This window comes from Centruroides vittatus, unplaced genomic scaffold (genome assembly GCF_030686945.1).
Source record: "Centruroides vittatus isolate TY-2023 unplaced genomic scaffold, ASM3068694v2 contig_452, whole genome shotgun sequence".
NCBI classification, from domain to species: domain Eukaryota; kingdom Metazoa; phylum Arthropoda; class Arachnida; order Scorpiones; family Buthidae; genus Centruroides; species Centruroides vittatus.
The window spans coordinates 2,026,485-2,138,142 of NW_027122248.1; the positions used below are offsets into that span (position 1 = coordinate 2,026,485).

Sequence of the window (111,658 nt, forward strand, 5' to 3'; positions counted from 1 at the left end):
TCAATGCTCTCAAAAAAGCAAAATGTACCCGAAAAGTACAAATGTACTAGGAACGGCAGCACTGGCAGTGTTGCCGTTCCTAGTACATTTGTACTTTTCGAGTACATTTGTGCATAAGTTATCTTCTAATTAATTGTTACATATTCAGAGAATTTAAGAATTGAAAGAAAGAATAAATCATGCCGATGAAGATAAAACGGATGATTGTTATAAATTTTCAATTGAATATCTTTCAACAATGTGCAGCAATTGTCTGAATTTCTTCAGAGCAATTCTGAACGAACTTTTATCTGGAATCAATCTATCGAAATTACTGCAACTGTCGTCGTATCTATTAATTTCAAAAACCCTGATAATAGTCAAATCTTTGCGACAACAAATTAAACAAACTATTTACACAACAAAAATTAAGGAAGCAAATTCTGAAATAGAAAAAAATAATTCTATATATAAATTAATTAAATAAAGCACAACACCGGTAACCTAACTCGAATGACTCAAAATCCTGTTAATCTTTTTGTTTGAGGTTCTTCAATTTAGTACCACGCTTGATTTAATGCCGCCTTAGGAGGAAAAATTGTAATCCTAAATCAAAATCTGACTAAATACCTGTGAATATTTTTGTATGACAATATTACTAGGCAAATTGATAAATTTTAATCTCTTGAATTAGTCTTTCGTCGGGGTTCACGGGAGTTTGCCAATGTAAATTTCCACGAATTATCTACGTCGTCGTCAAAATTTTGTGTCCTAATATTGTTGAACTTATTCTGTACTTACGGTGAAACTATTAAGTTTGTAACATAGCAATAATACAAAATTCTTCGTACAGTCGATGTGAAAAGTAGATCCTCGTCTAGTGCTAATTGGTGTGAAGACAATTCAGTCAAATTTGGCGTAACACTTAACCCGAACTATATCAATTAAATATCAATGCTAACTTAGACATATGCTTTGGAATCATTCCACACTACTAAGTCGTCATTAAAACTGTTAGAAGTTACTGTAATAATATTATCATCAGTTGTCAAATGTTATTAGAATTAATAAGTACGAGTGTAAATTAAAAATTTGTTATAAAAGTTTATTTATCGTAGAGTTTTGTTTATAGTTACCATCTTCAATATGCATTTTTAAACTATTAGTTACTATTAGTTGCATTATCGGCCTTAAGAAACATTTTTAAATGTTATATTATTGGCTCACAACACAATAGTCTAAATTTCTGGAATGCCTTCAATTATGTGCTAGTCATTGTTAAAGAGGATACTGCGAAAAATAGCAGGCAAACAATACTGGATGAATTTCCATTAATTATGATAATTAACAAATTTTTACACACTTTTTGTTTTAATGTGTCCAACATGAAACCAGAATTCTCACTAATTATAGATTATAACCAACTGATAACTGCTTAATGTTATCAGTTGGTTATTGTCAGTACAGGCAAATGAAGTGATAGCAATGAGTAGATTCTATTTTGTATAAAATAATAAAAAAAAGTTATTCAAATATTTTATGTATTAAATAATTTTTTGTGATTCTAGACTAATTTTGAATTTATTAATCATTCATACATTTCTTTCAAGTATTTAAAAAGAGCATCACGAATTTAAAAAAATTCAAATAACGACAACACATTTAATGAAAGACTTAGTCTTTATTCTTTCTGTCGAGTCTAGAGAGCGCCAGTGCACAGAAATGGGACACTACATTCAGTTCCCCTTCTTTCCACCCCTGCTGTTGCAACATGGACAATCCATGGAGAATTGTTTGGCAAATCAGCAGAAATTAAGGGGGAGAGGAGGCAACAAATTGGGAAAGCATTTAAACACTGGTAAAGTTTTTTTTTTTTTTGCACAATGTGACACAAAGCCAAGCACAGAACAATTTGCTTGAAATGGCGAATAAGAAAAATTGATTGCTTATGAAAGTTTCGCTACAACCTAAAGCCCAGTGAGAGCCAAATAGTGATGATTAAAAAAAAATTCCAGTGCCTGCAAAATTCTGCAGAGGATTTAAAAATGGGTGATAATTATCATAATAACTTAAATTCTGTACAATTACGTGTTCCTCGGAACTAAATCAATCTAATCAAGCAAACTTTGCCAAAATATTTGGTTATAAAAACCCTCACTGGGCATAGTAAACAATTGTATACACCAAACATGGAAAACTGGTGCAGTCATGTCTTATTTAATTATTATTTAAGCTATAAATGATATATAGAAAAACAAGTTGATGTGCTTGTGATTTACATTTTAAAAATTCTTGAGATCTTACAAATGTATATGCTTATTCATTTTTTTTTATAGATTTAATCCAGCAATAATAATAAAACACAGAGTACAAGCTTTGCTCAATTTTTCTTTGTTAATAAAAATCATATTATTAAAATTCTCTTTAAGGAATTTTAATTTTATTATAAAACATAATAAATTGAAGTATTTAAATGTTTTTATTTAAACAAAACAAAATAATTTATATTCTTTATGAATAGTCAATGTAATATTATTACAAATGATTATGAAAACATTTAAATATCTTACGTCTCTATACTACACTACAACAAATAGTCTTTGCACAAAGTCATATATATATATATATATACAGGTTTATCACAAGCACACTGATATTATACTTTTAAAAAAATATCAGATGATAAAGGCCAGTATAATAAATCAGAATGAAATAATAAGTCATTACTGCACCAGTTTTCTACCATATTCTTATTGAGAAAGTATCTATTCACATGTCTGATGGTACCACTTTGGGTGTGTAGACAGAAGCATTTGGATCCAATGTTGATTTTGTGACTTTTTCCTCGGTGTGAAACTTAGGACTGTAAAGGAGTGAAGAAACGATTCCTGAAGCAAGAGTAATAGCAGGTGGTGGGTAATTATTGGTGCTTGTTACGGGCATAACGGCCATAACTTCTGCTATTTTCGACTTGAGTTCATCAATTTCTTTATCCTTCTGAACTATCATTGCTAAATTAAAGTTTAAACAAAAAAATATTTTTAATAACTTACAAAATACAATAAAAATAAATATTAATAATCTAAAAATATATACACATACAGACTATATACATGTATAATATATAAGGGTTGATTGGTAATTATAGGTCTCAATTTTTGTAAAATTAGTTTAGGAAGAGAAAGAATAACATGGCTAGTTTTAAAACACAGTAAAAATAGTTTATTTTAATTATAATCACCAGTTAGATTGACAAATTTTTCCAAGTATTTTTGCATTTCATGCAAGAAAAACCTTTGACTTTTCCTTGATCCATTTTTATACAACTGTTTAAACTTTAACATAGACTCTTCAATATCTCTTCAACTTTGGGAACAACCAGAAGTCTGAAAATTTGTGCCAGATCAGGAAAATGAGGAATAATCTGTAACTTCATGTCTGTAAGCATCTTGCCATTTTCTTACTGTACAGTAGTCTTGCATTATCATAGCACATGAAAAAAATAGTTCTTTCTGATATTACTGTGCAAATATATCTCTTGCCACAGTTTTCAAACTTTTATGAATTCCAACAGACAAAAACTTTTAAACATGAAACTTTCATCACTGATTGCTGCTTTGTATGAAAAGTTTAAACATAAACTTGTTTAACTCCTAACTGTTATACAATAATACAGCATATGGAACTGAGACTGCAGAAAAATACATAAGACATTTGTGGCTATTAAATGGTGGCAGTCATATGCTTCTATTTTTGCATTTCACAGAACACTGAGTAGGAGACCTTATTTTTTAAATCAACCCTGTACATAAGAGAAAGAAAGTCAAAATGAACCAAACTTTTGGAAAAGGAATACATAGATGGTCACTATACAAGAATGCCAGCACCACCCAACTATCAACCAAAACAAGCTTCTCCTTAGCTACATACTTTGGCCAGCATCTATACCATTTGTCAAAGTAGTCACAGAAGTAATTTTTTTGTGATGTCTTTAAATACTTGTTGGTACAGCTTCCACCCACTCATTTGCACTCCTAAAATAAAATAGAAATTGAAGGGTTGCAAGTTTCAGTTGGCAACTTCCATCCTATTTCCAACTGAAACCTGCAACTGTTCAATCTCTTTCATTTTAGGAAACAAATAAAATTTTGTGGGGCATGATTGGGAAAATAAGAAGATTAAAGAACAAACTGTTATACACCTCTTAGTCATATATTTTTTGAACAGGAACTACTGATGCACAGCAACATGATGAAGGACCCAGTTCTCCCTCTTGAATATACCTTTCTTTAATGACAGTTTGACTCCCAGGAAAAAAATTTGGGGTACGAAATCATGAATATCTGCCACTAATATCACTTCCCCTTTTGATTTATTAATCTGAATTTTTTTCTATTATGTGATTTCCATATCAGATACATTTGATCTGGAAATTAGGAAGGAAATTATGTTTTATCACCAGTGATTGTTCTATTCATTATGTGAGGATCCTGGTCAACATTGTCTACCAACTTTCCAATCACCAGTGTGTAAACTTCATAGAGTTTGTCTAAATAAATTCCTTGGAACAACAAAGATGTACGAAATTTAGAAAAATTCCCAAAATGTTTGCCAAATGTCAATAGTTTTCCTGCAATCTTGTTTGATCTCTTTTCTCATCTCATCATTCCTTATTTTGTCTGGTCTTCCAGAATAGAGATTACCTTTGAGTCCCAACTGCTTTTAAACTGCATTTGTCATTCATACACACGTTTGACACATGGTTTGATAAATATTTCATGTAGCATGTCAAAAGTTCCTGAAAATTTTACAAAATTTCAAACAAAATTTGATGTTTACTTGCTGCTCTACGTGCATCATTTCTTATCTATCAACTTTAACATTGCTATGCAAATTCAGTCTTAATGTTAATGACAAAGATAATGATACAAACATTAATGATTGTTATACAACTATGGACTTGATTTACAGGAAACTGACACACTAATCTTTCACAATCACACACAACGTAAAAATCAAAAAATTTGGTTCAAATTTGACTCTAGTATATATTTTAAAAATTATTTCAATATTTTGATAAAGCAAGAAATATTTGGACTTAAAAAATTTACTTATTTAGAATATATAAAAATGAATGTAGATTTCTGACCTATTCAATAATATAAATTGTAATGGCAAACATTCCTATTATGTGAAATTATTTATAAACACTTTTAGAAACATTCTTTCAACCTTAATTTTTTGAAATAATAAAAGTTTTTTATTTTGTGAAATAATTTATTTTATCCATTTTCTTCAACAATATTTTGTTGCTTTTTAGTTTAAGAATATCAAAATTCATAAACAAAACTATAGTATTTTGTTCAGCCTGATTTGCTATCATTGCTCTATTACAAATTGAATAATTTAAAAATATTTCACTATCTTGAAGATATTAGTTCATATATTATCCTAGGATGTTACAACTTAATTTCAGTCAAATTTTGAAGAAACTATGTTTAATATTAAGCATTTCTATTTAATTATATCATAATAATGTTTAATTTATGTAATTTACTATTGTATTTTACAATAAATTTTAGAATAATACAAGGAATGACTAAAAACAATCTTTTGAAATCAGAAACTCAAAAATATATTTATTGAAAAATTTAAATTTTTTATCGAAATTTATTTAGAAAAGTTTTAATGTAATTTTCATTTATTATTATTTAATTTTATCATCTCTAAATAGGAACAAAAATAATACACAAAAAAGTTTTTTGATTATAACCAACCTTGGGTTATCTCCAACTGTCTCTTTGCCTCTCCCAATGCAGAAAATAAATCGAGTTTAAGACGGGTTTCAGCACTGAGATTGGTTTCTAAATGAGTATTTTTATCCTGCATGGCAGATAGTGCTGACATCAGCACTTCAGTGTCCCCATGAGAATCTTTGTACTGACGTAGTGACTATAAAGAAACAAATCATTTTTATTTTAATAATAATAATGACAACAAAGTATTCTGCATTCAAATTGCTAACTCTTAAATTAGAATTTATTTTTAATTGCTAAATGTATTTCTTACCACAAGTCAATCAGATAAAGTTGTTATGCAAATCTTACGTATATAACTTTCAGTTATAATAATTTAGTAGTTAATATATATATATATATGTAGGTAACCCTCATACAACATGGCACTTCAACACTGTTTCATTCTAACATGGTTCAAAAATTTGAGAAATCCTCTGTACGAAATTTCACAACTTTTAAGTGCAAACTCTGTTATTTGATATTGATTTATTCAAGTAAGAATATGTGTTGTCTCAAATTTGCCCACAGATTTTAGAATATCAAAATTTTCAATTCGTTTTGTGTTTTTCATCGAGTTTACGTTAATGAAAACTGATAGTGCAATTTGTTTCTTCCGCTTTCCTATTAACTGGGTGTCATTGTCGTTGTTTTCAGACTTTAGCCCTTAAGACTGTCACTGTGTTTTCCTTTTATAGATTAATCTTCATATTTAGTAAAGTTTATTTTAACATTTTAAGTAAGTATTACTACACTTTTTTTTAACCATAGGTAACTAATCATTTGTAAAAATGACAAACAAATACAGTGGTATCTCAGTACTCAAACTGTTCCTAGCTCCAACAATTCAGTATTCCAATGCAAATTCTGGAAAATAAAATGCTCGGTCCTCTATTGAACAAACTTGAACTACTAGAACAAATTTTCGATTATTAACATATTTTTACTTTTTATTTTGTCATACATAAAAGATTTTTATGGTAAAAATAAAAAATATGAAGACATTGCTGATATTTCAGATCACGATCAACAAAAAAGCTCAGAAGACAACAATAACAAACAAGGGCATTTTCTTTTTACTTTGTAAAAAGAAAATGCCATTGTTTAACTAAAATTAATATTAACATCTAATACAGTACTTTTAATTATGATTGTTAGTTAATTATTGATTGGAAATAAATTATCAATTGCTTCAATATTTCCCTTAGTAACAAAAAACAATAGTATACTTTTGCTAACTTCTTGGAACCTAACCCTATGTTTTGCATTAGTTCTTTGTTTTGTATAGCATGGATTCGTATAACACAACACTTTTTTGGAACGTAACTACAGTGTTATACGAGGGATACCTGTAATTAATTTGGTTTATTTTTGTATTCACTACAATTTCAATAATAAATAATTTCAATATACAGATATACGTGGTACGATCCAAAAGTTCGGAAACTGCCGTAATCTATGATAACAAAAGCACGTATTTGAAGTTACAGCATATGAAATGGATTCTACCAAACCAACCTCTATGTGTTCAGGTTAATTTCACCCATGTCATGTGATTAAACCGCAAGCGCTACTGTTTTTTTCCGGAGATAGTTACCTTTGTTCTGTGACATAATAAAAGCGGAGTTTCAAGAACAACCTCCAACATTTTGACTTTGCCATGGTAGAATCGCCGTACACCTTTCTTAGCAATTTTAAAGCCTCCGTAGATGTTTTACCTAAACGCTGACAAAATTAAGAGGTTGTTCTTGAAACTCCACTTTTATTACATCGCAGAACAAAGATAACTATCTCCGGAAAAAACGGTAGCGCTTGCAGTTTAATCACATGACATGGGCGAAATTAACCTGAACACGTAGATTGTGGTTTGGTAGAATCCATTTCATACGCTGTAACTTCAAATACATGCTTTTGTTGTCATAGATTACTGCAGTCCCCGAACTTTTGGATCATATTACGTATATATTTAACACTTTTACATTATTACAATGCACTTAAACATACATACCTGAAGTATTATTTACAAATATAATTACTGATTACATTATATTTTGGTTTTGTTTTTTGAGATTTGTGATGGGAATGGGGCTATCTCAAACATCATCAGACTTATGCATGTCCTCAAGTTTCAGCTTTCTATCTTAATTAGGAGTGGATGAAATTTGAGTTGCAAGAAGTGAGGACACAATATAAAGCAAGTTAAATAAAAGTGTTAGTCACAATTATACTAAATAGTGCAAACATACCAAATAATGGCTAGCAAGTACATATACATACATAAAATCTAAAATGCAACCTACAAAAATTTATTTTAAAAAATTAGTATTATAAACTAGAAATATTTCATTATACAATAACTGTTTCTAAAGAATTTAGATATCTTGGAACTAGAGTAATAATATGAATTATAACAAATATCTCCATCATAAGAAGTTTTTGTAAAATTTTAAGCCTTTTTCAATAAATTTTACATTAGTTAAAGTAAATCCCATCTAAAAATTATTTAAAATTTTGAAATTATTAAAAATAATTAAATTTAAATAATAAAAATGACTAATACCATTTTACCTGTTGTTTTTAAGAAATCTAAAAAAAAAAAAAACTAACGTATACCTGAGCTTCTCTCTCCACTTGGTGAAGTTGCTCTTCTCGTAATTTCAGTTCACGGCGCATTTGCTTTATATCATTTTCCAAATCTCTCCGCCTCATTTTACAACTATCTGTACATTCTGTCCTATAGTTAAATAAATACATTAAAAAATTGAAATTTCTTAGAACCAATAATGAATGATTAATATTAACATTTCATTTACTTTGAAAAATTTTGAAGATGTAAGCAAAAATGTTTTTCTTTATGATTTTATTTCATTACAAAAATAAAAGTAACCATAAAATAAATTATTTCCAATAATTACTATCACATGCTAGATAATTGAAGAAAGAAAATGACTTCCAAGTAACTGTGACTTTTGGGTTATCCCAGTTCAAGTTAATCAGGTTCCACTGCATATGTTTTCATGCTTTTAGTGAATCTTTATATGTATAAATATGTATAAAGATATATATGAATTATGTGTTATAGATCATATAAACTACAGTTTATATGCAATATATTGTGCCACAGTTATTGAGCAAAATAAACTGGAAAAATAAACTTTGCAAGTTTATTTTTATTAAACTTTGCAAGACACTACACTAAACTTTTGAAGGTCTGTCTATAGAACAACTGTTCACAGTGCCTTACAAAGATTTGTCTTGGTTTCTGAGTTATTAATGGGAATGTCTCATCTCCTGCAGGTGATTTTCTTTATCACAAGGACCATCTTGTGCAAAGATCTGTCAGGAGCAGTGAACTTTAAAGTGCATTGCTCCTGACAAATGTTTGTAAGGCAATGAGAACCAATTATGTATCATAGAAATCTTCAAAATGCAGAAACCAAGTATTTCCAGACCGGTGTTGATATAAACCATTTTTATTGTCTACATATGAAGAAGTCATTTCCGAAACTATGCTCCGTATTTTTGAGACACCCTGTATGCATGTGCACGCGCGTGCGTGCACACACACACACACACACACACACACACACACACATAGAATCTACTTATTGTATTACAAGTTTGATTATAGTTATCATTATCTTCAGGTAAATGGACTAACACTTTTTTTTTTTATGCTATCAATCTCAACATGTGGCCAATACCCAGGCATGTAGAAAGGATTTTTTAAAGGGTAGGTTTAAAAAAAATATATCATAATGTAGTTTATTAATTTTACAATATAGATTATAGGCACTTTATTTTTTTTTACTTACTTTTTAATTCTTCTAAAATTGGTGTATAAACTCCCAAACCCCCTATATACACAGCTTTGCTGATACCATTCAATTGTTTTCAATCTTACCAGTAGTTTAAATGCTGATCATTTTAATTATTATTTGCTCACATTGTAGAAGTTTCAATTTTTGACATATCTTGCTTTAATTACATATCAGCCATTGTTAAAGCAGTAAGCTACTGTAAACCAATAGGCAAACAACACTGGATGTTCATTGTTTATTCATTTAATGTCTGAATCAATAAAATTGTTGTTTAATAACTCAAAAATGAGCTCTGTAGTCACAAAATGTAAGTTTTATTTTGAGATCAACCCAGATGACTCAAGATGGGTACATACAAAGGCATCACATACAAATCTACACAACATTCACTGGTGTTGTCCTTAAGATAACAAAAGGGGAAAAAAGAGAGTTTAAGACAGAAGAGGCTATATTTATGCCTCTTCTGTCATATATGAGCATAAGGGTTGCACATCTCCACCTGACAACAATAAGATCAAGAATGTGAATCTCAAGAAAAATAAAAATTTCCAATAATTATAGCCTTATTTACTTACCCTGTTTAACGTTTTATTACTATTTATAATTTAATTAGTACTTCATTCAATTTATTAAACATATATTAAGTTGTTTATAAAACAGTTTTATTATAACATGTGTTAGTGTTTAAGTTGTAATATTTACTATTTAGAAATCATATTGACAATCTATATAAATATTTCTTTAGTATTTTAATTCCTAAAGAAATATTTTATACCAAACTATTTTGAATCACATTTTCAGGAAAAAATTTTTCCTGAAAAATGTGAAATAAATTATGTTATATGCAAGCTCCAATCAATAATAAGATTATTATTATTATTATTATTATATTATTTACAGAAATATAAATATTAAAATTCACACCTTCCTCTCACTTTCCAGCATTCACTGATTAAGAACAAACATTTTTGGCTACCTTCAGTAGCTTGTGTCAGATTAAGCAGATTTTGTATCAAATGTCTATAGCAAGTTCAGTTTGGAATAACCTAAGTTATTCCAAACTTTGAAGGTGTGAATTTTAGTATTTTAGAAGATATATTTCTGTAAATTCTAAAGCTGGAACTATTTATTAAAATATTTAAATATGCTTTTTTTTTACCTTGCAGCTGCCATAGCAACTGCTCTTGCTGCAGCAGCTTCTTCAGCTTTCTTAGCTTTTCTTTCATTAGCCAACTGACCCTCTAACAAAGTTCTTAATTTTCTTTCATCTTGAAGTTTTTTTTCCAGCTGACTTATAGTAGCTTTATCTTGTTGTCTTGCAGTAACCAAATTATGTAATCTAAAAATATAAGAAAAAATTGATATTTTTATTTCAACTCAGCTTTATTTCTTTTCACAATGTATAACTTTATATTCTTTGTAAAGCTTTCGTAAAGGCCCAAAATATAGGTGGTCTGTTATATAATTTGCTTCTGACTTTAAATCTTTATCAAAACAAAACTAAAAGTAACTCTTCATGGAACATCTATAAAAAAAAAACAATACTTTCTTAAAAGACAGTTCATTTAACATTTTGATAATACAGATACAGATGACACATGCCATTAGTAAAATTCAAAACTCAAATTGCCATTGGAGGAGGAAAAACCACTTTCTAAATTTGGGATATAATTACTGAACAAGAATTTCCTGTAAAAAGATAGAAAGGAGAGAGAAAGTGTGATAATGTGAAGACCCGAATATAAGAATAACGAGATTTGATTTAATTTTTTTCTTTTATTTGCCAACCAATTTTTGAAAGTTAGGGTTAAATCAAACACAGAAACAAAAAACAGAAAAACACCTGACAAATTTTCTCATAAAAATTAATCATCAACCTTCGTTCCCACGGTAATACTTCCTTGTAGAAGATGAGTTAACTGTTGAAAAATAATTATATCATGTAATTCACCATTGGTCAAAAAAGGACTTTCACCCTTGATGTGCATCATGAAATCTCGAACCCAAGATCCCGAAATAAAAGGAAAACGAACGATGACGCAAAAAGAAAAAGTATTGACAATTGTCAAGTGAGTGTGTGAGTGCCGGGGAATATCGTCTCCCGCCGTTGAAGCCATCCATCTCATCTATCTTCAGTCAATTTGACTTTTATATTCTAACGAACTCTCATTCTTCGGCTTTATCAACAATTTCAGGATACTAAGGTATTTATCCTACTCGCAATGTTTTGTAAACTCTCTCTCTCTAGTCAATAGAGACGTGGTTCAATAATTCGATTTGATGATATAAATAATACTTCCAATTATGTTAATTGATGTATTTCATATCAATCCCAAAACAAACGGGTATTTTTATTTAACTATAGAAGAGTGTGCATTTCTTCCTCCATTATCATCATCCGGCATACCACGATTCCGAAAATAACACGTATCTATCTGCGAGAAATTTGATAGATTGGTGTCAGTTCCTGACGTGAACAGGATTCTACAATCCTCATCCGTAAATAAACATTGACCACTCAATCCCTAGTCATCCTTCTGACAAACGAGGTCGGACCTCAAGGTCTTGTGCCGTTAAGAGGTAGAGAAGGGAAGAATCATCTTCTATCTCCTACCCTCAGTTAACCTCACAATAACATGAAAAGGACCAAGAAGAACCAGATAGCATCAAGAAGTAAGAGAGTTTGACCAGCCATTGAACTGAGTACTCAGTTCAATGGCTGGTAAACACTGGTGTTCAACTCGCTTTATGCTTGCTTTACGACTCGCCCTGGGGTAAAATATCATGGTCACGTGATTAAAAGTAATAATGGCAAAGTTTTTTTATGCTAGTGGAGTCTCAGCCTTATACACTTCACTACATATACACAACATATTAGTAAACATCATGCATCTTTATATTTGTTACATTTAGATGTTATTTATTAAATTGTTATTTTACATTTGTTAAACTTACTGTATTCCATTATTTTGTATTTAATTAATTCCATAATGCTTGTAGTAATGTTCTGTATTCAAACGTGATGATGACTATTAATGTAGCTGAAAATATTTGTTTATTAAAAACTAATGCCGAATTTTAAAAATTTTATTCATTTATTTATTTTTATCTTATCCAGTTACTTACATTTTATTTAGATATAATCAATAATGTTATCAGAAACAAAAGTAACAAACTCACATTTGTAATTTCAAAAAGATTCTAATATTTAAAATAAACAATATAAAAACTTACTTGTTTTGTAAATTCTCATTATCTTGCTGTAACTGTGCAAATTCATTCTTAACTGAACGTTCACCAACAGTAAGGTTATGTATTTGTACTCTCAGTTCTTGTTCACATTGCCGACTTGCTTGTAAATCTGCCTTAAGTCGTTTAATATCTGATTCCAACCTTAAAATAGATAATTAAAATTCAGTTTGAATTTTGGTAACAAATACATGGTAACAAAAATGAATTCTTGTTACCATTTATTTTCAATTTGAAAACTACTTTATATACAGAAAATTCTTGACAACAAAATTAGAGGTGTATTATCTATTAATTAATGATTACACAAATATATTAATTACAATGTACACTTGCTAATCCTTAATAATCCAGCATCTCAATTATGTTTGTCTGTTATTCATATTTTTTAAATGTACACAGTAAACTTGTAACATTAACTAGGATCACATTTGTTGTTTTCAATGTCTATAAATTGATCTGAGTATCCAAAACCCCAGCTTAAGTCTATGGCAAAGTTTTCTCATGCCCTCAAGGATACAATCTGTTCAGAACTCCAAATATCCTACAACATTCACCAACCTGAACTTAATGTCCATACTAAATTTGGTCAAGATCGGTCAAGCCATTTTGGATAAGTTTATTTAAATCCAATAACATTTGTGTGTAATGAAATGAGCATTACTTGCTCACCTCAATAAAGAATTGAACTTACAATTACTGTATCATTGTACATAATTTCACAAAAAAATACAGCTCCAAAAGGAATAAGTACTAAAGGCAACAGGTCACATCATTCATTGCCTTTAGGCCTATATACACTCAGTAATTTGGCATTCCACTGTGCAACGAACAACCAGATTAGCAGCAGTCTAGTATATTTATAAATATAGTAGTAATTTTCTGATAATATTTTCTATTAATTAACATAAAATTTCTCCTCCAATAACTATACATTATTTGAAGAGGTTGGTTCAAGAGAAATATGTCTACAAATAGCTGGTTTTGAGTGACCAGTTATTTTGTTCCGTCCATGCATTCCCATCTATTCGACAATAGGAATATATTTAGTGTCTAATTGTGGGCTGTCACAAGCATTTAAAGTCAAATACTTTGTTGGCAGCAGTTTTTATTTTGATGTATCTTGAAACATAGAACCATGGACTCATATCCTTCCTGAACTGGCCTCTACATTTAATGTATTGAAGTTTGGAACTTATGAAGTTCCATATCAGTATGGTCATTCGGAATTTCAAAAATAAATACACACTTTAATTTCACAATTAATAGGATCTGCGTAAAAAATTTTCTATATACTAAAATATAATTTTATGGTAAATTAGTATTTAATATTTAATGCAGTATTACATTTAGAATAATAATGTATTTAGCTTGATTAATTAAAAAATCTCAAATGCTTTGAAATTTGACTTCATTTCCTATTTATACATAAAATAACTTCTGCCAAAATACAGTCAAACCTTGGTTTTTGAACAACTCACTTTTTAAACAATTCAGTTCACAAACAGAATTTCAAACTCATCACTGCATGGTTGCCAAACAAGCTAGTCAGCAAAAGAGACATACAGACAGTCAATTCCCTATATTTCCTATGTTATAGAAAGTTGACAGCCCAACCAATCAATGACAGAACCACCGATTCAGTAGGTAGTGGTGCCAAGATTGCCTCACGTTATTAGACGTCATGGCATAATGTTGCTATTTAAATTAGATTTCAGTGTGCATGCATGAAAGATACTAATTCCGATACTAATTACTAATGTTATAGAATTTAAATCAAATTAATTAATAAAAACAAAGTTAATTCATATTCACATAACATAAATGGCATCCAAATATTCATGTTTAATGGTGCTTCAGTCAAATTAAATAAATATTTATTATTAAATACATATTTTTTAAATTATTATTTCTCATTAGTACAAAATTTGCATTCAGCCTTATATTTAACAGTATTAATTAAATGCAAGAAGTTTTAATGAATATCTTTTAGAAAGGTGATGAATAATTAAAAAAAAAAAACAGATTAATCCATTTTATATTGTTTCTTATGGTAAAATTTGTTCAGGTTTTAAAACAACTTTTAGAAATGAATTATATTCAAAAATCAAGGTTTGACTGTATTACATTTATTTAAATTTAATCAATTTTCCACTCAAAACTATATATAACTAAGAAATTATTCCAAGTAATAATGGAATATTAATTATTAATTTTAAAACTTATTTTAAATTCAAAGTATTTCATTATTTTTATTGAAAAAATTCTATTTTTTTTTCTTGCAGTAACTTGGATTTTTTTTCCGTAATAACTCTTCTCACTCTGTTGGCACAAGACTTAAGTGGAACTTATTAAACCCTTAATGGATTTATTTCTTAAGTTCAATAAGTCACATTGAAACATCTATGTGGATGAGAAATGGGATCCAGTAAAATCTGGACCATATATCATATAAAAAGTTTTAAGGATGCAATCCAGACTTAAATTCAAATTCCTCATTATGGCACAGATATATGAGGATCATTCAAAAAGAAATGAGCCGGAGGCTGGAATGTGAAAACCGATAACAGAATTGTAATATCGTTACGTGTTTACTAAGAATGTGTGGTTCTGACAACAGCACAGAAGATCACAGCCTGCCACTAGAGGGTCACAGGTGCATATCATGTGACTACAAAGCTAGCAGAAGCACATGTCAATCGTCCACCGCAGTCAGTCATGTTTACAACACAACTGACCATGGGGGATGATTGACTCGGCAGTCCTGGGTAACAACTCCATCAACCAGCTGGACAATGTCATCAGTAATGCAGTGTGGTGTTCCTGACCATGCATCATCAGCTAATGACACCCACTTTTCCCTGAAGTGCTTGTGCCATGCCTTGACCATTGCAAGGGACATGCAGTGTTCACCGTACACTTGTGACACTCTTCGATGAATGTCCGTTCCCCCTACTCCTTTTGCTGTCAGAAAACGAACACCTCCTCTTTGCTCTTCTTTTGATGCCTCCATTTCACTGTTTCACTGTTTACAACACGACTGACCACGGTGGACGATTGACGCATGCTTCTGCTAGCTTTGTAGTCGTGTGGTATGCACCCGTGACCTAGTGGCGGGCTGTGATCTTCCGTGCTGTTGTCGGAACCACACATTCTTACACACGCAACGATATTACAATTCTGTCATCGGTTTTCATATTCTAGCCTCTGGCTCGTTTCTTTTTAAATAATCCTCATATATTAGCTGGCTAGAAACTATGCTTGATTTATAAATAGACATTTATACTCAAAAATATCCGTATTAAGTAGTAGTGAGATCATTCTCATTTAACTCGTTTGACTTTATGTATACAGAGATTCATTTTATAGATCTGTAAGGATTTTTAATTTCAGGTAACTTTTTAATAAATTTTCATCTTATAAAACAAGCTGTAAAAGAAGCATCATAACAATTCAACCACTGATCTAAATCATCCTACATATTGTTTTAGACTCTCATGTTATTGAAATATTTAAAGTAAAAAATTTTAAGTTAGACAAAATAGATCTATAATAGAAGACAACTAGAAGATAAGGTGTTAGAAGATTAGTCTTTCTAAGTTTATTCAAATCTACAGAAAGATAATTCTAAATTACATTGTTGATAAAATCCTTATCTTTATCTTACTTTAGCTGGAATATTTTAACTTTATCTAAAATTCATATCAAATTTAAATTCTTCTATATTCAAATATGCCTTAATAGAAAATATATTACATTTGATTCTTTTTGCAAATTGTCTGGAACTGATCTCAAGTTTTGGGAATGCCTAGTTCTGAAGGATGCAAGAGAACAAATGCACCTTGAATATTTATCATCTATCTGAAATGACCTCATACTGTTAAATAATCTCTCTAAATCTAAGTTACAATTGTTACAATTTGTTAGTTTCCTACAAGATTTCCATTTAGTAAATAAACTCTTTAATGGTGACTGTTATAGTAGAATTCTAATGATAAGCCTAATATCATATTTATAATCAAATGGTGTGTAGAATAAAAAGGAAAACTTTCTAAATGCTAGAAATGATAGCTTTAGAATGATACCTCTAGTGTTTTGAAAATGTGCCTAAGATATTGTTATTAAACAAGAATATAAAATACAAATAAATCTTACAGATGTTCAGGTCCATTTACATATTGTAATTTTTCCATTTAATTCATTATCAAAATTACATTTACTTATGTAATATTTTTATTTTTATGTACAATAAATGTAATTTTGATTTAAAAAATTTTTTAAAATATTACAGCTTATTCTCATCTAAGATAAAAATATGCCTTAACACTTAAATATATAGGTCATTAGGTGAAAATATGCCTTAACAAGAGGACAGTTCATTTTACTTTCCTGGCTGTTTTGTATACATAATAAGGGAAAGTATAGGAATTGTGTCAATTTTTTTATGCAGATAAGAATTACACCTCAATACAAAATTTCCTGCGAAAATTCAATATTCAAATATGTTCGGCCACTATTTTGCTGGAAATTTTGCATTGAAGTGTAATTCTTATCTGCATGTACAGTACAGTACATAGAAGCAAAAATACAAAATACCCTCCATGCAAACCTTTTTAGACTTTCAAAATTCTTTTCTGGCAGATATTTGAAAAAGTTTAACAAACTTTCTTCTTTAAATAGACTTTTATAAAAATCATTTGCTGCAAGATCTATTAATTCAGTTGACTTTTTAAAAACTAGTATGCTCTGAACTAGTTCAAATACTGACGAAAAACATATCAATGAAAACAAGCTATGCAACCAGATGAAAATGATTTAAGGACCATTTGGTCCACAAGCCTAAGCTGGAGACCCTTGGTGTAGACAATTAACTTTTGATTTAAAAAAAAATCCTCTGATAATACATTATAATCTCAACTATTGATCATTATGTACAGAATAAATTTAATTAAAAGTTAAGAAATGGTAATATAAGTCATCTGAGAAATGTATATAGATATTACTATTAACTTATACACAGTATTTTTTTAATACGAAATTTTTTATAATTTTAACCTTTTGTGAATATATAATTTTGAATTAATTACTACAGTATTATATTATTATGATAATACGTTTATTTTTATGCTTATCTGATATATGGTAAATTCAGTATATGATACATAACATACAAAAATTACATAAAATAATGAAAAAGCTTAAATCAGTAGAAGATTGTGTGTATTACTATTAATGAACTTTGGTTGTAAGTTTCTATCAGATTTCGTATATTAGTCGTTGTTCATATTCTCATTCTAAAGAAACCAAAAAAAGTTTGCAAATTTTTTTAATAACAATAAAAACGAATGACAACATTTTATGCAATCTATTAATAGATGATGCATCATTAGATAAATTTTGTTTTCCCAGAAACAGTCAGTAGTGATTAATATCGAAATAAAATTTATAACAATTTTAACAAAGAAGAATTATTTAACATACTTAATTGACTACAGAAGAATTAAAAAACATTTTAACATTATTTAATGTGAGTATTATTCGTGTAATATATATTTGCAATATTTACAAATATGTTAGAAATCAAATTTTGTTATAAACTGCAATCAAACATAAAATTTCAATTTTTTTTTTCTTGCGTAGACACAATGCAGTGACAGTTGATTTAAAACACTGGGCAAATCAACTGTCACTCCATTGTGTCTATGCAAGAAAGAAAACATAAAACACAGTTTCCTCAAGATAAAAATAAAATTTCAAGTAGAAATAATACCCAAGTATAAAACAGGCATAAAATTAATCACCAAAGTCTGGAAATTTGTGTCTAATGAATTACGTGTTCAATATGACTGCTGTTTTGCCTCACAGTCTCTTGGAAAACATGTTGTTATGTTGATGACTACTTTTCAACAAAAATCTTTACAGTACAACTGCACAATCTGGGCTTTGAGTTGCAATATTTTTTCTGATTGCCTTTGGTACATCCTCTCATTGAGGAAATCCCACAGGAAGGAGCCAAATGAATATGAAGATGTGAGTAGGCCACATTCTTCTGTCCTCATAAAATTCATGAAACCAATTTGACGTTGCATGAAGACCAGTTTTTATTAAGTACAAGGTACTTTATCCTGCATAGAGCATATCAACTTTGTGTGAAGTGGTAGACTCATTGGTCAACAGCTGAGGATGAAAATGTTTTGCAACATGTTCACATAACACTCTCTGATGATGATGAAATCAAAGAAAAATAGACCAATGATTCCATGGCCCAAAATTATCCACACACTTTGTCCCAGATTATTCAATGGCATTTCATTGTCTGGAATCAAATGTTTTGTTTTTTTCTACAATACAATTCACATGAAAGTAAGCCATGTGAATTGGCCTGTAAATCACATACTGTAAAGCATGGACTCTTCCTCAATTTCCTAAGATGCAACTAGCAGCATTCACTCCTTATCTCTCACTATAAGCTTATGCATCATTGTTGCTTTGTAAGGGTATAGTTAGAATCTGAATGTAAAATTTGTTTGAGATTCTCAACTCAGAAGAGATTATTCTTATTGATTTTCTGAGATTTCATGTCAAAGCCACTCATATTACTTCAATGTTTTCAGGTGATCAAAAAGTATCAGGAATGGGTTCAATGAAATGTAAGATTTGAATTTATTCATTCATCAAAATGTATTTTGTCTCCTTCAAAGTAATCCTCTCCCATAGCAATGCATTTTTGCCAATGTTTCTTTCCCATCTTCAAAACATACTTTAAAATCATTTTCATCAAACCCCTTCAGAACTCGCAGAAAATTTTGTTTTATGGCATCGATCAACTCAAAACAGTGACCACAAAGCAGAAATTTTTGTTGAGGAAACAGGAAAAAGTCACATGGTGCCATATCAGGTAAATAGGGAACCTTATTTGCTAAATTTTTGACCAAAAATTCACAAACAAAAAGAGCATCGTGAGCAGCTGTATTATTGTGGTGCAAAATCCATGAGTTTTCTTGCCATAAATCAGGTAATTTTCTTGCACTTGATGTAAAATACTTGAATAATATTCTTTGTTGACAGTTTTCCTAGTCAGAAGAAATTTGTGATGCACAACCCTACAAAAATCAAAGAAAACAGTTAACACAATCCTGATTTTTGACTGACTTTGACGTGGTCCTTTTGGTCTTGCTTCACCTTTTAAACACCATTCACTCGATTGTTAAGCTGTTTCAGTGTTAAAAGTGTAGATCCATGTTTCGTCACTGTCAATAATGTGTTTTAAGAACAATTTGCATTGAAAAAGCATTCCTTGGCCACTACGTTTTTGAAAAAATTAAACATTTTCAAGATGAATCAAGAAGCTAAATGCCACAAGCCCAAATGATCTTTTCAATTTGCTTGACAAGATCTAAACAATACTGGAGTATGTTCTATAATGTTCCTAATTGTTAAATGATGCTCATTGAGCAATAAATCTCTGACTTGAGCAATGTGTCACTCATCAGTTGAAGTGAATGATCTACCAAAGCATTCTCTGCCTTCCTCAAACATCTTGTACCACTCAAAAACTTTAGATAGACTACCACCGAAGGCTTTATGCAACATTTTTAATGTTTTTGTAGCAGTAATTCCATTGTAAAAACAACATTTAATGCATGTTCTTTGCTCAATTACACTAAACATTTTGAAAAACACCAGCACAAAAATTCTTTACACACAAAACAAGCATTCATTTGCAAATGAAAACAGACAATGACAGATTGTTACTAGACATCAATTAAAAAGTCTACCAAAAAATGAAAAAAAAAAAAAAAGACAACAATATGGTCTTGCACACGCACAGTTTAAATGAACCATTCCTGATGGTTTTTGATCATGTAAAATAGCACAAATTTCAACAGTCAATTGCCCATTGTCTGCCATCTTACAGACTGGTGTGTGTACCTTGTGCACATCTCATCTCCACCAATTTTAACTTGTGATACCACCTAATGGAATTTCCCTAAAGTACAGAATTTGCTCTTACAGTTTCAATCCCAATCCTCCACTAGTAGAGTTTTAATGAAATAATTAAATAATAAGACATTTTGTGTGCTGCTCTGTATTTAGCATCCATATGAAAAGATGACTAAAATTTAAAATAAATGTTTAAAATTTAATAATAATAAATAAAATAACCTACATTACTGCTAGAATATTAAAATTTATAATAAATACTAATAATGATAACTGATTAGTCTGTTAAATATATTCAATCACATGAAATAAAAAAAAATAAAGGGCTTAGTGAAAAAGCGACATATCTACAAAACTACAAAAAACAAGTTATTAACAAATTTGGATATATGTATCATTGATCAGTCTTCTAAGAAACTTTCATGGTTCAGTTGCATGCCACACAGGTTATACATATGCCATTTTTCCACCAAGCCCCTCACAATTCAAGCTACTACTTGTGATTCTAAATTAGCCTTAATTAAAATTATAATTGCATATCCTGTTTTAAAATAATCTACTGTAAAAATTCTAAAAATAATGATCATAATGTTCTGATTTTTATTATTATGTTATATTTCTTTGTATGTTATAAACAGACCTGAAATTGGAGTTTCCTGTAGATCATTTTAGTACATAAATAAATTAAATTAAATATATAGGAACTGAAACCAATAATTCTACTAAAATAATAAATACTAACAAATATACAGTGGAACTTGCACAACAAGCATAATTCGTTCCAGAACCTTACTTGTAATGTGAAACATTCGTTAGACGAAACAATTTTTTCCATAGAAATTAATATAAAATATGATAATGCAGTCCATGCCGAAAAAAATACTCAAATACCGTATTAACTTGTGTATAAGACAAAGTTTTCATTCATTTTTCACTGCTTCAAAAACCTAGGTCATCCTATACGCATGAGCAAAGGATCCTTTGCATTTTTGTAATAACTTTTGTGAACCATGTATAGTTCATGCTGCCATTATAGCAGAGTGCTATTGAGGTCAAGGTGAATGTCCCTTTTAAAGAGATGATCTGAAAATAGCTGGTCACTTAGCAATGATTACAATTGTAGTTATTTCATATTTGTTAAATTAATAATTTTAATGAATATTTGTACATTCTGAATCATTAAAAATAAACTTTTTCCTGTCATTACAAATAAATTGTCATCAAATGTATGTATTAAGGCAAATAACCATATTTTCTTGACACTATTTCCTGATACCCATGTAGCAAATCCAACAGATTATAATGACGATTTTTCCTGTCATGTGCACAAAAGATTATGCACATGACAGGAAAAATCGTCATTATAATCTGTTGGATTTGCTACATGGGTATCAGGAAATAGTGTCAAGAAAATATGGTTATTTGCCTTAATACATACATTTGATGACAATTTATTTGTAATTAAACAAAATAAAATTAAAATTGTATTAATAAATCTAATTTTCTTTATTTTAATCTTTAAAGTCACACCTCATCCTATATGCGAGATCGTCTTATATGTGAGTAAATACGGTATTTTACATATAACATTTATTCAAAGAAAATTATACAATATACATTGTTAAGGAGCATGAATCATCATAATCTTTTCTTCTAGCACGGAATGAACCAACCTGGAATGCAAATTCAATTTGCAGAAAACAAAAAAAAAAAAAAAAAAAATCACAGATAATAGCATAATGAAGCATGTGCACAATCAGGGACTTCCCCTCTCCTCGTCACTCATTATGCGAAACTTCGCTGGTTAAGTGAGTCATTTTTAAAAATTTTGATTTGCTCATTATGCGAGATTCCACTGTGTTTGATATACAGTAAGATCCTGCTTAACACGGGGGATACGTTCCTAAACGACAAAGCACTAGACAAAACAGCATTAAACCAGGTCATTTTAACACAGAGTAAATAGGGAAAGGGAAACGTGCGGCCAAAAATAAACAGATTTTACTTTAATTTTAAGTTATTTTTATATTAATTTGCATAATAATATATGTTAAATAATACATAAACATATGCACAAAGAAATGTAAAGTTCATTTTTTGTGACAAAGGTTATGGCTCTTCTGAAATTCTTGTTTTTTCGCGATGAAGTCATGTAGTAATTTATCACTTTCTTTTTCTTTCCTTAAGCTAATGTCGGTAACAGGAGATTGCATCCAAAATACCTCATCTTGCTTTTGAACTCCTTTCAAAATCTGGATCATTTGCTACAATTTGATCAATGATTTCGGTTATCGTTATCAAACTTTTACAAAGGAAATCTGCAGAGAAATTCTTTGGATTCTTTGTTTTCAAAATTACTATTTTCCAGTTCTACATGAATTCCTTGTTCTGCCAGTTCTTGAAGGTCATCGTTGGTGAGGCTTTCACCACAAACCTGTGGTAACTCCTCATATCCTTCTTGTCTACATATCCTAGTCCTGCTGTATCAATTAGGTTGACCAAATTGTCAACCTAACAATACAGCAATACGCTTTTCTCGTTGAGAATTCTTCGATACCTTCAGCCATAACTTCTTCTACACTCATGCATTTATGGATGAGTTCATGCATTTATCTGTTAATTCTTGCCAAGCGGAGTCGATATTGTCTGTGGCATCCACGATGTTATATTTTTTCCAAAATCACACCAACAAACAGATTTAAGGAAAGCACAGCGCTACGACAAATTGCCACCTTTAACTGATTGGTTCGTGTTTGGGAATAATTGTATTATATATGAATCAATGAAATGCCACGTTAATTTGAATCAGTGTAAATTCTGAACTTTTTTAGGCTTTGAGTAGACCGGGTTACATCGAATCACTGTTAATCAAGGCAGTGTTAAGTGGGGTCTTACTGCAATTACTTTCCCAGCTTGTTATGTACATAGAACACAGGAAAGTATTAGAATCATGTCAAATTTGACCCTACTGGATATTTTTGCAAAGCACAATGTTTTTTGACTTTTTTGCATTCAGAGGTCTCAAAACCAGAAAAAAAATTCTGTGCATTGGTGTCTATATTGTTTAACATCTCAGGATGGAGTAATGATTAAGAAACAAAATTTAGTATGGTAGCTTGGAGCACTTAAGTTATTAACTTTATTGAAGTGATTAACATTAAAAAAGAAAAATTGTAAGTATCATGATCCATTACATTGAGATGCAATATATTTATACTAACAGACATATTGATGAAATAAAGTTTATTTAAAATAGTTATGCAAGCAAATTTACTTAATTAATATTAATAAATAATTCAATTTAATTATTATATATTCTTACAGTTTATATTGGTATTGTCTGAAAAGTTTATGCCAGTTTTAAATTTGATGATACTCATATTTAAATACAGTAGAGCATCGATTATCCGACCGATTTCTAGTCGGCAAATTCAAATGTCCGCTAGTGATGTGGTGCTACAATATTTGGCTATGTCTTGGCTACTTTAATATTATTTTTGTTAAATTTTTGTGTGTTTTAGCTGGCAACATGGCTCAACCATGAAAGGGAGACCAGTATTTAAACCAGGTTTAATTTTCTATTTTTTCTTTATTTTTGTATTTATTGTGTTCAAAATAAAGAAATAATTTTTAACCTTTTCCATGTGGTTAGGTACCGATCGGTCTGTATCACGTGACTTCTTCGTTTATCGGTGATGCAAAACGTACCGATCGGTCCAAATTAAAAAATTAATCAAAAACTTCGATTAATTTGCGTTATATTCGAGTTTTTCAAAGATCTTAGCTTTGATTCACTCTTCTGTATGTCGATTGACTTTGTTTAAGCCAATAAACGTTTTGTTACCACCCCTGGGCCATAAATATTTTGGTAAATACATCCCCTACTATTCTACAGTAAATCTTCGCAGTTAACTACACAGTTGGCTGAAAACAATCAAAGGGAAACTCCTTCTACAGTTTTATTCAGTGTCTTCTGTCTTTGTTGACATTACTTTAACTAATCACAGACTTATGAAACGAAAAAATTGCCGCAAAAAGCCCTGCCTCCAACCTTCGAAGTAAAATGTAAACAATCACTGTAAATTCGCTTTTTAAATCGATTTTTAATTCTAATTAACTAATTTAATGCACTTAGACATTAAATTAGCTAATTCGACAATATTTAGGCGAGTAAATATGTTTTTAAAACTATCTAGCGATAAATATTCCCGGGAAACTCCACCTTCCTATAGTAAGTCTATGGAAGGTGTTTGCGCTGTTAATTTGGCTTTAAAATTTTTGTCAAATGAATTCATATATATTTTGAATACATTTAATTATTTTACAAAAGTAAGAGCAAAGCTCTACGACTGACACAGTCGTACAGCTGACTAATCGGTGTCGCTTCACAATAACAATCAACTACTCTCCCAGCTAAGTAATTAGAGACATAGTGTGAATAATGGCAATAACTTCTCCCCCGCTCTAGGTAGAAAGCTGCAGTTTGTTTTGTTTAATAGAGGACAGATGTTTCTATCTAACAGATGTACAAAGTTCAGCGATTCTCTGTAAATTAATTTTTTTTTTTTGTTCGTAACTTTCAAATTTGTTCATAATTATTCATATTATTTTAAATATGTATAAAACTAAAAATTATACAACCATAAACTGTAATATGTTTTTAATCAAACACAAAAAACAGATTGAATATAGCGCGATATTGAAGCAAAATATCGTGATTCAAAAAATTACCCAAAAACGCAACAATGCACCGCATAACGAATTCCACCTATTTACTTAATGCTAAAGGTTTTCCGCATGGAAAGGGTTAATGATACAATAGCAACAATTATTATTTTAAAAAATTTTGTTAGGTTTAACGTCGATGAAAATTCAACACGAAGTAGGTTAATTGTGATATACTGATATACTAATTACATGAGATATACTAATATACTATACTAAAAATGTATTTTTTCATACGTTTCATGGTTTTTCAGTTATCCGACCAATCCCAGTCCCCAATTGAGTTGGATAATCGATGCTCTACTGTAATTATATTCAATAATAATAAGCATTTATCAGCATCAGTTTATATAAAGTGCATTATATAGAGTAAAGAAATTTTTGAATGAAAAAAAAAAACCAACTTAAAGAGGGTATCAAATGATTAAAATCAAAATACATTTAGACATAGGATGTTACATGATTTGAAAAAAAAATAATGCAATCATTGCTACAGCAAAATAGCATTTGTGAAGTTTAAGTTGGTCAACTGTGTTACCGAATCTGTCATAAATGGTTTGCAAGGTTTCATCTGGATAATCAAAGAGGTAAATGATGAATCAAGAGCAGAACACTCAATAAAAGTTGATGATGATCAAATCCAGGTTTTAACTGAAAAGAAACATTTAAGTTTGAGAAACTGAAACACTAAACGTACCAAAAACATAAGTGAAGACCATTTGAAAACCATGGGATTCATAAACAAATGCAATATACTATATTTACTGTCCAACAATTATTGGTGTGATGATATATGCTTCAATGTTTGGATATATGAAAAACAGAAACTTTTCATAGAGCTCAGTAATAAAGAACAAAAATAATAATGCAAAAAGATTTATGGATAAAGCCAAACAATCTGCTGAATTATTGTGTTATTTTCAGGCTAAGTTAATAGTTATGCAATGTCCCTTCTTTATGTAGACCAGGGTCCCCAATGGGAAGGATGCCACACAATTGTAAGTAGGGGTCAGTCAATAGTTAGCACCTGGACCAAATGCGAGAAAACTGTGATCGTGTCGGAAAAACAGAGGTAGTGTCTGATGCTGAAAGCTTTGAATTGATGTGATAGAGCATCTAAACAAAAGAACAAGTTAGGTTTATTTAACTCAAAACCATTTACAGTCAATAACACTAATACACACAAAAAAAACTTTTACACAAGCAGTCCTCAAGAGGACGGGTAGTGGAATATCAGATATCTCCACAACAAATGAACAAGTTACTCATTTCACAAACAAAACTTCTAGTACTGATCCTTTTCTGTCACTTGTCACCACCAGTTGTAGCGTCACCTCCCTAATGCTAGCTTTTACAGTGTTTATATCCCTCCTGGTGACAACATCATTGCAGTCCCGCACTTCTAGTTTATTTACCTTTCGCGGTGCCTCTTGTGTACATGTTTTGCTAATGTGGAGTCATAATAAGTGACAAACTTTAGGTTCCTTACACCTAGTTATCAATTAATTTGACTAGAGATAGACTACAGTAATTATTAATGTAACCTGATAAAGAGCTGAATAATTCTGCAGATCATTTGGCTTAAATCAATTAAAATTGGGTTTTGAGTTAATATTATATAGATTTATGGATACAATGTAGAGATTTTAAGCCATATTGTAAAAAACTAGCATAAATTCTTCAAACAAACCAATATTTAATATCTTAGAATAAGTATTTCAAAATCATAATTTTTTTTAAATACATGCAAATAGTCCTTATGTCAACATACTAATCCAAGACAAATACAATAATTTCAAATTAAACATGAAGTGAATGTAACTTATCAGATAAATGAAAAACTTACTAAACACTGAAAATTCGAAAGATTATTTATTTATAAGCATATTTTAGGTCATTGTAAATAACTGAGCAAATATTAATACTAGACAACTGATAAGTTATTTATCATCTGGAAATCAAATGATACTAAAAAGAGGTGAAGCATTCAAGACATCATCAAGATGCTATTAAAGTGAAATTACAATAATTTCATGATAATTAAAATGAACTAATTTGTGATCAATTTAAAATGTTATAATTATACATCAGAATTGTTTCTGATGTATAAGAGAAAAATACTTCTGTTGTATACTATTCATGTTAAAAATGAACAAATTATATTACATTAAAGAATGTCATAAGTCATGTCTAATTTCAAACTAATGTAAACAAAAAAGGAAACTTACCTCAAAGTGTGCTCATCTTTTTGTGCATTCAAATTATTGGCAGTCATTTCTTTGGACGAGTTACTTCTATTTCTTCGACTGTTACTAGTCTGTTGATTAGTTAAATTATCTTTAACACTGTTAGTCTGTGAATGATGATCCCATTTATTACTTGATGAACCTCTAGCTGAAGGTGATGAACAAATAGCAATGTCATTCACTTTAAATGATGTTTTTTCCTGTTCACAACTTTCATCACTGTCCTCATATGTATTAACACTAGCTTGTTGTTTGATGAGATGATGTTCCATGTATTGATATTCATGTCTATCAATAATATGTGATGTATTATTATGTTTTCTAAAGTCTCTCATATCCACCTCAGAATAAGTGGAGTTTATTGTGGCACTAGATGTCACAGTAACTTGATTCTGATTAACCAGTTTTCCCCCTCCGGTATTAGGCAAACTTCCGCTAGATGTAGATTTCTTTGCATGGCTTTGGTTAGAATTGCAATGATTAATTCCATTTGAGATTACTTCCTCATTTGTCTTAGAACCTAAAAATGAAACAAATTATTAAATGTCAAAGGAAATAATATTAAAAAAAATAGGCAAAAGTTTTTACTTAATAAAGATAAATTTTGATTCAGTACTTTAAAAAATATTTCAACATTTTTACAAACTGAATTTTTGTTAAAAACTTCTTGCCTTTTTCTTTTTCAGAAGAATTAACCAATGTTATACTCGGAGACTCGGCTGGTAATGCCAACTGTAACAACTGTATATAAAATTCATTTTCTTTGGCCACTTCTTTTTGCTTTCTCTATTAAATATATTCAAAAAAATTATTAAAGTTTAAATATCAAAATATTATTGATATATTTAATTATTATTTGTCTTTTAGAATTTTTTAAATAATTCTTATTTAAAAAAAATAAATCTAATGTAATTTCATTATTGAATCAGCTAATAATTCAATAATGAAATTAGATTACATTAGAAACAAATGACAAAATAAGAGCTTATAAAAAGAAACTATACTTCTGGAAATGTTTTATTATTATACATTGGTTATATTTGTTAATTTGAGAATTTTCTTGTTACCCTACAAGTTCTTATTAATATAAAGAGCAAAAATTTTATATGTATTCATAGACATACTTAATATATTTATAATACAGGGTGTTTCAAAATGAATATCGAATTTTAAGGCTTTGTAGTATTTATTACATTTAAGTTACAATTATAAATAATACATCAAATGAAAGAGCAACTCAAACAGTTTTTTCCTTCAAGTGTTCAATGTGAGCACCATTCGTCACATGGCACACATCCAGTCAATACTTGAGTTCTTCCTAAACCTTGATCAGTGTCTGGAGTAATTGCTGCAACAACTGCTTCAGTCCTGTTTCTTAAGTCGGGTAGGTCAGCTGGTAGTGGTGGCACATACACATGATCCTTTATGAACCCCAAAAGGTAAAAGTCGCATGGCATCAGATCGAATGAACAAGGAGGCCATACGAAACAAGCTCTGTCATCCAGCCCATAGCGGCCAATCCAGCAGTTGGATACAATGTTGTTTAACCAATTGCGTACTGAGTTATGCCAGTGAGGTGGTGCACCATCTTGCTGTCAAATAAAGTTCTCTGATTCAGCTTCTTCCAATTGAGGAAAGAGCCATAGTTGTAGCAAATCAAGATAAGAAACACCAGTTACAGTTGCTTCACCAAAAAAGAAAGGCCCATTAACTTTCTGCCAGGATATGGCACAAAAAACATTCCATTTTGGGGAGTCTCGTTGCAATGGTACTATCTCCTGTGGATTTGCTGACCCCCAGATGCACACATTATGAGTGTTCACATTTCCACTTAAATGAAATGTCGATTCATCACTGAAGACAACACAATCCAGAAAATCTTCGTCGTCATGCAGCAACATTTTGTTTGCAAAGTTGGCATGTAAACTGTAGTCTGTAGGCTTTAGAGCATGTAACAACTAATGACAAGGACGTAGTTGTAAGCGTCTCCTTAAAACTCTCCACACAGACGTCACTGGCATTGCTAATTCACGACTAGCCTTCCGCACTGATTTCTTGGGGCTACGTGTGAAAGACTCTCTCACTTGTTCAATACGTTCTTCAGTCACTCTTGGTCATCCCATACTCTTCCCTTTACAAAGACAGCCGGTGTCTTCAAATTGATGATACCATCTACGGATGTTATCATCACTTGGAGGATTACAATGGAACTTAATATGGAATGCACCTTGCACTGTAACTACAAATTCAGTCCTTGCAAACTGTAAAACACAAAAAGCTTTCTGTTCGCTAGTTGCCATCTTTGTTACTAGCGTTTTCTAATGAGAAGATAGAGGAAACAGTGCATCACAGGTGTACCCAACAAAACTGTTTGAGTTGCTCTTTCATTTGATGTATTATTTATAATTGTAACTTAAATGTAATAAATACTGCAAAGCCTTAAAACCCAATATTCATTTTGAAACACCCTGTATTACATAAAACAGGATCAAATGACAAAGAGGGCAACTGGAACAATAATTATTTTGTCCATCTGACATTTCATTCTTAATTTCAATATACAATATATGTGTGTGTGTTTTTATAATGTGGCATAATTCTTTTCATATTAGAAAGAAGTGGACTTCCATGTATTACAATGTACACATTATATTATTTTCACATATTCTATTTTGCATCAATTATAGACTTCTCCAGAATAAGAATAGGAGCTGATGCAATTAGTTCTTTGTTCACATATATACAAATTATAACATACTAGAATAATGAGAAAAATAAGCAATGCCACTTACTAAAAATAAATAAAAGTGAACAAGCTCTCTTTTGGTGCCATCAGAACAAGATTTAATTACTGATAACAAAATACAAGCACTTTTGATAGTAAATAACCGTCAATCTATAGCAGTTAGAACACGTTAGAAAAAGTATGATGTATATCAGCAAGACACTACAGTCTGTTACAAAAGTATAAGAACATCACAAATTTTGTGTTTTTTCAAAATTTATTTAAATTTTTGTTTAGAAAACAGTTTTATATGTTTTAAAACAATTACAAAAATATCATTTTCAAGCTTTTTATTTTTAAACAATAATATAATAGAAGTTATCACAGTTTTTCAGTTTTTACTTGTTACAAAAGTATAGGTACACTTTCTAAAATTACATAATAATAATCTTTAAATATATTTTAAACACTTTTAATAGTTGGTTTCATCCCCTTTGGCTACAATTACTTGAAAAATTCTGTTAGGCATGGAGTTTATTAATTTTTTTAATTGTTCATCCTTAATTTCATCCCATGCATCCATTATTGCAATTTTTAATTGATTTACAGATTCATATTGTTTCCCATTTTGATAAACAATGGCTGCTAAAATCCCCCATAAATATTCAATGGGATTTAAATCTGGACTATGTGAAATACAGTCAATTGCATCAATATTTTCTTTTTTAAACCAATTTTTTGTTGACATTGAGGCATGAATGGGAGCATTATCTTGTTGAAACTACCATTTATAACCTCCAATTAATGCACCAAAATGTAATCATATTTTTGTCAAGAAATACTAAACCAGTTCTACCTCCCCATTCATCCCATTTACCTCCAAAACCACTCCAAATCATTACATTCCCTACCCCTTGTTCCCAGCTTATTTTAACTCCTCTTTCTCTTCTTAAATCATGCCAATAATATGAAAATCCATCAAGGCCATCTAATTTAAACTTCTTCTCATCACTAAACATTATTTCTTGCCATTCTTCAGTCCATCCCATCTTGTCTTTAGTCCAATTTAAATGCATTGATTTGTGTTTGGCAGTTAACGGTGGTTTCAACTTCATTTTTAAATATTTTACATTGTCGTTGTTTTTTAAAGTTCTCCAAACAGTCGCATGAGATACATCTACTGGTAATTCAGCAGCAGTTTGCCTTGTTGACATGTTTTTATTAGTTATAAGCTTCAAAATTTGTCTCTCATTCCTGGATGTTAAACATTTAGGCCATCCTGATTTCTTTTTTGGCCCATAATTTTTACCTTGTTGGAAAACATATTGAATAGCATTCATAGATCTATTTACAGGGGCAGCAAGTTGCCTCAGAGACTTGCCTGAACCACTCAAATAATAAATTTTACGTATTTCTTGCTCCTGAAGTACAGTTCCATAAGGCATTGTTGAAAATATTTACCGTATTTTATGGACTATAAGACGCACTTTTTTCTTCAAAAAATTGCCTCCAAAATTCAGGTGCGTCTTATACTCCGTATCGTCTTATAGGTATTTAAAAAAAAAAAAAATTGCTTAAAAATTAAGGTGCGTCTTATAGTCTGTAGCGTCTTATAGTCCGTAAAATACGGTATATAACATTCAATAAAACATTCAGAAAAGCTGCCGTGACAGTTAAAAATGATGACATCTCAACCTAGTTGTGATAATTTTAATTATTATTATGATAAATAAATTTTTAAGAGACTTTTAAGTGGTGTTCCTACACTTTTGTAACACACTGTACTAAAATCATTAGCATTATGCATCAAGATCAAAAAAATTGCAGCCCGGCTCATTATTACTCTGGCTCAAATACATAATTATAATATTTAAAGTAATAATGAACAATTATTTTAATAAAACAAATCAATTTTACTTTTTTAAAGTCACTATAACTATTATAGTAATAAATAATTAAGAAAAATGAAAAGAATTGGCCCAAAACAGGCCATGAACCCGCAACTCTTGCATACCGTGCAGGTGCATATCCAGTTACACTATCTGGATCTCCATCCAATCCTCACTTTCAAAACTTATTAATTTAGATATAACCATACTTGGTTACTTATGGAGCCAGCTGGAGACAACAGCCTCTATGGCATATAACTCCCCCTATGGCACTCAGCCAGCCATTGCTTCTACCTTGGCATGGTATATACAGTTGACTCCGCATAAGTTGACACCTGGATAACTCAACACTGTAGGTTAATTAGTCAGCTTTCTGTGGTCCTGGCCGACTTACATAGGCAATAATGTTATTAATGTTAAAAAACTCGGTTTACTCGACATCGTTTAACTCGTCACCACTGGATAAATTCATCACATCATCAACTGCCATAAATAATCGGGCTATAAACGATTAAAGATTATAAATAAATTTGGCACTTGAGATAGGCGTTAGGCGCCATCTCTTATTAAAATTAATAATTATAATAATCTAAATAAATTTTAGATTAAACTGGAAGAAAATTTATTTAAATTTATATATAATATAAATTATTAATTTTAATAAAAGATGGCGCCTAATGCCTACCTCAAGTGCCAAATTAATTTATAATCTTTAATCGTTTATAGCCCGATTATTTACGGCAGTTGATGACGTAATGGATTATTATTATTATCAGGTTTGATGTGTGTTTATTTGTACTGGATAAATCAACATACTTTTTCTGTTTCACACTTTTTAGACATCTCTTAAGTCGACTCGCCTCCTGAAAAAATGAGTTCACACCGTACAATAAGCTGTGTGGTGTGAACTCATTTTTCAGGGGGGAGTTGACTTATCAGAATTCTAAAAAGTGTGAAACAGAAAAAGTATGTTGATTTATCCAGTGGTGACGAGTTAAACAATGTCGAGTAAACCAAGTTTTTTAAGGTTAATAACATTAATGCCTATGTAAGTTGGCCGGGACCACAAAAAACTCACTACGTAACCGACGGGTGTCAAGTTATTCGGGTGTCAACTTATGCGGAGTCGACTGTATGTACATACAAATACAAACATCCAAACCTGATAGTTATATATTAAACCCAAATGATTGCTGAATTATATTGGGCTATATTACTACTACTATTATTAATTAAATGCTAAGTAATTTGGCACTAGAAGCAGGCCTTAGGTGCCTCTAGTGCCAAATTACTTAGCATATGGAGAATTACTGATAATATTTATCTCTTGAAGGGGTGGACCAGGGATGTTATTAGCAAACAATTCATTGAAAAAATTCTTACAATTAACAGTCAAAAAGCTCAAAAGCAAATTCTATGATCATTAATGGAGTAAGCAGAAGTTCTAGAAATTTTAAACACAATTGTTTTCAGCTCTTAAAGAGATTACTAATGGAACAATGACAAGTGTGAATGTTACAATGAACTTGTAATGAAAGTTGCAGATGAAACAATGGAAAAAGTGCATAGTGTCTAATGGAAAATAAAAATGAAAATGAAGTCACCTGTTCTTATGCTGAAACAAATATGGTCTAGTATGACAGTTACATTGAAACAAACAAATTCAATTTTGATTCAGACTGTTTTGTTCAAGATCTTGACTATAAACCTAGATCAGAAGATAGAGAATGTAAAAGAAACTGAGACACCAGAAACAATTGAGAAAGACAACACAGAAAGAAAGTGAAGTCAGTGGAAATGAGCCATCAAAGTGGAAAGAAAAACATTAAAAGACGACAAAGGATTGATTCCAAAATTCCAAAACCAGTTAACCATAAACAGTGTTGATATAACTGTGGCAAAACTTTTTCAGAGCATACAAGGATGTCTATTTGCAAGAAGTTTTAAAAAGCTGATTACAAAAAGCAAAAAGAATTTCTTCTTGGTAAAGTGTATTATCGATAAAAGGAGGGTGTACTGATGATTCTAAAAGTCACGGAGCAGTTTGAAAATTTTCTACTTGATTATTAGTTTAAATAAACTCAAAATAAGCAAGAATGTCTCTACTAGAATTTTATACACTTTTGCAGATATGATTGACACTGACACATATAAAGGAAAAGGAAAAACTTTTTATTGAGACAGACAATATAGGTCACAAAGAACCATATAAAGTAAGACTAGTCCTAAAAGTTTAAAGATCACAGAAAATTTTCTGTGATGAAATGAGAAATGTGTGTCTTTTCAGGAACAGTACATATTTCTGAAAAGACACACATTTCTATCTTGATCCTCATATAAGCATAACTAAAATGCATAACTTATAAAAGAAGAATCCTTAAAAGATAATTCAAGTGTGTTAGTGAGATAATATATCTAAAACAAGATTGATGTAAATTTTGTATATGACACAATCTTATGAAAGAAGTTAATCAAAAACAGATCACTTGAGCAGTAATATACAATGCATATTCAATGGAAGATACAACGCAACTAAACTACAGAGAGAGAAAAAGAACACTGTCAAAAACACAAGGAATTTATGTGCATTATATTAGGTTATCAGGAATTGAGAAAATAATTTTGCAAATACCTTCTTCTTACATGAGTTCTACGTATTATAATCTCAAAATTTACTTGTATAACTTGACCATTTATGAACTCTGTGATTCAAGTGATGCATTCTGCTATTGCTGGGCTGAAGTGAATGAAAATAGAGAAAACTAAGAAATGGAACCTGATTATTTAAGTATACAGTATAATGCAATTAAAACCTGAAGTGAAATGTGTGCAATTATAATCAGATACTTGTGGACAAAACCATAACAAAAATATATTTTGAACTAAATACAAACAGTGAAGCAACAAGTTTACATATTATTGAACATAAGTTTCTAGAAAGTGGCCATAGCTTCATGGAAGTTGATAGCATGCGCACTGCTATTGAAAGAGCCAAGAAATACATATCCATTTACACTATTCAAGAATGGCTGAGTATTTTCAGAATAACCATATCAAAACATCTAAAGAACAATTAAAGTTTCATGGCAAACTGTCATTCAAAGATTTTAAAAATCTTAAATTTTAAAAAATCTTAACCAATAAAAAATAAAAACAAAACAGCAAAAGATGATATGGTGAACTGGTTAAAAATAAAACATTTTTGTCACCACAAATATAAATCAGGAATAATTAAACATTGAAATTATCAAGGAATATGAAGAAATCAGCATTTAAGATATTACATAAACTTTAACCAACATATTGTTTATTCTTTCTAATGTTTTCACTTGTCATTTGTGGCTAAAAATGTTAGAAAGAATAAACAATATGCTGGTTAACGTTTGTATGATACTTCTTCTTAAATGTACACAATAACGCCAGTTTGGGAAAGTCACAAATAGATTTTAACATTTTTAGCAAAAGTCAGAAAGGTGAAAATAAATATTAAAGAGATTCTTTAAAACAGCTGTAAATGAAACTATCACTGATTACTTACAAGAAAAAAACTCTTACTACAGTTATGCAGAAAGGAAAACATTTCAGTAGAATTTCACAGATAATAGTTCCTTACTAACATCCATAACTGTCAGCAATGTAATTCCTGGACCGATGATTGAAGGTGATGACAAAGATATTGAAACAAAAATAAAAAATTATGGTGTTCTTTGTTTAAAGTTTAATTATATTTTTTTCATGTATGAATTTTAACATTTAAGTTGCAAAGTGCATTAAAAAACTAGAAATGAAAGTTAAATACTACAAACTGTTTTTCATCATCTGCTAAAACTCTCAAGTAGTGACCTAATCACAAAAAAATTATATTATTTCATGCAGAATGCACTAAAAAAAATCCATCAACAAGATGTTTAACTTGCCCAGCAACATGTGGTGGTGCCATCTGTTATGATTATTTATTATTAAAAACTTTTTATATTTTTAATTATTATAAAATGGCAAAAATCTTAATTTTGAAGGTAGAGATGGGTTTTATAAAAAATTGTAAATGCTAATAACGAGTAAAATCATCATTAAATTCAACCCTACTCAAGATATGACACTCCTTTATCTTTAACCACCAAAATTTAATAGCATCAATCCACCCAATACCCAAACCTTCGTGCAAAATTTCAGATATGTTCAACGAAAAGCACAGGAGTTATTAAACTTCAAACAAGGTGAACAAAATTGTGCAACCCACCCACAGAGAAAACATTCCTAAATTTTTTTGAATTTCTGAACATTTCAAGGTTCTGAGACCAAAAATCTGGGGTCATGTTTTAATCAATCACCATACTTTCCCTCTTATATATACAAGATAGCTTCAAAAAGTTGCCGAAAGTCCCCATTATTACTCAAAAGTATGTGTACAATTGAAAATCAAGCAACAAGTTGTCCTTCAAAGTATTGGCCTTCGGCAACCACACACTTTTGCCAATACTAGTATAGCTGCTGAAAAATTCTTGGAAGCCTTCTCATGACAGCACCTGCAATGCAGATGTTGCACTCTGTATAACCTCATCTGCATTCTTGAAGTGTGTCCCTTGACGGCATCTTTCAACCGGGGAAAGAGGTAGAAATTGCATGAGGTCCACCATGAGCATCCATGGAAAATTCAACATAGGCATTCTGAAGCATATTGAAGGTCTCAGAGGGTTTTTTCCCCAATAACACAAAATTTGATACTTGCATGTCATTCTTCCACAGACATTTTTGCTAGACTCTGTTTCACAATGTCAGATTAACACAACCTTCAGTAAATGGTAATTGTTGTCATCATTGCAGTGAGTACAGATTTGTTTGAATATACAGTCAACTCCGCATAAGTCGACACCCGGATAACTCGTCACTCGTCGGTTACATAGTGAATTTTTTGTGGTCCCGGCCGACTTACATAGGCATTAATGTTATTAACCTTAAAAAACTCGGTTTACTTAACACCATTTAACTTGTCACCACTGGATAAATCAAAACACTTTTGCTGTTTCACATTTTTTAGAATTCTGATAAGTCGACTCCCCCCCTGAAAAATGAGTTCACACCACACAGCTTATTGTACAATGTGAACTCATTTTTTCAGGAGGGGAGTCGACTTATCAGACGTCTAAAAAGTGTGAAACAGAAAAAGTGTGTTGATTTATCCAGTGGTGATGAGTTAAATGATGTCAAGTAAACAGAGTTTTTTAACATTAATAACATTATTGCCTATGTAAGTCGGCCGGGACCACAGAAAGCTGACTAATTAACCTACAGTGTTGAGTTATCCAGGTGTCGACTTATGCAGAGTCGACTGTATTTCTCTATTCCTGACATGTTTAGCTAAGACATGCATTACATGTTCCCTCTTTCATCGCCTTTAATTGACTAACCCAGCATAATTACAGGAACAGAGACTACCTTGTAACAGAGCCAGAAAAAATAGTCTAGTCCAGGATCCGCAACCTTTTTTGCTACTAAGGATGCAATAAAAATTTTAAAAACTATCGAGGGTGCATAGTTTAATTTTTGAAAAAATTCACAATGTTGTAACAAATAAACAAAATAATTATTTTGAAATATGTATATTTATACAAAATAAAGATTATACATGATGTAATAATTAAAAAATAAAAATTAAGAGTACATACATAAAATAACAAAATCAAATTAAATAAAACTGTAAGTATATATATTTGCACTTCCATGACTATGGTTCTAGAGAGGTGTTCCACAACCGATGTGCCATCACATGGTGAAAGGTGCGACGTAAACTTTTACATATTCTGTTAATTTAAAGTTTTATTTATATATTTTTATCACAATTGTTGTGTTTATTATGCTTGTATTTCATTCTCTGCCGCAGTACTGATGAAATATGATGATGTTTGTTTATTCTTTATTACAAGCCACGCATTTTTATGTATTCTAAAAAATTATATTTAAAATAAATTTGCTCACAGGTGTTGATGTCTGTTTAATAACAACAACAATAGGTTAGTGGCATTATGTAATTCTATTAATAGTATCATATCATACGTTTTTGAGGGGAATAACATTTTGTGTGCCGTGTTGAGTCACAGGTGTACCGGAAGTAGAAAAAGGTTGTGAAACACTGTTCTAGAGGACACATCTAATCTGTATAATCAATTAATTTGCAATAAATAACTACAAATCTCATCGGCTTTTCCATTATAATTACAGATTCATCACACACCTTTTCAATTTTTTATTCAATCAACGTAAAACTTTCCGGAATGCATTTCAGCCTGTTTAAAAGTCTTCCTCGGCCAACTTAATAATGTCAAATGTATATACAAGTTATCCAGCTGAGGAGAGCCTAAATGCACTCTGGAAAATTTTGCATTGATTGAATAAAAAAATCGAAAAGGTGTGTGATAAATCTGTAATTATAATGGAAAAGTCAATGAGGTTCGTAGTTTTTATTGCAAATTAAGTTTCTCCTGTATTAACTATTCCTCAGAAAGTTACATCTTGCATTTTTCTCAATTTTAATATTTTTGTATTTCTGCAGTAAGCCCATGATATAAAAACTAGAATGCAATAAGTATTTATTGCTTTAATAGAATTCAAATAAGATTTGAATATTTACTTTGATCAAAACACAGACATTTTTTTGCTGTATTTTATTTTGTTTTATTCCAAGTGCTATAACTATAAATCTGAGAGAGTGAAAGGAAAAAACTACACTTATGGATTTAATTGTGAATGGATTTTCAAGCTAAAAAAAAAAAAAAAAAAAACACATACAGATTATTGAATCTTGTGAGTTTTACTTAGTATTTATCTAACCTAAATCTGATATATCAGTTGAAAATGTTTCTATTAACCAAGCAGATGTTCTAAATGTTTGCTTATTAACATAAATAGTTTAATTATCAACCATGTAGATATGATAATTTTATAGTAAGTAGACGTATTTTGAAACCGTGCCGGTAGTTTTTGTTGATTCATTTATAGTAAATGGTATTGTTATACTTAATATGAACGTAGGTGCCCATATTAAAATACTTGAAAATGGATTAAAAAGAAGATTTAAAAAAAAAAACATAAAATTTTAGTGATTATTTGGAATATAATTGCCATTCATTTATATCTGTTTTATATAGATGTATGTACAGTAGAGAGTCGAAAATCGGCACTCTGGTAATCGAAATCGCCCGATAATTGGCACGATTTTCAGTCGGACTGTGTCGTGCTGAATCGAACGTTTTTGATACTAAATTTACTTCTAAAGTATAATTTTCATGTTTTTATATTCTTTAATATATTTATTTTGTTTGTACAAAATGCAGAAATAATTTTTAACGATACGATAGCCTCGATTATTATTATAAAAATTTTTGTTAGGCTTAAAATCGACAAAAATTCAACGCAAAGCAACACGCAACGGAGAAAAATTCAACAGGAAGCGACACGCAACGAAGAAAAATTTGAACATCGGACAGGTTAATATATTTTTTCGTACATAGACCGTAATCGGAACAAATCCCTAATCTGAACCCCAGTCCCCAATTGATGCCGATTTTCGACTCTCTACTGTATTACTAATGTACAGTTTTAATATTGTTTTCAAGCTCTCATGATATAATGTGAGAAATTTATTAATGATATGATGTAAATGTGTGTTAATAATCTCTACATTTTTAAAGCAAGTATGCATTTATATGGTATGATGTTGAATATTTTTACAACCAAAACACATGGTGTAAATTTTCCATCTAGTGAAATATCTGCTGAAAATTGTGAAAAAATAAATAGCTGACTATATTTATAATGAGATGAGATGACTTTTCATCTCTGTAAACTCCCTCAATAAATGTTTTAATCAAAACAGCATTTTCATTTTTCTTAAATTCCTCTGGTTATAAAAGATAAAACAATGAAAAATGTACACTGAATGGCAAAAAGTTGCACAGCTAAATAGAATTGTTAAATTACTGCAAAGACATACCAGTAGCTGTATGTTAAACTTGGAAAATGGCTGTCTCAGACAAGTATTTAAATGATTACAGTTGTGGTCTAATTACATGCCAGGTAATGACACAAGAGTGTCTTAAAATTGCTTTCCCAGTATCTTGTAGAATGGCTTATACAGACTGTGTTAAGAATTTTCAGTGTACTTGTTGTTTAGAAGTGCTTGAATGCAAGACATGTCTATACAATGCAATCAATGACATTACACACAGCTGAAAAAGTTTGAGAAAGACCGCATCCTTCAGCTGAGGGAAGCAGAATAGTCATTTTGCTGAATTGACTGCCATTTGGGCCATTCGACCTGACTGTAAGGTAGTGGTGGTAGTGGCAGCGGATACATGAAACACACATACAAGACCAGCAGGCTCAGGACATCCTTGACAGACCACTAGAAGTAATCATTGTCTGGTTGTGGTACAAGCAGAAACAGCTGTAATGGAATCTTTGTCCATCTAAGCCTTGAATATAGATATAATACCTCAAACAAAACTTTCAAAACTAGTATAAACATTAAAAAAAAATTCAATTAAAAGAGCAAATTTGGATTTTTTAATATGAAAAGAACCTAAATCTACAGAAAAAGGAAAATGACTGAGAGAACATGAAAATTTTTTCAATGGTGGTGGTTAACATGTTAAGCACATTCTGTGAATTTTGTAAAATATTCAGTTACATGAAAGGAAAAAACAAAAATGACTAAAACTGGAAATATTCAGAATCATTAGTATAGTGGACATGTTAAAGGTTTAGATTGATCTTTGAAAATTTCAGTCACCTCTAAATGAAAAGATTAATGCATTTGAAAAGATTAAATTGCTAGAGTATTTTCCAAAGTCTTGTTTTAAAAAAAATTATAGATTATACACATATTTTACAAATAACCATAACACATATTCTTTAAAAAATAATCTTTATACAAATGCTATGAAACTGTTTTGATATTTTTAGTTACTTCAGTATCTTAATTGTTTTTATTATGTAATAAATTTTTTATTTGAGTACAGCTATTTATAACTTTTGGTTCGTGATTATTATGAAATTTGACCAAATTATTTTTACTTGTTGCCAATATATGAGCCATAAATTATAGTCTTTAAAATTTCTAAAGATCTTATTCCAATTTTATTTTCCACATATATATAACTGATGCATTACATCTTTAAACTGTTAACTTTAACTCTGATAGAATTCCTCAGTAAAATGTGGGGCAGTATCTCAAAAAATATATAATACTTCTAAATCTAGGTAAGCAAAATTTGGGTATTTAGTATCTTCATAATCTATACTATTTTTGGATTTTAATACAAATACATTAAATTCATGTTGTAGCTGATATTGGAATTTATTTTATGGTATATTATTGAACAAGATTTTAAAATTGGCAAGTGGTCAATTGGTTAACTAATTTAACAAATAAAAGATAAAATATAAATAACCTGGCAATTGTTTGGCTTTAATACAAGTAAAAGATGTATGAGGTTAGGTTATATAAAGCATTTGTGAGTATATTAAATAATTGATTTATAGGAACATATGCCAAAGTGCCCCTACTCTGAATCCATATCTAAATATAAATAATATTTTTAGAATAATTCAGTATTTGTTGTTTGTATATCATATCTGTTTTTGTTTATTTACTGTGTATAAATAAGGATCCATTTACACACAACAGTGACGTGAATATGTTGTCAGTGAGTGGCCATGGACTTTTCTGAGAATGAATTGGCTATAATAGCTATATGTTTGGATGAAGAAGAAAAAGAAATGCAGTCAAGAAAGTGCCGCAAGTCCGTACATCAAGCATGGACAAAAAATATCAACAGAATGGAAGTTTCATACTCTTTATAAAAAAATTGAGAAGACGATTCTATATTTCTTGAATATTTTCAAATGTCTCAACACGCATTTCATTTTTATTAAACAAACCAGAGAAATATTCATTTTGTACCCAATGTCCATGAATTTCAAATGAGATAAATCAAATAGAACAGGTTATTGATGCACGATTTCAACTAAATGTTCATCATCCACTGGAAAACAAAATTTACCGTCAGTGAAAATATCATTCCCGTCAAATGTAGTTTCACGGTACGGTCATGACACTGCCACTGCACAGCACTGTGATGGACAAGTCTGGAGTGGCTTAAAACTAGGTCAACGATTTCCCACTGGCAAAAAATCACTGCACTGCACGGTCACGTCACTGCTGTGTGTAAATAGACCTAATGAATCCATTATGCCTATTGTTCATGCTAATTTTTGAAAAAATTTCCCAATTCTGTTTAAAATTGATACAATGTTGTCTTCTAAGCATTGTGGGTTTAAGGTATTTTATATTTGATTTTACTACAATTTCCAAAAAGAAACTAATTCATTTCATAGACAGGAACTTTTGTCTAAAAACTGAATATGAATAGTTTTTATTTATCATACACTCAATGTAATATTAATATTCCTATTTGTTAACTGAAATATTTGTAGAGTAAAAATGAAATTTTTGCAAATTTCATTTCCCCTTGCTCAGTAATCCAGTGGTGGAGTCAGCAGATTCACTATCTGCTACTCAGTATAAAGAAGAGCCTATAAATAGCATATTCTTATTCATGAACAATTTAATTTATATAGTTCTGTTATAATTAGATATTATCTTCTTTCATGCATCTATCTACAAGGGAAACTACCTTTTTAAAGACAAGTCATTTTTATTACTTTCAATAAAAATGCATTTTGAAATGCACCCGTCATCAGCTCCATGTAAAACTGTTAAAAACAATAAAGATGACACTCCTTTAAAAAAATATAGTTTTCCTTGTATGATAGATCCATGAAGAAGATATCTAATTATCACAGAACTCCAGATCAGAAGTTAATACAACAATTTAATTTATATTTGTATCACATAGAAACAATTTATATTTGAAAACTTTTAATTATTTCTAAATAATGATAAACTAAAATTTATCCAAAATATATAACTTCTTAATACTAAGAATATTTTGAAATAAATATAATATTAATAACAGTTATAAAAAAAGCTAAAACCTACTGTTAGTAAGTTTCAAAAACAATATATTGTAATAAGACATTAAATAAACAGTACTAAATGAAGAAAAACATATGCAATAACAAAATTTACATTATAGTGAGTATTCTGTTATATTGGTATGTTATTAAATACATATTTATTACTATTTTGACTGCTAAAGATACAATTTCAAGTAGTTTTGAAGTTACAGATTATGAACTATAATTATGAAATAACTTGATTATTATTAAAGCTGCAATGTTTTTTAAAGACTATTGTCACAGGATCTTGATAGAAAAACTTAACTTTCAACATATTCTAAAAAAATCATTAATATATGTGGAATATGAATTTCATAGACAAAAGAAAATCTATTCTCTTATTAATAATGATTTGTATTTAAGTGATATATTAATATTACTATATTGTAGTAGTTGTTTCATCTTGTGCTACAATGACTGAATATTAAATTATAAAACTCTAGTTCCAACATTTTGCATGTTGATCCGTCCTTTCTCAGAATACAAAAATAATTTTATAGGGTAAGATTTTTAAACGATAGATGTCAATATACTGTTATATGAGCCAGATTTATAAAACTCCTTATATCATAGTTTAAATCACTTCAATTGAGATTTGTAATTTGATTTATATATATATAAATATACAATATGTAATCTGTTGTAAATACGTGGTACGATCCAAAAAGTTCGAGGACTGCAGTAATCTATGACAACAAAAGCATGTATTTGAAGTTACAGCGTATGAAATGGATTCTACCAAACCACCTCTACGTGTTCAGGTCAATTTCACCCATGTCATGTGATTAAACTGCGAGCGCTGCTATTTTTTTCCGGAGATAGTTACCTTTGTTCTGCAACGTAATAAAAGTGGAGTTTCAAGAACAACCTCCAACATTAAATTTTGTCGGCGTTTAGGTAAAACACCTACGGAGGCTTTAAAATTGCTAAGAAAGGTGTACGGCGATTCTACCATGGCGAAGTCAAAATGTTGGAGGTTGTTCTTGAAACTCCACTTTTATTACGTCGCAGAACAAAGTTAACTATCTCTGGAAAAAAACAGCAGCGCTCGCGGTTTAATCACATGACATGGGTGAAATTAACCTGAACATGTAGAAATGGTTTGGTAGATTCCATTTCATATGCCGTAACTTCAAATACATGCTTTTGTTGTCATAGATTACTGCAGTCCCTGAACTTTTGGATCGTACCACGTATTATAAATGAATCTTTTTTCCATTATCATCATATTTTTAGCACAAACAAATCTTATAAAATTTTAAAAAGTACAGTGGGTGATTGGTTAACGAACATAATCCGTTCCAAGACAATTTTCGCTATCTGAATTGATTGTTAACTGATTATCGATTTACCATAGATTTTTATGGGAATTTAATTAATTCATTCTGGAGACCCCAAAAAATAAATAAAAAAATTATATACTTTCTTACTACATTTATTTACATGTAATAATAAAAATACATATATACACAGTCGTGCGTTTTTATCAGTCACATTTTTTCCCATCTGTGAGGGTCAAAGAATCTGTCCAATGTCAATTGCTTTTCTGTCTTCAGGATTTTTCGGAAGTAATTAATAGCATGGTTGTCGTAGAGATCCCCAAGCCTATTAACCTCAATCTGGTTTGGATGCCATTTGGATGACTGTTGTTCTGGCATCCTCTCACTTCTTCAAAAGATGTTGGCATCAGTCCTCTTTCATCTTCCTCTTTTTCAGAAGAAAACACATCTCACTGAGTTTCTTGGAGTTCTTCTGTTGTCAGATTAGTTTCAGGTTCCATCATGAGCTCTTCAATATTTCTCAGATGTGATTTTCATTATTCCCTTAGCTGCTTGAGTCTTCTTGATTATATCTTTCTTAGCTAAGATTGTGCCAACTGTAGACCTGTTCAAGCCACATTGCCTAGCACTATCAGACATCTTCTGTCCACTTGGTTATTATCTCTTGCTTGGTTCCTATGGTGAGCACAGTTCTTGAAATTCCACTCTTTTTAGACTCCATAACATTATCAGTTTCTCTTTTAAATAAAAAGTTCAGAAAAAGAACTTACAAAAATCCAGAAAACAGAAACCAACTAGCACACAAAAAATTACATGAAATTTGAAACTTGGTGTTAAAATATTAACGAATATCTGATGGGATAGTTACTTATCTGATGTTGAAATATTTCTCCATTGCATGTGGTGCCATATTGAATTTTTGTTGATGTTAAGCCTAACGAAAATTACACATTTTTTAAAAAATAATCGTGGCTATTGTATGGTCTGAAATTTTTTTTATTTTTCACAAACAAAATAAATATACAGTCTAACTCATTTATAACATCATCCATGGAACCGGCAATTTTTTGACGTTATAACCAAGTGTCGTTATCTGCGAAGTCTATTATCATCATAATAAACTTATTATCATATGTATAAAAATGTAAACTACATGTTTAAATCAACTTTATTTACATTATTATGTCTAAGTTTACATCGATGTAATTAAAAATTTCAAAAATTACCTTTTATAAGAAATTTCTATTTGTCATAAGTTTCAATAATGGTGGAACTTCCAGTTTTGAGAATAATGTCGAATCAAAAGGCAACAAAAAGTTAAATTAATGTATGCCAATTAAAAATAATTCAATTATTTCTTTATAAACTATTTAACATAATATGTTATATTAAAAATAATAGGATATTTAACAATTTAGCATAAAGTAATTTAAAAATGAGTACATAATAACCGATCGTCACGTCGTTAAAAGTGTAGCAACCTCACCCCACCGAAGTCAGGTGGTGAGAGTACCACCCACAGTCATTCTAGGAAGTGGACTCTGACCCTAGGACTAAACACATAGTATTTTCTTTGTGAAATAAAATTTGTAATCTAATTTTGTAAATTTGGGAGTGCTTCAAATATGATGTTAAAACAGGGTTTTATGTTGTTACAAGCAGGTTTTTTAACATTATCTAGTATAGTAACATCATGGAACCGATAAAAATTTGACCTTATATTAGAGTTGTCGTTACATCCGATGACGTTATAACCAAGTTAGACTGTATTAATAAATGTAAAAACAAAAAAAAAATTATATTTCAGAAGTTAGTTTTAATATAAAAATTATAACGACTAGCAACATCTAGTTTCAAAAATGTTCCGATACTGAAACAAGATATCCCGGGTCAACTGGTCAAGGTCAGTAGATCACAACTTGAGATATGTCAGAAATAACACCGGACAGGTTAAACTCTCACCTTCAAAAATAAAAACCTATGCAAAACTTAATGAGTACCTGCCCAACAGTCTCGCAAAGGCTATAAAAAAATTCTTTGTCAGAATGGTAAACAAAAGGCTGGAATTACAACAGATTCCAAAATTTGGAGGAATACAATCCGATCAGTATCGGTTGAACATCAACGTTGACATCTCCCAAGCTCTGAAAGGTTTCAAATTGTCACCTGGAGACAGGATAAGACCAATCGGTATTCATTATTTTACGTCTCTTTTTCTTGTGTTTGTTCTGTGGGGTGTTTGTTGTCTGAACATAAAAATCTTTCGCAAAAGTGTTCATCATCCGATTTATTTGCAGTCTGAACTATTTGTTAACCGATCACCCACTGTACCATATTAATATTTTATTTCATAAAAGTTTGATCTCATTGATAATGAAGAACAAAACATATTTTCAGTACTATTTATTTGCAAGCATATTATATTAAAAATTAATACTGAAAAAACAGAACTTACAAGCCTCATTCTGTAACCAATATAACTTTTAAACCCAAACCCAAGAGTAACAACTGGATAGCCAATGCTAAAAAATATAAAATAATAATAAGTAACTTTGATATAATAAAAACTACAGAATAAATTTAGTCAGAATAATTCATTTTATATTGTAAAAATTATAATCAATAATTAATCAAATTATAATCAATAATTATAATCAACATAAAAATATTATATAAAGGCAGTTCAAAAAGTAATGCTTGTTTGATGACAATAAAATATCTAAATAATCCAAAAAACTTTTAATTAACTTTACAAAGTATATTTACAGAATAAAATTGTTCTATGTACCCTCCATCATCATTTACACATTTTAGACATTCTTTCCATGATATAAAAACTAATCTATCAAAAGAAGATTTCTACATTCTATACCAATTTTTCAGTTTTCTTAAGGTCATTACCTGATTGAAAGACATGTTTTCATAGATGTTTCTTCAAGTAACCAAATAAGAAAAGTTTGAAGGTGTTAGATCAGAACTATAGGCTGGGTGCTGCATCAAAACTCAATAATAACAGACAATCTTCTTCAGAGTCTGGTAAGACACTACTTTTCAATATCCTAAACTATTGATAATTGAAAAAAAGTGTCCAATGGATATTCCCAATGCTTCTGATATTTCTACGATCTTCAAACAATAGGTATTTGAATCATGCGATGAATTTTTTGACAAATTTCATCTGTCATACTTATTGAAGTCTACCATTACAAGGCTTATTCAAAATAGTGGTGTTTCTATTTTGAAAATAATTTAGCCACTTTCTGATATTGTTAACATCAACTGTTGTATATGGATGTGACTAACATTTATTTCAACAAATTGATGAAGAAATTCTATTACACAACACTGTTGATTGAACAAACAGTTTTTTGCAAATAAATATTTATATTTATAAATAATAATTTGTGGAAAAGGTAAATATGATTGGTCAATAGTCAACTGTTTGTATTTTTAAACAGCAGTTATTTTTATAATAACTGCTTTAAGTTTATTTATATTATTAAACAGATATTACTTTTTGAACTGCATATGCAGTTTATTTTTTATTCTAAACAGAACTTGTTTAATAAATTCCTATATCTTTAATTTGTTTTTCAATTTAAACATGCAAATATAAAAGGGGACATTCTCATCATAGCTTATTTTAATAGCTACCAGTAATTACAAATATACTCTTGGCCTATTATTTTTATAGGTATAACATTCCAAGTACCAAATTAATTTAAAAAATAGCATAATATAAGAACTACACATAATTGCTTTAATGTATACTAAGTTGTATATTGAAAATTCTTTTCATTTTTTGAACAGAAATATATTTTTAATAAATGATCCACAATATACAGGGTGTTTATAATTAAAGTTCCACTTTGAAATGGCCATAAAATGAAAACTACTGGACAGAATGTTATCAAACTTGGTAATAGTATACAGGACGTCATGGGATTTTATTTTCTGTGGAAAAAAGTTCAAAAACTCACCACCAGCAGGGGAATGGCGCTGTATGCAATATTGTTAAACAAAATAAGACATGAAGACATCAGTTGAAAATGTTTTTAATTGTTTCTAAAACGTGTTACAAAGCACGTTCAATGTGGCATCCACTATTTTCTGAAAGCAAGTTAAATTGAATTATTGTGTTCTCAACAGTAGCTCTTAGCATATCAGAAGGAATGTTATGGACATGTTAGTATATCATATTTTTCAATTCCACCAAATTGCTCATTTTCATTTTCAACCGATGTCATCATGTCTTATTTCGTTTAACAACATTGCATACAGCACCATTCCCCTCTGGTGGTGAGTTTTTGAACTTTTTTCCCCTGGAAATAAAATCCCATGACGTCCTGTATACTATTACCAAGTTTGATAACATTCTGTCCAGTGGTTTTCATTTTATGGCCATTTCAAAGTGGAACTTTAATTATAAACACCCTGTACAACAGTATTATGAAAAATATGGGAATTCTGTACAACTTTTTAATAGATAAATTTCCAATATTCACAAAATATGAAAAGTTGAAAATAATATTGCCAATATAAAAAGTACTGTGAGTGTCTTGTCTAGAACAACAGAGATTAATCATAATTATATCTCCACATATATGAATTTTTATTTAAACATTAAAGGAAATCTATTAAGATATACCCATATTTAAAATGAAATAAATATATTTTAGTTCGTATATTCAAGCGAAATATAGTTATATCTCTATTAAACATGAAATATAAAATACAGAACATTCATTATCTTATTATTTCAATTCTAAGATTACCATAAAATTGAAATTAAATTTTCAATTTAAGGTTTTTTTTTGTATTATTTTGCTAACTTATTAATTAACAAAAGTTTCGTGAATTAATAAGTTAGCAAGGCAATGCAAATGTCTAAAAATACATAATATTTAGCAGTTCTATTTCTATACTTTTCTGCATATATAACAACTTTTTTTTAATGTTGCATCAATGTTATCATCTTAAAATCATTTTAAAACACTAAAATAAGGAATTTAAATTAAATGCCCATTACCAGCAAAGCTGATTTGAACTAATATGATAATTGAGCAATACAGCCAAAAACATCTATTACTAAAAAATAATACATCATATGGTCTATTCATGATGACTTCAAACTGTTCTTTTGGTCTGTAAATATTAGACACCTCAATGTTTTGGACAAGTAAAAATGGGTTTAAGAAAATCTAACTTAAAACTGAGGAAGTATAGTAAAAAAGGACTACCTATTGTATATTTTATAGTATATACTGTATTTACTCGAATATAAGATGACCTCGCATATAGGACAAGGTGTGACTTTAAAGATCAAAACAAAGAAAATTAGTTTTATTAATACAATTCTAATTTTATTTCATTTAATCACAAGTAAAACATCAAATGAACATAAATGTACACATTGCCCTGCAAAAATTACTAGCATTTTAAAGTTTAAGGAAAAATCTTGTAAAATCAACAACATAATTTATTCACATAAAGCTGGACCATCGGAAACCTTTTTCTGCCAATTCTTAACAGTTTAATCCACTCTCTGTCGATTACACTTATGAGTTTCTCCAAATTCTAATTTTCAAATAATCATCTGTTTTCACATGGGAATGGATTAAAACTTATATTATGCTCCTGTGTGATTTTGGAATTTCAATCTGGAATTCAATTCAAAAGCTTTGCTTTTCCTATTGCTATTTATCTTTATTCCTGACAATATACAAGAAAGATTCAAACGACCCAGATAAAATACTTGTTTTTAAATACAAGAGGGTTAGCATCCAGTAAAAAATGTGAATATGGTTCACAAAAATTATTTGCAAATATGCAAAGAATCTTTCACTTGCACGTATAGGACAACCTAGGATTTTGAAGCTGTGATAAATGAATAAAAATCTCATCTTATACGTGAGTAAATACAGTATAAAAGAAATTCATCAGAACTGGAAGAGGATACTTAAGTGATGTTCATTGTTAGTTGAAGATGGTTATAAATCCTAACTTTTTTTTTAATAAAATAAAAAGTCAGCTTATAAACTTTCTTAAAATGTAAGTACTATATTCATCAATAAATCTAAAAATAAAACGTAATAAAATTTTAATAAAAATGATAAATTTAAAAGCACTTACCAATGAGCTGCAAATGGCCTACATAAATCTAAATGAAATGGTAGATTTTTAAGTTCTTTGAGCCGCACTGATGCTTCTATATACACAAATAGCAACCACAGAGAAATTGTTGGAAGACAAACTCCTCTCTCTAGAAAATAAAATTATGAAATAATTTACTCTCAGTTCATTCAATTCATGTAATTTATGATTTTATTCATTTCAAGACATTTTAAGCAGTATTATCAGAACAACAAACATCTTCAAAAGAAAATAAATTTAATAATTTAATACAAAGGTTTATTAAAATATCATTTAACATTACTAAATGTCTGTTTTATAAGAAATAATTATATTTGATAATAAAGTTTGACATTTTATAATAAAATTTACATTCACTTTATAATTATTATTGAATTACATATCAAAATAAAATCATTTGTCAAATATCATCAGATTTTTTCCTGAGTGTTTTTGGATTTGAAATTAATGAATTCACTATACAGTTTGTTTTGAGAAAAGTGTAGTCATCCTATCTTAAATACTTTGATAATAAAAAATCATGTTTTTTTTTATTGTTTTTAAAATTATAAATTAAAGACTAAGAACTGAACTTGATAACATATCTCTGTTCACAGAAGTTACAAATTCAATTCTCTTCTATGTCAATCTTTTTTTTTCTAAACATTTGTATTAAACATTAAAAATTTTGTCAACACCATATTCAAGATATACAGTCCTTTTCAAAATTATAAACACACCCAACATTTTTCAATAACAAAAACATTAACTATAGTAACGTATTTATTATATTAGTATATTGTTTACAACATCAATTTAAACATTTTCTGAAATTTTTAGAGCAATCTGACAATTACAAAAAAAAATTATCACAGATTTTCAATTTTTGAGTGTTTCAAAAGTATAAACACAGGTGCATAAAATTAGTATAATAATTTTTTTTATAATTATTGGTTTAATTAGTTGTCACCAGAGGGAAATATCGCTCATTATTAAAAACGTGGCACCAATTTTAAATGGTTTTTTGTGATTTAAAACAATGCCTCGTGGAAAAACACTAACAGAGTTGGAAATACACGAAGTCTACCAACAAAGGATCGGGACAATCTCTAAGACAAATTTCGGCAGCCATAAATCAATTTACACATACTATGAGAAACATATTAACTCAGGGTGAAATAAGTAATGTGGAAGGCCTAAACTCCTTACACCTAGAAATGAAAGAAAGGTTTTTCATCTACTGACAGTCAACACGTTCTCTGTCAGAGAAGCAGCATCAACATTGCCAATTGCATTTCACCAGCAACTGTATGGAGATGTATGCGTAATCATAAAAATGCCAAATATACAAAAATGGCTGCCAAACTGAAATTAATACAATTGCACAAAACTGCTAGATTAAAGTGGGCCAAAGACAAGATGACATGGAAAGAGGAGTGGAAACAAATAGTCTTTTCAGATGAAAAAAAGTGGAATTTGGATGGACCTGATGGTTATAGTCACTACTGGCAGGATTTGAGGAAGAATGAAGAAGTCAGAATGAGCAGACAGCAAGGTGGAGGATCTGTGATGGTGTGGGTAGGATTTGGAGGGGGAGGTAAAACAGATATTGTATTTATAGAAGGTAGAATGAATTCAGAAAAATATCAAGAACTGTTGTATCAAAATTTAATAACTTTTGGATCACTTATTGGGGAAAAAACTGGCAATTCCTGCCAGTTTTTTCCCCCAATAATGCAGGATAAAGCTGCCATTCATACATCAATGTCAACAAAAAATTGGTTTGCTGAAAAAAAAAATGAATGTAATTGATTGGCCATCACAGAGCCCTGATGTGAACCTGATAGAGAATGTTTGGGGCATTATGAGTCATCTTGTTTATGGCCAAAACAGATAATACAATACTGTAAATGAACTGAAATTAGCTATCAAGGATTGTTGGGAAAATATTAAACAAAAACAACTTCAAAAACTAGTAAAATGTATGCCTGATAGAGTATTTGAACTAATTAAATCAAATGATGGAACTACAAAATATTGGAACATCACATATCGTGATTTTGTGCACATGTGTTTATATTTTTGAAACAATGAAAAATTGAAAATCTGTGATAATTTTTTTGTAATTGTCAGATCACTCAAAAAATTTCAGAAAATGTTTAAATTGACAATGTAAACAATATATTAATATAATAAATACATTACAATTGTTAATGTTTTTGTTATTGAAAAAAGTAGGTGGGTTTATAATTTTGAAACAGACTGTAATCTTACGATCATTTTTGAGTTTTGATTCATTTAAATTCAAGAAAATCAATTACTTCTGATGCTATTATCCAGCTTTAAAAAAATTAACTTAGTATGCTGCAAAATGCAATACATTGTGTTAAGATTTATCAGATAGTAAAAGACTAATTGTTTATATATATATATATATATAATTCACAAACCCAATTTATAGTCAAAGCTAAACAACTGCCAAATACAGTCAAACCTGTTTTTATGCGCTCTTTTTATGTGCGATTTTTATTTGTGCGATTTTTTTAATGCGAATTTTTAATTTGTGCGGTATAGTTGGCGACTAGTCTCGTGCGATTCGTCATGTCTTACGTTGACTTATTATAGCTAAATAAACTTATTATAGCATAAATGCACTTATTATAGTAATATTATTGCATGAATATGCGAAAAATGAAATAATTTACTTTTTAAGTCAACAAATCACCACCTGGACAAAAATATGTAAAACAGACGATAGACCAGACGATGCAGTCAAGTGCTGACATCTGTTGTCAATAAATTCTATTTCGTACGGTTTTGAGTTATTTTCTATGTGAGACTTTTGTTTATGCGGTCCCTGTTGACCGCATAAAAAAATTATTTTTTTAATTGTGTTGCGAAAACTATTATTTACAGCCATTCGTGAAGTTTCGTGAGATTTTTTTTAATGCGTTTTTTTTAATGCGGTCCCTATCCCCCGCATAAAAACAGGTTTGACTGTATTCATTATCAACCTAACTGTACATCAAGTGTAAGTGTTTGGTTACATTTCATATCAATGAATAGATTTCCAGTCCCCTAAATGTACACTGATTACTAGATAATATTCAGTTATCTGTTCCCCAGAAATATTTTAAATTCAATTCTGTCTAAAATAGAAAAGATAAAATGTAATGCCAAAAAGTAACTCTTAAACAGATTTTAAGAAGACTTTTTTGTATAATTGTTTTTGTAATTCTAATCTATTAATTTGAATTGATATATTATTTTCTTTCTTTTTAGGGCACCTAAGAAAGCATTAAGAGTGTCATCTTTAGCTTATATTCTATGTCAATAAAAAATTTGTATTTATATTTATATTATATTTAAACATAGAAATCTAATATGCAGATGCAAATAAGAAGAGCATATTACCATAATACAGTAGCTTTAATTAAAATTATTAAATAAATACAATATATATTTTTAAATTTTGCCTTAAAATACTATAAACACAATTTTGTTTTAATGATTTTCTTCGTTGCAAAAACATTTACAATTGTTATTATTATTATTTAAACAAAATTATTTTGTTAAAGATTTCAAAATGTATGTGAATGATGATAAAAGTTATACATTAAATTACTATTTATCAAAACAACTAATATGTATTTATGGCTTGTATATGACCAGATATTTTTGCCAAAAAATTTCTAACACAAGAGATTTATTTTGTAATGAAAAAAAGTATCAATCATGTTATAAAAATTTTGAATGTAGATTTAATCGTTTCTATTATAAACAACGATTATAGAAAATTAGGGTTTGATTCCCTGCCAGAGATAAATGTTTTTTAGGTCAAGGTGCATTTGGTTTGCTGGCCCTACTTGCACAATAATTACAAAAAAAATTTTTTATAATACATTATATTTGACTTTAAAAAATGATATCAACTGATCAATGAGAAAGGTTAAGATTTATAAATTCTATGAAAATCTTTTTTTGCAGAAAGCTTTTGGTTAATTATCTTTAATTAAAATTAGTTTGGGTAAGACAGTTTGATATCTTTAATTAAAAAAAAAAAAAAAAAAAGGTTATGCAGCTTGATAAAATTTAAATTGAGCTTCATAATGAATTTTAAGCATTATTTATATCAATTTTAGCTTTAATTTTATGTTATAATTTAATTTTTTAAATTCAAGACAGAAAATGTTTTAACACTACTTTTATAGTTATTTTATTTATAAATTATATCTACCTAAGAAAAATTTTGAAAAATTTTAATCATTATGTAAAACAAGAGTATCATCTTACCTGTGTGCCAAACATATTGTACCCAGACATATGTACTTGCAGCAAAAAATAGCCAATGAACCGGGATGAAGAGAAAACAAATCATGTCTGAAGTGAATGCAATGAACACAAAAAATACAGAAAATGCCTGAAAGATTCAATAAGATATCTTTTAAAATTATTATAATTTTTGTTACAAGTGCAAAAATTAAATATGCAGTTATAATTTAATTTTTCATTTTGTAAATTGCTTTATAAAATGAAAAAATTAAGAATTTATAAAAAATTTTATGAGTTTCCTACTTCTTTTGAAATTCACTATAACATAATACATAATTTACATAAATAAGTATATAAACATATATAAGTAAGGAAAATTACATTAATAGCTATGTTTACTGCATTTGATAACTTCTTAAATATATTTTATCATTCATCCAGTTAAGTAAAATCAATTTGCATTATATTAGAATATTGAAAACAATACATCGTTAAGATTTATTATATTTTCAAGCTTATTAAATTATTTTCAAGATACAAGCAGGAAAAACAGCAAAAATTATTAGAGATAAGAAGAAATAATAAATTTTTAACAAATCATTGTAAAAGCAATAGCTATTGTTACCTTATAAACATAGAAAAATAACTCCGATGTTTTTAAAAATATCTGAAGTTCTATTATTGCTTCAATTAATGATTTGCAATGATAAAATTCCAATACAGTATAAAAAATTAAGCACACACAAAATAGTAATTGCACCTCAAAAAAAACAGAATAATTTAGCTGCCAAAAATAAAATTTTAGAATTAAATACAAGCATCTGCATTTAAATTACAAATGCAAATATAAGACGGTATCAATTCAAATGACTTCGCTTCATCATGAAAAGAATGAACAAATTTCAATTTTAGGGGACAAGTAAAAAAACTAAGCATTTTCTACACGAGAAATAGCTCTTAAATATTTTTTGGGTTATTAAACTCATTTAATTTAATGTGGTTTTATTAGTTTATTTATGTATAATCACATTAAATCAAATTAGATTTTTTGTAAATCATATTTAAATAAAAAAATTTTATTTAGAATTTCATAAATTGTTTTTTGCTTATGAGTTCTGTCTTACATAAAACAAACAACAGTTATGAAAAACAAAAGATAAATTTTTCTGTGAATGACAGAAACAGAGCATACAATGTATAAAATATACGATCTTTATTTCTAAAAGTAATTATTATGCCAATCTTTCAAAACTTAGGTAAATAAACATATATCAAAACTTAAATAAATTTCATAATCAATGAAAGCTGAAAAGAGTTCTCATAATAATTTTTATTCATTTGTTAGTTTATTAATTGTGATGCAATTTAATAGTTTAAATTTAAAATTAAATTAAACATAATTTAAAATAAATTTAATAATTAAACCATGTTTTGGTATACAATTAAATTTCAACTTTTTTATAATAAATGAACTTTTATAAAAGTTCATTTATTACTATATATATATATATAATTTTATTTTTTCAGATTTTCAATGTTTGTTAATGGTATTTTGCAATTCTAGACTTTCAGTTTTGAAATTTTATAGTATATTAAACGTCAAAACAACTGCCAAATTAAAAAGCTGTAATATGGTTATATAGCTAAATAATTCATCAGTCATTTGGCTTTAACTATAAATTGGGATCATGAGTTGATGTTTATATATATAATGTATGTAAAGATTTGAAGATACAGAATAAACAGAATATCAACTTTATTTTTTTAAATTAAACACATTTTTAATGCATGAGTATTTATCATACCTATTTTTTTCAGTATATTTTAAAAAAACTGAAAAATTATTTTAAAAAATATTAATAAAGTTATTGATATATCATAAATCAAGAACAATACACCGATTTCAAAATTTTTCTATGAATATATGTATCTATGTGTTTGTGTATATGAAGCAATTTATTAACTTGTACAGTTTGTTCCAAATGTTTTCTTGTAAAATAAAACACTGCACAAGTAGCGTGGTGCTTAAATATCATTATTTTTAACATACCACATTTACTCTAATGTAAGATGCACTTTTTCAAGGTTTAGTATCTTTGAAAATAGAGTGAGTGAATCTAAGATTCACTCTAACATGTCATAATTAGTACTAGTGTATTAAAATGTTGCAATGTAATTAGTGACAGAGAAATAAAATTCAAGGCACTAACTTCTTATTTCTAGTGTCTTATTTCTGTCACTAATTACACTGCAACATTTTAATGATTTTATTAGACAATATTTGTTATAGCAATTATTTAAGATCAACTTATCTTACTCTCATTAGTCTATTACAGTATCATTAACTTAAATGTATGAAAATACCAGAAAAATTGTGCAGCACACTTTCAAGAAATGTTACTATTGCATTTCCAATGTTTTAAACAATAATGAGGATGATTATATGTGGGAAGATGTGAACAATGAATCCAGTGTTGATTCAGAAGACCCTAACACAGAAAGTGAAGGGGGTTTCCAACTTCAATACCACTGAAAACAGTAATATATAACTTACTTTATGTGCAATAAATACTGAACAAATAAATTTATGTCAACAGAATCAGTTCTGTTGACGTAAATTTGTTTCGAGTTGTTTATTTTTTTGAGAAAAAAAATCCATGGATGGGTATTTAGATATTATGATGTGTCTTAGATTTGATGGCATCTTACACTTGAGTAAAGACAGACTTATTATAATGGTGATAAATACCTTACTCAAGTCTTTATCACCATTATAATAACGATGATAAATGTAAACTTTTAAAAGTATAACATTTTTAAAATGTGGATAAAATATTAATCTGTGCAACTAAAAATAATTTGAAACAAAAAGATGAATTCAATAACTTTGCATTAACAATTTGTATAAAGTAAACTGAAATACTTTTGCATTTAATTTTTTATGATGACTTTATTAGTCTGAAATAATATTGTTAGTTTTTAAAATTAGTGACATAAATTACTAAAACTTCAAAAGTTTGTCACATCCATGCCATGTCATGTGGTGTCCATCATCAGGACTGAAGGATGTCCAAAATATTACTAGGTAACTATCTTTATTTCAATGGCACTTCAGCAAATATTAATATAATGGTTAACATAATGGAGGGTGAGGAAAAAAATTCCTTTTTATTACACTCTTTTACTTTGTTGTATTAATTATAAAAAAAGTCTTACTTACCAACCCTTGGTATTTGAAAGAATCGTAGACACTGCGAAGCAATAACCAAAAGGGCCAAAGGTACTCAAACCGAAATTCCAACAGAAAATCAGCCAATAGTACCAAGGCCCATACCAGCAGGAACTTTAGATACAAGAAAGTACTGAAAATAGATAAAAAATTCCACTGAATAATTAAAGTACATTTAATTTTCTAATATTTCATATTGTCAAATTTTCACAATTAAAAACTTCACATACAGATTAATATACTTCTTGAAAGTATTATTAATTAACAGAAGTTAATAAATACAAAGTTCATATATTATTATTATATATACAATACTCATAACCAATAACCGGTGTAAAATATCCAAAAACAGCAAACGTTTTCGATGCGTGGGAAGATGTGAACAATGAATCCAGTGTTGATTCAGAAGACCCTAACACAGAAAGTGAAGGGGGTTTCCAACTTCAATACCACTGAAAACAGTAATATATAACTTACTTTATGTGCAATAAATACTGAACAAATAACGTGGCATTGAAAACGTTTGCTGTTTTTGGATATTTCACACCAGTTATTGGTTATTGGTTGTGAGTATTGTATTTATACAGTCCAGTGTGGTGAGAAAGTACATTATATTATTATATATTTACAATTAACATGATGAAATGGAAATTATATATCAGTAAGTAAAGTTAAATTAGCAAATTTTCAAAACAAAACGTTTAAAACATTATTTCATTATTTCACTAATATACACACCATAAAATTATTTAAAATTTTAATTTCAATATATTGAGTAAAATTCTTGTTAATGTCAATTCCCACAGGAGTGTGTACAAGAGTTGAACTTAACAATATGCAATTTCATTTTAAAGGAACTTATATTGGACAGATATAGTAATATTTCACTATAAGTATCATTTTAACACTAATTTCTATTTTCAGATAAATTTTTATTTAAGGAATCATGAAAAAAGCCAAAGTAATCATCAGATGCATAGAGTACAAAAGACTCAGACATAAAAAGAAGTCATTTAAAAAAATCTGTTATGAAGAATTCAAGTATATTCTTGAGTACAACTTTTTCAATGTAAGTAAACGTGTATTCTGAGTTTTCTTGAGTTTCTATAAATCAATGAAAATAGTCAACAGCAAGAGTATATTTTGTAGTAAGAACGATTATAATTATCATACCTTTAGGGTATGTTTGTAAAGTCAAACGAGTTAAATGAATTGCTAACAAGTATGAATTCAGCTTAATGCACATGTTCTATTCTGACGGCTTTCAAATGAAGCTATAACAAAATTCTCAAAGGAATGAATTAGTTTACATTGTGAAAAAATGGTATCTGACAATATTGATGTTTCAAAATTCACTTTAATGTATGAACTGTGGATTAAAAGCTGAATAACACAAATAATTGTCCATGTGAAACAAACCAAGAAAAATATTTCTGATAAGACTATAGTAGTAACATTCCTAACTTTGATTTTAGAAAGTCATTTTGTTGTAAACAGATTGGTCAGTGTCCAGTGAAAGTAAGAATGATGACGATGATGATGTCACTCTCTAATTCATTTGACTTTATGAATGTACAGTACTCTCAGTTATCAACTCTACACCAGTATAGCTTTCTTGATCCTCATTATTTGAGTACACTTGTTAAGTAATTTTTTATTGTAAAAATGTACTTTAAAATAAATGAACAATTAAAGAACCTACAGTACTTAAACACAGTGCAATACTGGTTAATGAAGCTTTTTAAATCTTTTGAAAAATAGCTAAAACTTCTGAAAAATCCTAATATTTTAAATATAAAAATTGGTTATATTTGCTTATATTCTGTTGAAACTTTATGAAAGCAATAATATGAATCTGACAAGTATGCAGACAGAATGTTGCCAACAGATATTGGTAATCATTATGTACTGTACTATATATACTTTAGACTAGATAAAAAGGCTAACAGTAACTATTAAATGGATTTCCTTCCCTTAAGCAAAATTAAGTATGCACTAAAGCATATAGTTTTTGTCAGGAAGTCAAAACTTGGCTAACAATAACTGATACTAATGTCAACTGCATATTAGATATTAGGTTCACTATGTTAGAAAAAAGTATTTTCCTATTAAATTTGCATATAGCAGGCATGGCCAAATGCGGCTCCAAGAGCCACATGTGGCTCTTTTTGAGTTACACGTGGCTCTTGCTGAAAGTGTTAATTTCTGTTTTTTATTATTATTTTTACAATTTTATTTTTATAATTTTGTGAAAATATGTTTATTAAAAAATTCAATATTTGCTTTATATTATATTTATATTATATAATAAAATCGCGTGCCTTACCATACTATCCGCTACAACAGTACAGAACTGTGGCTCCCATGAATTTTGCAAAACCTACATTTCGGCTCCCGCTGAACTCTTGCTTGCCCACCCCTGGCATATAGCATAATATATTACTGTGAAAGTCAACAAACTTGACACCACTATAATAATGACGATAATTATAAACAATTGCTAAAATTCTGATTACCAAACCGATTATTTAATCAAAAACATGTCTTTGTTATTCATATATACCTATATAAAAAATTACCTATTATTACTATTATATATACTTTTTCAGTTATATTTTTCCTAATTCAAATTTCTACTTTTTAAATTCAAAACAATTTTCTTCCATTTACTCTGTAAACTAAAGATGGCCAAAGACATGGTTGAACTTGTGTTGATTAAATAGTTTGCTTGGTAATTGAAATTTTAGCAGTTTTGTTTATCATTATTATAATATATTGTCTTCAATCTTCAGCAAAATTAGTTAAAAAGCAATAACAAAGTTTAAATTTAAAAAAAAAAAAATGTACATCCAAGCATAAATCGAATTTTCAGTTAATTTTCAAAAGATTTATTCATAAATTTACAATTCGATAATAAATTCTTATTCTTTGAACTTTTTTCTATTTTATTTCCTATTCTAAAAACTTGCAAGCGCTTGCAGCTATCATATCAGGGACACTTTAAGAATGTTAGTTTGTTGCATCAAAAGGACATCAGAAAGACAAAGTGGGCCAAACACATGACCAAGTTGTCTAAGGTAGCCTGATCATCTGCATTTGAGCCTATTTGGACAGAAATACAACTCCTTCATCAATGTTTCCAACCATATTATGTATCACCAGCAATAAGCCATGTAACTGCCTTACATTATCATTTCTGGGACATTGGATATCTCTTTAAAGGCTGCTTAGTTGAGGTGTAGGTTGCCTTTGGCATGCCCTGTGGTTAGTATTTTGAGTTAGGTAATGACTTATAACTTCTTTGGCTCAGCTAACCCTCTTCTTGTAGTACTTTCATTTATGCATGTAAATTATTTATGCATTCCTGTTACTTTTCTCCAAATAATAGTTATATTATTTTTATATTTTAATTTTCTTTTAAATTATGTATAAAGTTAATGTATCTGTTCTATATATTCAAACCAATTTGTAATAAATTTCAATCCGTAATGAGCCATTCCGATTTTTGAATTCTTCGCCTGACTACAACAGATGTGAAAACTGTCACAATTACTAGTGTAAAACTTTTAGTTTTGGTTTTATTAAATTTGTTAACATTGATAAACAGACATGCTCATAATTTATAAAATAAATATAATTTAAAATCTTCAAAACCTATCAAAACTGATTCATTTTTAAATTTCTTTCAAAACCGTGCATCGGCAATAACTACACTACCTTGTAGCAATATAGCCGAAGAGAAAATATATTATAAATTGCATTTGAAATATGATAAAATGGCAACAATTCGAAATGCACTGAGAAAACTAACGGATAAATCTATATAAAATCTATTCTTTATATCTTCTCTTTTATAGGAATTTGTAATATATTAAATTTCGGCTTTGTTTATCAACTGCAGAATTTTGACAATTTTTTCTAATTTAATTTTGAATCAACATCTTGCTAACTTATTTGAAAAATTAAAGAAATAGTAAAATTTACCCCGTTGCTGGGATTAATAAAGTCAATCTCAATAAAACAACATGCACTACACAGAATTTTCAGTTCACATCAAAATTATTAACAATGAATATTAAATTATAATTATTGTTAATATTTAGTAGCAAAAATAATAGGAAATAAAACAAAATTGCCTTTGTGAGTGTTTTTTTTTTCATCTTTAAAAATTAATAATAATTAATATTTTGGAGAAATTATCATTATTTATGCTTTAACTTCATATTTCAAACACAAGAATAATGTACAATCTTGATAAATTAGAATTTAATAATCGGACACCTTAATTATAAAAACTGTGCTAACACTGTGCTTATATATATTAAATACTTTAAGATAACTAATCAAATGGATTATATGCCAGAGTTAACACTGAAATGAATGTATATTATTAAACTTGATCCCCCCCTGAATTTTAAAATGGCCAGCACTGGTATCGATCGTTTTGAAAGTGTAGCAGAGGGTCGTTGACCGACTGTTCGCTCAACATAGAAGTAATCGATTGGTGTGGCATCGTATTCATTTCCGTCTAGAAAATCAGTCAAATGAAGACAAAGAGTACAATTTTCTTAAACGAGAACCAACGATCTATTCATTAAAATCAACGATCGTATTTATTTTTCTTTAATTTATTTTATAAGGAAAACGTGCGTGTCTTTCCACCCGCTACCATAAAAATAAAAATCAACTTTTAAATCGTACGAAGCTTTATAGAATCGCCTAACGATTAATTTAAATGTCGAAAATATTTAATCAAAATTACATTCACTAATAATAATAATAATATATGGGCGAAAATAGCGGTCGCTTTGTACGAGCCATTACGTTATATTCAATACAAGAGATTACTGTTTCGTCGAAAATCAACGACGCAACAATTTTAGACCCACGCAAAGAAGCAATCCTGAAATAACATCTACAAATTGGCAAGTGAATTGTGACTACAAAATAACTTTTGGCTCTTGTCATATTGATTAAAAAACTGCAAAAACAATCGATCCTATACCTTAAAAACAAGGATCGCTAATTAAGTACAGTACGTTCGTTCGTTTTCCTTGAGAAAATACGTGTATACGCCGTGTTCTAGATAAATATAAAACGCGTGCGTTTGTACCGAGTATCGGTTTTGATATTTTAAAAACCATTTCTAATCATTTATAAATTTAAAATGTATATATGCCAGAGCGATTCGAGAAAGCTAAGGCAGAGAAAACAAACAAAAATTAAGTAAAAATTTTGGCATCTATTTACATTCCTCCTCCTAGTAAATGTAGCGCAGTCGACTCTGCCGAAATTAAAATGATTCTAAAACGTATTTAAAACTAAACCGAGTCGTATTTCCGTCAACTCTCGGGATCTTGAACTCGGCATTTTTTTTTTTGGTTGTTTTTTTTGACAAAAATAAATGACGCTATTCTTCGAGTTTCATCTCGGTGAAAAATTCTTTGGCAAATCTCGTGGGAAATTTTGTCGAGTGTGAAGCGACTAATAAAAGAAACGTGATGAAGAGGCCTCGATAGGGCCCCTACGGGTTAACGATTAAACAATTACCGAAAGATGTTAATGTAATACGTGTCCAATAACAATACTATCCGACCCGCCCGAAACAATCCAAAATGTTCGTACGAATAGTAGGAGACTACATCTATTCAATTTCTTAGGGAGAATAACAAACAAATGCCTTTTCATCAAATACATTTAATTCAAATATACGAATTCAATGACGGCTTTGCAAATATGTCCTTATAACAAAAGGACGGAAATGTTTTCTTTGTAAATTTTACCGTCAAACTTCGTGTAAATTTCAAAAAATTCGATGCATTTTTTTTACGGTATAATAAAGTATTCTTGATGAAATTTCATTCATTTTACGAATAATGTAATGACACATTTTATCATCCATTCTATAAAATTCGAGAGCGATAATATCAAAATAGTAAAGCATTACGATATTTTTTTATAAGAATTTATCCAAGAAAATTTAATGTACTTTGATATAGATTTTATTTTAATATAAAAGCTTACCTAGAACATTTCCATAAACAATAATAAAACTGTTTTATGTAGGTATTGTTCTACAGTAATGTATAAAATCTGCAATTTAATAGATATCGGATTTAAAATACACCTCGTACAAAAAAAAAGGTAAACTTAAAAATTCTGCTATGTTTATTAAAAATATTTTACATAATAATTAAAAAGTTGCATTATATATAGCCGACAGGCAGTCCCCAACTTTCAAACAATGAGTTCCTAAAAACGTGTACGAAAGTCGAGCGATAAAGTTACGTGTTTTAAATCGAGTTCCGTTCCCAGAAAGCTAAGGAAAAAAAAGTATAAATTCTATTATTAAGGTAAGAAAGCATTAGTTACACAGTGAATACGTTACAATAGTTAAAACATTATTTAAAAACCGTAAAATGAATAGAAATTAATTTTCACAAATGAATCTCAACAGAAACCGAAATCGGCAGAAAGCGCCAACGTAAAATGATTAAAATTTTTTTTTTTCTGTCGGCTGAAAATGAACGAAAATCCAAATTTGGCATACGATAAGCAATTTACGGATATGGAAAAACGAAGCGAGACCCACTTATGCTATAATAAGATGGAAATGCATATTGTACGCTCGTTTTAAATTATGTACAGTACATCTCATATTCATTCGTATCGCACACTGTCGGAATATCTTTCATTTTTCTTCAAAACCTCAACATTTCGAAAGGTATTCATTTTTTAATAATCGTAAGCAGCTTCGAAATTTCTCTTCCTCTTTTTTTTTGACAAATCAATAAGCGCAGTTCTTAGAAAAATTAGAAATAGAATTTTATCAGCAAATGCATGTACTGTACTGTACATTATCAGACATTAAATTTAGCGTCGGATACTATTCACGGAAAGAAAAAGCTAAAAGTATCAAATGCTATCATTCTAAAGAGGAAAAAAAAATCCAAGAAAAGTAGCATGCAGTATTGAAAGAAAACTGTAATACAAATAACTTACACACTGAGAATTACAATACAAAATAATTCATGAATTACGCAAATAGTGATCCTTGTTTAAATTTCAAAAACATTTTGTTATTTTTAATTTATATAAGCCAGCAACAAGCTAACATTAAATGCATACGCATTAATGATACGGTGGAATCTTATCTGTTAAAAAACCGAATCATGCGATCATCGTTGACCTTTATTTAGGGAAAATATCTCTAATATCTGATATTTTTCGAATGCAATAGTGTTTTTTCTCGGCTTTCGGAATATAATATCAACATTACTATAATCTGAAAGCTGAAGGGGGGAAAACACTAATGCATTCAAAAAAATATCAATTTATTATATTATTTTAGTGTTTAGTCTTCGATGGTTCATCAGCCATTTCAACTCCATTTTGAGTTGAAGTCAGTTTTCTTCGTATGAAATTGAGCTGTGTTCGAAAATAATTTTAAATCAGTTTTCTTGTTTTTTTTTTCACTACATTCGTTCATGTGTAACTGGCGAAATAAGCTAAAATCGTCAAAATTTGGCATTTAGCTTTTTAGTTTCCTAAAATAAATAACTTTTAAGTGTTTGAATAAATCATGAAAGTTTTGCTTTTGTAAAATAGTACAGGAAAAAGAAACTCGAGATGATCGAAAACAATTTTTTGTGTGCGCGCTTATTTCCAGCATTGAAATTAAATAATCGAAAATGATCGACTGAGATCGAGAATGATCGATATTCATTATTATAATTCTTCAATTATCATTATTAATTAACGAAAACAATAAAATAATAAAACTCAAGTATTCGCTAAAATTAAATAAATTTTTAACAACTGAAGTTGTGATATACAATACAGTATGACTAATACCTCATAATATTCTTTTGCCACTTTCTAATTAAGAAGCCTCAGTGGCGTAGCAAATATAACTGGCGCCCGGGGCACGACACTTTATTGGCTCCCCCCTCCCCCTCCAGAAACACAGTTTGTCTTGGAGACCATTTGGACGCCCCTCTGCGAGTGGCGCCCGGTGCATGATACACCCCCTTGCCCCCCTCGCTACGCCACTGAGAAGCCCTCCATCACTTTCTATGCAAGTGACTGAAACAGTGTTACCTCCATACATACATGTTAATTTCCTGAAGTCAACATTGTCCAACTGGTAGCTTATCAAATTAACTTCTGCCATTCTTTAACTCAATGCTATGATGGCAGTACTTGTATGCATTCCTAATAAGGTTTGCTATCAAACGAACCAGTTCTAGAGCTGTCTGACCAATGTACTGTACATCTCTTTCGGGTCCCATATCAATAACATATGGCAATCATATATTTATAAAGACAATGTAATTTCTTGTACCAATTAAAACTTTTTGTTGTAAGTATTGTACTGGTGATGTAGCAACTGTCATTAAAACATTGTATTTAAAAATTTCATGTGTTACTGTGTAATACAATAAGTGTACATATTTTGCCTACAGGTATAGCACATGTCAAAACTTATTTTCAAATGAAAACATGATAATTTGTTATTTACTATTATTACATTAAGAGTGATATTTTGACTACATACTGTTCAACATAGTTAATTCATAATATAGTAAAATAGATTTATTATATTCACTCAAAGACTCGTGTATACTAACGACAATAACAGATTAAGGGAGATCAAATAACACTACAATTAGTGAAAATTCTGATTTTATTGATTCTTTAATATTAAAAGGACATAAAAACAATTAAAATTTGTAAAACTTGAAGATTTATTACTTATAATTATCATTAATGCCATTGTAATCATAATTATTATTAATTTGTATACTTTGAGAACTGGTTTAGCATCTGATATATAAAAACCAGTTAACCAATTTCAAGAATTTCCTGTTTACCGGCACTATGTCAATACACTGAAGTCCCAGTTACAGTGATACCTCGGTTTTCACTGATAATCTATCCAAAAACAATTGACAAAATCCAAAACCGAGGCAATTATTTCCATATAAATCAATGTAAATCCAATTAATTTGTTCTAGACACTCCAAAATACATACCAAAAACATATTTTATACAGTATAAATATTGTTTAATACTAAAAACAATAAGAAATTAATATAAAATGAATATAAAAGACAAATGTAAAAATAAATGAACGTTTAACATAGCACTTAACATGGCATTCAAAGGGATGCTGACTCTGGAAACTTCCTTTGATTTTATGATGCAGCTAAAAGGAAAGGGACGCAATGGAATTGTTTTGCTATATGTGCAGGGTAATGCTCACACAATGAGAAACAATGCCGCACAGAGCAGGAAAACGCCTATGTTTTTACAAAATTAGCAGGAGGTGACGTAGACACACTGACAAAATCCGAGGCATGCCAATGAAAACCAAGACAAAATTTTCCCCAAAAAAATCAACAAAAGCCAAAACCGACGATAACCAAAGTCAACAAAAACCAAGGTATTACTGTAATTGTGATTCTGCATTATCTGAGTTAAATTATAGAAGACTTATCAATAGGCTGACCATAATTTCCTGATACCAAACTAGGAGGGAAGCACAGAGGATAAATACAAGACCTCTCTTATTAAAATTTTGTCAATAAATATAGATGAGAATTATTAACAATTTATTAGTACAATATTACTGATATTGATTTAGTGGCATAAAAAATAATATAAAAATTTCTTTAAAAAATCTTATTTTTGATAATCTAACAACAAAAAAGTGATATTTTTATTACAATATGATTCCAAATTTAATAGTTTGGTTGATGAGTTTCCTAGAGTCAAACCAAGATAAACTTTTTCAGATGAACTTATTTTGTTTAGATTTTGGTCACTCACAATTTTATGATAAAATTTATTGCATTGTAAGTCAGTTTTGCTTTATAATTAGCATTGCTTCCATGGCTTTGATATTTAATTTCAACTTTTCTTTTGACCACTGGAAAATGAACAAAAATATTCTTTCTACAGGAGTTGTAATTCCTGAAAAACAAAGGACTAATTTGATTAAATTATTAAAATCTTGAAATTTAAGATCCTTTTGTGCATTTCATTAAATATTTTGATCCACTTCATGGCTGTATTGAGTTTTTCTTCATTAAATTTTTTCAAGCATATGATTATTATTGTTTTTATTAGCACCCATTGATTAAATTGTCAAATGTCATCTCTGTTTGTGTAATATATTCCATAGATTTGTTGAAACTACAGCTAATCCTCTCAATGTTATTGAGGAAAGATACAAGTATATTTGTTGATGTTCGTTGTCAAATTTATAAACAGTAAAACTGATTGTATAAAATGGATAATGCTGGAGATTGCAAACATGATTCAATTAGATTATTATTAACCAAATTATATCTTGATTATTCATTTGCCTACAGTAAAATTGTTTTCATTATACATCACTTTCACTTAATGTTGCAGTTTCCAATAAATTATCAATGTCATTGAATGAGACCTTGCTATATCTATTGAACAGAATTGTTTAAAATAATTCAATGTTACAGTTAACTGAAGATGAATTGAAGACAAATTGATCGAAAATGTTCTTAATTTTAAGAAATCTGTTGCTAGGATTATAAAAATAAATTTTTGTTTGTGTCAAAAGTTAATTTTAGAATAAAGAAAATAACTATATGATCCTTTGCTATCTCACTATTTTTCATGTATAAAGTAATAAAACAAATTTTGGCCTAAAAACAGAATAAGATGTACTGTACAGTAATTAATCTGTAAGCATGCAATATTTTATTTTTCTTGTTATTTTGGATTTCTGTTCAGTGTTATAGTAACACTGAACAGAAATCTAAAATGTGATAGCATTTAAAATACAATGAAAAATGAAGAGACATACACCAATTAATTAAAGTGTTTTTTTTTTTTACATAAGATGGCACGAATATCTCCGATAAGTTTATATTTTCAGCTTTTCTTAGAGAATGTACTTCCCAATAAACATAAATAATGGACAGCAAAACCATTTTCTTTAATCAAATTTTTAAATTTCTGCATAAAAATAATCTAACATTTTTTTCTCATACATTTAAAAACCTATGTTTTTATAATATCACACTTTTAATTTTAGAAGTTCAATTAGAATTTCATTAATTTTGGTTGTTTAATAAAAATTCCACAATTTAAAAATATTAATAAATCTAAGTGTAACACTTTTTGTTATTTTCATGAAGTCAAATTGCAAATAATCAAATTAAAGGAATAAATTTATAATATGTATCTAAATATAGTGACTTCTTACAATATGTCCTAAAGAAAAAAAAATCTTTCTAACATTTCACAGGTTTGTGCGTGTGGTACATGCATATTCCAGCACTAAAATAGTTAATACTTAAATACCTATCTGAGGGCAAAACATCCGATTCATTTTAAAAATGCCACAGTAATAAATTAATGCATTCAGTAAAATAAAATAAATTATGGCCATCATGTTCTCCATATTTGATCCCTCTGGAGTTTTTCATGTGTAGTCACCTAAAACCATTGGTATACGATCACTCAGCAAGTGCTGCATAATGTTGACAAACTGGAGAACAAAGAGGCCTATAAAGTAATGACACCAGGAATGCTATATGTCATTCATAAAGCCACATTCAACCTACATCTTTTGTATTGCCACTGAACATGGTCATTTTGAACATGTTCTCGAACAAAATAAAGCTCACTTTTCTGTATCATTTCTGCAATGCTGTCTTTATCCTTTACAGTCAGGGATTATTTGAATGTTATACTAAATTGTCTTAAATTGACTATCTTCAGTTATTTTAGCAGTAGTGCAAGAATAAACATGCCCCACATGCATACACTTGTGCAATGCTGGAAAGATCACTTCTGCCCCTTGACACCCTGTATATAGTTTACAAATGCAATATTTTTATAAATTAATTACTATAAATAAAATGTAATATACAACATTTAACTATGAAATTTTATTTTTCCTTGATTTCTTTTGTAAAAGTGTAATATTTTGAGATGTTTAAAATAATTAATTTTATATGTTTATTATGAACTATTATAATAGGAAAAAATATGTAATTTTTTTTTTCCTATATTTTCCTTATATATATATTATATACAGTCAAACCTGTTTTTATGCGGGGGATAGGGACCGCATTAAAAAAAACGCATTAAAAAAAATCTCACGAAACTTCACGAATGGCTGTAAATAATAGTTTTCGCAACACAATTAAAAAAATAATTTTTTTATGCGGTCAACAGGGACCGCATAAAAAAAAGTCTCACATAGAAAATAACTCAAAACCGTACGAAATAGAATTAATTGACAACAGATGTCAGCACTTGACTGCATCGTCTGGTCTATCGTCTGTTTTACATATTTTTGTCCAGGTGGTGTTTTGTTGACTTAAAAAGTAAATTATTTCATTTTTCGCATATTCATGCAATAATATTACTATAATAAGTGCATTTATGCTATAATAAGTTTATTTAGCTATAATAAGTCAACGTAAGACATGACGAATCGCACGAGACTAGTCGCCAACTATACCGCACAAATTAAAAATTCGCATTAAAAAAATCGCACAAATAAAAATCGCACATAAAAGGAGCGCATAAAAACAGGTTTGACTGTATATATAATATCAAAATAATAAAATAAAATTAATTATTATTATTTGAAACTTTTAATGAATAATGAATCATTATATTTAATTATTAAAATTTTAAGAATAGAAATAAAACAGAATACTTTATAAAAAATCTTCATCTAATTAATGTTCAATAAAAGGCTGTTTTAAATTCTTTGAAATATTTTTCAGCATAAAATTCAAATATATAAAAAACTGTACAACAATGTAAAAAGTTAATGTAGAGAAAATATAATGTAATTAGACTTGAAATATTGAAATCTATTCACACAAAATAATTAATCGTAACTTCAGAATACAAACTAAATTTCATTTAAATATTAAAATCCAATGTTTTTCATTAGACTATATTTATATTAGAAATTAAGCTAACTTTTTATTTTTATAAATTATCAATGAAATATACACATCAGGGGTGGTGAACCTTTTTGAGTCCATGTGACATACAGTAAGTATACTCAGCTTTAAAGATGTTTACACGTGCCAAAGTTTTAGACTTAGAATAACGATATTTAAATAAATTAAATGAACATGCTTTAATTAGAATAAATGTAAAAAAGCTGATTGAAAAAATGGATGATCAGGCGATAAACTGAAAGGATGATTGGAAAAGACAGATGATAAATTAAAATCGTATGATATGTTATGTTACAGATGATTTCTCCTTACTTGCCACACTTGGCATGCGTGCCATTGGTGTGCCACCCGATATACATCATAATTAAAATTTTGTTATTTATAATTCATTACTTAAAACTTTTTGTAGTTTTTCAATCTAGAATTAAAAACAACTATAAAAAGATTTAAAATATTCATATTTTAATAATTGATGAATTATACTTTAATAACAAATAATTTATCTTAATGCAACATAATCATACCAGGATAATATTGCTAAAACAAGCTGTCCTCAAAACAACAAAACAGTAAAATTCATAAGTTTTTCAACATTTAAATATTTTTAAATTGAATTTCAATGAGTACTTTTATTATTATATAAATATGCAATCTTAATTTTAATAATAAAAAAACACTTGACACTTCATTTCTAAATAATTTTTCTATATTTCTGAAAAGTAATTTCTAAAATGCTCTCCAAACAACAGTTAATCATTAATTACTAATTATAAATGTACATAATGTTTCATTTAAAATTCAAATAAAATTATCTTGTTTGTCAATATTTAATAAAAATCTGTTTACACAAATTTTAATTCATCATATATTTCAGAATATGATGCAGTGTCATCTCTGATGCCTAAAATGCTTTACTGTAATAGGTATAGTAAAGCATTCAATTCATTAGAAGCCTGTGACTCATTAACCATGTTTTTATATTTATTACTGTAATAAATAAAACCTAACACTAGTGTTTTGATATAAAAATAACTCAACAGCCTACAAAAATCACTGACAAGATTATTATTACAGGCTATATATTATTGCTTAATGCAGTTTTGCTTAACATGGGATTTGATTAATGTGAGAAATTAATTGCAGCAATCCCTTTTTATAAACATCAAAAGTTTTAATTAACATATATCCAAAACAAACTAGAAGTCATTTTATTTTAATTCAAAACTTCTTCCCTGAAAAGAAGTTAGAAAATCAACTTGGCTCTATTGTTAAAGGAAAAGGATGATGTATAGGGGCAAGACACTACAGTACTGATTTGAGGTGGAAAGCACATATTTTAAATTAAAAAATTATTAAAAATATGATTAAAAATTGCCGCCTAGCAGTGTGCCAATGTCACAATAAATAATTGCTCATTTAATATATAGTGCATACAAAAATACAAACTTACAAACTATAGGAATAACAATTATCTATTGATTTTTATTATTTTTGTTTTCCTTAAACAAATATTTGTTTGAAATATTGCTGCAGTCAGACGTTTTTTCTATTTCAAAATAAAATCATAAAACTCCCTGCAGAATAGTTCATAATTCAATCTCATATACAGATTTCCAATTTTTAAACTTCTGGTCTCATTCTGTTTCTTTCAGTCCTTGGATTCTTCATAATACTGAACACCCTTGACAATGCATTGCTAACAAGAAAAGAAAATCCAGCCTCAAGAACAACAGAATCCCAATTATCTGAGATAATTTGGACTGACGGACCCTCAGATAAATGAAAACTGGGATAATACAGACAGCCACAATCATTTTGGATTAAAAATATATTTTATAAATCTTTTATATTTATAAAATATATCACTTTTAAGGTCTTTTTAGGCATTAGTGAATTTAGCATACAACAACAACAACAATTTTTACATCATTTATCATAAAACTAATGCATACAATTGTTTTAAGAATTATACTATGCATTATTAAAGTTACATTTTAATATGAATAATTGTTGCATTTGTAATATGACTAATATTCTAAAAATAAATATCAATATGTAAATTGTGATATCCATTCTATGGATAATACAATCATGGTTAAATGCTGGACAGTGGATGAGTCCATTTTTGGATATGTAAAAACTAATGTTAATTGTCTCAGTTACACATCATAATAATTAAGTGGATTTAAACATCTTAAAGTGTAAGTTTATAAAAATTTTGTGTGTCACTATACAATTTTAATGTTACTAATGTTCTTAAACAATTTTATAATTTTTATTTTTAAAAAGGTTTTATGTCTCACCTCTTGAGAATATTATATTAATAAAATACTAAAAGTATCATATGTATGATAATTGTGTTACAAACAGTCAAAAAAAAATGTACAAATATCTTCAATCAATAAGTGTAAATTTATTCAATTAATATTGATGTATTGGTTAACACTTATCGAAACCTTTATCTTTGAAAATGCTTAATTTTTGGGAACAAACGTTTTTGGCCTCACCCGAGTCTGTTTCAGGTTAATTCAAAACAGGATTCCAAATTCAGAATTTATTTTGAAATTCAACAGTTTGAAGTTGTTCCAAGGAAAGGCATTCTGAATTTAAAATCCTGTTTTGAATTAACCTGAAGCAGACTTCAGGTGAGGCCAAAAACATTTGTTCCCAAAAATGAAGCATTACAGAAGATAAAGGTTCTTTGAGGGTAAAGTGTTTAAATTGGAAAATATTGGTTAAAAAATTCAATTGAAGGCAGAAACCCTTTTAATACTGTGAAAAGAACTTTCCAACTTTAAACAAGAGTAGAGAAATTTATACTTTAAAAAAAAACCAACCAATTTTTAAAATAATATAAAAGTGAATAATATATGGCATTTAGATCACAGGGATGGGGAGTCAGTGGAGAAATACATGACTCCTCTCAAGTCAGTCGTTTTAAAAATCAACTCCAACTCCCATAAAAAGATTTGACTTCTTGATTTACAACTCCAAATCTCTATCCCAGGGATGAGAGTTGGCAGAAAAATACACGTCTTCTAAGTCAGTATTTTTTAAAATCAACTCTGACTCCCGGACTCCCATAAAAAGATTTGACTCCATGACTCCCGACTCCCCATCAAATCAGCATCGCCGCTTCTATGTAATCAGTTCATTTTATATATATATTGTATATAATAATCTGCAGAAAAATTATGATAATTAAGACACTAGGCAAATAATACAATATAATACAATGAAACTTCTTGTAGGTAACCATCCAAAATTATGCAAAAATATGGCCACCTTGGGAAATAGTCTAAGTAAAATGTATCTTTTTGACATAACAGTATTGTACTAATAAATATATGAATAAAAATGCATGTATTTTATGCACCAGTTTTCACTTTGCTGACAATTACCATATTTACTCGGATATAAAACCTCACATATAGGATGAGGTGTGACTTTAAAGATCAAAATTTAAAAAAAATAGATTTATTAATACAATTCTAATTTTATTTCATTTAATCATAAATAAGATATCAAACGCACATAAATGCACACATTGTCCCACAAAAATTACCGGAGTTTTAAACTTTAAGGAAAAATCTTGTAAAATTAACAACATAATTTGTTCATGTAAAGCTGGACAATTGGGAACCTCTTTTGCCAATTCTTAACAGTCAAATTAACTCTTCGTCGTTTACACTTATGAGTTTCTCTGAATTCTGATTTCCAAATAATCATCTGTTTATATATGGGAATGAATTAAAACTTATATTGGGCTCCCGTGTAATTTTGGAATTCAATTCAAAAGCTTTGCTTTTCCTATTTGCTATTCATCTTTACTCCTGATAATACACAAGAATGATTCAAATGACCCAGATAAAATACTTTTGTTTTTAAACACCAGAAGGCAAGAATCCAGTAAAATATGCAAATACACAGTTTACAAAAATTATTGCAAAAACGAAATGAATTCTTCGCTCATGCGTATAGGACAACTTAGGTTATTGAAGCAGTGAAAAATGAATAAAAACCTCATCTTATATGCAAATAAATACAGTATACAGTGATGAGTGTAAAATACATATGCAAAGTGATTTCTTACATATATGTTCCGTCTTACGTATTGGAAGAAAAAAGATATCTATTGCACTTATATTATAAATTATATACTGTACAAGGAGAGGGCCAACAGGTCAAATGCACCTCAGTCTAAAAGGTCTATTGTGCACTATACTGTACAATACATGTACATGTATATCAGTGTGCAGGATTTTTCATATTGTAAATGACACATGTTCAAATTCCAATCATTAAACATTATATTTTGTAAATTTGGTACCAGCAAATCAATATTTATAGAAAGTGCATGATTTAAGCTTCATCTGAAGTGTCAAATAAAACATCTTTCAAGTTTATCAACATTCAACTGTGCAAACATCAGCCAAATGTCCAAAAATATCTTTATTGGATTTTGGACATTTAATTTTACTATTTTAAGCATTTTATTCCATTTAATCTGGAAATAATGTTTGTTTTACTATTTTCATGCACTTTGAAACAATCTTGCTTTCATACTATTTTGGAACTTCATCTGACAGGTCAATAAGGGTGTGATTGCCAAGTTCACAAGCTTTTTGTTTAGTAAGATTCATAAGAGCATCTTTTAAAGAGTATAGTTCAACAGAAACACTGCACATGCTGAAGCACTCTCTTCAGTGGCTTCACTTACTTCAATTTCATTTCTCTGTGGTGGATTCATTTCAGAAAGAATTTGTTCCCAGTTATCCATTTCATTACGACATTCCACATCTTCATTGAGTGATGAAAAATCAGGATTGACTTTGGTGGCAATGCTGAGTTCACTCAGAATAGACTATGACTTTGTTGCAATTATCAAAGTCAGTGATTTTGTTCAATAAATCACTTGGAACAAAACCACTGTTCAAACATTCAGCACAAATTCTTTAATATTAAGAACATTTTCAAATGCATTAAGCGTCCATCATCAGTTACTTTCCTTAAATTGAATGTGAAATTCGAACAAAAATTACATAAACCACTGTTCATAAAGCACTTATTATTTCTGCAACTTTTGCCCAGGAAGCTTTGATCCAGCTTACAGCATCACTAACAATGATAACTTTTGCTAACTTGTGCATGAACATCACTTTGTCCAGCTTGCCATCAAGTGACCAAAACATTATCTTTCAATAATGATTTTAAATGCATGTATGATACCTTGGTGTAGCAGCTGTAAACATGATGTCACATTTGCTGGAAAGAATCTCAACTTCATGTACAGCAACTTCTCATAAGTAACAGCATGGAGCATTATCAACAAGTTTTTTTGCATCATCATCATCAGAAACTCTCTCTTTTGTCAGCATATTTTTGTCATTCAACTTGTTACGCCATAAAAAAAAATTTGACATGTCATTCATGTTTTCTCGTTTGCAGACCACTGAACATAGACAGTTTTGAAGCAGATCTTCAACAAAGGCACTTCAAAAATGTTAATGTTTCAAAACTTGGTGTTCAGTGACATGAAAATAAGAAAGTGTGAAAGACATGTCAGATTACAAATGGTGACTCATTTCTCCAAGTAGGTTATAGCACAGAAGGTAACAGTTTGCTTTTGCATTGCTAGTTTTCCACCTTTGCACTGCTCATCTTTTGTTGTTAATGTTTTGTCTGAAAATGTTTATAAAACAATCAAATCTCATCCATACTGAAGATATCACAATCAACAAAGCCATCAATAATAGACCAAACTCTTGATTTTCACTCATCAACATCATCATCATTTATTTCTGACTTTTCCGCAAATTGCTCAAATACCCTCACCATATGAATCACTACAATGCATTTACATATACAAATGTAAAATATGATTAACAAATGATATTAATGATTAAATCCTACATTTGGTTATGTTTAGCAAGTTACGGGTTGGGGAGGATGGTGAGGGTGAGACCACTTCACCTAAAACATGATTAACATGCATTGTTGTGTCAGATTTAGGTATGTCCTCAAAGTTTCTGCTTCTATCTTAAATATTGTAAAAGCGGATAAATTTGAGTTGCAAGATATAAGGACAAGATACAATGCAAGTTAATGTTTAATAATAAATAATAATAAAATTTATATCCTATAAAATGTTTTGTCACCCCAACAAAAACAATTATATGTTCTGGAAGTTCTTACTGTCAATTCATATGTAAATTACTTTGACATATTTTTTTTAATGAAATAGTCAATAGATTATTCTTGTCTTCCTTATTATCTTTTAAAATTTTGTCAGATCCAGTTAAAATTTTTCATTTTTCAATTTTACTACAGATCCAAATATTTCCTCTCATATCTGTAAGAATTATCGTAATCATTTAAAATCATCAAAAATATTAATCTATTATTTTATCATCATTTATCCATTATTTTATCATCATTATCCATTGGGAATGGTTTTCCCTGTTACAAGGGGTTTACATTTACATTGTTTTTTTGTTTTTTTCATAACAATACTTTTTGATTTTTTAATTTACACATATTATTTCACAAATACGTCTCGTACATTTTTATTTTAATTATTACAACTTTTTTGTCATATTACATTAATGATACCTTATTTTGAATATTAGTTAATATTAACTTGTTTTGTTGTTATAAATGTCGATTATTTTACTAAAGTAAAGTAATTAAAAATTTTATATAAGTCCTTTTTGCTCATTTTATTTAAATTTATTAACAATTCTATTAGCGAGTTGCAATTACAGCCGAGCCATTTCATAGTGTTCACGGATATCATTTAATTTTTGAAATTTTAATATTAAATGGTAAGGTGATAAATCGTCAGAGTTACATAAAAAACATTTTTTAGCTGAAAAGTTTATATAAGTATTGTTAACAAAAAGCGAATATTTATTTAAACGGAGTAGGACTATAAGACGTTTTACATTCAAAATATTAATCTATTATTTTAAAAATTAAAATTGTGTATAAAACATTATTGTTATAATTACGTTTCATTTCATTACTTTGTAAATTTTATGGTTTTATGCCATTACTGAATGCTTGATTTATTGTATGGTCAAAAAGTATGCAACGTATACAAAGATCAACAAAAATAAACATTTTTATACAAAATCTGTTTGGAATATAAGGATGAATAGATGAATTAATACATTAAATAACAAAAATATTAAATCATGCTTGATTTAATAGGAAATTTGTCTTCATAATTATTATTATTATTATTATTATGAGAAAATTTTTTTATATACTGACATTTTTCTATCTAATATAATTTGTTATAGTACTGCCAAATATTAATCAGCTAACAGACAATCTCATAAAAAGAGTTATCTTAATCAATGTCTATGAAGAGTTAATATCCTCAAAGGTCTAACCATTATAAATCATTATAAAGCAAAAAAAGAACTTTCTCCTATAAATAATCTCAAATAATCACGATCCTTATATTTGGCATTTAAAGAAAACTATCATAAATGCTTCTAGTTAAAACATGCAATTAATTCAATGTATAAAAACAACTTAAATCAAACACAATAATGTAATAAATAATAATTTATTTGATTTAAAAATACAAAATTTAATAAAGAAAATATTAAATATAAAAGGTGTTTTTAAAGAAACTATCATTTAAATCAATTTCAATTTAGATGTTATGAGTCAAGAATTAATTCATGGGATTTAATTATCTTGATATGTAAATTGGTATTAATATATAATAATAATGTCAATCAATCATTCTTTGACAAATATTAGGTAGCTAAGATAATCACTACAGTATTACCAATTAATGAACAGATTGTAAAATGGTGATCATTTTAATTCTATAATCTGATTATTAGCTTAGAAATAACATTTTCATACTTAATTTAATTCTCTTCTATCACCATCTAAAATGATGTTGAAAATTATGTATATTTACGATAATTTAACCATTCAATTCACCTAAAGAATTTTTTCTCGGTATGCTTATTATAAAACAGTCTTCATATTTTAAATAAAAAATGTTTAAATTGAAATTATTAAATTTGCAACAACTTAATTTCAAAGCTACAAGTGAGAGAATATTTTAAAGTTTCAATTGTCAATATATAAGTAAAGTATCTGAAAAATTTAAATCCAACAATGTCATATATACATAATAGAAAGAAGAATTACATAAAATTGTTGAATATGATTAAGAATAGACAATTACAAATAAAATCAACAAATAAATAAAACATTAGCATAGATTTCTTCCAAAAGTTACAATTTGATTGACTATAAGATATAATTAGTTCTTAATTGAATTTATTTTAAATAAGTTATATACAAATAACACAATGTTTGTTGAGTTTCTATAATATTTATTCATATAAAAATACCATTTTGTTAGTTAAAATTTGAGTGAAACAAGACCATTAAATTTTTTCTGTTTTTCTCAATAGAGTCATATCTATACAAAAAAATTTAAATATTTTTACTATTATTTGTTGTTAATTATACAGAGAATGATGGCAATATCCATGTTTCTCTCCCTTTTCACACAGTATTAGTTTATTGATTAAAACAATACTCGAAACATGTTCTAACTGAATTGTAATAATGATGGTTTAAGTACATTTTTCTTTATCAACTCCTGTTATTAAATATAACTTATTTTAAAAAATTTAAAAAATTAAAAAATAGTCATATCTTTAAAAATATGAAATATTGATAATCAATTAATAATTATAAAATCAACAACTTATCAATAACTGTTTACAATTATCAGTGCATCATAGTTTTTAGTGCCAATTTCTACATTATATTACCTGTATATATATTAAAAGCAAAATGTTCCATCCCCACCAAAACTGAAACCAACACTTTACAAAGAAGCAGCATGTAAGTAGGTCACACTGGGTCACCTGTGGGGTCTACAATTTCGTTCCTTGTTCTTCAAAAGGACCACTCATTAACTTCCTCTGTGGACTTGACATGAATTCATGGAAAGGATTAACAAAAGAGGAAGGAAGATCTTTGTGTAGAGATAAGAGACAAAGGTTTCGAGTTGAAGAAACAGCTATTCATTTGCTCTCGTCGCAACTACTCTTTAAGTATGATTTTTGAATAATAGCATTATATAATTTGGTTATATACAGCATACAGATATAAAAACTAAAGCTAAATATGTATATTATTTTTAATATTTTTATCCATATATATATATATATATATATGTGGATAAAAATATATATATACAGTAACACCTCGACTTATGCACCTCGACTTATGCAAACCCGGAGTTACGCAATTTTCAAATCTCGATGATCCGTCTTTTGTTTGAGCGCCACGCTACTCTTGATTACTCACTTCCCCCACACTGTTGTTCAGCTTACATGTTCAGACGTGTCGCGCGGAATCGACGCATAGCTACAATTCATTTTGTGTTATTTATTTCTGTGTTTGTTATATCTACGGAGACTTGAGAAAGTCTACTATGTCATCCAAACGAAGTAGAACTGACTCTTCTGCATCAAACAAGAAAAGAAAAACTTTATCAGGAGCTGACAATTGATGAGCTCATAGAAATGCGTGAGCAAGAGAGAGCAGGAAACTTGACAGAATGCCTCAGTTTAATTGAAGAAGGCCTCTAAATGACGCCGAAAACGTTAGAGCATTAAAGTCTATTGTTTATTTCTGCTGGAAGGGGTGTTTTAGGTGTTAAATTTGTTAGCATCATTCCAGTTATTTGTGATATTTGTTTTGTCTGAATTGAAAAAGGGTTACAATTTTAGAAAATATAGAGTCCAACAAAGAGCACATTTCTTCTACAAAACGAGAAATAAAAACATTATTAGCATGCTACAAGGAAATTTTGGGGGGGATAAAAAATTATCTTTGAGCCGTCAGACAAATTTGTTAGATTTTACGAAGCCTTCTACATCAAAATTCGGTTTACAATTTTAATAATATAATTTGTTATACATATGTATTATCTAAGATTTTATTAAACATTTTTTTTCTAAATTATTGTTTTCTTTAGTCTCCGGCCCCAATTAAAAGTAATTTGTATGTATTTATATGCGAAATTATACCCCGACTTACACGAATTCGACTTACGCGGTTATCGCTCAATCCCATCTATCGTGTAAGTTCGGGGTATTAATGTATATTAAAAGCAAAATGTTACATCATTGCCACACACAGATAATGTAAATTTAAAAATTAATTTGATTTAAAATTTCAAAAACTACTTTTACATGGTTTTTAAAAATGTTTTAATTTTCAATTGTTTGATTTTAATTAGTTTTGATTTTATTTTTGATTTCAGTTTTGATGTAAATGCCAGAGTTTTAATTATTATTTCATTATTTTTACATTTAATTGCTATTTTCAGTTTTATTAATTTTTGGTTTTATTTTATTTAGTATTAATTTAATTTTAATTTTTTATAACTATTTTTAATAATTATTTATTATTATTTATTTAATTTCACCTGCATTTTTTCAATCATTAATTACATTTTTTTTAATTAATTGCAACTTTTTTCTTTTGCAACATAATTAACTTTAGAAATTGTTTGAGTGTTGTTTTGCACAAAAGATTACTAAAAAATTAATATAAATTAAAATTTTTTAGTAATTTCATTAATTTTTGTTTTATAAATTTGCCTGCTTTTAAAATTTTTTTAAGTTTTAACTTTAAGTAAGCTAACATTAACTGAACCTTCAGGCTACCTAAGTTATACTTAATTATTAACTAATCCATAATAATAATTGAATTATTTCTTTGAAATTAATAACTTCAATGACTATGAAAAATACAATTTATCATATTTTTCTTGTGAATGAAAATAAAGAGTTAAAAGAAAAAAGCTCTAAGACAATCTTGAACACATTACTGCTAAATCTAAACAGCTTATACACACATCAAGATGCCACACGTTTCTGTTCCCTTCTTGGATACACCTGGCATGATCATATACCAAACAACAACATACTTTCATCCTGAAATGAAATCCCACTAATTGAATAGATTTATAGTACCCAAATGAAATTGCTTAGACACAATTTAAGACATCTGCCCTTTCCATTTTTCCAATCTCTTGCACTATATAAACCATTCAATTGCAAAAGAAAAAGAATACAAATAAGATTCCAATTTTTCCAACATAAGTAGACTTCTTGGTAAAATCACAGATTTAACACTGGAACAGATACACAAACTTGTCCAGGACAGAGAAATTCATAGAAATTTTGTTAGCAATCTTATAAATAGTGTATATAATCCTGTTTTTAAATAAATTTATCTCTTTATTTGCAACATTTTTCAATGATGATGACAATGCTTTATACACCTTTTTTTCTCTTGTATACCTTTTTTAGCATATCAAATAATTAATTTTTTCAATATAAATCAGATTTGCTTTCATATTGGTACTGTAATAATTTGTCACTTACAAAAGCATTTATATAATAATTATATGTTGCTACTATGATTCTTTGAAGAAATAGTCATTCACTAGAATTATAATTTCACTGCTTAGTTTGAAAGAACATTAAATTGTTTGAATGAACTTAATGTTCTTTCAAACTAACTCACCAACTTCTCCTTTCTTAAAGCATAATGATCTGTCTTACTCTCTTTTTGAAAGATCATGTTCTATATTCTATGAGACAAAGCTCATAAAATAATTTGTTATGAAGATATCTTAACTGATCAACTAACAGCTTTTACAATCAAAATTATTTTAATTTACAATAATCTTTGGATCATCATATATTTAGAGTATATATTATAATAATTTCTGCATAGTTACCTTATTAGTATACAATTGAAGAGAAGAGATTATTACTAAAACAATCAATTATTTATTGTGACATCATGCTTTTCCTTTAACAACAGAGTCGTGCTGGTCATCTATTAACTGCTTTCAGGAGAAAAGTTGTGAATTGAAATAACGTGACTTCCAGTTTGCATTGGAAATTCATATATAGTTAAATCGGGGCCTCCTGTCTGTAAGGTTTCTATATCTGGTCTCAGATTTCATCTTTCTAATTCCGTTCTCAAGATTAACAAAAGACAGGCAGACAGATGACAGTGAAAATTTGTAGGTCTGAAATTTGCAGACCTATAAACTTTAGTAAATAATTTGTAAACTTTAGTAAACTTTTGTAATTTGGCACTCTGCAAAAATTTATAAACATAAATGTTTCTATTATACATTACACAAACAATACATCAACATGCCAATATAAATAAGTAAAGAAAATTAGAATGTTTCAATGATTTGAAATTAGTTTTAATTCTTAATTTTTAATTATATTTAATTGGAGTTATTATTTTTCAAAATTTATAATTTTATTAAAACAAAAGAATGAAAAACAAATACAGTAGAGACTCGTAAATCGGCACCCCGGTAATCAGAATCGCCGGTAATCGGCACGATTTTCAGTCGGACTGTGTCGTGCTGAATCGAACGTTTTTGATACTAAATTTACTTCTAAAGTATAATTTTCATGTTTTTATATTCTTCAATATATTTATTTTGTTTGTACAAAATGCAGAAATAATTTTTAACGATACGATAGCCTCGATTATTATTATAAAAATTTTCGTTAGGCTTAAAATCGACGAAAATTCAACACGAAGCGACACACAACGGAGAAAAATTTGAACATCGGACAGGTTAATATATTTTTTCATACATAAACCGTAATCGGAACAAATCCCTAATCTGAACAACCCCAGTCCCCAATTGATTCCGATTTTCGGTTCACTACTGTACTTTGTACTAGGGCATCGCATGACTTTGCCATATCACAAGAGAATTGAGGCAGAGCCAGAAAGAAAGAAGTGATCACTGTACTTATTACACACGGAAGAGGCAATCCGTATCCTATACCTACCTATGGGGGACACTATCCTTGAACTTGACGAACGACATGGAGAGGTGATCCAAGGATAAAACAATCATCATCAATTGCTTTGTAATTGTGTTTTGTTTGTTTTTCGTGTCTATTTTCCATTAAGCACACACAATGCTGTTTTTATTTTTGACCCCTAGGCCTACATTTCATTAGGTGTGCTCAGTTGCATCAGAGAGAACAAACATTGTCACTTTAACTTCCTCTGTGTATCAAAAATGATGCTCTCCATCTCAAATTAGTACTGTTGTGTCTTGCCCCTGTACATCATACTTTTCTGTTAGATACATGACTGGCATGATTGCATTGCTAACTCCTTTCAAGGGAAAATTTTTGAATTACAATAACATGACTTCTGGTTTGGACCAGAAGTTCATATATAGTTAATTGGGGCCTCCTGCCCCTAAGTTTCCCATATCTGGTCTTGAATTTAATTTATCTAATACTGTTCTTGAGATTAAGGAAAGATAGGCAGATGAATGACAGTAGGAATTTATAGGTCTACAATATTTTCAAACTCAGCCCCAATAAAGTACAGATTGATCATAATTAAAGTATTCCTATTCAATGCTGTCTAGAGGGGAATATCACCTAGCAGTTCTAATGCAACTAAATTTTATATGCTGATATTTCAGAACATGTGAAAGAGATTTTTAGAGGAAAAATTTAGTTCCAAAATGCACCACTACAGGACTATTTTTACCACTTGCAATGACAATTCATAGGCATAATTAACTCTAAATTTCTATAAAACAATGGCAATATTGTGAGTGCTTTAAGAGGTTTGATGCTTTAAAACATTGTACTGAGATCTATTGATAGCATGTGTTCTGAGAAGAATGATCACTCAGTTTGGAGAAACTGGATATCTCATGTACAACCAGGTCAAGGGCATAAATTTATCTCAGCACAAATAGTGAAAGATATCATTATGGCCTTTTATGAAATATTCAATGAATAATGTAGATAGCAATTTCTAGCAGTGCATGTCCAGTATCTTTGCAGTTACCTGTATTTTATGTCACTGTATGGAAGGTATTAATAAATATGTTGCATTTTCTCCTGTACAAAATCAGCTATATCCAACAGTTGCTTGGTGGTCTTAGAACGTTGTCTGACCTACGCATTTAACTTTTTTTGCTAGAATGAAAATGGATGATGCTTGACTATGAAAGATCTTGTGATTTTATTTTTTAGAGGTATATTTTTTACCTCACAGGAACAGTAAACAACCATAACTGTTGCATTTAAGTCTTGCAACATCCACATGTATATCAACATATCAACAGATTCCTCTGCATTCATCTAAAAAAAGTGTTATGTGGATTTACAACTACATTTATCCTTGGTCCATTGTTATTTGAAGAAGTTAATCCTAACAGCCTTGTGGTCTGCTGTTAATACCTAAAGTACTGAGAGATGTTGAACAGCTTTGTTGTCCTACAACTGCAGCAGCATCATCATCACCCATTTTAATGTATTATGGGGTACCTCTATATACTGAATGATGTGTACAACAGTTTCTTTGACAATTTCCTAGAACAGAGTGATTAGTTATGCATTTCTCATACTATGACCACCTCATTCTCTTGATCTTAATTCTTGTATCAACTAGTTGTGGACTTGTGTCCACTAACTTGATAACCTTGAAAAACAGCATCACACTGCATATAAGAATAATAATGGAAAATCAGTTACATTTGACCATTAAAACACTCAGAAGAAAACATAAATGCTACAAATTTTAGGAGTCAAAGCTTTATTGGTACAGTACAACATTATTTGGGGTTCTCTGAAAAGAAAACCTATCATCAGATCCAAATATCCAAAAAATGGAAAACTGAATGAGAACATCTAATATTTTTCACTGAGTATTTTAAGAAGCTTGAAATCTGAATAGTTTTTAAAAAATATAACAACCTTTTCTAATTCAAAACATCTTTCCATTTTTCAAATACTGTATTTGGGTTTGACAAATGGGACAGAGGTCCTAAAAAACATTTTACCAATAAAATTTTGACTCCTAAAATTTGTAGTATTTTTGTTTTCTTCTGAAAACAAATGGAGTCATTATACTCAGAAACTAATTGAATACACATTGATTTCAGATTTTACAACTTCAGAATGAATGCCACAGAGCAGTATTGGTTGTTAATAGACTTATCTCCCCATTATACACTCAATACTCACAACAATAAAATATTTTAAACACATGTTTCTTTGTGTTGCTGTACTGTTTTCTAGTGCTTCTTACAAATATTGCAGGTTTTTCATTACTCACAGCATCACAAGTCTCATAGGGGCGAGTTTTTAAATGAAAGTTTTCCCTAAAAATAAATCTATTCCACATATTCTTAAATGTCAACATACAAAACTTGCTTCTGTTTGGACTGCTACATACCTTTCCAGGCAGTGTTAAGAATACAGTAGAACTCTGATTATCTGAATTGATTTATTATGCAGGTGATTTGGATAATCAAAAGTTCAGATAAATGGATTAGCATGCAAAGAATGAAATTACAAGGTAATGGCATAATATTGTGTACACACTGTATTCATTTATTCATCAATGTGCAAATATCATTCTAATGATCATTTGGATATATCATAGCAAACAGACATCACTGATCGTGCAGTCATATGACAAAAAGAATTACAGTGTGACATCAATGGGAAAGAGAAAGAAGAGTAAGAGGTGATTTGGATAATTGGACATTTGGTTGATGGGTGCTTGGATTATCAGAGTTCTACTGTACTTTAATTATGATCACCATGTATTTTGATTCATTACAATAAAAGACTTGTTTGCTAGTTTAGTACAATAAACTTAATTTACTTCTAAAGTATTATATCATGCTTATTACATTAGAATACTTCAGAAAAGTCACAAAATATTTAAGGAAAACTACTCTTTAATGGAATAACCCACAAAATACCTAAAGCAAGTAAAATTATTTAATAATATGAATGTTTTCATCTGTTATCCATGTACCTCATCAGATATAAATGAATACTCAACAGAACAACCTAAATTATTTAAATGTGTTAGATTACTTAATCATATTATTAAATAATATTGTGGGTTATTTCCTTACATATAACCAGTTTTTTAGAAAGTGAAATTATTCTTTAAATTTTCTCTCTCATTCTTAAAATATATTGGAATTTTAATACAAAAAAAATCTTCAAATTTTAAACTTTATTAATCAATAATAATATATCACTATTCTATATAATTTTATCCACTAAAAAATTGTTATTTCTAAAACAGCATATTTTTTCTTTAATATTTTCTTATATTACATTATAAATAATTTTAAAGTTTATTTTTTTTAAAAATAACTCAATTGTAACACAGTAGACTCTAAATTTAACAAACAAAAATTTCTGTCCTAAAGAAAAGTTAATATTTGCAGATAGAGCACACTAAAAAGTTAGGTCAGTGAGTCAATGGGTATAAATTATTCAATATACATTATAATATAATTTATAAGTATGAACAAAGTACAGTAGAGCGTCGATAAGTGGAACCAATTGAGGACTGGGGTCCTTCCAGTTAATGATTTGTTCCAGTTTCCGACTTTGTACGAAAAAATACATTAACCTGTCCGATGTTCAAATTTTTCTCCGTTGCGTATCGCTTCCTGTTGAATTTTCGTCGATTTTAAGCCCAACGAAAATTTTTATAATAATCATCGAGGCTATCATATCGTTAAAAATTATTTCTGCATTTTGTACAAACAAAATAAATATATTAAAGAATATAAAAAACATGAAAATTATACTTTAGAAGTAAATTTAGTATCAAAAACATTCGATTCAGCACGACACAGTCCGACTGAAAATCGTTCCACTTTCCGGCCATTCCACTTACCGACGTTCCACTTATCGATGCTCTACTGTATTAACATTTTAATACATCCTGTGCAATGCAAATTTGTTATTAATATGTTTTTAAAGCACATTCAATTTAATGGACTTTTAGCAATAATGGACACCTATCCCCCAATAAGTCAGTTAAATCAAAAACCTACTGTATTTTTTATATTCAATATTTCTTTTCATGCTCCATTTACAAGTCTTAAATTTTTAACAGTACAATAATGTAAAATGATATTTATGTTAATAATAAAAAATTATGCTTTTTTCCACTTAACATTGTTTTTTATTGGACTGTTTCACAAGAAAATAAAACACTATTTTTCCTTTTATCCAAGAATTAGTTTACAAATTTAATCATGGCTTAACTTTCATAATTTTTTTTTTTTTTGCACTCTAACAAATTTGTATGATTTTAAGAATTATTTTTGCTGCATTCTCCTATATTCACCCAAATTTTCCTCACAATCTTTATTGTAATTAAAAACTCTGAAAATTTTTATAATTGTATTGCATTATAAAATTCAAATGAATTATCTAAAAATTTCTACTGATGTCCATTTTATAATACTATCATTTTGAGCAGGAAGTTTTATCCATCTGAAGTTTTTCACAAAAAAAATCCCAGGAGATATGCAGATTAGTCATCTCTCCAAAAATAAGTCCAACAAATTTCATGCCTATTTTAAAAACTGAAATCAGCATTGAAAAGAAAGCACAAAAACAAAGTATTGACATACAAGATAAATATAACTTAAAAGTAAGGGAAATAAAGTCTTTCTAGTAATTTACATCAGTCAAAGAAATACATAAATTTCCAGGCTTTTTTTTTTTTTTAGTTTGTTCACAGAACTATTTACAATTTGTGAATTTAACATACATTGTTGTAGAACAGCATTTCTATTATTATTATTATTATTATTATTTATAGTTTTAAAAATATAAACAAGTTAAATAACTCTAAATTAATTAATTATATATAATTATTGATATAATAAATTTATGTAATTATAAATTTAGCCTTCTTTTAAAATACAGAACTTACTAAAAAAATTAGCACATAGCTTTCACAAAAATACTGCACTGTCACATGATTTAGGTGGGTCCACTGCCTCCAGTTATGTCAAAGTACATAGGAACACTACTTTGAAACAATTTGACCACTTTAGATTTTCCCTGAGATTGATCACAAATAAATTTCCCAGAACCTTTTATGTAAGCTTTCAAATTACCTAGACAAGCATTATCTTTGAGAAACATGCACACAAATTCTCTTTACACTAAACAATTTTTTCTAAATTTTATTCCCATCTAATACTAAATTTTAAAAATATTAGTGTACCAAACAAGATGACTAAATATCAGCTCTTAACTTTAAACCTTCATATCTTCTGATAATTTAATTTTTAGAAAAAATTTTTTTAGATGAAATCTTTATATTTTTATGGGTCGAGTTTGAATATGGAATAAAAAATGTATGTTTCCATTTGGAAAATTGAAATTAATTAATATTGGTTTTACTGATAATAGCACTATGGGAAAACCAATAGCACTATCTTGTGTCCCCCTTTACACAGTACAAATTTTATCTGTAACATTTTTTCATAGGATGCAAATTTCTCCAGATATTTGCATGTATTGATTAAAATGGAACATCCTACTTTATACATACATTTGATAAATAGTTTCTATTACAACATGATTTATGAGAAATACACAGTGCAATCCATAAGTTTTAGGACTTAATTTTCCAGAACAGTAGTGTAGTGATATATTGAACATTGTACTAATTAAGCCAGGGTGTCAAACTCAAACTCCTTAAGTGCCAATTTTTTGTCTCAAGAATGACAGCAGGCCAGATTAAAAATAAAATGCATATGTAATACTAAGTATAGATAATAAAATCATTTTTTATATACTTCTTAGAGAAAAAAAATTATAATTTTTTTAAGTAGAGACGTATTAAACCAAAATATTATTTTGAAGATCCAGAAACTTGACTTCTTTTACGCTTCATTATCTCTTCGATGTTTGGTGTCAACGATGCGGCATTGATTTTCAAAATGGACTGAAGATGTTCATCTATAAGTCTTGAATGGTATTTAAATTTATTAATCTTCATTGTTGAAAACAACTGTTCACACACGTATGAACTTCCAAACAAGGAACCATGCTGCCTGCATTTTATGCATAAGTTGAGATAGCTATTTTGATTTTTGAAGTACTTTGTATAAATGCCAAAATGTCAACTTCATTGAACTTACTTTTTTAAAGCAGTATCACACTGCAAATCTATTAGTTCCATTTGCAAGTAAGTCAGTGCTTTACCAACATGGAATGTAAATAGATCATTAAAAAGAAGAAAGTCGTAGGTATTGAGCTCGCGAAAATGTGCAAAACAACTATCAAATTCAGCAATAAGATCAGCAAATGGTAAGAAAAATCTGCTAATTTATCTGCAAAGTAGGGAATATCTGAACATTTTTCATCAAGATCTTTTAGAAATTGCATGAATTGGTGGTGATTTAGTCCTCTACTTGTAATAAACTTAACTGTTTTAATTATGGGATTCATCACTTTAGAGGCCAAGGCTTCTTAATGTACAATACAATGAATTCCAACGAATTTGGGTCGTTCACCTTTAATTTCATTTAAAATTTTGTTCCGTATTTTTGTCACAACACCAGCATTTTTACCGACCATGGATGGTGACCCATCTGTGGTAATACTGCAGAATTTACTCCAATCCAAGTCATAATTTGCTACTAATTGCTCAATTGCTGAGTAAATATCTTGAGCTGTGGTAGTACTCTTCAATAGTACGCACTGCAGCAACTCGTCTGTGATGTTAAAATAGTCATTAATTCCACAAATAAATACTGCAAGCTGCGATGTATCTCTGATATCTGTACTTTCATCAGCTGCTAAGGAATACCAAATAAATGCTTTAATTTTATGTTTAAGCTGATAGTCCAAATTTTCTGCCAATTCATTTACTCTGGAAGCAATTGTATTTCTAGTTAGGGGTATTTCTTGAATGACTTGTTTCTGTGATGGGAATGAAATGTCGGCCACATTTAGCATACATTCTTTTAAAAATTCACCGTCACTAAAAGCTTTTGATTTTTTTGCAATCTTTAACGATTGAATAACTAGCTTTCATTGCATTCTCACTGTCAGTTTTTGATTTTTTAGAAAATGATTGCTGCCCCATAAGTTTAGTTTTCAAAGATGCCAGTTTTTCTTGCCTAATTTCATTGGTAAATAACTCAAACTTGTCTTTATGATTCGTTTCATAGCGTCTTTTCACATTAAATTCTTTATAAACGGCAATCATCTGATTGCAAATCAAACAAAGTGATTTACCTTTCCATTCAATAAAAAAGTACAAAATTTCCCACTTTGGCTGGAAAAATCAGCACTCACTATTAACTTTTCTTTTAGCTGACGTTTTATTTATTGAAAATTTTTTACCATTGCAGTTTATTTGACCGAACTTGCTCACCAATAAGAAAACGCAACAAAGTTTTTAATTACAGAAGTGTCTTGAATACTGAACAACAATGCCAATGTTTTTAAGTTTTGCGGACAAAAATTTTATAAAAAGTAGCCCAAAAGTAGCCGAATCAAAAAATTCATTTTTAATAACCCAAGATTTGACAACAAAATAAAAAAAACAACATTTGTACTTTTCCAGCAAAAATAAATAATCTTGTTTAGATGGACTTTAATTTGAAATTCAAAAGATGAAATAGAGAAAAAATAATGTAAACAAAAAATTAAACACAAAAATAAATTAAGTAAAATTAATATCTCTAAGTAATATGAATAAATAAATAAATAATTGTTTAAATACAAAATGTACAAAATGTTCACATTTTCTTTGGTATCAAGATAATAAAAAATAAACAAATAGCATTGTTGAATTAATGTCGCAGGCCACAACTAATTGCCTTGAGGGCCAGTCATGGCCCGCAGACCATATCTTTGACATGCCTGCATTAAGTGATAGCAACTGTTGTCTGTTCATTTGCAGAATGTCACTAGTACAATCTGAAACACACAAGTTATAACATCTAGCGTAAATTATTTCTATTGTTATGTCACTGATTCAAAAAGTAAACAGCAACTGAATTTTGTTTTAAAGTGAGTTTTTCTACTATAGAAACCCTAAAACGGTAAAACATGTGTATGATAATGAGGTTCTGAATCAGTCTAATGTCTTTAGCTGGTATTCAGTTTCATGATAGAGTATTTCAATAGATTAGTTTCAATATGAGTATAGATGTGTCCATACCACATTGACTCAAACAGAAGGAAACATTTCCACTGTCATTGAGTTGATAAAGAATAATTGTCAATCATCATCATGAATGGTAACTGAGACTTTGAACATTTCCAAAACCATTGTTTTTCACTTTTTGAGTAAAAATTGGAAAGAGAAAGATGTGGGTTAATTTTGTCTCACATGCCTTAACAGCTGAGCAAAGAAAGAATAAAGTCACATTTTGTCAGGACATCACTGCAATGGCAGATGCAGAGAAAAATGTCTTTGACAAAATCATTACATGAGATAAGAATTGGTTTATATCTATTGGTATCTAAGAATTGGTTGGTATCTAGTGATTATAGGTTTCACCTATGATCCGCTAGATACCAACCAACAGCATTCTCAATGGCTTAATGAGATATCATCCAGGAACTGAAACTCAGTCACACATCAAAACGATGTTGATCTTTTTCTTTTTTGACTCAAGGCATGGTTCATAAAGAATTAAAACAAGTAAATTTTATAATGTACTGGATCATTTCTTGAAAACACACTCAGTTTGTTTATCCTGTCACATTCCAGTCCCAGTATTTTTCCTATTGCACTGTAATATGCCTGCTTAGAAAGCTGCAATGATGTGTCAACTTTTAACACAAAAAAAATTCCCACCCTTTATCACTATTCACCAGAATTGTCTTCTCTGGACTACTTTCTATTTTTAAAGTTGAAGCCTAAAAGATACCAATTTGCAGATGTTCCCACTATCCAAAAAGCTGTGACCGACAAATTAATGACAATCAGAAAAGAGGAATTTTATGACTCTCCAAAAAATTGAATGACCATGCTAAAGCCCATATAAATAATATATTAAAAAAATATGTATTATCTTTCTCTCATATGTTTTTGACTTTTTATAATGCCTGTCCTATAATTTATGGATTATAATCTGTATTTATAGCACAGTAAATGTCAAAATAAAAATTAAAAAATTTTAATCTAATAAGCTTATTAACAATTACCGTATTTTACGAACTATAAGACGCTACAGACTATAAGACGCACTTTAATTTTTAAGCATTTTTAAGCATTTTTTTTTTTTTTAAATACCTATAAGATGCTACGGACTATAAGACGCACCTGAATTTTGGAGGCAATTTTTCAAAGAAAAAAAATGCGTCTTATAGTCCGTAAAATACGGTATGTGAATTTCATACTAAAATTAAATGTATCATCATCTGTTGATAACATTAAAATTAAATAAATTTTAATTAATTTAGAAAACTAAAAAAATAAATAATTCAGACTAGAATTCTAATTCAGAGTTTTTCTTATAGCAGATACATATTTTGTTATTGTGCTACTTAAGAATCTCAAATCAAACATTTTGCAAATAAGAATTTAGAATTAAAATAATATCTATATACTGCCTTTTTTTTATTTCTTTAAGAAATGATTCTATTAAGAAATTCAAGAACAGCATTTAAGGAGTCATCATTTATTGCGATAAAACATTTTTCAAAATGAATCATATCTTCTTATCCATACAAAAAGTTCAAATGAAGAAACACGTTAAAACGATACTAAATCAAATCATTCTAAAAGACAATCTAATAAATTTAAAAATTATGTTAGCTAAATAACAAATTAATGGAAATACTAAATATAAAATTACAACACAATGATTATTTCAAAATAGTTCACTTATAATACAATTTTAAGTCAGATCTCTAATTTCTTATGACTGGATTTGTCTATTAGAGATAAAATTTTAATTAGTTGATCTATTTAGAAACAAAAATTTTCTATGCAGGTACCAATTTCATTTTCAAATTTCTATGCAATAAATATGTGCATTTAAGCTATTTTGTTTATCATAGCAGATGTATTCAAACTGTTTTAAACCCATAACTTAGCTTATTCATTACTTGTTAGTTTTCTTATTTAGTAAAATGAATAAAACTTTTTACAGTATATATCCTAAAACTGTCAAAATATCACCATCCATATTCAGAATAATTAAAATTAATGATTATAGTTCTGAATAATCTTAAGAAAAAACTTTAATTATTAAATTAGAATTTAATTTAATTTTAATATTTTATATATATATGTCTCAAGAAAGACTTAAATTTATAACTCTTGTCTAATATGTCAGATTTATGCAATTAACATCATGCCCATACATTATGAGTTCAGATTATACTGAAAATAAACTTCAGACAATTTTGAAAATCTGAAAAATCTAATTTTACTGAACTTTTTTGATTACTTGATGTTTTTAATATACAATTTAAATTTTGTAACAATTTAATACAATTATAACACACATTAAATTTTGATAAGTTTTAGTAATTATCTATTAGGATTAGATTACCCTATTATGTAGAAATATCATTATTAGCAAATTTAATATTTGAAAAAAAGAATATTAAAATATGTGCAAAATAACTAAAGGAAATATGCTTAATCCTATATTAAATGAAAAAGCATAAAATGAAATATTGGCATTTTTAAGATTGATAACAATTACATTTTGTGTGACAATTTATCTAAGTTTGACATAATACATTTGATTAAAAAGCAATGGAATTAAATTCAAATAATTTCCATTTTAATTTTTAAAATTTACATTATGAAACTATATTAACTTAATTTCTGTATAATTATTCAACAGATCAATAATCCTGAATGTTTACTCATTGTTCCATGTTAATCTCTCCAATTGCACATTTGTAATCAAATAAACACTGAATTTCTTCTTTTGTTCTGATTAAATACAAATTGTAAATAATCATCATTTCTATATTAATAAACTTTAATTTATTTTTTATATCAATAAATTAAAGTTTAAATGAAGTATAACAGATTCAAAACTGACCTTAACATAATGTATTCTTTTTTCAAATCTCACCTGAAGATGACAATTTTAACTTTTGTATAGGCATACTATCTTTGTGAGTTTAAATAACTTTAATTGAATAAAATAATGTCAAACTATAGTCTTAATTAGTACACTTGGGTGACTTTATTAAAATAAATTAAGCATATATCTTAAAGCAAATTGACATATATACGACAACATATATATGACAACAACTCTATACTGTCTAAAAACAACTTTATGAATTACATTTCTATTTCTTTTTCAAGTATTTTTAAAATTATATAATTTTTTTTTTTTTAAAGAATTAGTCTTATATACAAATCTTCATTCCGAAAATTATAAACAACAACAAAAGTTAAAAATTAAGTTCAATTAATTTTGGAATTTTTATGTCAATGAAAAATATGGTTACAAATTAATTTTTTTTTACTGATTTTTCAAAGCCTCATTCATTCATTTGTATTGAAATAAATTTATTATAAAATCTATAATTATAATATTGCACTTTGTGCATAATGTCATTGTAATTAAAGGAAAAGTTTTTGTCACTAAGAAAATATACCGTACTTTCCGGCATATAAGACGACCCCCGACTTTTACAGTTAAAATATAGAGTTTGGGATATACTTGCCATATAAGACTACCATACTATCTGATGAAACAACAACCTTTTTTTACGTTCCAGCACTATTTTTAATTACGTAAAAACGTTAAAAAAGGTTGTTGTTTTATCGGATAGAAATAATTCCAGTAAGCTTTTATTTGTTTATTTTTGACTACCATACTTTCCAGAATATAAGACGACCCCGACTTTTGAGAAGATTTTCCTGGGTTAAAAAGTTGTCTTATACACCGGAAAATACGGTATATATTGCAAACGTCAACTCATCCTACAATTATATATACATACATATATAATTATATATGACAATATACTAAAAATTTATATTTAAGAATTTTTTAATTATTGTTATTAGTATATTTCAAATTTATATTCTTTACAAAACATACACCATTGTGAATGCTTGCTGTACTATAAGCAAATAATAAGAAAGAAATAATGTAAACAAAAAGAACAAATTATTTAATTAAGTTTTTAACAATATATTTTTATCCTTTTAATTCGTCTTCGTCTTAATTTATTGCTTGTTTTATATTTTTAGTGGGTCCTATTATCATTGTTATATATGAGAAAGGTTTTCCTTGCCTTATGGTATTACATCTATTATGTAAGAAAATAAATTATTTATTTCTGAAAATTCATATCAGACTTCATAAAAGAAGTTAAAATATTGTCATTAAGTTTTAATAATCAGTTTAACATTCTGTATTTCAATAAAGATAATCATTTATTTCATTTATTAACTTAGTAATAATTTAGAAGAATTTATTTTCTATATTTGATGATAAATTTTTTTTTATGCCATTTATTTAATAGAAAAAAATTATTTTATGTCTATTTGATGTTATGTAAGTTTCTTATAATTGAATACTTTACGTCAACACCAAAGAATTGTAGTTTTGACATAAATTAGTATTTTAAAAATACAGGCTGTACAACTGATAGATTTTTTTGAATTTTAAAGTAATTGAATAACAAACTAATGTCACCACATATCAAATAGATGTCTTTTAGAATGTTATCGATGATTAAAAATAATTTCAAAATTTGGATAAAAATTCTACATCAATCAAAAACATCAAATATTTTGTTTATAAAATAACAATTGCATTATAGTGAAGAAAAAAATTTTAAATAACTTTTTTTTTTTATAAGTAATAAAATTTAACAGTTTTCTTATAAGACATTTAAAATATATCAAACTGTATTTTTAAAACTATCCAGCAATTTCTATCACATTTTACACTGCATACAAAGGTATGACAACTACTACAACAGATGACAATTTCTCCTATATATAACTTTGATATTTATAATTTTAGAATCGGTGAATAAAATCCTACATTCGATAATCAAATCCTCGATTCGTCCATTATAAATATTTACTTTTCTTACGCAAACTGCTTTTAATACACGTATGTATATATATATATATATATAATTTCAATGATATTTTTCATACGTTTACAAGATAAACTTACGTAAGTGTTAGAGCCCAGGAGTCACCTTGACATCCAATTAAAAATTCGAAAATTGATAATGTCAACGACGTATTAAATAAAAAAAAAATTATATAGAAAAAAAATGAGAAAAACGAGAAGAATATTAATTAATCGGATACGGACACGTTTCACGGTTATTGCCAGTTAAACAAAGTAAAAAAAAAAAAAGAAAACGATAACGATAAATAGACGAAGTGTCAAGCACATGGATTTTCGTTACGTCGCGAAAATAAATCAGTTTCAACGCGATTCTGTCATCTCGCGGACTCTGCACGAGATTCTCGCATCTCCATCTCCGCTACCAAACATTAGGCTTACCTTCCATAGATCCCTTCGGCAATCTTTGTTCTTTTCACGGCTCTTCTAATCTTTCCACATTCGGCATTACGCCTCTTCATATTCTCTGTTAACGACTTAATAAAACAGTTTTCTTTTAGTAACCTTTGCAATCGTAAATATCTTCTTCGCGTGTATCTCGGTGAGCAGAAGACGTTTTTGTTTTCAACTCAACTCCAGGGCATAAACCTTATCATGATTGAGCATGCGTGCGGATGTGACGTCACGAAAAGAACCGGAAAATAAATCCGGATTTTTTGCGGAAGTAGAAAAATATTAATAATAATATTTATATAATACGTATATATATATATGCATACGATTCGATGACGTACTCGATTCTACGTCTCCGCTTTAACGATACGCGGGTGCGGGGGAGGGAAAAAAACGAAAAAACAAAAAGAAAAAATAAACCGAAATAATTCGAAATAAAAATGCTGATTTCGCTTCGTATTCGATGAGCGTTACTAAAAATATATATATATCCAAATGCGAAATTTACTAATACAAACATATTTTTAAAAGACGCAGTTTTTAATAGAACAACACACGAAAGGGATATTATTTAAAAGTATGGAGTGCGGAAACCAAATCAGGTACGAAAACATCAATTAAAACGCTTAACATCTTACTTATTACTCGGTAAAAAAAAAAAAAAAAGGCTGTACTATTTATAAACCTTTAGCAGAATGTTGCAGTTAACTCCAATTCTCATCATACTTTTGCCAATTTACAACCGTATATTGCTAAAATATTTCCACTCCCGATGATATATAGGCCCTATATATACGTATTTACGTTTAAAATTATTTACTCGAGTAATATAATTTATTATTACTATAATATAATTATTATTATTATTATTCCACTTACACAAACTCCTGTACTTACAGCAGCGTTTTTTCTTTTTCTTTTTTTTTATCATAGACGGGAGTTTTACGCTTTGAAAATTAAAATCTAAGGCCTCGTTAAGCTTTCCATAGGCCCTAGGCACTTTTTAATTTCTTAAATGTAATCTTTAAGTTAAATTTTTTAAGTAATTTCTAAGCAATTTAACTCATTTTAATCGAAACAATATCATTACTATGTATTCTATAATTAAAACAGTATCCAATTGAGGAAATTATTAATTTCGTAGGCCCTAGGCGCTGTGCCTAAAGTGCCTAATGGATAAGACGGCACTGTATAAGGTCTACTTCTGTAATTTATATTAAAGGTTCTGAATTATTATCATTATACCACTTTTTAAAAATTATTTTCACGGTAAATAGCCATAAAACCTGTACTTTTAACCGTGGTATTAGATCTCCTCTCGTCACTACTCTACGTAATTTGAATATATTTTCCATTACTGTATGAAACATTTTAACAGAAGTCACTCGAATGTTTAAATAATTCCAGATTTTAGATATCTTTTTTTTTTTTTTTTTAATCTATGTTCCTACGGTTCAGCATCTGTCTGACATTTCCAGGTGGGCGTCGAAGCAGGTTGTATCTGTTGTTCCACGATCGAGAACTCTTCTGACCAGTTTTTCTAGATTTTAGTAGCTCCATCTTTGCATTGAATTTTATTATCATAACTACAATCTTTACAACTGTTTACACAATCAGGAAAACGGCTATTTATTCTAATAATAAATATTGATAAGTCTTTCCTACCCGTGGTAGCGCCAATTGTTTAAATCTAAATTCCTCTGGGAAATATATTCTTCTTGATAATTTTAATATTAATAATAACGCAAATGGGAAGGAGAGAATTTAAAATTGTTTATGTAAAAATTTATGCTTAAAAAAAGAAAAAAGAAAATTACCATACTAAAAGCTTAGTCTACGGCATCTGTTAAATAACTGCGTTATTAATAACTGTCTTGTTGATATTTACTACTAGAAAATTACAAACTGCTAAGATAATATATATATATATATATATATATATATATAAATAGTCTTGTTATAATAATAAATCAACTCGTATTCATTTGTAAGTTATATTTTGAAGCATTTTCTAAGTGAAAAATTTAATTACGTAAGGACAATTCTTAATTGAAAACGTAACATGAGAAATATTCTAGAATCTGGAGTGCTCTTTTCAGTTAAAATAAAATTGACTTGGAACCTAAAAAAGAAGGAAAAAGAAAAAAAAAAAAAAAGATAATTAAATTCTCTGCGATAATTGGTTAGAGATTCTTAACGATTTTTTAAATAAATTCTGAATGGATATTTTAAATATTAATTTAATCAATAAAATGTTATCATTCTTATCTGAGTTTTAATTATAAATACACAGATTTTATTTATTTTAATTTTTTCTTTTTATATGAAGTTTTGAATTTAATCAACACATTTATATTGAATTAATTTAAGATATTTTTTATTTATTTATTTATTAATCTTAGTCTAAAATACAATGTAAGGGAGATTTTTTATATGAGAGTAAAGTTAAGATGTAGATAATAATTTTAAACAATTAAATTATAATGAATTATCTAATCCTATTTTCTATCTTGACATTTGTACAGAAATTTGTAATTTCATTATATTGTGTGTATCTTATATAACAATAAATGACTCAATACAATAGTAAACAATTGTTAATAACGTTATTAATTAATACATCATGAAAGTCTTTTTTATGTTCTTAAAATGTGTAATAATTAATTTCTATAAAAAATAAATGCATAGAGTATTTATTTGGAACAATATATGAGCATTATTTATTAAAAATTTTATATTATATACATCTTAGAAAGTTATTTTTTTATTTAAAACAATAAAAATACAACTTTTATAGTATTTTACTTACTATAATAGTGTTATTATTAATTATATAAGTTTGTGCTATAGAGGACTGACAATAAACGAATTTTAATCGATTTTTCTCTTCAAAAATGTTTAATATTTGTTTGAACTCCTTAGCTCTTATAATGAATTGGAAAAAAAATATATACATATATATATATATATATAAGAACCAAAGCATTACGTGACATTATTATATAAATGAGTAATAATTACGTGACATTATTATAATATAAATGCAAATTTTTATAAAATTATAGTTTAAACTCGAACTCCTCCATACTTTATCCTTGACAGCATCCCTTTAGTTAATTTCTTAATTTTTTTTTTTTTTTTCTAGTTTAAAACAATTAAATTTGGTCATTGTCATTTAGTTTATATCAATAAATGGATTAAAATGGTAAAAATTGATACTAATGTAGAACACAAATGAAAATCCAGAACGAATTTTGTGCAAATTTTAACCTACATCAGCGTAATTCTTTAATTAATCGGTTATGTTTTTTTATGTTGTTTTCTTCGCCTACCCCGCCTAACGCTCTAAAATTTTAATTGCTTAAAACTAGAAAAGTATTTTAATTTTATTTAAATATAGAGAATTATATTGGAAGTGGTAAGGATGTGTTCTTTTACGTGTGCGCACGTGTCGCATAAAGAATAATCTATAAAGTAATCATTATAGATTCCTTATCAAGGTCACAACCAAGCAATCAAATATAATCGATATTCCCGATCGAAATCATTTAAAATTTTCTTGAAATTTTTATATAAAACTTAAAACACGTACAAGTTTTAAATAAATTGATAGAAGTTTATTATTTTAAAGATATTTTTATCTCGAGGCTCCTGCATCGATTTTTCCTATTGTACTTTAAGTGATCGAAAAAAAAAAAAATAATAATAATAAAAGAAATTTCTTTTTCCTTTGAATTTACTCTATGATAGATACAGTATGTAAGGAAATTTAATCTTTTAAAGTGATTTTATTATATATAACTCTTAATAAAAAATAATAATGAGTGTATAATCTCAAAATTGTATTATAATTATTATATATTACTCAATAATTAGGTCATTGTAGTGGTCACTATAATATCAATAAGTGTTGTTTGTAATAAAAGATCTAGTCTGCCTCTTTTCTTGAAATATTACATTTATCATTGTCATTTTTCAAGTTGTATTTTATCTTTGGAGGGAGAATTTTTTTTTTTTTTTTTTTTAATAAATTTTATAAATTCATAAAGTTTCAAATTTCTTCATTTTTTAAAAAATGTCTTTATTTTCTTTACATTTTATTGTGTAATTCTGTTCATGATTAATTAAATTTAAAAAAGAAACATTAAACATTTTATCATTATCAAAATAATTTGCATTCATATAGATTTATGGTTGTATTGTAGTGTTTTTAAGATACAAGTAGCCTTATAAATAACAAGTAATAGAGTGATATGTGATATGTTGTAATATTTTGTATATAAAAAAGAAAAGAAAAACTAGAAGAGAAAACCAAATGCTACTGGAGAAAGTAATCTTTAATCTAGCAATTCGCATCCATGTTTTTTCACTTCTTTAATATTAATTTTAACAGAAAATTTTGATTACTTGGAAGTAATTGAACTCAATCCGTTTATTAAAGAATGTGCAAAAAACAGGAAAATAATGGAAAATTTTAGTAGCGCTTTGAATAATGAAATTTAAAGCGCTACTAAAATTTAAAAAAAAAAATTAATTTAATTAATTAATACAAAATATTAAAATTATATTAAAGAATATGAATTTAATCACTGAATTTTATTAAAACTTGTATCTCAGTTGTCAACAGTACATATTAACATTTATAATTCTATACGAATCTTAACTTTTTTTTTATTCGTTATTAAAATGTATGAACTTATTTTGTAATCGTTATTGTGACACCTTGCATAACGTAATTGTTAATCGATTGATAGTACTCATTTAAAGGTCAAAAAAATAAATAATTCCTTAATACAGTGTGATTACGTCCGATTAATTTCGTTTGTGTTATTGCATAAACAGCGAGGTATTAATTACAGATGACAACACTAAAACAAACTGCAAACTTCATTACAACAATCCATCAAAGTATTGCAGTGAAGCACTGTTTTTAAAATGAATTTTAATTTTTAATTAGAATTTATTATGAAAATAGATCATGATCTAAAACTTTTCTAATTGAGGTTTTTCTCTCCGTGTTTAGCCATTTATTAATTAAAACTTGTTTGACCCGGAACTCCAGATTAAAGGTTATATTATAGCAGGTGAAACCATTCATTTACTCTGTAGATTTTTCTATGAAATTATTACAACACATGATTTTTTTTTTTTCCTATTTTTTAAAAATTGCTAAAATATTTCATTGTCTACAAAGAAAATTTAGTATAATTTTATAAATTTGATGATCAATTATCATTTACAAAAAATTTAATGAATTATCCAATATCACACAAATGTCAATATAGGAATAGTTAATAATAAAATGTTCAGAGAATATTATTAGATCATTTTCCTATTAAAGCAAGAAATAAAATATTGAACTAGTGATGTAACAGAAAAGTAAAGTAGACGAAATTCTCGAGAGATTTTTATATAAATTTTAATCATAAATATTATGAAAGAATCACTTGTACGATCCCGCATTTAACAAAGGGCGAAATTTCTGAAGTAGTTTTCAAAGGAATATACAAATATACACTTCTACAGACTGATAGCTTTAAACAAATGTTTTATCTACCATTCCAATATTTATTTATCTTTTTACTGTAAAACATATTATAAGAAAGGGTTCACCCAGTGGATAAAACCACCGAACACTGATCGTGAGTTCGCTCCTGGCCAACGAGCTGGTCACGTGGAGTTTACCGGGTTTCCTTCACGTGCCTAACACCTAAACATGGGCCAATTCTTTATAGAACGACCTCCTGGAAAAAATCGCCCACGAATCGCGTTGTCTTATACAAACAACAAACAATTATTGTAATAAAGGAAAGCAAATTAACTTAAGATGACGATTAAACATTGTATTATGTATCTAAAAACAGACATAAATTAATTTATTTTAAGTAGAGAGTTTGATTTACAACCAAAAAAAAGAAAAAAAAAATGTAAAATAACTTACAGAAAATTATCTCACACTACTTGTATTTTGCGGTAATCAAATGGGTCGCTTAGAAAAATATGTTTGAGAAGCATTATTTTAAACAATATATTTTAACATACAATAAAAATTACGTTATAAATTTACACAAATTACATAAATAACGATTTGTAAACGGATTCAAAATCGATTCTATTTGTTTTCAGAAAAAACAACGAGTTGCGTAACTTTCCCGGAGAAAAATATGAGCAAAGGTAAAATTGTGTGTGGCGCCATCTGTTACGAGATTTTGTTACAATAAACTTTTAATATTTTTAATTATTACAAAATGACAAAAAGCTTAATTTTGAAGGTAGGGATGAGTTTTATTATTTATTTTTTTTTTAAAGTGTAAATGTTAATAATAAGTAAGTCCTACTACACTCGAGATATGACACATGACCCCCACTCTATCTTCCCACTCTCTCGATCAAAATCTAATAGTATAAATGCCCCTTATACACAAGCTTCCAAATTTCGTTTCGTAACCTTTACGCCATTCTGAAATATTATACGAAACAAACACTAACATACACACACACCTATTGTATTTTTTCGTTTTTTTGGGGGGGGCTGTAATTTGAAAAAATTGTAGACTTATAAATGCTTAAATTTCAATCATATAAAACAAACAAATAGATTTTTAAATTAAATTTAGTATAAAATATATAAATAAATAAATAATTTATTGTTATGAAAGATGCATATAAATTGTATTTTAAGACTTAAAATGAATAATAAATGATTAAATATATGTTACAATCGCTGCAAATTATTACATCGTTTTATCTTTATAAACGTCTGATATAATAAATAATTTGTGTAATAAAAAATCGTGGATTAAAAATTCTAATCTCTGAAACATATTTTATAAATATAATTATATAATTAATTATGTAATTATGTAATTAATATTTTTATATGTTTTATAATAATTTAGTAGCAAATAAATGCAGCGAGCGAGCGTACTGATAAGTGAAATAACGTATGGAATTTATGTGTTTATTTCAATTTTATAACAGTCGAAAAGAAAAGAAAACGTATAAAATGAAAAAATATACATGTTTTAACCACTTGGCACTTGGTGTGAGTTTACAAACTTAAATAATAACATTGCATCTTACATAAAACATCAAGAGAATAGATTTCCATAAATTTTCAGATATTACAGAAATATATCAGATTTCATTCATTTAAAAACGTAATTAAATACATCTTGTATGGCATGCAAATATATTTTAATTAAATTTTTAAAAATAATTCGCCAGAAAATTTGCAAACAGACATACAAACATGCTCTTCACTTTGTAAGTTTTAAACTTTTCTGTATCCGTTTCATATATTAAAGAATAGAAATAAATTTTTTAAAAAACTGGTTAAATTAAACTGGTAAACAGTGGGTGGCCCCACTTTAACTTCAAAAAAAGTAACGTCCATTAATTTGTAATGGTATAAGGATCATCCATAAATTAGGCAATCCATGTTTTTATGCATTTCAGCTACCACGCCACCGCAGTAACGCCTCGTAACACCGTCGCACGTACCCATTTTCAAAATTACGTAACCTCATATCCTCAATCGACCCTCTTAATTGTATTAAAGAATAATATAGGGCACAGGGTACCGAACGTTACATTATTAATTGCGCGTGTAACTTACAAAGCGTTGACATAAACAGTGCAGTTTGCTATGCGGCAGTTCTGAAACAAAAATGAATCGTTCTGTTACCAAGAGTTGAGATCCGAGCATTACTTAACGTTCCATCCGAGTGAGTCCACAGAAAATTTTTCAGGGAATGAAGTTTGGAGACAAATAATTACATCAGTAAATTTTTATTTAATTATTTAATTTTGGGAGTATTCGCAAGTATATTATAGAATACAGCAGTGGCGTAGCGTAGTGGGGGCGGCAGGGCGGCCCGCCCCGGGCGGTTTAGGGACGGCAAAATTTCACAATAAATAATAATAATATCTTGTAAAAATTTTTGTAATAAAAATGCGTGATTATCATATTGCAAAACATATATACATGACTTTTTTATTTGTAACCTGTACAATACACAATAATGATGATTGTTCTTGCCGAAATGTTCTTTAGAATTACTGTATATTTTAGTCTTTTAAATTGAGATACCTAAATAAGGGGGCGGCAAAATTTTCCTCCGCCCCGGGCGGCTGATTTCCACGCTACGTTACTGGAATACAGTATTGCATCAATTCAAAAAGACAGACAAAGCATCCCATGGTCGAGGGCGTGAAGTTAGATATCTCAATCACTTTTACGATTATAATTTGTGGAATATTTTACTAGATTCCGGGGTGCAAGTACCCCTGTTTTCTCTTTCTGCAGACGTACGTGCACCCACCCACATCTGCGTTACGTAATTTATAGACAGTTACACTGTATTGGCAACACCATACTGTACTGTACTTGCTTATTATTAAAAGAAAAGTATCGCCGTTAAAAGTATAATCTTATTTTGGTCTCGTGTAACTTTGGTAGAGAAGGAAGTAACTCTTATACGAAGTATAGTTTGGGGTCAAGCGAGTTTAAATAAATTTAGGCAAATGGCTTGGAATGAGTTGTTCTTTGATGTACGAATTTGGAAAGGATTTCAACAAACTAAACAAAGGATTTTTGTTATTATTTCAAGAGATAACGGGAGATTCTGTTAATTGTTTAAGGAACTACATAATCTCGAGTCAATCTGCTTTAAGAAATTTGTCGAACATTGGCAAAACAATTCGTATATTCATGTACTGTACTATAAATAAAGTTAATTATCCGAATGCCTTTCAGTCAATTCCATCTTTTCATTGGAAAAATAAGAAAAGACTAGAAAAATTATTTGTAATTTAGGTAATTTAAAATATAATATTATATATATAACAATTTATGCTTCATTACGTTTAAATCAAAAAGCTTTTTATTATGTAAATGCACTAAATACACTTTCATTAATAATATATTTTATAAATAAATTATTTGAAAGCTTACATGTAATAAAAATATAATACATTACATAATTAATACATCGTATTAATTAATAAAATAAGCGAAAAATATTACATTTATAATAAAAATTATTTTATAGATTATTTAATTTAAGAATTATTATTTTATAAGTCTCAAAATATTAAATTACAGGAAATTTTTTCTATTCATTGCAACTATTTTTCAGAAAATATCAATACTTGACACAGATTAACCAGATCTTTCGTCTTTTCAGCTACACATCATTTATCCTTTCTTATTTCATTAGCTTACCAGTAGTCAAGTGAACGTCTTTACGTGAAGGCCCACCAGTGGCCAAGACGTTCCGGTCCCTGAATACTGGGAGTTCGGTCGTGGGTTCGCGCCTCGCCAGGACGGTTTTCCCCACGTGTATAACGCCTGAATAGGGGCCAGTTTTACCCTTAAAAAGACCTCCCTGAAAGCATTCCCCTACGCAGATCACCAAACTGTTGCGTTGCAGTAACTTAACTAAACAAAGTATACTTGGTTGTGGGCTCGTGCTTGACTAATAACCATGTAGAATTTTATGGGTTTTCTTTACATGTCTAACAGCTAAATTAAAGACAGTTTCACATAGAAAGACCTCCCGAGAGGCATCCCGCCCCTTAGCAGATCTCCCTCCTGTCGCTTTGCCTTATCTAATTAATCCAATCTTATTCTATTTAAAATGATTCCAACCCCTAAAGCTCTCTAATTTTAATTTAGAAAATACAATTTCAATCTACGAATAGAATTTATTTTTAATTATTATTTTATAAAATATAATATAATCAATTTTCTATAAGATTTTAATTATCTTTATTTTCAATTTTCAGGGTGTTTTACTTATCACATAAGGAAGTGTTAACCCGTTGGCTTTGCTCCTCTTGTGGTTATTCGAAGAGTCCGGTGTGACATACCTGGCTGGCGTGAGGTCGTAGAAATAAAGGACCAGAAAATCGGAGTTAGATCCCTGATGAGGGACAGACGAATCGCAAGTGTGGATTCGAGAGCGAAGATCGTGAGCCAGAAGTGGTCAGTAGTTTTAATGGAGGTGCAGTTCAATGCTGGAAAACAGCATTTGGAGTAAAGGAAATAGTTCAGAAATGCGGTGTCAGTACGAAGGCGGCACAAGAGTGTTTCGGCCTGTCTAGTGGAGGCGTGGTCGTAAGGCCGAGGTTGAAATGACCGGATGTGTTTATAATATGAAACGTGTTGAATCACGTTGTTCTGAAACATAAATTTCCAGAACAACGTGATTCAACACGTTTCATAACAACATGTCAAGGTGCAAAACATTTACTGATGGATTCCATTTTAAATCTGGATGACATCTGACGTTTTACTTTCATTGCTGTTACGTATACCTAACAAGGAAAAGAATTGGAATCGTCTCAAATTTCATCCATCCAGTTTTTGTAAAGCTTTGCGTTTTGAATCCAAAAAAGTAAAAAAAAAAAAAAAAATTACGTGGATATGTGACGCGTATATGTGTGTTGGCATTTCAGGATGAAATGAAGATTAAGAAACGAAATTTGGCACGACAGATTGTAATATAAGGGAAATCGATGCTATTATATATAATATTTATAACAAAAAAAACCCGGAAACACAGCTCAAAAACCCGGGCTTCTATCTTCCCCGCTACGAGCGCCCTAACAATTGTAGAATCTCTGCAATTAACCGTTATACGGAGTTTATAAATATTGTTTTTCCATAACGCAAGGAAATTAATTTATAGTAATCGTTCGTAATAAGGATCGATATTACGGGAATAAATAAATATGTACCAAACATTAAAAACTTGAAATTTTTTTTATTATAAATTAACTTCATCTTCAGGCGAAAACGAAAGAATGTGGGCAACAATAGATTTTTCGATTGTTTTCACTTTCATTGTTGTAAGTGGCGTTTTTCGAGTGCGGAATACAATTTCGAGATTTTTGTTTTATTTCTTAAGGATATTTTGCTTCAGATATAAACGTGAGTGATATTTTGACAAACTACACAATACACCGTAAATAAATATTTTTATAAAAATAGAATTACCCATCTTTGTCGTTAGCTAATCATAAGGTTCTGAAACTTATTTAAGTTTCAGAACCTTATGAGCGAAAAACGGCATGGTAAGATTGCAGATGTAAATTGGGACCTTAAAAGAGCTGTAGGGCACGTCCATAACAGCAAAAACTCAAAGGAACCACGCCTCTAAATATGGCCATTTAGAGGTGTGGTTCAGCTCTCAAAATAAAAATTAATCAATTTATTTAATCATTATTTTTATTATATTAAAGTTAATAATTCTTGTACCAATAAGTTTCAATTTTCATAATTAATACAATCAGAACATCAATAACCTTTTAAATACAGCCAGGCAGTTGTAATTTTATATTGGTTAATTTTCAATGTTATTTCCCTATGTCTCACTTTTTTGGACCACCGGTAAAGTGCCTACCAGAGTAAAAAACGTGCGCGTAGAATGCACACTGTAGGATGTATTGGTAGTGAAAATATTTTGAGGGAGCTTCAAAACTGAATTGCGCCTGCAGCCTCTCAAGTGCTAAACCCGCCATTGAGGATAAGAAATAGCGAGTGACACTAGGATGCGAATAATTAATGAGGTTTTTTTTCAGATTTCAGCATGAATGAATTTTTGAAATCTGCGAGTGTAGAAGATGTTGAGAAGATGCGCGAGGTGCAATTTCATCTTCCTGATCAACATACAAAATTACCATACGATAATGAGGATTGGGATGATTTTTTCATTTGTGACTTGGAAAATTACCAAGAAACATATTATTGCGAAATTGCTCTCGATGTTTCCGAGAATTGTTTCGGATGCTGCGATTCTAATTCGCAACTTGATGATGGAGACCACGGTTCCTTTAGTTGCGATAAAGGCGAGAACCAACTTGCATCGGATGAATCAAAAGTTGGTGAGCAAGCTGATAACCATTGTCTCAACAGGTAAAATTTTTATGTTTCTTTAATACGTAATTTCCTGTATTCTTTCTATATTATAGGTATGAAATAATTCTTAATAAAACTAGTGCAAAAAACAAAGAATATTTATTATTAACATTTTATTGGGGAACCGTGGTATATTTATGTTGTATTATCGTACTTGTGAGGTGTCACCTTTTACTCTAATATTCAGTTAAAGCTGATCAAAGTATTCTGTTTTTTTTCACATACAGAAAAAAATTGTTATTTATCGGCTCTTAATACTCAAAAAATATTTTAAAGATTTTAAAAATAGCTTCTACTATTCATAGTAATATACAATTTGAAAAAGAAATACATCATAAATTAAACTATTTAGATATTTTGATTTTAAAAAATATAAAATATCCGTATATATTTACTACTGATGGAAAACTCTACTGACGAGTTGCGTAACTATTCCGGCAAACTACTTTATTTAATATTGCATGTGGCGATGTGTTAAGGAATTTTATTTTAGAAACTTTCCATATTATTAATGCTTACATAATGGCATTGAGGATAAGAAATAGCGAGTGACACTATGGTTAATTTTGGGTTAATTTTAGTAAAGGTTAATTTTGAATGTAGAGATGAGATTTATAAAAACAAATTGTAAATGCTAAAATCTTTATTAAGTCCGATCCCACTGGAGATACGGCAAGTGACTCCTTTCTATCGTCCCACCCCGTAGACGTAATTTAATAGCACCAATTTAAGTAAATGAAGCAATGTCTAACGTTAAGCAAATTCTTCTTTTCTACTTAATAAATCGTACAGATTCTTAATTATTGTTTATCTGTAAATATATTTGATTCTAATTTTTTAATCATTTTCTTACTTTCGTTTAGAATGAATTCTCTCATCATGAGCAGCTCTTCGGACGAAGATCTCTTGAAATGGTAATTACGATTGTACATTTATTAAGTTAATTTACTTTACTCTTTTAATTTTTAATAATATGTTATCAATTCAACGTATTCGATTTATTTGCTTTTTTCATTTTTATACAACAGGATGGTCGAGGACTTGACATCCTTTGTACATTTCCACCAATCAATGGAGAGTACAGTAAAGAGGGAAAAGTTTCCTAAGTTGAAGAAATTTTTCAGATCTCTCTTTCGGTAAGATTCTTTAACTTATTTATTATAATATTTAATCGTTACAAAATTTTTCAAAATGAACTTTCTTTTTTATTTGATTAGTTGCTGCTATCCAATTACAGAATAAAAACTCTGATTCTGTGGAGAAGTCCTCTTTTGCAGACTTGGTCTGCTTGTATATATAATTGTACATAGTTCATCTGTATATATTCGTCATCATCATTTTCATCTGTACATATTCATCATCATCCTTTGTACATAATCGTTTTTCATTCGTTTTCGTTTCATTTTTCGTTTTTATTCGTTTTCGTTTCAGTTTTCGTTTTTATTCGTTTCTGTTCTTCATTTTGTTTATTTATGTATAAAATTCCATCGGTAATTATTTCAAAATTTATGAAATTCTACGTTTCGGCTTTAATAATTTCTAGAATCATTTAAAATTATTTAACTATGACACTGACTATGAATTATTTCTTCTGGACTGACAATGTAATACCGGACATACTAAATGCATACATTACCAACTTGAGTGACACCCTGCGAAGACATCCCAACTGTGAATAAAGAATTGACTACAAAATACCGACAGATATGGACGACCGAATACAGACAACGAATATAGACATACGAAATACCGAATATAGACATACGAAATACCAAATATAGACATGCCGAATATAGACATACGAAATACCGAATAGACACACCGATTGTGGAGATAAACTTAACAAATAGACCTCGACACAACGATTTTTGGCATACCGATTGCGACTGACAGATAAAGACTTACCGACTGTGGATATAAACTCGATTGATGACATACAAACTGCAGGCATTGTCAACTTTACTAATTAATTATAAACTCTGTGACTAAATGAATTTT

The 111,658-nt window shown here is 28.8% G+C and overlaps 1 protein-coding gene across 1 annotated transcript; it reads right to left on the reverse strand.

Annotated features, from left to right (window-relative positions):
• Positions 1 to 1,640: 1,640 nt before the first annotated feature.
• LOC136977204 (macoilin-1-like) lies at positions 1,641 to 97,957 on the reverse strand. Its single transcript, XM_067272668.1, has 12 exons — positions 97,726 to 97,957; positions 58,357 to 58,498; positions 55,158 to 55,284; positions 50,865 to 50,994; positions 47,188 to 47,254; positions 28,431 to 28,545; positions 27,742 to 28,279; positions 12,830 to 12,988; positions 10,755 to 10,934; positions 8,388 to 8,508; positions 5,757 to 5,931; positions 1,641 to 2,990 (listed from the first exon to the last, which is right to left on the reverse strand). The coding sequence occupies exons 1-12, from the start codon at positions 97,803 to 97,805 to the stop codon at positions 2,749 to 2,751; spliced, it is 2,076 nt and encodes a 691-aa protein (XP_067128769.1). The 5' UTR covers positions 97,806 to 97,957; the 3' UTR covers positions 1,641 to 2,748.
• Positions 97,958 to 111,658: the final 13,701 nt, after the last annotated feature.

Coding starts and splice junctions, on each gene's coding strand:
- LOC136977204 (XM_067272668.1), bottom strand. CDS start 97,805: ATGAAGAGGCGTAATGCCGAATGTGGAAAGATTAGAAGAGCCGTGAAA. Junction 58,499..97,725: donor GCCGAAGGGATCTATGGAAG/GTAAGCCTAATG, acceptor ATCTATTTTCAG/TACTTTCTTGTATCTAAAGT. Junction 28,546..47,187: donor TTGGTTACAGAATGAGGCTT/GTAAGTTCTGTT, acceptor TATATTTAATAG/AGAAAGCAAAAAGAAGTGGC.